Source organism: Sprattus sprattus (assembly GCF_963457725.1).
Source record: "Sprattus sprattus genome assembly, chromosome: 13".
NCBI lineage: Eukaryota > Metazoa > Chordata > Actinopteri > Clupeiformes > Clupeidae > Sprattus > Sprattus sprattus.
In genome coordinates, this window is record NC_137911.1 from 2,483,950 (window position 1) to 2,606,535 (window position 122,586).

A 122,586-nucleotide genomic window follows, 5' to 3' on the forward strand; every position below is an offset into this window, starting at 1 on the left:
GCTTTGTGCATATTGGGGAGACAATATCAGTTCTCGTCAAAACAATCTGACCAATGAAATTGTCAGAGCGGGCTTTATACGATGATGGACAGATGATCAACCAATGCTTGAGTTGAATTAACCGGTAGATTTGAAATAGTACCAAGATGGCTGCGTCTCGGCTTGTTAGTGGGAAATATTTGATGTGAATTAAGCTATCTACACGACTTTTTTAATGTCTACATTGACTAGGTTAGTTGTGTATGTGCAACACGAATGTTGCAGAGTATTGTTTGTCTTAACTAAAGCTCTCTAGACCATTATTGTAAGGTTATTGCTAAAGCTAAGACCAAAAATCCATTGAAACACACGTAGCTAGCTATAGCCTCACTGCTAATTGTATGTATAAGTATGACGGGTGCAAGCATATCTCACAGATATTGACGGCGCATTCATTTTGAAAGAGGAACAGAGAAACGCGATTAACGCATTTGTCGATTGAAAAGATGTTTTTGCCGTCCTTCCTATCCTACGGGATCAGGTAAAAGTTTAATGTATCAGATGGTCATACTACGTTGCTCTAATTGGTTCTAGGTATCCAATTCAGCGAAGAGGCCTTTTCTTTCCTGGTTCGTTAATACACGCCCCATAATCACAGCCCAATGGGTCAGGATCAGACTCATATTCTGACTAGAATTATGAGTATGACATCCTCAGGCTAGCAAATTCTCCTCATGCGTAGAAATTGACTATAAAACCTGCCCCGTAGAGACCTGAACATCGAGAAATTATATAGAGGTGTAAAAGAGGGTGCCCGAGCGGTTGTTTTTAGGTCACCCTTCCAGATGGTTGGAAATGGAGGAGAAACAGTATTTCCAAAAAAATATGGATCTTTATTTTTTAGGCTACCGGTAGGTTTAGACAAATGAACAAACAAACAAACAAAACAAAACACTGATTCAAAACAAACATAAATAGGCACAATGGCCAGGTTTCACTATAGCACTATTCACTTGTTACACTCCACTCACGTTCTATACGGTCAGCTCACATCAGCTACCTCTCTCGAATGAGCTGCGCGCCCCGTATTTAACACAGTCGGCCATTACCATTCACACGCATCAATCAATTAAATGCTGCGCACGGTATTACCACATTATAAACATTCTGGTACACTATATAACACACATACATTCATGCCATATTATCATCTGTGCCCCGAAACATGTTACAAACGAATTACTTTAACACAGTACGCGCACCCCTGCTCCCATGAGCGCTTCCTTAGAGGCGCGCAAAATGCCCCTTGAAAACAGTCCTCTTCCCTGCGCCCGGTTTGCTCCCCTGTTCACGGAAGTAATACTCATCCGGTAACCACGAAGACAAACATTTTGGCCTACCCTGTTAGTGACTTCAATAACCCAAGTAAGTGTTCTGATGTTTCCTTGTGCACTAAGAGCACTTACACTGGTATGGTTTCACCTTACATACTACCATGTCATTGACTCATACTTGCGCTCCGCGCATCTTTCCTCTCTTTACCGACACTTTGTCTCCCGTTGCCCTCTCCCAGATCAGACATCTAAAGCGATGTTTAAACCATCGGAATATTTCTAGGCATCGTAGACATCTACACTATAATCCTCTTTGTTATGTACAGGCATATACATTGGTGTAAAATAATGTTCACTGTACAACAGAAAACCGCTGCTTTACGTGACAGACCACTGCGCGGACAAAGCACTCTGTCACAAGAGGACATGTTAAATTCCAATGTAAATCGTAAAGAGTCCAGTCTAGAGTTAAGAAATTCATGAAATTTGTTAGGTTGTTCCACTGTACCACTGAAGATAAAAAAAGACATCATCAATATATCGGAACCAACATTTCAAACAGTCCAAGGATCCTCTTCTCTCTGTCCATCTCCATATGAATGAAAAAAATCAATATGATGACTTTTATGTGTCTTGATCTAATCAAGTGCCAATTATTCATCTGTGCCAATTATTCTTATTGGAAAAAATTGACAAACCTTTTTGATAAAACCCAATGTGGTAGAAGATCTCACATGGCAGAAATGTGTACTATTGGGTGGGGCAGACGCCAAAGTTGGTGAAAGAACCAGGGATATTCTCAATCACTGTGCCAAATTAAAATTATCTTTCAATCTGTTTAAAGTGGAAACACTTTGGGTGCCTGCACACCTGTGCACTTGACCCCAAATTATTGGGACTAAGCGTCTCACGCTGGTAAGCGAGAGAGGAAGTCTGCCGTGGCATTATCCCGTCTTCCACCGGGCATCCCACAACTGCCACCAATTGTGACGGGCCGAGCCTCTGCTTACCGTCAAAATGTGGGTTTGTCCCAAAAAGCTCAGAGACAGAGTGAGGGTTCAAAGATACAAGTTTAAATATACTTCAACATATCCAGGAGAACTGCTTAGCCTCTAAATAAGCAGAGGACAAAAATCTACAGTCTCTAGGAATATCATCTGCGAAGTGAATTTGTGATTTTTTTCAGTGTACCTTAACATGTATCTGTATGCTACTAACTATTATGTGTATTTGTTGTAATCAGGTGGAGTTCTCCTCTCTGGACTTTCTCCTTCATACCAGAGCACTGCTGTCATGCATACAATTATTAAACTCTGCCATGCCTGGAGAGCTGAGGTCAGGCGGAGAGAAACAAGACAGAAGCCACCATAAGAAGGACTTGGAAAAGACAGGTATACATAGCTGTGTAATTGAGCTAAAATATATAACATTATGTGCGTCACAAAATGTCTTAATTTTCTCAAAACATTTGAAATAACAACGAGATGTATAAAAACGTGCATATTAAAGGGCAGCATCAGACAAACAGCTAATGACGGTGTTTGTGCAATCCCCTGACGTTGTTTGGTGATAAATTAACCGCAACATTAGCGCTGCTGAAAACATTACGTCGCAACTGGTCCGACGTTTCCTTAAAAATAAGCAAACACAAAACTCAAGAAATACGTGATTTCAAAGCCTTGTCCAGCTGTTTACTGACGTTTGTCATGTTTAATGAAGAGAGAGAGGGAGAGAGATACAGGCAGGCAGGCAAGCAGGCAGGCAGGCAGGCAGGCAGGCAGGCAGGCAGGCAGGCGTAATTATTGAAATGAAAGGTAGGTCTTAAGTTGAGCTACATAACAGTCTGGTGAGGTATATTGTGGTATATTATTAGTCAGTGGCGGTCCCTGCATTTCACGACTAGGCCTTCAGCGATGTCCTACTACACGACAGTTGAGCTGAGTGAATCCACCTCTTAATACCATTATTATTCAATTCAATTCAATTCAATTCAATTCAATTCAATTCAATTCAATTCAATTCAATTCAATTCAATTCAATTCAATTCAATTTTATTTGTATAGCGCCATAACAATAACAATTACATAACATTACCATAACAATTGCCTCTAGGCGCTTAACAGAGCCCAGAGCCTAAACCCCCTTAGTGCATGCACAATGGCAACAAGGGCAAGGGAAAACTCCCTGTAAGGCAGGAAGAAAAACTCAGGCAGAACCACGGCACATAAGGGGGGACCCATCTGCTTGAGGTCGGCCGGGTGGAGACAGGAAGGTGGGAAGGGGGGAAGGGGGAGGGTTGTGTGGCAGAAGGGGAAAGGAAGCAACAGGGGTTATACACAGCCAGCATTTGGTCGCTGGACATAGTAAGTATACAGACTTTCGGTGGTAAACATGATACAGGCAAGACCAGATTACTGTACCAATAGGGTTACTGTTACAGGGGTAAGGGATGTAGGGACAGAGAAACATTTCAGTGGTGGCAATAATGTATATTGTATATAAATGCTAGCATAGGGTATTGGGTAGAGTAGGTGTACGGCAATGCAGTGGCGGTGGGTGCGATTGGCCGAGGGTTTCTCCAGGTGGACCAGGTGGAGAGACTACAGCAGCGTCCCATAGCGGAGATAGTCCTGATTAGTAGGGAGAGAAAAGGGAAGAAAAGGAAGAAAGTGAGTGGGTAGAGCTCAGCTGTCCATGTGCGTAGATGCAGAGTGGTGGGGGTGAGGAGCAATAGTTCCACTTCCATCAGCGATTGGAACATGCTATAAGGGAGAGAGAACATTTATGTTAGTAGACATCAATTTCAGAAACAGATAGGGAGATACATTTGGGTAGTAGATTTAACAGTAGGCAATATGGCTATTTTATCAGTGTTATTATAGGCATAAGCAATATTGTATGGAAGGAGAGAGAGAGAGAGAGAGAAAGAGAAAGGGAGAAGATATGTTTAGTAATACTGGCATTTGTTATTTAGATTGGTAGTGTACTTATGGAGATATCAGTTGTAAGTTTTTTTTTTTTTTTTTAGTTCTGGTGAGTGAGGACAGCTGCATGTCACACCCGAGATCTGTTATAGCACTCTTTCACAGTGCAACATACACTGCCTGCAACTTGCAACCTGCACACACACAGATTAAATATTTTTTATTTTATTTTTATAAGAACATTATTTGTGTTCGGATATATCTGGGTGGCTAGCGCAGCAGGTGATGGGTTTTGTCGACGCAATTACTTTTGGCTATAGGATGCACTAAAGAGGAATGTCTTTAGCTTTGATTTGAATATAGGTACGGTGTCTGCATCTCGGATGGAGGCAGGGAGATTATTCCAGAGGAGGGGGGCTCGGTAGCTAATTATGACGCCATGGCTCTCGAACCATACAGAAAGGCAGTATAAGTGAGCATTGCATCACCTTTATATAGTCGAGTACAACAGACTTCATTAATATTTCCGGAGCCTTTAAAATCAATACCCCCGTATTAACAATAAATTACGAAAAGTAAACTCTCAGTTATATGATCGCTTGGATCACAACTTAATAATAAAAGGCGATTTCCAGGGATTAGTCTACAAAGTTTTATTAAGTCCACCGAAAGTAGCCTATGTGAGCTTAAAACAAGTTTGTCCACAAAACATCGCATTGTCCCACCTGCAAAGCAGTTTCATTAAACTGACCCGATCCTCACAATATCCAGTTTTTCTTGAAAGGGCCGTCTTGAAAATGGCGTTTCTTTTATATTAGCGACCAGATCGATCCTCCTTCAGCCATTGTGGGTTGAAAATAAACTGAAATTTACGTTTTCGCTAATTCACCACCACCATCTGCAACTAAAATGAGCACTTCCTGAGGCACTGCCTCAGTCTGCCGCACTAGTGCGTATCCAATCAAAGAACTTGTACGTGTCACGTTCAACGTGATGCCTGCTAGCTGGCCTAGGCTGGCCCCAATGTCGCCAACTCGAAATCTGATAGGTTATCACAACTGTTTGTTTCAGTTCATTCAACTTAAATGAACTACGTAAAACAGCCAGTTGTGATAACCAATCAGATGTACAGGCGCCTTCAATGTTAATTCTGAAGGCCTCTGGGAAGATTTCTTGGAGCCTGGCAACACATGATAGCTGAAATATGATTGGATGAATGCTCTTACATAAATAAACAACGCTGGAAGCTATGAAATGAAGAGAATGGTCTATGGGGAATAATTTAATACATATTTATGAAAAGAAAATATTAAAATAAAATGTATTTTATTACATTTATTTTCTGATGATGTTTAGGCCAGCAGAGAAGGCCTTGCTGGCCCTGACGGACCACCACTGTTATTAGTGTAAAGCTGCTTATGCTGCAGAAAACAGTAAAAAAAAAAAAAAAATTGTGTGTATTGTGCTGTCAGCTTTACAGAGGTTATGTAAGTCACTCTTGCTCATAATGCACAAGATTGATTTATCTCATTTACAAAATTTGCAGCATAATGCCAAGAAAAGAGAGACTCCAAAAGCAGAAGGACAGCGAACTGCAGCAAGCAGCTCAGGGTAGCAGCTCTCTTTCATCTTGGATCAGGCCATCAACTAGTAATACAAATGAGGGAGAATCAGTAATCCTACCTGGTCCAGAGGAGCCCATCACAGATGAGAAAGGACAGTGTAGGACTGAGTTATGTTCACAAGATAATTTGAGTTAGTTTGTTAACAAAATAAATATTTAAGTTGAGAAAATCCTGTGTTTTTTATTTATTTATTATTATTATTTTTATTTAATTAATACTTTTAGCGATGGGTGCCCTTTTTTTTGGTTTGAAAAAAAATTCTGTGCACGTGCCTGGATGTATAAAAGGGAGATATTCTAAGAAAATATTCCAAACTCTTGATAGCATTTCCCATAGTCCTGTATTGTTTCTTTCATTAGAGGTGAAAGGATCCAAAGAGGCTGGTGCTGTGGCCTTGAAGGTGTTTGCTGTCCTGGGATCCTTTGGAATCAGGGTGTGCGACGACCAAACTGATATAGCTGACATCAGGATACGAGGTACAGTATTGTGTTTTTATGTATGTACTGCTAGTGCGTGTTAGAGACCACTCGAGTGAGAGTGCCAAACTAATCCTTAGCACTGTAATACAAGTCTCAATCTCTGTCAGTGTTGTTAAAACATTTTATATACAGTGATTCTGTGAGTTTTCAGACCCTTTCAAGCTTTTCACATATTGATGTTTCTTAAAACGGATTAATTTTTTTTTTCTCATCAATCTTCACACAATACTCCAAAATGACAAAGCAAAAACTGTCTAGTGGAGTAAAGTTGCAGTATCTCGTTAAGTTTTCAAAAATAAAAAGTGAAATAATCAATTTTCATCAGTATTCAGACCCTTACTCAGCGGCGATGCAGAGAACAATAAGTGGGAGTTGTACACGCAATAGTTACATTATACGTCATATAAATTGTTTGTAAATTGGCTGATTTGATCTACAGGTGCATCTCAGTAAATTAGAATATCATCAAAAAGTTGATTTATTTCAGTAATTCGATTCAAAAAATTAAACTCATATATTATATAGATTCATTACACACAGAATGATATATTTCAAGTGTTTATTTCTTTTAATTTTGATGATTATAACTGACAGCTAATGAAAACCCCAAATTCAGTACCTCTTCTGTGTTAAAAGGATTTACACACAGAATGAAAAGGATTTTTAACACAGAAATGTTTGACTACTGAAAAGTATGAACATGTACAGCACTCAATACTTGGTTGGGGCTCCTTTTGCATAAATTACTGCAGCAATGATGCGTGGTATGGAGGCGATCAGTCTGTGGCACTGCTGGGGTGTTATGGAAACCAAGGTTGCTCTGATAGCGGCCTTCAGCTCTTCTGCGTTGTTGGGTCTGGTGTCTCGCATCTTCCTCTTCACAATACCCCATAGATTCTCAGGTTTAGGTCAGGCGAGTTTTCTGGCCAATCAAGCACAGGGATACCATGGTCCCTAAACCAGGTACTGGTACCTTTGGAAGTGTGTGCAGGTGCCAAGTCCTGCTGGAAAATGAAATCTGCATCTCCATAAAGCTGGTCAGTAGAGAGAAGCATGAAGTGCTCTAGTCTTCCTGGTAGACGACCTTGACCTTGGACCTGAGCAAACACCTGCAGATGACATGGCACCCCAAACTATCACTGACTGTGGAAACTTTACACTGGACCTCAAGCAACTTGGATTCTGTGCCTCTCCTTGCTTCCTCCAGACTCTGGGACCTTTATTTCCAAATTAAATGCAAAATTTACTTTAATCTGAGAATAGAACTTTGCACCACAACAGTCCAGTCCTTTTTGTCCTTAGCCCAGGTAAGACGCCTCTGACATTGTCTCTGGTTTAAGAGTGGCTTGACACAAGGAATGCGACAGTTGAAGCCCATGACACTGCACGAAAAGCAAGATTATCGGGCCCGTATACGCTGTGATACAGCTGCGAATGATCACCATTCCTGGCTGATCGCGGACATTCCCCCGAAATATCCGTCTGCCGCATACGAACGGAATTTCCCGGAAAGGAACCTGCGAGGGGAGGGGGGCCGATGTGTTTAGCATTCTCACCTCCCGCTGACAGAGGTGCGAAATGCTCTTATTAGCATATTGACTGTCAGCAGTCTAGCCACGCACACCCTGCTGCAGCCATTGGTTGAAAACGACAAGGAATTGAATTAAAACGTCTTGTAATGAGACGGAATGAGATTCTGTCTATAAGTCAGCTTTCAACTGACAAAACGTATCCCCTCCCATTTACAGCTATTGCCCCATAAAAACGAAATTAAAATGTACACGATAATAATTTAATTAATATTCTGTCTTTAGGGTTTTGCTCTGGGGTTATCACATTTCTTGATTCGCCTTCCGTTTTCAGAGTTTTGTCTTTAGGGTTTTGATTTCGGGGATATCACGATTCTTGCTTTGCTTTTCATTTTCAGAGTTCGAGGGTTGCAATGTACTCGAGGCTGTTCCACTCATATTCCGGAGCTTCCTCTCTGTATTGTTCTTGAGATTCACTTTTGGCATACAGAGTCGGGCTTACTCTGATATTGAGATAGTCATTTCGCAACTTGGGAGCTTCGTGAGATCTGAACCTGCGCTCTTCAGGTTAGTGGTACTGTGTGTACCTAATGGTGCTGTTTCTAACCGCTTAGCCACCTTTGCTGGTAAGGATCTTGCTCATCGGTGCGACCAAGTACCTGGTTTATCATTCCTCCCTCCTCTTAGGTATTTATCTTCTGTTACTGGAGCGTGCGAATTGGGAATTGTTTAGTGGACTTATGTGACGTTTTAATTATGTTCACGTAAAGGCGCCCGAGGCAACATTAGAAACTTTAGACTCGAATAATAAACGTTCAATTTCTAGTCTTTTTTACACGTAGTAAGTTTCAATAACACCATACCATTACATATCGACATTCACAGTGGTGTAGTGGTCCCTGGAGAAGTGGGTATACTCTTTATTTATTCATACAGCACAGGATAAACACCCTGTTTTGAGAAGTGGGTATACCCAATGCTGACTGAAAAATAAGTGGGTATACTCCGTATACCTGCGTATACACTGGACTACACCACTGGACATTCGAGGAGCAAAGATGAAAAGTCGTTGTGTGGTGAGAACTGATGAAAAAATCGCCTGCCTTCTGTTTTCCACGGTAGATTGCATGTTATGCTAGAAATGGCTTAGCATGGGTGGGATGGGGAAAGATAACACCTTTCCATCCAGACGCAAATTTAGCTAATCGGAATCTGTAAGTGGTTTCCAGATATATACTGTATATATATATATATATATAGTTGATCTCTCTTATTTGACGAAGCAGTGAGTTAGCTGTCTTTCAATGTCTCTTGTAGAATTATCTCACATTTTTTATGGTGGTATGTGTTTAAAAGTTTTAACTTAGGCTATGTGTAATGTTCCTAACTTATATATTATAATTTCACCTTAATGTTCTTGATTCGTTTCTGGCATGTAATTATACAGAGTCAGGCTTACTCTGATAACATTCATTAAGAGTCGTTAACAGTCGTTAAGCAACTTGGGCCATGGCTGCCACTAGTGGGGATCGAACCTGTGACTTTCAGGTTTTTTAAATCAGTGAAGCAGTGACGGGGTGCCTCCCCTGGCGGGGGGGGGGGGGGGGGGGGGAGTACTTTTCAATCCAGGTCAATTCAATTAACATAACAAAACCTAGGCCTGGCCAAGGGGAAGGGGTGGGGGGGCTTTCACACCAATGTGGGCTTCTACGGCAATACACAGGGTCGAAGACTGTCGTAAATCCCACATTTCATGCAGTGTGACCTGGGGCCTCATTTATAAAACGTTGCGTAGAAACCATCCTACATTTTGTCTAAGACATTTCCTGAAATGAGCGTAAGTGAGATCCACAGTAAACAGACGTACACACAAAAAAAACGTGTACGCCAATCCTTCGGTTATAAATCACAAATTGTCGTGAAATTGTGCGCAACTGAATCTCCGCCCTCAAAACGCCCCTATTTAATCTAATCAGCATATTATCAATGCACAAACAGAGCGCATCCTCAATGCACAAACTCTCTGTGACAGTGGCAAGCAAGAAAGAAACATGTAAACAGAAGAATTAAAGTGAGGCTGACATCGACGTTCTGCTGATGGAACAGCAGATGCGGGCCAAAACATCGTTAGAAAAGCCTGTCTGGTGGAGTAATGGCAAAAGCAAAGTATTTGACATGTAGAAGGCACGTCTCCGAAGCACCAGCGGCCGCAACTGTCGCACTGCTGCTCCAGCATCGGAGTCTCGCTGGCCATCGCCACCTTCCCTTAGGCATGCCTTTGCTGTGCTCCACTACCAACCGCGCACGGGCATGTGCTGTATTAAAGTGGTCTTCCTAGGCTGTTTGAGTGTGCGCAATCTGGATGAAAATACATTGGGAACCCTGTTTTACGCAGGAAATCCTACACATTTAGCTTTTCCTGGGCACTGTATGGAAATCTAATACATTACGGGCATATAAAGTGATAATACTGCGAAGAACATCGGGCAAAATTCTGCTAAATGAATTCCAATTTCTCATCGGAACGTTCCTGTAGCCAGGAATCCAAGAACAGACAAAACCTGAACGTGTATGGCCTGGTTGCATCTGGTGCGCCTCTGTAGAGGCTATTTGGGCACAACGCTCTCGACAAGCTGTAGGCCTACCTGCTTATCAGCCATACATCATCCTGTGTCAAAAAGTGTGCGCGATCACGAAAAAACCCGTTCTCTCCTTATTGCGCAGTTGGCAATATCCTCTAACAACGCCAATGCAGCTATATCTCCTAATGAAAACTAAGCCACTATTAGACTTTCTATAGGCTATAGATTGAGCGAAATGTTTTACACTTGTGAAATAAAAACGGAATACCTATTAGACGTGAATCTCATTCATGTGTGAATTGTTCTAATAGTTGAATTGATTTTATTGAGCGAAACATTAGCCCTAATGGTGACGGTGGTGCACGATGATGATAATGAAACTGCGTGTCGGCGCTTTGAGTTCTAAATTCCTGCAGTACTCCAGTATTGCCACAAGGAAATGTACTTACACGAACTAAAACCAGACGTAGAGATACGTCCTTTTCTACGTCTAAGACGGTTTTTATAAATCTGTACTTAGACGTGGATTTGATCGCACGCACAGTCTAAGATCAATTCTGTGCGTAAGTACGTTTTATAAATGAGGCCCAAGGACACGTCTGTGCGTGGTGGCTCTTGAAGCACTGACTCCAGCTGCAGTCCACTTCTTGTGAATCTCCCCCAAATTCTTGAATGGGCTTCGTTTCCAATCATCTCAAGGCTGCGGTTATCCCTGTTGCTTGTGCACCTATTTATAACAAATTTTTTCCTTCCATTCAACTTTCCATTAATGTGCTTGGATACAGCACTCTGTGAACAGCCAGCTTCTTTAGCAATGACCTTTTGTGTCTCACCCTCCTTGTGCAGGGTGTCACTGATCATCTTCTGGACAACTGTCAAGTCAGCAGTCTTCCCCATGATGGTGTAGCCTACTGAACTAAACTGAGAGACCATTTAAAGGCTCAGGAAACCTTTGCAGGTGTTTTTAGTAAATTAGCTGATTAGAGATAGATAGATAGATAAATACTTTATTAATCCCGTGAGGCTGCTTGACTGTCCTGCCAGGACATCTCTTAGACCTACGAAAGTCTAAGTGGCTTAGACCTACGGAAGTCAATGTCCAACTCCTTGGTCTTGCTGGTGTTTAGGAGTAGGCCATTCCTGTCACTCCAGTCGCCGAAGGCTATCGCCAGTTCCCTGTACTCCCCCTCCTGCTCCTCCCTCACACACGCCACTATAGCCGTGTCGTCAGAGTATTTTTGGACGTGCCAGGTCTCAGAATTGTAGATGAAGTCAGATGTGTAGAGGGTGAACAGGAACGGAGCCAGCACAGTCCCCTGCGGAGCCCCAGTGCTACTCACAACTATGTCAGATGCACAGCTCCCCAGTCTGACAAACTGCGGCCGTCCTGTTAAATAGTCCATGATCCAGGAAGTAAAGAAGGGATCCTCCCCCATCCGTTCAAGCTTTTCTCCAAGTAGGAGAGGCTGGATGGTGTTAAAAGCGCTCAAAAAGTCAAAGAACAAAATCCTCACTTGACTTCCCGGCTCGTCCAGGTAGGCGTAGGCCCGGTGAAGCAAGTAGAGGACGGCATCATCCACTCCTACTCTCTCCCTGTATCCGAACTGCAGGGGGTCAAGTGCATGTTCAGTCAGAGGTCTCAGGTGACGAAGAACCAGCCGCTCAAGTGTCTTCATGACGTGAGATGTGAGGGCCACCGGTCTGTAGTCGTTGAGCACGGCAGGGCGTCCAGTCTTGGGTACCGGCACGAGTGTGACACCATGAGTCTTCAATATTGAACCTTTTCACAATATTCTAATTTTCTGAGATACTGAATTCTGGGTTTTCATTAGCTGTCAGTTATAATCATCAAAGTTAAAAGAAATACACACTTGAAATATATCAGTCTGTGTGTAATGAAACTTTCACTTTTTGAATCGAATTACGGAAATAAATCAACTTTTTGATGATATTCGAATTTATTGAGATGCACAATATACAGTGCCCTCCACATACTGGCACCCCTACTGAATATGAGCAAAACAGGCTATGAAAAAACCTAAATACCTAAATATTTTCCCCCAAAACATCTGTGCCACAATTATTGGCACCCCTAGAAAAACCTTGTAATAAAAATCTAACTGAAGTATAATTCCAGTTAGTTTTACATTTTTAAGTTCACCTGTTTGATAAGGAACCCCATAGAGGTCAACCATGACTTCCTTTTCCACTGGCGTACAAATATGAGGTAACACAGGCCAAATTCCATTAGTCATTCATCACTATGGGAAAGACCCAAGAACACAGTGACGATCTGCGACGGAAAGTTGTTGAGCTGCACAAATCAAGAAATGGACACAAGAAAATCTCTAAACAGTTGAAAATACCCCATTTCCACTATCATGGAAATAATTAAGAATTTTAAAGAGACAGGAGATGTAAGGAATCAGACTGGAAAAGGACCTGTCTGTAAATTGACCCCACGCACCGTGAGGAGGATGGTTCGACTGGAAAAATTATCTCCAAGGATCACAGCTGGAGAATTGTGAATGTTAGTTGAGTCTTGGGGTCAGAAAGTCTCCAAAACTACCATCAGACGCCACCTACATCACCACAGGTTGGTTTAAGGGTTGCCAGAAAAAAGTCTCTGCTGTCAATTAACAACAAACTAAAGCGCCTACAGTTTGTTATATGGTCAGATGAGACCAAAATAAAGCTTTTTGGCAACAAACATCCAAGGTGGGTTTGGCGTCGCCAGAAGGATAGCCATACAGAAGAGCACCCCATACCCAATATGAAGTATGGTGAAGGATCTTTGATGTTGTAGGGCTGTTTTTCTTCCAAAGGCCCTGGACGTCTTGTTAGGATACATGGTATCATGGACTCCATCAAATACCAGCAGATATTAAATAAAAACCTAACAGCCCCCTCCAGTAAGCTATAAATGGGCCATGGTTGGACCTTCCAGCAGGACAATGATCCGAAGCACACCTCAAAATCCACACAAAAATGGTTCACCGACCGCAAAATAAAGGATTTGGCCATCACAGTCCCACGACCTAAACCCCATAGAAAATCTGTGGGATGAGCTGAAGCCGAGTCTACAAACGTTGACCTCAGAATCTGAAGGATCTGGAGAGATACTGCATGTAAGAATGGTCTCAGATCCTGTGCCATGTGTTCACCAACCTCATCACGCATTATAGGAGAAGACTCAGAGCTGTTATCTTGGCAAAGGGAGGTTGCACAAAACATTTAATTAAGGGGTGCCAATAATTGTGGCACACATGTTTTGGGGAAAACTATTTATTTAATGTCAAAAGTTTTTTTTTTCTTTCAATAATTTTACTTTAATGAAAAGGTAAGATTTTTGTGAATATTTTTTTTGAGTGAAAGACAAAGAGAATAAACAGCAAAGACATATTTTTTCATAGCCTGTTTTGCTAATATTTACTAGGGGTGCCAATATTTGTGGAGGGCACTGTATGTTCCCTATCATTTTAACCCTCCTATTATCTTTGTGGTCAGATTGACCCGATTTAATGTTTATGGTATCTAAATAAAAAGAAAAAAAATGTAAATATAAAATCAAAATGATGATATGTTTTCAATGTCCTATAAACATGCTGTTCGCATCAGTGTTCTTTGGGGTCAATTTGACCCCAGTCTGTTTTATAAGTATAAAACATATAAGAAATATCAACATTTTACACACAGTGTTACTAATCTTGATAACATAAATTGTTTTTCATTCCAAATGTTATAGATCAGTGAGATTTTATGGGGATCTGTGTATTTATCCATAGTGGTATAACAGGTATTCTGGATGTATGAGGGGGGTGGGTGGGGGTGTTGTTTTATTTAAAGGGATATTTAGGTAGTCAAGAAACAAACATAAAGTACCTGACACGTAAAACTTGTGGAACATATAATTATTATCATTTTTTAGAAGTTTATATTGCTGGGGTCAAATTGATCCCAAGGATAATAGATGTTAGTACATTTGAAGGTAACAGGAGGGTTAAGTTGCTTTTCAGGGTTTTTTACATGCAAAACTCATAGCTGTAGGGGTTTGTAAATTGTCGTTGGATTTATTTTTTGCAGGAATTGAGGCATCTGCTATGGTCCAGTCGAATAATACAGAGATCTTTGTTAGGCTGAAGGATATTGTGGTGATGGACGTCAAACCAAAAACAGTCCATAAAAATGTGATTTTTTTTAGATCTCTGGAATCCACACAGGAACTTCAGCAACTTGTAGACAATGCCTAGGAACAGTTGCCTGAGTAAATCCAAGACAGGCATCGCCAAAGGACTCCAGTGTCTAAACTTAGAATCACTCTTGTAGTTTGGAGTTCTATGGTACTGAACATGTCCTGACTATCATTGCAGTTCTGTTTCTATGGTACTGAACATGTCCTGACTATCATTGCAGTTCTGTTTCTATGGTACTGAACATGTCCTGACTATCCTTGCAGTTTTGTTTCTATGGTGCTAAACATGCCCTGACTATCTTTGTCAGTATAGGACAGTACTGTAACTGTGCAGCTCTTTGTCCTCTTGATATCAGTGTTTGCATAACATACAGGACAGAAACTGCCATCAAGGTCCAGGAAGTGTTATTTCTCCAACCCATGTGCTCTCTTGTTGAGAGATTGATTACTGGTTTAAGACTTAATGAACATTTAAATATGAATCCCACCATCTTCCTGAACTGATTACTCTGAGTTAGTAGCCATTCTGTCAGTTTCAGATATGTCTCTAATCAAGTTGTGCCCCTTTGCTTTTGTGTGTCCATGTTGTTTAATGGAAGGTGGTCTCCATTGTTGGCGAGGAGGTGTTCAACTTTAAGATGTGTCTTTACCCCAACGCTACCGAAGGAGAGGCCTACTTAGACACTGCAAAGGTTGATGGGAAGGTTACCCTAAGGACGGGCTGCATCCAGATTGTGTATCTACACACATTTTTTATGTCTCTGCTGGTGAGAACACATGCACACACTCAGACACAACATTCACACACAGATGTACAGATGTCAAACACATAGGCAGACATTTGTACGATGTAGAGTTGTAGTGAGTATTCAAACAGAGTTAACTGTTCCAGAGTTTACTCTGATATGTTTAACGTATTTCAGAACTCTGGGCACAATTTAAATATCATAGTATCAGTGCCAGAGTTACATCTCTAAAAAGTGCTTCCTCCTGCTGTGCTGGTACTGTTCCTACTGTCACTGCCCGATCTGAGTCAACGTTCATATTTGGGTCGCTGCTTCCGCTGCCTAACTTCCGTTTTTGGCGTAGTCTCTAAACAAACATTTGGATATGAATCTTAGTGACTCACATCGAGCAGCAACACCCACAACTGCTACTTTGCCTTTTTGTCTCATATTTTTCATATTTATGTTCCTTTCAGGGTTCTCTTATGTGCTTCTTTCAGTGTTGTTCTCCCAATGAGGTACTGATTTACCATCTGATGCTGTGCTGACTCATCATATAAACACCGTTCCCTGCGTCATTTAATGAGATTTTATGAGGCCATCACCCATATACATGCTCCCAGAATCAACCACTTACAGACCTGCCAAGTCTCCCGTTTTTCTGGTATCTCCCGTATTTCTTACCCATCATCCGCCCCCCTCCCGTTTTGTCATTTCTCCCCGTAATCTGCCATCATTTTACAAGGTCCAATTGTATTTTATAAATATGCTTTTCAATTTGCAAAAGCATTTGTCCATCACAGCCAATTGAAATGTGCACCAGATAAGAAGTGAGGTCATATCTCAGCACATCTTTGTTATATCTTAAAGCCCCAATATGCAACAATTATACTTCAGGATTAGGGTTAGGATAAGCAGTTTAACCTTAACACTCTAAGGTCCAAGGCCTTTTAGACTTTTCTAAGTTATCTGACATGCCTTGATGTTTTTGTACATTTTGCTTAACTAAAAACATTGATGCACAAATGGAATATATGATTCTATTCTAGAAGACCTCAGCAATAATATCATGTAAGTAAAAGGAATGTAGTAAAAAAAAGTTTCATTTAAATCAAATGTAAACATACCCTTGGAAAAACCTTGTTTCAGAGGTGCTCAGACTTTGTACAAAAACACATTGTAAAGATTTATTCACAAGACTTTTTATTTCTGAGCCTTGTAAACATAGGTGTTGGCTAAACACATGTTAGTTTAGCATTCAGAAAGTATGTCTTGTTTCACTACCACATATTTATAATTTCAGAGTGTCCTGTGCCATTCCTAAATCTGTGCCCCTACAAATGCATATTGAGGAGTTGGTGTGAACAAACCTGTGACACCTCTCGCAAAGACAAAGGTCATATCCTAATGGCCCTAGAATGTCTTTGTGGCCCAAAACCCCCGGAGTGAATCTTGCCACACCATGACCCAATGGAGATCACTGAATCACCATCTCCTTATCATATGAATAGCTGTCATTTGCTAATGGGTGGGTCCTTAGCAGCAGAAACCCCACTCAGATACTAGAAAGTGCAACACATCAGTTCTATTCCCCTGACAAAGTGCTTATTTATTTGAACATTTTGAACTGTATATATTATAAAAGAAAAGGGTTCAATGTTTCCGTGGTTGTTCTTTTTATGTCTCTAAGACGAAAACTCGCGGAGCTTAACATTTTATTTTACAAAAAAAAAAATATATCCCAGACGAGGGATATAGACCTTAGACAGTTAAAATAACAGCTTAAAAAAAATTGGGGCGCTACAATGACTTTTAATATGGAGAATCACGTCTGTCCCATGACGATAGCAGGGTACATAAGCATATAACTGCGTTCTGTAGTTTTGCCTGCCGCAGCCCGCCGACCTGACTTTTTTACTTTCTGCCGATCTAGTAAGTAGCTTATTTGCCGTCTTGCTTTGTCTTATGTTGCACTTGCTTGATGTTTGACAGTGTAAGGATCCATTGAGTAACTAATTTGTCATAATGTCAAAGTCAGCACATTTCAAGAGATTTTGTTAGTTTTAGCTGCTAGCATACCTTTAGCGAATAGCTATTGTTCCGTTGTGCTGCTTTAACTTAACCTTGTACATGGCATGTGGATGTTGTGGGGAAGCATAAAACCTTTGATGTCTGTGGAGCGCTGCAACAAGCAAAAATGCGTTTTTGGCTAGTAACTGTGGTCAGCTTTGCCCTATTTTTTTTTTTACTGTTGATACTGTGGGAGTTCCCAAGATCATGACATAGCAGCATAATTGATGCGGACACCATACTGGGTTTTATGAAAATGTTTTCCAATCTTTACCAAAATTGCACAGATGATCTTCAGACCAAACAAATCTGTCACAGCCTTTCGTAATCGGCACTGAAGCCACCAAACAGAAAGTGGGGTCATATCTCAACTCTTTGATCTTTTGACACCAAACCTGGTATATGGACTCGGGACCCCTTCTAGAGGTGCTCCAAAATATTGTGTCTTTTGACCACTAGGAGGCACTGTAATAAGCTAAAGCAGGTTTTTCCTAATAACCTTTGATGTGTTATGGGTATATGGCCAGGATATATGGCCTTAAAGTGACATCAAGTTTCCACAGCAATTATGCCCAGCTAGGCTGCTTGCAGCTGTAGCCACACAGTGCATTGCTTAAAGTATGTGGACACCCATAAATCACTCTTATGTGGCTATTCAACAGCTTAAGTCACACAGTACATTGCTTAAAGTATGTGTCAACTGGGAACTTTCAGATGCAATATGTTAATATGTTTAATATAATGTATGATGAAGTGTTACACTGGCATGCCCTCTCCAGGGTTACCAGCGAGTTCTATTATAACTCAAAAACATTATACTGTCTGACTTATTCATAAATCCAAGCCCCTAATTCATATGTAGCGAGTTTCAATAATAATTAAATTGCTTATCCAGTGTGTAACGCACTGAGCAATGTAGGACCTTTTCATTTTCAAAATCTAGAATAAATCCAAAAGCTCAGAAGATTCAGACAAAAACAGAAGGTATCTCAGGGGGAAATACACCATCGATAATTCCAGGGAAATCTAGAATAAATCCAAAAGCTCAGAAGATTCAGACAAAAACAGAAGGTATCTCAGGGGGAAATACACCGTAGATAATTCCAGGGAATTCTTACACAAAACATGTCAAGAAACGGCTCCAACAGCTCACAAGCAAAAGAGAAAACCAAGAATGTCCCAAATAGAAACAGGCAAGACCAGAAAGTAACTCCAGTATGCTAAGTGAATAGTCCACACTTACCAATAGTAACTGGTGGACCCTTGGACCCTTGTCACGCACGCCCCATCACTAATATTATTCTTAAAAGTAAAATTGGGGACTTTTTGACCTGGGCCCTATTTCTCATCTGTCTGGGTCGAAATTGGTCCTGTACTCCAGTACCGCAAAATGGCCATCCAATGTAATCCTATGGATACTGCATCTTCGTCAAACTAAACCGTTTTTTTCAGCCACTGCCTGGCTCATAATATAATTATAAGTGTCTGAATAGATGGAAAGGATCCCTACAGGGATAGACATGTGTCTGAATACATGGAACTCATTCCTACAGGGATAGACATGTGTCTGTTGACCTCAATAGAAGCAGAACCTGGAACTACACAAACAGTAGAAGTCATTTTCTACACTTTCTTTACAATGAACCTACGAAGATGGGAAAATTGGGCCCCGGTATAAAAAATCCTGAAGTTTACCTTTAATGTAGAATTATTTTTATATGGATTGGTTTTCATGGATATAAATTGCATCTCGGAATGCTTTTGGTTGAATATAATCTTGAACAATTGTCATGTTTGTCACCAGACTCTCATCTAAAGCGGCACATTGCTTCTGATCACATATGCATCTTCAGTGACTGCTCCTTATGTATGCATTTCCTCTTCTCCATCTCTTCTCCATCTCTTCTCCCTTTGGCTTGAGATGCTCTGACATACATTCTGCTCTTCAGGTGTTTGTGGATAACTTCTAGGCAGCCAAATCAGCCCTGACGGCAGCGACCTCTCAGGCAGCAGAAAGGGCAGCTAACAGCATGAAGGAATATGCTGAAAAGAGTTTCCGTCTGTCCATGGATGCAAAACTGAAAGCCCCCCTCGTCATCATTCCCCAGTCCTCTTCTTCCCATAATGCATTACTGGTTGACCTGGGACTCATTACCGTGAGCAACTGTTTCAGTCTGGTTCCATCTAACGAAGGACCCCTCCCTCCCCTTCTGGAGACCATGGAGATCAAACTCACCCAACTCAAACTGGTCAGGTACATGATGAGGTACGGTTCAAAATGCTTTGTCAACTTAATCCAATGTTTGTCCAGTGTGAATAAGAGAACATATTAGGGTAATGAGGGTAGGAGCCATTTAGGTAATGTAATGAATAGACTGTGATTAAGAGCCCTTTTCTGGAAGAGTCAGGCAGAGTGTGATACTTTTAAGTGGTAGATAAGAGGCCAAACCCATGTCAAAAAGAGTGTGATACTTTAAGTATGTGTGGCCAAATACATGGCAAAAAGAGTGTGATACTTGAAGTAGTATATATGTGCCCAAACACCTGGCAAAAAGTGTGATACTTTGAGTATGTTTGGCCAAAAATATGGCAAAAAGAGTGTGATACTTTAAGTATGTGTGGCTAAACACATGGCAAAAAGACTGAGATACTTTAAGTATATGTACCCAAACACATGGCAAAAAGAGTGGGTAACACTTTATAATAACTACACACAATTCATCATTTATAAAGCATCATTTATAAAGCATTTGTTACCTATTAGGTAATGGTTTGTTCACCATTAGTTATTTATTGTTCATACATAATTTATCATTAGTAAAGCATTTGTTCACACAATTATAAATGGTTTGTTCATAGTTAATAAGCCTATCTAAAAATTTTTTTTGTAAATACATGAATTATACTTTATTAAAAACAAAACAACCATTTATAAATTAAATCATGTTCCCATTATAAACCAGTTGCAAACTATAACTAAATGCTTTATTCATCATTTGTAAAGCATTGCTCCTTTGTTAATTCTCATCAATAAAGCATTTGTATACACACTCATAAATGGTTTGTTCACAGTAATTAAGGCTTATTAATAGAAGTGTGACACTTAATAAGTATTGCGAAAACCATTTGTAAATTACATAATTGTCCCTTTATAAACTATTTGCTAAATATTAGTAATGTCTTTGTTCCTGCATTCATTCTAATCAGTAAAGCATTTGTAAAGACAGTTAGAAAATGGTATGTCCATAGTAAGCAAGCCCATGTCAAATGTTTATGAGTGTTTTTTCATTCATCATTCATGAATGATCTACTCACCTAAATCTAGACCATGCCTTAAATAAAATGTTATGATTTAGAAATAGGCCTAAACTAGTAGCTGGGGTGTAAATACATATGTGACAAATACCTACCAATAATGTAATCCATGATTAATTCAGGAGTTACTGCTGGTTAGTAAAGTATGTTGTGTGAGCCCATCTAAAGTGAGCACTTTCTATGCTTTACAAAGCATTTATAAATGAGTTGCAAACATAACCTGGACACACACATGTATTCTTCTATTTGGACAGACAAATGCCTAAGGATAGTTAGTGTTAATGCATCTTTAACAAGCACTTAACACTTACATTCATGCTTAGAGTAACTACTGATTAGTTGACATCATGGTGTGAGCCCATCTAAAGTGAGGACTTGCTATGCTTTACTAGGCATTTGTTAATGAGTGATGAAAGTGATGAAAGCGTACAAATATTTATTTAAAACTAAATATTCACAATTCAAGTTGAAAATCATCACTCAAAATAATTGTCATTGAGTTCAAGTAATGCTTATATTTAGACATAAAAGCTTTACGCAGACATCAATAAAACTTTTGGAAAGAAATTATGAGATTCGGACTGGAAAGGCTTTTCGTACGTCCTTGAACAGCCGTCCAAGTGGCCCGTCATCAGGATGACCGGAGCCAAAAAGTAAATAATTTTATCCGGATCACGGCACCATTGTAACAAGTCCTCCGTTGCGTTCTGTGTGAGTCTGTTTGCTGGGCAAGAAATGGCCACGCACTGAGGTTCTGATGCCTTGTTGCAGCAAAGTGGAGCTCAGCACACTGAACACATTAACATACAACAAGACAGTCTGTAACATGCAGTCGTCAAACACACTGGATAATTAGCCTGTTAGCAGAGGGAAAACGTATGCTAGACCTCATGGCATATGACAAACAAGATACATGCATTAAATATCATATCGTATGTATCACATAGTTCCCAATCTTTGAGTATATACAATGTTATGTCATCATTCTACCATATCTTTGTGGGTTTATCACTTATAAATATATGTTTAGTATAGCATAGCTCTTTTCAGCAACTTCAAACTGGAGTCTTAAAGGAGATGCCAATTTAACCATGTTTCCTAATAAGACACTAAGGATACTGTTCGAGAATTAAGTCCATTGTTTCCTCACAATTTAGTGTTTTCAATAATGGAACTGCATCGCATTGCATCACATTGCATTGAATCGTACTGAATCGTTTTTTATCAACATGCATCTTTTCTTGTATCGTATCGTGCCCATGTATCGTGATACGAATCGAATCGTTTTTGTCATGAGAGATTTACACCCCTAGTAGATATGTAGCCAAATACATTAATTAGATTATAGAAATACATAGAACCATACATATGGAGAATAGATTAGAGAGATACATAGAACCATACATATGGAGAAAATAATGTCATAAAAACGCCCGAATAATAAAACGCATAAAAAAGAAAAACATATTAGAAGTTAGAGGGAACTTGAAAAGGCAGAAAATAGACATTGAAAAGTCTGACTGTCAGCGTTTAAAAATGTTCTTTGGTTTTTGTTTTAAAAAGACTGACATGAAGAGCCAAAGTGAGGAAAGTCATTGAAAAGGCATCTCAGGATAAACAAGTACATTGAACAAAAGTGTTCTTTGGTTATTTCAATGTTTCAATGCATAGAAGTGTTTCAATGCCGATGCTTTAATGTTTCTGTTTAGTTTATTTTTATCAATGCCAGTGCAGTGTTAATTTCGTCGACGAAAACTATGACGAAAATTTTTCGTTAACGACCTTTTTCCCATGACTAAAACGAGACTAAGACGTGACGAAAACGGATCTTTGAAAATAAAAACTAAGACTAAAACTATTTTAACTTTCGTTAACGAGACGAAAATGTTGTGTTTGACGAAGTCACAATACTTTTTTTTTTTTTTTTACTAAACTTGCACGCACCTAACATCATTGGTTTTGGTTGAATGTTTCCGGTTCATGTATTGACCTTATTCGATCAGCGTCACCGTAGCTAGATACCCCATAGATAAAGATAAAAAATCGATAGTGTAGTATTGCAATCTTTTTCAGCACAATCGATACAGCGGCACCAAGTGTTGCAAAAATGTATTTATTTAATATTATGATTTAAATTGTATACATCTAATCGATAGTGTAGTATTGCAATCTTTTTCAGCACAATCGATACAGCGGCACCAAGTGTTGCAAAAATGTATTTATTTAATATTATGATTTAAATTGTATACATCTAGAGATTTGAGTCGCAGATAGAAGGAGACAGAGAGCGAGAGCGAGAGACAGATAGAGATATAGAGAGAGATAGACAGAGAGATAGACAGATAGAGATATATAGAGAGATAGAAAGAGATATAGAGAGAGATATATAGATATAGATAGATAGAGATATAGAGAGATATATAGATATAGATAGATAGAGATATAGAGAGATATATAGATAGATAGATAGAGATATAGAGAGAGATATAGATAAAGATAGATATATAGATAGTGAGAAAGAGATAGATAGTGAGAGAGATATATATAGATAGAAAGATAGTTAGTTAGAGAGCGAGATAGATAGTGAGAAAGAGATAGATAGTGTGAGAGAGAGATAGATAGTTAGAAAGCCCTAACGACAACCTCGCAATGGCTCAAGGTCTAGCTTCTGGACGCAAAAAGCGAATGGATATTTGGACACACTTCAAGTATAGTGTGACGGAGCAGAAAACCCTATGCACCGTGATCATTGGAGAAACATCATGCGGTTTTAAAATCAGTGGTAAAAACACGACGAACCTCAAAAGGCACCTTAAAGCCCACCATCCTGAAGTTCATGCCACGGTAAGTTCGCTAGTAACTCTCAATGATGGCTTGTTAATGTTAATGATATCTAGTTATAAGCATCGGCTAACGTTTCAATTTAAAATGGGGCAGTCGAGTGTATAGGATGTCAACTTGTATATCCAGCTAATAATTATTGATTTAAGCCTCCCTGTTAGCCTTGGCAAATGATTGACAACATGTGTAGATAGCTAAACATGAGGTAGCATAACTAACCATGAGGCAGCATAGCTATTCTGCCTCATGGTTAGTTATGCTTCCATAGCTATTCTGCCTCATGGTTAGTTATGCTACCTCATTGTTAGCTCATTGTTAGCTATTGACAACATTTGTAGATAGCTAACAATGAGGTAGCATAACTAACCATGAGGCAGCATAGCTATGGTAGCATAACTAACCACGAGGCAGCATAGCTATGGCAGCATATGCTACCGCATTGTTAGCTATCTACTCATTGTTAGCTATTGACAACATTTGTATAGCTAACAATGCTGCCTCATGGTTAGTTATGCTACGTCATTGCTAGCTATCGATAACTAGCTAGTCAGCTTAAATGCAATAATATGCCATTGGTTTACATATCATTGTCTATTTGGGCAATTGTTATTATCATGAGCACCACTTCCCACTGTCAAATATAGCTGTCTAGCTAAATTGGTTGTTTATCAGATTGCACAGCAATTCGTATGGAATCTTCAAAATCTAGACTTGATATTCTCTTATATTTTAATGGCAATACTGTTAATTAAGCATTGCCGTAAACGGATTATTTACATTTTATTGATCGGAATTCAGTGGTAGGCATATACTAGTGTTTTATGATCAGATGCAACAACTCAAGCTTGAGTGAGCCAGGTGCAGCTTTAATGCAGGCGCCTTTTTGAGACATGTTTTACACAGTTTACATACAAATCATGCTAGCTCTTCAGTTCTGCAAAGGATGACGACACCCCATTCAAAGTTAATGGGTATCCGTCACCCTTAACGGCTCACGCATTCCAACGCGAACGTGTGAAAGGTGTGTCGCGTTGGAATGCGTTGAGCCGTTATGGGTGACGGATTTGAATCGCCATCCTTTGTCATCCTAGCGTCCCACAACTACATTGTATGATTGTAACTAGGAGATCTGTATATCCTAACCCTAGAGACTAATTGTATCCACAATTTTTTCACCTAGATCCCAGACACAACCAGACCAGAAAAACGGCAGCCTGATCCAGAGAGGATGGGGCCATCTATTCAATCGTTCTTCACTTCACCATTGAAGTACAAAGCCGACTCAGCCGAACAAACCAGCAAAGAGGAGGCTATTGCCGAGTGGATTGGCCGCACTGGCCTACCTGCCCGTTCAGTTGAGGACGAAGATTTTTTGAAAATGATGCTGGTAATTGACAAGAAGTTGACCATACCAAAGAAAGCAAAAATTACTAATTCAGTTGACAGACTTTACAATAATGAAAGGCAGAAATTTCAAGATCGACTCGCCACAGCACGCAAATTGACAATTGGACTGGACATATGGACAAAAAAGGGGCTCACAGCATCATTCCTTGCCATAAGTGCATGCTATTATTGCACTCAGCAAAACATGGCAAGACACATACTGCTGAGGCTGGAGCAGATCTCCCACCCACACACTGCAGAGTGTATAAAAACTTGTGTCGACAGATGCACAGAGGACTGGGGAATACCTAAAGAGAAAATTCTTACAGTAATAACCGATAACGGGAGCAACATGGTTGCAGCATTCAAGAATGAAGATGCTGATGAGCCCAGTTCTGAGGATGGCGAAGTCCAAAGCAGTGACGAGGAATTTGAGGAAGCTGATGAAGAGCAAAGGTAAATTATATTTGTTTGTGCGTAGCTGTTTAAGTTGTAGGCTAGATAATGTCTGTCATTGAGCTATGTTTGGTTATTAATTCTATGGTGTTATGATGATGTGTGTTAACCCTTCCAAAACGATGTGCGCCCGTGGGGCGTTTGGTGGTATTTCTATTAATAGAATGTAAAATCTCCGCGAGTTTTTGTCCTCCAAACATAAAACTAACACCCTGAGAAAGCTTGAATCTTCTAGTTTTCAAATATATCCAGTTCGAAACAAACAAATGAATGAGCACTTTGTAAGGAGAATACAGGTAAAGCCTTGCATATTTCTCTCTCAGAGTGTATAAGCAACCGGTGATTGCCCACCCATTAGCAGATTAGGGCTATTCATATGATAAGATCATGGTAAATCTCCGATCGCTATTGGGTAATGACGTTGCAGTAAAACGTGAGAAAACGCCCCATTTTTCCGTATAAACAAGGCAGCATGTAAGGATGTTTACATTTGGACTGAAGAGATACACGATGGCGAACTCCTTCTCTGCTGCCGAAGCCTTGCGCCAAATTCAAGAAGACCTAGTTATCGAGGAGGAAACCACATCCTCGGATGAGAGCGATGACGATATGGAAGATGAACACATGCACTTTGAGCTTCGTCTTTACCCCGTTGAGGATATCCCTGTTGAGTAAGTTTTATTTGTTTATTTGTTCACCTAGCTCTTGTAATGAATGCTGTTGATTAACTTATAGGGAGTAAAATGCTCCTCTGAGTTGAACGAAATATTTTAGTATGCTACTGTTTGCATAGTGAATAAATTACTTTATGCTTCTAAGACTATTGTATGGTAGAATATAATTCTCAGAGTTGCGTTAATGATGTTAGGCTATATCAACGATTGTTGTTGACGTTTCGAGTTGGTTGTCTGTGCTGATATAAGTAAAACATACTTGGTGACTATATTAATCCGTGTATCATTCGTTCATTTGTTTTTCCGATTTAGACGAGAATTGAAAAAATGAAAACAACGTTTGATTTCTCGTTTTTCCCTTTTCAAAACCAAAACCAGAAATTCGATTACGGTTCGTTTTCTCGTTTTTTCCATTCTGCACCCCCAAACGGAAAATGGAAAATGAAACATTCGAATAACAAATTCTGGTGAGAAAAAAAAGTTGAAAATATTCCATATAAAAGTCCAAACATGGGAACAGATGTCCGAGAATAGCACACCATCAGCGGACTGGCCCTGAGCAGCTACACCCCTGGTTCCATCCTCCAGAGGGACCAGGATGAGAGCAACAGGTGTCCGAGAATAGTACACCATCAGCGGACTGGCCCTGAGCAGCTACACCCCTGGTTCCATCCTCCACAGGCACCAGGATGTGAACATAATGTGTCCGAGGACAGTGCACCTTTAGCGGACTCGCTACGAGGTGTGTGACCCTGGTTATCATCATCCAGAGGCACCAGGATGTTAACATAATGTGTCCGAGGACAGTGCACCATCAAGGGACTCTCTACGAGCTTCTAGGCCCTTGTTTTCAACCTCCACAGGCACCGGGATGTCAAAAATATGTGTCCGAGAAAGATGCACCATCAACGGACTCTCTACGAGCTTCTAGGCCCACCCAGGTCGGACGACCGATTCACCGGGGCGCGGGGATCCCACAAAAAAAGCAGCGTGGATTTGTTATTCGAATGTTTCATTTTCCATTTTCCGTTTGGGGGTGCAGAATGGAAAAAACGAGAAAACGAACCGTAATCCGATTTCTGGTTTTGGTTTTGAAAAAGGAAAAACGAGAAATCAAACGTTGTTTTCATTTTTTCAATTCTCGTCTAAATCGGAAAAACAAATGAACGAATGATACACGGATTTATATTGCAGCCATTGATGTAAAAATGCAAACGTGTCTTACTGTTATAGCGAGTAAAATGCACGTCGGTATGCTATGAGTTGAATGGAATGTTTAGTATGCTACTATTTGCAGAGCGATTCAATCACTTTATGTCGCTAAGACTATTGTAGTAGAAAACATATTTAATTAACAGAGTTGGGTAAATGATAACAGGCTACACATATAAACGATTGTTGTCTGTTCTGAGATTAGTAAAACATAGAACTACATGGTGACTATATTGCAGCGGATGATGTAAATTGCAATCGCTAAAAACGTGTCTTACTACTGTGGGTAGTCGTTAGTGTTATTATGACGCGTATGGTAGGTGTGAATCAAAACTAGGAGGTGTTTGTGATCGACACTGTAGTTGTTAGAGCGCTAAAGTGATATGTGTTACAATGCCCGAACATAAAATGAAAGAGCAACAGTTAATTTTATTTTACTTTATTACAGAAACTTGGAGAACATTGCACCTACACCGCCAAGGAAGAGAGCACGCTGTCAGCCTAACCCAGATCTGTCGTCATGGAAGTCAGAGGGTGACAATGATGCAACTCCATCAGCACTGAGGTTTTTTCCTGCAAGGGAGCCTGGTGTGCAGCTGAATGCAGCAGACAACCACACTCCTCTAGACCTCTTCAAGTTGTTCTTTTCAGAGGATGCTGTGGAAACCCTCTGCCAGAACACCAACAAGCAAGCTGCTAGGAGCATTGCCAGAGGTGTAAAGTACAAATGGGTGGATGTTGGAGTTGCTGAATTCTACAGATACATTGGACTGGTTTCTACATGTGCATGATCAAGCTGGATCACATTTCTGACTACTGGAGGAGAAACACCATCTTGTCCATCACTTTTGTGGCAGATGTGATGGTAAGAGACAGGTACCAAACCATATCATGGAATGTGCACATGAGTGACCCAAGCGAGGACATGGTGAATGATGCCTACATTTATGTTCCTACTTTTATGCACCTTATTTTATGTACCTACTATGCCTTTACTTTTATGCACCTTATTAAATTCACCTTCTTATGCACCAAACTTGTTTGCAATTTCTTGTATGTACTTTCAAAGCTGATGGTTGTGGGGGAGAGATGGCCACAATGACAGTCCAGGGCCATTGACAGGTGAGCCATACTGGGGAGGGGCACTCACAGGGCAGTTTACACCTCTTTCATCAATATGCATAGTGGTCTAGGTGGAAAAAAGTGCCACCTTGTAAAATTCTTATAATTAGTGTAGAAATCACACACACTTTCTGAATGCTAAACTCACCTATGTGGAGCAAACACATATGTTTACAAGGTTCAGAGTAAAAAAGAAAACTTACAAAATATTTAGAATGTGTTTTTTATAAAAAGTCTGAGCACCTCTAAAGCTAGAGTTAATTTGAGTGTCTTTAGATTTAATTTGAATACAAAACTTTTTTTACTACATTTCTTTTACTCTCATTTTATTATTGCTGAGTTGTTCTAGAATATAATCATGAATTCCACTTTTGCCTAATGGTTTTTAGTTAGGTGAAATATACAAAAATATCAGGTATGGCAGACTACCTAACAGAGTCAAAAAAAGCCCTCTGGGTTGGAAGTGTTAATACATAGTATATTGTGATTTTATTGGGTTGCTTGTGGCAACTTTATTTCCCTTGGATGATTAATAAACTGCCTTTCTTCTCTCTTTGTCTCTCTGTCTTATCTATCTAGGTACGGAGCCATAAAGAGGACACCCTGCGTTGTTCATACGCTGCAACTTGTTGTGAACATGACCCAGAAGGAACAAGGTGTGAAAAGACTCTTGGATAAAGTAAGAGGACTTGTGAGGCTCTTCCGCAAGTCATCTGTAGCAACCGAGCGACTGCTCCAGCTGTGTGGACTGATTCTGGTGAAAGACTGCGTCACTAGATGGTCCAGCTCTTACCAGATGGTAACCCGTCTTCTTGAGGTGAAAGATTCCATTATCCTGGTTGCTGATGGGATGGACTGGGACTGTCTCCTGCCCAGTGAGTGGCAGAAGCTGGCTGCTCTTAGAGACCTGCTCCTCCCCTTTGCAGAGCACACCAAGATGCTGCAGAGCGACACCATGTCCCTATCCCTGGTGGTGCCTGCCCTCTTGGACCTGAGTGCTCACCTGTCCCAATTCCCCCAGGACACTGGCTACAAGGACCTAGCTGGCCTGGCTCAAAAGATGAAGGCAAACATTGAGCTGCGCTTCAGCTGCTTCCTCGATCCAATGGATCCCAAGTTCTCGCCCCTCGCCACTGCTGCATGCTTCTTGGATCCAACTGTTTCACCTGAAACCCTCATAGAGAATGAGGACAGGCAAATCCAAGAGCTTCAGAGAAGAGCCGAAGATTACATTTCTCAAGCAATAATACAGCAGCAGCAGGAGGAGGATGATGATGATGATGATGCTAATGAGGGGGAAGAAGAAGAGATAAAGGAGGCAGCCGAGTCAGCCCCACCTTCAAAGCGTCCGAGATTCCGGTTCTTCTCGAAAGCAAGGACAAGCCGTCCATTAAGACCAAAGCCCTCTGTCAGGCAAGAGATTCAGAAGTTCAAGGAGCAGCTTTCTCAGCCCATACATGAAGAGAGCGCAATTGACTTTTGGGCCGCACAGGGTTCTTCTGTGTACCAGACCCTAAAACCATTGGCCTTTGACCTTTTGGCAATGCCAGCATCCCAAGCATTTGCAGAGAGGGTTTTTAGCATAACCGGTGACCTAACTCGTGGTCGGCGAAATAGAGCAAGGCTCATTTTGGAGAGAAGTGCCTTTCTCAAACTGAATAGAGATAGGTAGACTATTCTGCTGACTTGAGGTGGGGGTTCATGTTGCTGTTATGACTGCCCTTTTTAATTGTTAAAGTGTGTGTTTTTTTGTGTGTGGTTGTTATACTGTTTCTGTTAAACCACTTATTTCTTGTACACACATCCATGCACACATATACAAACAATAAGCCTACACGAACACACACACACACAACTTGTTTTTTGTACGCACGCACTCACACACAAACACTGTTCATGTGTGCACAATTTGTAAAAAGTTAAGAGATATGTGTGATGTGTCTTGTAAATATGTGTGACGTTTTATTTGTCAAAAAATAAATAGACTGACTGGAGACAAAGTTTTGTTTCTTTTTGTTGGAAACTGAGATGCAGACAGAGATTTGCCCATTTATGTGTCAGATAACTCATTCCTTCCTCCTACATATGACGCACCTATACTGGGAAGGAAATCTAAGGATAACTTAAGTACTGTAAGTTAGAGTATTATGAAGTTGTAGACACAACACAGGGGGTCCCTGGGCCTGAGAAGGTAAGAAAAGGAGTTTAATATGTCTATTAAATGTGACTAAAACTAGACTAAAATGTAATTTGTTTTTGTCGACTAAAACTAGACTAAAATGAAATTTGTTTTCGTCGACGAAAACTAGACTAAAACTAAGAAGGATTAAAATGACTAAATGTGACTAAAACTAAAATGCATTTTCGTCTAAAGACTAAGACTAAGACTAAATCAAAAATACCTGCCAAAATTAACACTGTGCCAGTGCAAAGCTCTCTATTTTAGCTCCATTCTAACATATTTGAATGAATTGCCAAATTACCAAAGTACTAAGCATGAAAAGCTTAATAGAGTAAACTACATTAACAGGTTAATAATTATTAGCAAACCATGTTCTAAAGTGGCAGTACAAACAGTGACATTCATTTGTGAAGATATATTCAACACACTTTGTACACACTTACCTCACAATGGCCTTGTGCTTCCTGTGTTCTCCTCTCTCTGACGCATAGTACAAATCTGAAGGGCACGATGTCCTCTCAGGCTGAGACAGAGCTTCTCATGCCCATCAATCTGGAGCTCCAGGTCAAACGCAACCTTTCCTCAACCTGGTTTTCTAAAATACCTGGACTGGAGGTGCAAGGAGTCCTCAAGGCAATGAATGTGAGTTGTTTTTGCCAATATCTTTCACATTTGAATTGTGAAACGGCCACTGTTCTATTTGTAAAGAAAGATATTGGCAAATGTACATATGTAATCCATTGCTATGCTTAAAATATTAGTTAGTATTAGTGATCATTAGCCAGCTTTCCTGTACAAATTCAGCTTTTTGGCCATCAGACTAGATGATATGTTGGGCGTAAACCAAATACTGCCCCTCATCAGAGAGACACCAACCCCATTGTGAAGCATGGTGATGTCATCATTCTCGGGGGATGTTTGTCTGTAGCGGGACCTGAAAAGCTTGTTAAGGGTGTAATTAACTCAGTTACATAAAGGTTCATCCTGGAGGAAAACCTGATGAAGTGTGCAAAGGAACTGCATCTCACGAGAAGATTTGTATTCCAGCAGGACAATGACCCTAGCATATAGCCAAAAGAAACACACAAATGGTGTAAAACAGCAACATTTCGGAGTTGTCCAGATCTTAGTCCAATATAATATTCGTAAGCCATACTGGAACTAAAAGGCTGGACTTGAAAAGGGCTGTTCACTGGCGATCCCCATGCAACCTGCCAGAGCTTGAGCAGTTTTACTCAATCAAATCAAATCAAATCAAGCTTTATTTATACGGCGCATGCAAAGAAGAATAATGTCCAAATGTGCAAAGCGGACAGATATCTCTCCACAAGGACTCAATATAGCAATAGTACCCAGGAGTCTTTTTTGGTGTTGTGTTTTGTGTATCTTTTGCAGATCTGTCTGGGGGAAGAAGACTTCAGTCTCCTCACAAAGATCATGATGGAGAGGAAACAAGCAGATGCTGTGATGTGAATACACCATACACAGGTACTGGGGCTCAAGTGACTTAATCAGCTACCACAGGTACTGGGGCTCTAAACCAGCTACCACAGGTACTGGAGCGCTATAGATACTGAACACTCCACATCCTCCATTCTTGATGATTCCAATGGTACCTGTAATCTGTCTTTATTCCCTTCAGAGTGTCATCAGAATGAAGAGAAGACATGTTCTTTACCTGAAGAGCTGACCGTCTCGCCATCATCAGAAGCAGGAGTTCCCCAGTTAATCTCTAATGGAGACCTTGGGGAAAACACAGTTAACATTCTGCTCAACTTTGAAATCAAGGAGGTGTGTAGACAATCACACATACTAGACTTTTTAAAATAGGAACTTAAAATCTTACTTAAAATGAAAAGTGAAAGTTTACACTGTTCTACGAGAGACGTCTCCCTCTAGAGGAGCGGCGATCATGCCCGGACGTGACAACGCGTCTCAAATGTTTGGAAACCTCTGCATTACACCACTGACAAGGGCCTGTCATAATAGCCTGCACATGGGCCTGTGGTAGCTACGTTACGCCACTGTATAGCCCAAACCTGAATGTTTTGCTATACCAAATTGGAGGAAAACGTAAAATTCAGAAAAAGTTTTTCCTATATTTTAAAAATACAAAATACATGTATTGTATTTTGATACATTTTCTGGCAACAGTATTTTGTATTTCATTTTGATACATTTATTTGAGGGGTATTTTGTATTTTGTATCAAAATACATTTTGATGTATTTTTGCCCATCTCTGTATCCGCGTGGAGCAGAGTTCAGTAAGGTGACAGCCACAGGGATGAAGCTGTTCTTGAACCTGCTCGTACGGGAACGGAGGACCCTGTAGCGCCTCCCAGAGGGGAGGAGAGCAAACAGTCTGTGGCTGGGGTGTGAGCTGTCCTTGGCGATGCTGTGCGCCCTCCGCAGACATCTCTTGCTCTGGACAGCCTCAATGGTGGGAAGAGTGGAACCGGTGATGCGTTGGGCAGTTTTCACCACCCTCTGCAGTCTTTTACGGTCGGCGAAAGAGCAGCTGCTATACCATGTTGAGATGCAGTTTGTGAGAATGCTCTCAATGGTACAGCGGTAGAAAAATTCTCCAGAATCTGAGGAGACAGCTGGACCTCTTTCAGTCTCCTCAGGAAAAAGAGACGCTGGTGAGCCTTCTTAACTATCGATGAGGTGTTAAGGGTCCAAGAGAGGTCCTCAGAGATGTGGACACCCAGGAACTTGAAGCTGGCAACACGCTCAACCTCCATCCCGTTGATATGGATGGGGGTGTGTGCGCCATCTTTCTTCCTGAAGTCCACAATAAGCTCTTTGGTCTTCATGGTGTTGAGGGCCAGGTTGTTTTCAGCGCACCACAGCGCCAGGTGCTGGACCTCTTCTCTGTAGGCCGACTCATCGTTGTCGCTGATGAGGCCAATCACCGTTGTATCGTCTGCAAACTTGACAATGGTGTTAGAACCATGTACAGGTGTGCAGTCGTGGGTGAAGAGGGAGTAGAGAAGAGGACTTAGCACCCATCCCTGTGGCATGCCTGTGTTCAGGGTGAGGGTTGAGGAGGTGTGGTTCTCTAACCTACCAGACTGGGGTCTGTTAGTTAGAAAGTCCAGTAACCAGTTACAGAGGGAAGGGTTGATACCCAGGTGACTGAGTTTCATGATCAGTTTGGAGGGGATGACAGTGTTGAAGGCTGAACTGAAGTCAATGAACAGCATCCTCACATAGCTGTTGTTATTGTCCAGGTGAGAGAGGGCGGAGTGTAATGCCGCTGAGATGGCATCCTCCGTACTCCTATTCTTACGGTCATTTTTTACCAGTTTAATAATTTTTCTCTAAACGCCTTTTGAATGAAAAACGGCTGGCCATACCTCTGAACAAGCTTGTTCCAGGCGTCACATTAAGTTTCGCTGTCACTTCGATAGAATGTCCCTTTTAGGCATTTGTGAGCTGAGCCACCTACGTATCTTTTGAGGTAGTGCAGCTTATTGGCAGTGGGAATGTTCTTTCTGTCTATAAGTGATACGAATGAAGCCTACTACTCAACAAAGTCAATTGGGCTGCCATTAAACGTCGGGGGCTCTGGCATTGGAAGTCTGTTAATAGAAATGCTGTCCTGAACAGCCTGTGCTAGGCAGGATACATCAATGGGAGGAGATGGAGTGACAGCCGTGTGAGGGTGCGCTGTGGCAGGGGGGAAGGAGCTGAGTGGCATAGGTCATGAAATGACTTAAAAGACTGAGCATCAGATTCCTCTTTAACTTCTTTATTGTATGCTTGGGCAGCCTTTAAGTCCTTTTCAACTTGCAATCGTTCTAATTCAGCCTTCTGTTTTTCGAATTTCCTCCTGTGCTCTTCCTCTTCCCTCCTGTGTGCTTCCTCTAAAGCTCGGATTTTTTCCTTCTGTCTCTTTTCCTCCGCTAACATCTTATATTCAGCCTCCTTAGCTGCTAACTCAGCCGCTGCTTCTGCTCGCTTGGCTGCAACACTTGAGTGCGTGGAACGATGACTGCCAGTCTGTACTGAAGCAGAGGAGCCATAAATGGACCGGGCATAGTGAGGCTGAAGAAGCTCACGCAAACGCCGTCCTTCATGTTCTGCATCATTATCTCCATTTACGCCAGTCAGTCTCTCGTTCAAGATTTTAACAATGTCACATGTTACTGCTGCAAAAGCATCAACCTTGCGCCTGAGCTCAGTATCGGGCGTGCCGTGCCCTCCCAGTTCATCATACAATTTCATGATATCCGTTTTCCGTATTTCTAAATTGTTTGCAAGAGATGCCAGGCGCTTTTCTGCTAGCTCAGATTTAAGTTCTTGACGTGTTTGATGAGCGTGGGCTTTCCACTGTTCATAAAGGCTAACAAGTCTCTTTTCCCGTTTGCTCTGTTCTTCTTCATGGTATGCTAGCATCTTTTCAGAGTGAACTCACGCCCTTTCAGGACGTCTAGCTACATCTGTATCATCATCTTCGCTTAACAGTTCAGCAAGAAGTTCTGTGTGTTTTGCAGTGCCTCTTTTAATTCTTGTCTAAAAGCACCTTGTTCTGTTTCCTTTTCTAACATTTCCGTTTGTTCCTTAATTACCTTTTGAAGGATTTCAATATGCTGCTCTTTATTCTTGCCGCACAAAGTAGCACTGATGGCCTGATTTACTAACATGCGACCGCTGCGTAATCTGCGTTCGCACATTAACGCACGGTGTTTTTGCACATTTTCCGTGGTATTTATTTAGGAAGAGAAAATGAAGGTTCAGCGAAGTGGAGATAGATATATTGGTTCACGTTCGCTCAATCACTGAACCTGATTCAATGTGTGCGCTGCTATATTGTTGTTCTGCCCGCCTTCACCTACAGCGAGATGTTTAAAAGAACACGATTGTAAAGAATATGCTATTGGTGGCATTAATGCATAAACTGTCTATTATAACAATATAGATGTGTACATGGCGAGATAACTAATTTCTACAAGGGACATGGGTTCACTACAATATATATGGACGTGGGTGCAATCAATGGTTCATAATACGTTCGGAAAGTTTGCGATTTCAAAAAAAGTCCTGTTTGATGTCTCTAATTTCAGCTGTGGCAGTGGGGAAATGTATTGACCAGTGCGCCGTAGCAATGCGTCCAATACCTGTGTGAATATTTGGCTGAGTGAAGGCTGAGATATACCAACTGCTGATGCTATAACTGTTTGAAATGATCCGATGCCAATATTTGCAATGTTGTCTGGAGTTTAACATGAATGTGATATCCGGTTGGAGGGTTCGATGTCGTCTCTGATCTGGTTCAGTAATTGAAGTATTGCGTGGCTGGTTAACCTGTACCATCTTATGATTTGTGGATTGCTTAACTGAAAAAGTGTTATACGAGTTGAAAAAAATATTTCTGTGTCTATATCTTCGCCTTGCTCTTATAACTTTCGCCATATCAACGTTTTCAGACTCAATGGAAATGCGCTTCCTGGTTAAGACGTGCTTTTATGAGGCGGAGAATTATCCCGCATATTAGAGACGTGCGCTGGTCAGGCAGTTTAGTAAATACCACGCAATACATCATTAGGCACACTTATCTTCTCTCCTCCCAAATATTTGCGCATGTTTCCACCCACCTTTTCGTGTCCTCCCCGTCCACACCCACAAAGCGTTAATAGCTGCGCCCCCTTAGTAAATACCGTTTTATGTTTACAACCGCTATTTTACGCCTGAAATGGGCGCAATCCTGTTAGTAAATCAGGCCCTGAATCCCTCCATTTTCGTTAGCCTTTGTCCGTCTTCTTGCTACCTTTACCACCACACCGTCTTCAATTCACCGCTGCTCTTATCCTTATCGTTCGTAAAAGTGTTCCTTGCCTTCCGTGTAAGTTGTCACTTTCGTACGATGTAGCCCTCAATCCAGCAGGTTAGCTGAAGAGGTGAAGCTCTTACTGTTACGGATCCCCGTATATAAAGTGGCGTGAAACTTACTGCTGGTGAAATTACTCTTTTATTTTCTTCTTTCTTCCTTATACATTCAATAAACTAGCAAACTATCACCACCGTAAGAGCTATGGCCTCATACGGGTCCATTAAATCATTAAACTTTTAACAATGTATGCATGTGCATCCGTCCGTAACTAAATCTCTAGCCGTACTGAGAAGGTCACATTCAACATATAGACAAATCTGCGATTCCCTTTTTTACCTTGTCACTTAAAAGTCCTAATTGTCTATAAGAGAGAAACTGTCATAAAACATTGATATATTCTTCAAACATTACATTATCATTTAGGCAGATATCAAACATCAATAAGGCAAATCTAAAACAGGCAATCAACCCAAAATAATAGTCCTTCTATGGGGTTATTTACACCATTTACAGAGTGTTTGTGTGTCTGTGTATGACTATTCATAGATCCCATGTGATGTCACTGTGTCTAAGCGCCGCCATCTTTGTGACCGAAAGTCTAGCGTAGCGCCATTCACAACATAGACACAGTCGGTCCAAACCCACAGAAAGTTAAAAATGCCCGGCATATGTTGTGCTGATGGATGCGACACCAGTCGCAAAAATAACCCAAATAAACAATATAAGTGTATAGCAAAAGATTTAGATCGGCGGAATAAATGGTTAGCTGCAAATTAGAAGAGACAAGTAGCAACAGCTAACTCCCGATTGTACAATCAACACTTTGTATTTTCCTGCACCACTATCCATGGAGATGTTGATTTTGTGTTCAGACCCTGGGAGTGACTGACATGTTAAGTGAAATGCAGCACGTTACTACAATCGTGAACAATTGCTGTGCCTTATCAGAGCTAAACTTTCCTGACTAAGCTATTGTGCTAATAGTTAGCATGCTGCTAGCGAACTTTACGAAAGACTTTAGCTACACCTAGCTAGCCCACATTGGCACTCTGAACCACCACTAAAATAAATCGGTTGATAACCGCTGTTTGAGTAACGTACATGTCCTGTGATGACATACATGTGTTTTGTCTCCAGATGCCATTTATTGCCACAATCGCTGTGCCTTATCAGAGCTAAACTCTCCTGACTAAGCTAGAGCGCTAATAGTTAGCGAACTGCTAACGAACTTTACTAAAGGCTGTAGCTACACCCACATTTGGCACTCTTAACCACCACTAAAATAAATCGGTTGATAATCGCTGTTTGAGTAACTTAGATGTCCTGTATTGACATACATGTGTTTTGCCTCCAGATGCCATTTATTGGTGTCGTTCATCCATCCTGCAACTGCATATTGATATGCATCTGTACTCTTGAAAGCCTTCAGGCTATCTCCGGTGTATGGGGATGGCTTGTGTACAAGATAAATGTATAAGTCGGGAAAAGACAGTTGTGGCAGACGTTTTGCAGACTTTAAGGGGCAAAATAAAGTTGACGGTAGTCAATATGGATCGCAGCCAATAATCGATGTTTTTTTTCTTCTAAATATTGCCGTCTTTCTGCCTAATTCAGATGTGCTATGTCCTTAGTCATGACTGTTCGCTAGCTAACTATGAAAGCTAACTTCCTAAACACTGGAATTAGACAATACTACTTTTAAAAAGTTTAAATTTGAAGAGCCTATCAATAGAAAACAATACCGTTAATATATATAACCGTTATTATTATTATTATTATATGATTACTATATATTATTATGTATGGCTTACAAGCTACTATTGGGTACAACAACCGTATAATACAATGGGAATACTGGTTGAGTCGGTCACAAAGATGGCGGCAGGCTTCACGGAAGTGACGTCTTTGGGACCCATGCATATGTATAATCATCATTAAACTAGACTGACTTTGTCCATTTTATTGCAAGGAGTGCAGAGTTATCACTGTATTTAAATGTGTATGTTAGCTAGGAAGGCTGGGCAATATGGAAAAATACAGCTCTGGAAAAAAATGTAAAGACCACTTCAAAATTATCAGTTTCTCTGGTCTTACAATTTATTGCTATGTGTTTGAGTAAATTGAGGAAGAAAACTTGAAAGGAATTTCTTCTGAACTCCACTCCCGGTGGATTTAGAAAAAACATTTGGCATTCATGAAAGTTTTCTTATCTGGGATTTGTTCTGAACTTCAGAAGACTTTCAGAAGGCAAAATAGCAGTCGTAAATCGGCCAGAATTTTCTCAAATGCGATTCCTTAAAAAAATCACAAGATGGCCCCATGGGTTCATGTAAGTAAATAAATAAATAAGCACTAAACTTATTTGTGTTGATATAGCTACTATAGTGGAATAGAATGGACACATCTACATCCTGCAACAGTACCTCTGCACCGGTGAAGTTAGATCTGTGTTTACTTGAACCGTGCTCGCTTTCCGCTTTGACATGACTCGTTTATGAGTTGCTTTCGTGTGGATTCGGTCTATTCCGACTGCATGCGTCACTTTGGTTGCATGCCCTTATAAGGAGTTGGCGGGGCGTGTTTGCAAATCCAGGTGCATGCACTTTCAATTTAAGAAAACTCTTCCAGCGGAGCATAGCTTAGAAAACTTGTGCTGCTTTGGTACACATTTTCAAGCGTTCATGAAATTTGGTGGAGGTCTTTTTCTTACGTTGTTTTTCCGAAGTCCGTAAGAAACATTTCAGAAGAAACTTCAGAAAATGTTCAAGAATGAGGCCCAATATTTGTATTTGAAATTTGGGAGAAATGTCAGTAGTTTGCACAATAAAACATACCGATACATAGTAAAACCAGAGATACTGATACTTTTAAAGTGGTCTCTTAATCTTTTCCAGAGCTGTCTTTGATGCACCAGTCTGCTGCACCTCAGATTACAGGATTCCAGAATTACAGTTAGATCTCTGGCGTCCTTCCCCTGGTTTACCCATGGGCATATACTATATACATACACATCACCATGAATCAGGACAATCTTGTTTTGCACTTAGATCCTTAGATGTTCTTCACACTGAAGTCTAATGGGGAAACATCTGGATCCTCTCCTCTCTCGTCCTGAAGAATCATTTGCTGAAGTATCTGGTCCAAAAGTTGCCATCGTTGTAAAATCCCTGGACAGTGTTTTAAATGGACACTTTAAATGGAAAAGCTTATTTTGATCATTTTAAACATCCCTTCCACATCCTGTTTAACAAAGGAAATGATTAAAAACAGATAAGCAGGGAAAATGTTCCTCAGCTCAGATGTAGCTGGACATAGTGAGGGACAAGAAGGGATGGTGAAAGAGGATGGAGTTTTGTATTCATCCCAAAAAAAGCCAAAGAACTAGTCTGGGAAGTCCCGCCCCTCTTCTTCCGGCCAATTTGATTTTGCCTCTGAAGTGGGTCTGGCAAACTTTGGATAGCAGTTCATTTCAAGATTTCCAGGATCCTTGGAGCCAATCACAAACTGGCTTTTGGCTACCTGGTGCGCCATTGGCGGATTTAAACTAACCACGGCTACGTAACAAAATCTACTGCACGGAGAGTTTTTAAACATTGGACATGGTGGCCGCTGAAGCACCGCAAAACTTCGATAAGGCAAGTTTTCTTTGAAAACAGAACAGAAACTTGCCCTGGAACAATTCATACAGAAAAAATATGTGTTTGCTTTAATACCGATCGTTGTATCGTTGTATAGTATCGTTGGTCTGATTGGTTAAAGGCGTGTCCAATTACGTGACTGAAGTGGACCGCTGTTGAGTAGTTTGCCAGACCAACTGAGCAAATGAAATGCAGTGAAGGGGTGGGGAATTCCCAGACAACCAAAAAACAGTAAAAGTAAGGAAATTTACAAGCCTGCATTGTAACCCTTTTGAAATACGTTTGGTCTGACCTAATGTAAATGTACTACGTATTATCATACAGGTCCTCAGAATTAAACCCTCACTTCAATTTCCTAATGTATTCTTTTATCTTTATGTTTTATTCCAATGACTTAAAAGCACCTTTAACAATTCTATTTCAAACTATATAACGACAATAATCTCAAATTCTCTCGAATTTACTATACTCACAATGCAGTCTTTTATCTGCTTTCTTCACTAGTCACGAAATTACCTTTAAAAGAATATTCAATGACAATTTCTCATTTCAATGACAATTTCTCATTTATGATTCATTGACAATTCATAACTGAACAACTGCGTGTGGTGTTTATATGTCTGTTGCTTAAGGAAATGTGTCAATATTATCTCCCAGCACCCTTGTGTTTTGTACTTTATGTGTTGAATGTATTTAACCTATTTTCAGTTTAAATGCTTAATAATAGCCTACAACTCACAATATTTCACAGAATCGTCATTCTTTGAAAATACACGTATCACTTCCACAATTTAACACACTATTCAACGACGAGATCTCACATTTGTCAACACCTTTCTTTAACATTTAACACCTTTCTTTAACATTTAACACCTTTCTTTGATTATCACGTTATTCAACAGAGATCCTCTCCTATCCGTTTTTACTATAGGCTACCATCCACTCGTAACTCAGGCCCACACACATTCTCACAATGCAAGGAGCTCCTCTCAAACCTGCAATCATTCTTTCTCGCAGAGAGCTCTTCTCCAATCTGCACATACACAACCTTTATTCTAAAGAAATATAATTATACCAACGTTTTTACTACCGTATATGCCTGTAGCGTTTGTACTCCTACTGCACATGCGTAACTCTATTGAGCATGCTGGGAAGTGGAGTCCTAAACACTATCAGCGCATAACACCATACCTTTTAATCGAAAGCACGGTGAACTCTCATCCGTAAACTTTCACTTTAGACACGATATACACAATACGTACATACCAAGACATTAGTTCAAACATACACTTCTACAAACTTCACCAAGACATTAGTATACAAACATACACTTCTACAAACTTAAAACATATTACTACCAGGCCATTCCAATGTTCCTCAACCTTAAGTCTCCTTAATTTAGAATTCTTTAATTGAGGACTAGGCTACGTCAGGATAGTCGTAATCGCTTCTGACTTCACTCAGCTGCATATATTTTAGCAAAAGTATGCCATTTCTTACCTAATTAAAGCGCGCTTGCAGCTGAACGAAAGCCAGGCGGCGAAACCACGTCTCCTGATGCTTTCTTTGTCCTTATTCAGTACCCTTCGTGTCATCAAATATATTGTAGAGAATTAAACTAGACTTAGCCTATTGCGTAGTCTTTCTAGTCGAAAAGCAGGAGTCAGGAGTCAAAGTTGAGGAGAACTGGAGCTGGTGTTTTTATTGCCACGCACACGAGACAGAAGACGAACAGGAGACAGGACTCCGGAATCCACAATCTAACTAGACAAAGACTGCATGCCTATTTTATAGTCAACAGGTATCCTGAAATATACGTGACTTGGCCTACTCCTCATATGACATTTCCCCAAGTTACCTCCAAATAAGAGAGATTCTGCAAATAGGTGGTGACGGCCTGTCTAAAGAGATGTCACAGCTGGTCCCTGGTAAGACTGTGAGCCTAGAATAAATACACTCTGCTTCACCTTCTAAGGCACACACTATCCGAGGTTATCTATATGAAAAAGGAAATGCTGGGGTTTAACTTATACGGATAATTTCAGGCCTACACCAACCATCCTGTCTGGACTCTACAACATATAGCATAATGGAGTTTATGTAATCAGATGTTTAAATGATATTTCTCTCCACTTTTACTACTACTTATTATTAGGGAATGCCTCCCAATAGCTATCACTATCAGACCACAATATAACCATAGTCTATGGGTCTCTGGATCCCGCTGTCTACCGGAGAACCCCCATATACAGTACCTTGCGTAAGTATTCACCCCCTTGGATGTTTTACCCTTTTATGGCTTTTATAAATCAGTCATGGTCAATATAAGTTGGCTTTTTGGACAAAAAAATTCACAAAATAGCTCTCTTTAATGTCAAAGTGAAAATATATTTCTACACAGTTATGTAAATCGAATAAAAATATGTAATGAAAATAAGTGCTTGCATAAGTATTCACCCCCTTTATCACCCCCTTTATATAGACTGACCTAATTCAACAGAGGTCCAGCCAATTGGTGCTAGAAGTCTCACAATTTGTGTAATGGGGGTCAGTGTGCAGTGAATGTGTCTCAAGTGATTGTAGTATAACGACACCTGTGTCTGGAAGGTCCATTCACTGGTCAGTATTCAGTAATCAGTATTACTGGCTATTGTTAAACCATTAAGACCCAAGATCACTCTAAGCAACTCAGAGAAAAGGTTGTTGAAAAGTATAGGTCAGGGGAAGGATACAAAAAAATGTCCAAGGCACTAAACATCCCCTGGAATTCTGTTAAATCCATCATCAAGAAATGGATGGATTGTGGCACATGTGTAAATCTGCCTAGATCAGGCCGTCCTCACAAACTGAGGGGCCGTTCAAGAAGGAGACTAGTAAGATAGGCCACCAATAGACCTATGACTACTCTGAAGAAGTTTCAAGCTTCAGCAGTTGAGATTGGAGAAACTCTGCATACCACCACTGTTGCCTTGGTTCTTCACCAATCTAAGCTTTATGGAAGAGAGCCACTGTTGAAAAAAAGGATCGACTACAGTTCGCCAAAAGGCATGTGGAAGTCTCCATGGTCAAGTGGAAGAAGGTTCTGTGGTTTGATGAGACCAAAGTGGAGCATTTTTTCAACAGTGGCTCTCTTCAATGAAGCTTTGATTGGTGAAGAACCAAGGCAACAGTGGTGGTATGCAGAGTCTCTCCCATACCAGCTGCTGAAGCTTGAAACTTCTTCAGAGTAGTCATAGGTGTCTTGGTGGCCTCTCTTACTAGTTTCCTTCTTGCATGGTCAATCAGTTTGTAAGGACGGCCTGATCTAGGCAGATTTACACATGTGCCATATTCCTTCCATTTCTTGATGATGGATTGAACAGAATTTCAGGGGATGTTAAGTGCCTTGGACATTTTTTTGTATCCTTCCCCTGACCTATACTTTTCAATAACCTTTTCTCTGAGTTTCTTAGGGTGATCTGTGGTCTTCATGTTGTAACAGTAGCCAGGAATACTGATTACTACTGACCAGTGAATAGACCTTCCAGACACAGGTGTCGTTATACTGCAATCACTTGAGACACATTTACTGCACACTGATCCCCATATCACTAATTGTGAGACTTCTAGCACCAATTGGCTGGACCTCTGTTGAATTAGGTCAGTCTATATAAAGGGGGTGATAAAGGGGGTGAATACTTATGCAATCACTTATTTTCATTACATATTTGTATTTAATTTACATAACTGTGTAGAAATATGTTTTCACTTTGACATTAAAGAGAGCTATTTTGTGATTTTTTTTGTCCAAAAAGCCAACTTATATTGACCATGACTGATTTATAAAAGCCATAAAAGGGTAAAACATCCAAGGGGGTGAATACTTACGCAAGGTACTGTATGCGTTGCATGCGTTGCATAGACTTGTTAGTCAGAGGTGTTCGATGCTAGGTGTCTGTGGAGTGCCAGAGGAAGTTGCCAGCTTCAGGTGGCTTAACAACGCGATCGTGACCGGGGTGATAAAAGCATGAAATTTGGCACACAGTTAGCTTTTACCCTACCAAATTATATTAGAAGGGGTGCCCAAGTGAAACTGCTCGTTTTTTCGTTTTAAGGAGATTTTTAGTTTTGACCGATATCAAGATGCGTTACCTGTGGTACGATTTTCAAAACAGTTTTTTTGCCTAGAAATGCTCACCAAATAAGTAATAAAACTGTTATTCATGCATGTTTGTGTTTTCTAGTTTGTTTTTTATGTGTATTGGTTTGAAAAAAGTAGCTAAATTAAAATAACCAGTCAAAAAGACCATGCGCGAGCTCATCCTAGTTTGTGGAATGACGTCATTTGGTACAATTTTCAAAACAGTTATGTTACCACCATTTAAAAAAAAAAGTTGCATTTGGTCTTGTATATGTATACTAGGCTACACCATGATATTAGAAGGGGTGCCCAAGTGGAACTGCTTGTTTTTCCGTTTTAAGGAGGTATTTCAAGAAATCAAGATAGGCGGTAGGCTACGATTGTCAGTGGCGCCTGCAGCCGTAGGTGTGAACCTTCTGCTACGCGAGAAGAAGAAAAAAAGAGAGACCCCCCGTTCCAAAGGTCTTAAAATGCCTCCTTCCTTCCTTCCTATCAAGAGAGCAAGGAGTGTCCCATTGGTCTTAAACCTTCAGTTCCGCTTTAGTCAGAGACCTTGAAATACGTCACATAACGGTCGTTTTTCAAGAGAGGGTCTGAGCTTCCTTGATGCCCTAATGGCGGCATTTATTACCCATAACTCTGTGCGCCATTCCCAACCGGAGCTTTTCGTTTTATTTCGAAAACAATGGCGGACATAATGGTTACGGTGGCTATGATAGCAGAGTCAGAAGACCACAAGGCTACAGACCGTAAATGTAAATATCAGCAGTAATTAAACAACTGTACTGATATTAAATGTACTAATAACATGCCATTCTCAAATTAAAGCCAGTGACATGAGTATTTTGGTGGTTATTCACGATGTATACCGACAGTTAGCATACCTAGCTAGCCTAGCTTGGTAGCATTACCATTGGTTCTGAATGGCAGTTATGCTAAGCAGCTGGCTATCCCCCCACCTGGGACTGTAGTTAGACCGACGAAGAGGCACTAAATCGGGACACTTTTCGCTTGGCGAGCGGGGGCAGATGGCAGGCTCAAGGTGCTCGTTACTAAGGGCCGGGAATACAAACCACCCGGGAATAGCCCGTTGGTGCACTTTTAATCGGACACTTTTCACTTGACTAGCGGGGGCAATTATGCTGTGATTGATTAACAAAGAATTGTCTGAATTCGTTAGGGAGGTACACGTTAGCTATGTCGATGTCAGTAGCTTATTATGATTGCTCGCTTGCTAACAACGTGCTTGCTAACACACAGCATGATGACACCACATACTGCAGTCTGACAGAGCGCGCAAGTGCGGGCAGATACGTACACACAGCGTGATGACGCCACATCCTCTCTGATTAGAGTGTCCCGAATGTTGAAAATTAACGGTCTTTTGATCTCTCGTCTCTGACTGGACATCGAGGAGTCGAGGAGTCGAGAGGGCTCTCTTAGAATCTGAACAGGGGGAGAGTCTTTTCGTCAGCCTTTTCTAACTATAGGCCACTAGACGAAGTTATCTACTTCCGGCCGTCCGCTGCTGTGGTAAATACAGACGAGCTTATTATGGCGACAGCCAGTGTTTACAGGAGCTACCATGAATGACTATTTCCGATGTACATACTAATGCCAAACGGACGTCCAGAGCCCCGAGTACTCTGTTAGAAAAGGTTTAAGTTTTACGCCTCCTCATTTATTCATAATTATGAAGGTATGTAGCTGCTATGTAGCTTTCGCTAATGGCACCCGTTAGCGTTAGCTAACTATCAGCAGTTGTGGACTTGTATGCGATCTGTAGTTTAGCCTTTTATTTTTGATCACAGACGGTTAACACAATCAAATGGCGACTGCATTTTAGCCGTGGCTTTATAGTACTAACAGTATAATGAATGCGATGTCCTGTTTATGCTTGTCTAATGTGTCAACGTGTTATGCTTGTCTAATGTGTCGACAGTGCTAGGTCTACTGTCTGCTGTTCTGAGGTGTTTCAGATTTCTAAAACATTGCTTTGTATTATGACAAATGTGATGAATAAATGAATGAGTGAATAAATGGATGGATGATGTATCTTCTTTTCCACCAGTGTCGAACAAAGACAGGTTGACGGTACTGTGAGCTTGTCACAGGTCCATGCAGAAGAATGAAAAAACCCACAGCTTTAGAGTAGGCTAATGTTCAGGGATGGGTTTGGGTATTGTTATACTGTGTAAAATATTTGTATTGTAGTAGACTTGTAGGAAGTCTTAATTCAGTGGTATCTGTTCTGCCAACTGTCCAATTGTCTCTTTGTGTATTCTACACAGATAGTGCTTTGTGATTTAGAACCTGTGGTCATGAACTCCAGTCAGTGTTCATGCAAAACTGGCAAAGTGTAATCACACTGCTGCACTGCTCTTTCAGACAGCACTTACTACTTTTTCCACACATTGCAGTTGCAATTGAAGCTAGCAGACTGTGCATATAACATACACCTCATCCCACTTTAGGGAGGTGTGCTTTGTGAGAGGAGGCGGTTCAGCACAGTCTCTGGCTGAACGCATCCTTAAAGGAACGAGTTAGACAGTTGACATGAAATGAGGTGCACACACACATAACTGTCCATTTCTAAATTAAATGAAATTAACTATTACCTTGCAATGACATTCATTTCCTAATAACAATAATCTATCATTATGATCACCATATTGCGGTCATTCAACTCAAATTTAGAAACATCGTTTACTCAAACGGGCAGATATGGAGTTTACAGCAGCCCAAGAGTACAGCAAAATCAGGAACGTAAACTACATGCCCTGTGGCCTAGTTGTTCATCCTGACGACCCTTGGCTTGGCACCTCACCAGATGACCTTGTATTCGACCCCCTGGCACAGCCACCTTTTGGCCTAGTATAGGTCAAGTGCCCCAATGTCACCAGCTATGTTGACTGCAAGTACCTTAATATGAAGGAAGGCATACGGCTCTTAAGGAAGGTCACATCTATAACTGGCAGGTGCAGGGGTTACTTATGCTAACAGGAATTACTTTGTAATTTGTGCCCAAGAAGACATGCTAGCTCAACGAATCATAGTTGACCCAGAGGTTTATTTGACAAAACTAAAATCATTTTTTGCAAACATGTTTCAATTATACTTTATGTACTCATGTATTTACAATAGGTACAATGGTTTTGTTTACAATATGCACAATAGATAATTCATTTGGCCCAAGCCTTGACCAGTGGCTTGTTCTGGTAATTTGACAGAAGGTAGGCTACTGCATAAAGTTGGTTGAAACTACCAGCAATAGTCAGAGGGATGATGGAATCAAACAATTTATTCTTTTTAATGTGCCGTATCACTCTCCACGTGTACTCTCAGCCGGGCAATTTCTTGAGTAGCTTAACCCTTTGGTGCCTGTGTTGAACATCCCGTTTTTTGCTGCTTGACGTCCACCTTTCACAAAAAGGTCTAATTCTCAAGCCTACTACACACCATCAATTAAATAAACATATCATTTTAATTAGAAGAATCAGCTCTATTAAATTAGGTAAAATATATCTGGTAATTTTGATGAAGTAATGAGTAGTGTTTGAAAATCCTCTCCAAATATTTGTCATAAAATCGGGGAAAAAAATCACTTATCTGACTTTAAAATACATTTTCAGAATATTTGTCTTCAAGATAGATAAAAATGTAGAGTGAAAAAATGAAAAAAAATTAGTCTTTTTCGTTGAGTTTAGACTATTGTACCCTTTTAAAAAAATCATGGTTTTGGTGATCGACCTTTCCTGCCTTTTGAAGCAGGACTTGAAGGCACAATTTATTTGACGAGTTTAGCTTGGGACAATTTAACTCAACGATTGTTTATCTTAGCGCACGTCGCCAGACCGGCTTTGCCTGTTCTCATTTAGCGAGCTACAGCCGCAGAAAAAATTAAGAGACCACTTAAAAATTATCAGTTTCTCTGGTCTTACTATTTATTGGTATGAGTAAAAGTAAATTTACCATTTTAGTTTTATTCTATAAATTACTGACAACATTTCTACCAAATTTCAAATAAAAATATTGTCATTTAGAGCATTTATTTGCAGAAAAATGACAATTGGTAAAAATAGCAAAATAAATGGAATGTTTTCAGATCCCGAATAATGCAAAGAAAACAAGTTCATATAGATTCTTAAACTACACAATACTAATGCTTTAACTTAGGAAGAGATCAGAAATCAATAACTGGAAATACCGCATCTTTTTTGTTATTTTGACCAATTGTCATTTTTCTGCAAATAATGCTCTAAATGATAGTATTTTTATTTGAAAATCAGTAGAAATGTTGTCAGCAGTTTATAGAATGAAACAAACTCAAACACATACCAATAAATTGTAAAAAAAGAATAACTGATAATTTTTTAAAAGTGGTCTCTTAATTTTTTCTGCGGCTGTATATTATCTCATGTCGTGAGCTCAATGAATTATCTTAGTTTCAGTTGCACGCCCAGGGCCCTGTTCGGCGTACAACTGAAGCTAAGATATTTAATTTAGCTCGTGACATGAGATAATCTAGCTTGCTAAATGAGAACAGGCCAAGCCGGTCTGGCGACGGGCGTTAATTTATTTTAACCTCAAGTTAATTTGTCCCAGGCTAAAATCATCAGCTAAATTGCGCGTGCACATCCTGCTTCAAAAGGCAGGAAAGGTCGATCACCAAAACCATGATTTTTTTTAACAGTACATTAGTCTAAACTCAAAGAAAAAGACTCATTTTTATAGGCTGTCTAAGACGTGATATCTTTTCCTTGGTCAAATATGTGACTTTGGTGTCACGGTTAGAGCTCATGGTTTGCATGCAACAGATTGCTGGTTTGATCCCCCTCGCCTCCTCCTTACTATTTGTAGTTTTACATCTCCTTGTAAATCGCTTTGAATAAAACCATCTGCTAAATGACTAAATGTAAATGTATTAATAAGAAATTCAATAAATTGAAGCAATGAAAATATATTGAGTGTATTTCTCTCTTCTTATCATGCATCCACCTTAATCATTTTCTACAAAAATGATTTGCTATGGTGTAGTAGACAGAGTACTTCATTCACTACTGCACAAAAACGTTTGCAAAATTAGACGTTTGCAATGATGTAAGTTGCATTTGTTGATGACGTATGGTTAATAACATCGTCATTGTAGAAGGGACATGATCAAATAATTTTTTTTTAGGTAGGTAAAACAACTTTCGCCGATATCTCCGTAAGGGAGATGGGTTATGTGCTCAAATTTCCTGGGATCAAAGACGTTATGCATCCACTCGCAAAAAAGCGCAAGACATTCAATGTTCGTTTGTGGTGTTTGCAATGAATGACTCAAGAAGGTCTTGCAAATTAATTATTCCTTGTCGGCTGAATCGGTAGCGCTCAGGAACTGCAGGATTCCTCCTTTTGCCGGGGGGTGTGGCAAACTAAATCCAGGTACTCTTATTTTAGCCTGCCCTGGAGCAGGTTAGTGCTAAGAGATATGTTACTATGGTAATTACCAGAAATTGCTTCGCCGAACCCGATAAAGGGGCGTTGTCTTTTTTTAGCCTGGAATCTAGCTCGCTTAACCGCTTAGCGAGCGTCGCCGAACAGTACCCTGGTGTACAAACCAACACACATATGCATTTGCTCTGAAAAGTCCATTGGTTTTTACAGGCTCTTTAAGGAGTCATGAGGTTCCATTATTATGGTGAAGGGGTGAAAGAAGGGGTGCTTCTAATTACAACTATAGATTAGCTCTTGACCACAGATAGTATCATAGGTATTTGTTAAACTTCTATCGCCTTATTATAAATCCTGCTTTGATTCAGCCTCATTTACTTGGGTGTACATAATACAGATGGCATTGAACTAAACAATTTTTATTGTAAAATATCCAAATATTTAGACTATGATGATGTAAACATTCCATGATTTTGGAACCTTTCAATTATAATTTGTGTATAATTGGTCATCTGCCTTAATCTGGAACACAAAACTACAGGGTTGGAATACTTGAGCAAGTATTATTTAATCACCTGGCTTTGGAAATAACATACTAGAGCATAATACAATTCCAATACGATTATGAAATTGGTGATGACATTCTGGGGGGTTCAATACTTTTGCAAGCCACTGTAAATGCTGAAGCATTTGCTAAGCCAGTGAGGTAATTTACAGTTGCATAGTGCCCTTCGCAATATTAAACTTCTAATAAACACTCAAATAAGTCACTCAAATGAACAAAAATTACACTTTTACAAAAGCTTTATGTATTCAAAGAACATTTCAAAGAGTCAATGCTTTTGACCATAACTGTTCAACTTGTTCAACAAAAAACTAAAGTTTCAAATCAGATTGAAATGGAGATGAAAATTCTACCATACACATGATCATTGACAAGAAGAAATTAAAAGGAAGATCAATACAATGCATTCACACTACATTCAGCAACCATCCATATCATGTTATCATACATAGTTATACAAACAGCATAAATCCTGACGGAAACGGTTCTATTGCAAACTTCCATACTGCAGACGCTCTTTAGGTCCTCAATCATCTTTACAGGGATCGGATCTTCTTCTTTTCAAAGAAAAGTACGTGCTTATTGACTGTAGGAGAAAATGAGAGTTTTGGTCAGCATGTAGGATAAAATATCACAAAACATCACACTGCACATTCCAATTTTGGTTTCAATGCACTGATATACTTAATTTAGAGTCGCTATTGGTGAAACGACAAAGCATCTTGAACCCCTTCATGGCCTCAGAGTCATGTTATAAGCGAAGTCTTCTAATTCCTATAACTAAAGCTATAGGTTTCTGCCATTTGTCTTAGTATGTTAACATCACCAACCAACCCATTCAGTGCCAGAACAGAATTGAACGTCACACTTTGAAGCATCAAATCATTACCCTAGGTATTGTGTGTTAGTTTGTTTCTCTGGTCCAATGTCAACAATGTGGCTTTAAACACACTCCAAAATTGAGGTACCAAAACATGGGGATGTGGGAGGTATTCCATTGCGTACAAGGGCACCTCAAGGGACATGAAATATCAGCATAGCAAATGTCTTCAATGTGGAATATTAGCCTATGCTGTATTATGATTAATGCTCACCAATGGGGTCATGTTTGCGCAAGACCATTCTTTCCCGCAGTCGACCTCTTTTAGCATTGATAGAGAAACCTGTCCCAGCGGCACTCATCATCTGCACCAGAATGGTCCTGAAAGAGTAAAAACCAGTTCATCTCATCTCATTTAACTCTAAAGCTTCCAAACCATTGGTAAACCTACTGGTAACATTAACAAACATTAGCATACTGTAAGTTTTAATAGATTAGTTCATTGTGCTTGGTTTAAGGGGGTCCAGGCTCTGTAAAGCACCTTGAGACAATTTTATTGTTTTGGCGCTATATAAATAAAATTGAATTGAATTGAACTTACTTTGATTTGCTTTTAGCCACTGTAAAGTTAGAGGAGAAAAAAAATGTTACATTGTACAAATGACAAAACACAATTACACTGTAAAATGTGACGCTGACAAATGCATGTTGATTCCTGCAGTTGAAATGTGTCCACCATCAAGATTTTGAGTCTATACATGTCAAAACTATGGCTGTAAAAGTTAATGAGAATCTGTTTTAAGGCCACAATTGTTTTTACACTGTTGATGCATGTTCTGATAACCTGTTGCTAGTTCAAAAATCCCCTCGCATTAAGTCAGATGATAACTAGCAAGCAACTATGGATAGAGAAAAGGGTATTTTGAATGACAAAGCCCTGTCAGATGGGTCTATTGACACCAATATTATTTGAAGTTAATGTCCAATTTAGCCCCCACTGGAGTACAACTTGGTAAAAACTATTGCCTAGCTAAGCTATATTTGCCCGAAGGTTCTTGATGTGTACTTTGTGTATCCCATGGTGCATGCAGTCACGTCACAGCAACCACTTTTTTCCACCACTGACAGGCTCAGATACACATACGCGTTTTTGTAAAAACGGGACGTGAGCAAATGCATTGATTCCTATGGTACGGCGCGTTTAAAGCGTGCGCCCCTTCTCCACCACGCGTTGCGTCTTTGAACCGTTTTTTAGGTGCGCTTAAAAGTTGAACTATTCTCAACTTTCCAGCGCAAGGCAGGGAAGCGCACCGCTTCTGTTTTGGCCGCCGCACTTTGCCAAGGCGTTACTGAAGCGTTTCTGCCTGAAAAAAGACGCGTATGTGTATCTGAGCCCTAATTTAATCCTCCTTCCCGTCCTGCCGCAACTTGAACCACTCATGTAGTAGACCAGGGGTCTTTAATGTTTTTCAGGCCAGGGACCCCCAAACTGATGGCGAGATGAGCAGGGACCCCCTACTATATCAATTGCCTAAAATTTTGTTTATAATATACTGGGCCTAGTGCCAAATAAACATAGCTACCCTGTTATTGTGTATTCAATACTAAGCTATTCAAATAATACAAAGGTTAATATATTCATTAACATTTGTATGTTTTAACATTGAATTTAACCTAACATTTTTGAACAACGAATTTAACTTAACATTTTTTAACATTGAATTTAATTCAACATTTAACAACATGAAAGGTACAGGGTGGCCGGGCCACTGCTATTTATTAACATACATCTTGCAAACAACTCTGAGCTAACAATATATAACAACTTATTTTTCAGTTACAATTAACGTTTTTTGACCTTGTACAGTGTCTATTTCTCTTTATTACAGTGCATGAAATGCCCTGTATTGTTATTCCTAGGCTTCTTCTTCTTCTTCTTATTCTTGTTACCTTTTTCTGCGATTAATTCAGCCCGAACCGCTTAACGTAGAAACTTCATTCAAACTTTGTCGCGTAGGTCTTGTAAAGGACACTTATGCTATGTATTTTTCACTTTTCTAAACTTTATACTTTTTAAAATATTAAATAAAAACGAATCGAAATTTTCCCATTGACTTACATTGGGCCATTATGACATCATAATAGGGTCTTTAAACTGGCTTGCACCTGTGCTTCACTGACAGCTGCGCCAAATCAAAGGAACCTCTTCTCTGTCTCTCTTCTTCACTCCATTTTTATCTCCTTTTTTCAATATTTTCACCCTCTTTTTCTCTTTCACTCTTCTTTCCTTCTTCCACTCATCTTTCCTTCTTCCACTCTTCTTTACTTCTTTCACTTTTCTTTCCTTTCTTCACTCTCCTTTCTTCTTTCCTTCTTTCACTCTTCTTTCCTTCTTCAACTATTATTTCCTTCTTTCACTCTTCTTTCCTTTCTTCACTCTTCTTTCTTTTCTTCTTCCACTCTTCTTTCCTTTCTTCACTCTTCTTTCTTTTCTTCTTTCCTTCTTTCACTCTACTTTCCTTCATCCTCTCTTCTCTCCTTTCTTCCACTCTTCTTTCCTTCTTTCACTCTTCTTTCTTTTCTTCTTCCTTTCCTAACTTTTGCATTTCATGCACTGGTATTTCCTTCAGGAAATGCATTTTCTAGTTTATTTTTTTAAAAATCTAAGTAAAAAAATGTCAAACTAACAATTTATAGGTACAAACAAGACCAGCTATGGAGTTTGGTCCGCCATCTTTTATTTCGTTACTTCGTGCTATTAAGACTTGAGCAGAAAGGCGATCTGATTGGCTAGTGCCTGTGCTGTCGTATTTGCATGAAAGGTGCTGTGAGTGAACCGGTGCCCAGCTTGAGAGAGCTCCTGTGGGTAGCTGAATGTGTCGATTGGACTGAAAGATAACGTCTTCTGGATCAATTTATACGTTCGCTACAATATTTTGGATTTATGTTAATGTAAATTTAAAGGGAATAAATACAATTCTGATTCGGAAGACATTTAAATTTGGGGGAAAAAAAATTGGTTGAATTTTTTTTTTTTTAGAAATATAAAAAATTATTGTCTTATCAACCAAAGATTTCGCGACCCCCCTGCAGTACCTCCGCGGACCCCCTGTTGAAGACCCCTGTAGACAATAATTGCTATTAATATATCAAAAAATTACCTTTTTTCTCCTATGCAAAACACATAAGTAAAAGCTGGTGTTGTTGTACAACTTCATTTCGACACAATGCTTCTTCACACATCTTTTCTTGCAGTTAAAAAGGATTTAAATCTTTCATAAAGCCACGCTCTCTGTTAGGCAAGTTCGACGCCAAATGAATTTGACTAGTGCAGTGCCCGTAGGAATTATGCATCATTCACGTCGCGCGGGTCCGCCCCTCTTTCTCTGAATTACTACACACTACCCATAGTGCCTACGGCAAACGATAAAATACAAATATCTCGCGAACTATGAATTCAGAAATCTTCAAAATCAAGGAAGCACAGGTTCATGACATGCGTAAACTACATGCGAAATCTCATAACTAACGTCAGGGAGATACGCCCTAGACAGACTGACTGACAGACACACAGAGATTTCTGGATTTATAGATAGATGCTATATTGGTCTTTCCTAGGGCACTAAATTGGTCAGGGCTAGTTCGGTTTGTTACACATTTGTTATAGGTGCAATACAACGTGACATTTACATGGTTGTTAGTCAGTATGACAATTAATGAAAACTGAGACAATTAACGTGTACGTCGATAAGTGTATAACGCTAACTCAAATCCCAACAAGGTGGATACATTTTTCAGATCTGGAATCAACAGCTAGCACATCATTTAACCGTTAGTCAAGGTGTTGGTCTTGTTTTTTCTATCAGTGGTAACATCATTGTTGAATAAGTGTTGAACACCAAAAACATGTCATGCATGTCATGCCACAGACTGTAAAAAGATATAAAACTTGTTCAAGGTGTTCTCAGCTAACACATTCGCTAATATGAGCTAACTATCTGGTTGACAAAGTCCTTTCAACTAAGGGGGCTTTACCTAGCATTGCATGTCTTGAAAGCTTCAGGTATCCACATGTTTACAAATTCACATGCAACATATCAATTTATGAATTAAAGCCGGTGAACTCACAGTTAACAGTTGTCAGAAACATTGTCATTCATTGCTTGGAGACAGCCAACATTAGCGCTTAGGTCAGAGTGAGTACACCGTTCCACGAGCAACCAATGTCAAATTATATGCCTCAGCTTCCGGCTACACCAAAAAATAAAAAATAATACACCAAAATAAAAGCCATCATTCCGTTTTAGAACTGAAGAAAGATCCGATAGGTTGATTGCATAACTATGAAGAAAACAGACAGACTAACTCAGGGAAAACAGGGAACAATCACAAAATAAACAAGCAAAAGTGCATTGTGTGAAATTAAAAGAAACATCTTTAATGAAACAAAAGATTGTGTCTCAATAAAATTGGTTGCGGGATATGTCCAGAACATCCTTAATATAAATACAAATACAAATTAATTGACTGTCACTATAAGGATTGCTAATATACGTCATGAAACGCATAGAATTGTGGGTACGTTTGGCCAGGTCGCAGCTTGCTGCTTGAAAACAATTGAAGTCCAAGCAGCAAGTAGCGAACTGGTCTAGTACGTATTGAACATACAGTAGCTGTAAGCGGTCATTTAGCGGCTTCAAGCACTTCAAAATCACACCAAATGCAGCGAGAGAAATTAAACATTGTCGGGCCATACAGACTAAAATTAAATAAAGACGCAAAGACAAGGTATATCGAAAAACTCAAAGGAGTCAATCCCTATGAGCACAGCGACTGGTCCGGGGACATCAACCTGTTGCCCAATTTCCAGCATCCATATATCTATGAGAGTACATGTCTATGCTCGCGCCGACTTGTTTGTGCCGCGGATTCCCAAAATGCGTTGCGTTCATGACGTCACATTAGCAATCTCTATACTTTAAACAGGCAAAAATGCACTATTATCAATGGGAAGTCATTGTGACACACACATGTAATTAAATCTAAGTAACCATCATGTTTGTCAGAATATTTTTCATCTGGGGTTGTCGAAGCCTGTTTTTCTACTGACATTCATAGTTTGAAAACAGACTTTATCTTACATTCATTATAACATGTCAGTAAGTTTGAAGCTGATTTAATTTACTAGCGTATGCACAAATATTTTAAATGTAATGCACTGGATGTCCATTATTGCCAGCTAGCATACCTTGGTCCATTTTTGTAGTATGGACCACTAAAATGTCTGGCTATGCCTACATTTAGTAAGTGATGTATTAGATTTAAGATTTTTCCTTTTTTTTCACTCTGAACTTATGCGCCTGTTTAAGATAAAAAAAAATGATGACTTGTTCCTTAGTGGCTAAACAATAGGTTAAAGACCTAATGGTCGAATGGTTTAAACACACAAGCTTATAACATGGATTTTGTTACCATAGAGGGTGTCCCTCCATCCAGGTGCACCTCTAATGAAGAAGTGCCCCTCCAGTTGAAACAATGTGATGCCCCTGTTATCCCTACATGTATGAGAATGTGATGTCCCTGTTATCCCTACATGTATGAGAATGTGATGCCCCCGTTATCCCTACTTGTATGAGAATGTGATGCCCCTGTTATTCCTACATGTATGAGAATGTGATGCCCCTGTTATCCCTACATGTATGACAATGTGGGGAAGTTTCCTCATGACCTGGCTGTGGCTCCATGCCTTATTTTTTCTTTATTTTTGAACCTGTGCAAATGCAAGCCGTTGTTGAAAGGAACTGCAACCGGCCCAGCACCGGCACCAGCACGGCCATGGTGGCAGAGAAGGATAAGAGGTGCAGCTGCTGATTCAGTCGTCACTTCAGGGGAGATTGCACCCTTCTGGGGAAAAGAACTGTACGTACGCTGTTCAAACACAGATGTCCTGTTTAGGGATAGACTTTATTAAAGCTATGTTTTGTATGAGCATTTTTACTGGAACAGAAACCCTAGGGTTAAGGCAAGGGACATGCCACAATATCAATGCATGGGCTGAAAAGGTTACTTGTAAACAGGTGATTTAGGAATGAAAGATAGGTGGAAAGACTGGCAGATCAAAGAAGAAATCAGGCAACAAAGAACAAAAAAAGGAAAGCAATGGCTGACTTTCATTTATTTATCAAAAGAGACACTGCATTAACCCTCAAAGATGTATTACATGTTAGAGGCAGTTGTGGAGATTTACAATGGGACATACGGATACCTTCCCTGCTTTTCTCTGACCAAGTCAAAACACATTAGCACAGACACAGGACAAGGAGTTAGACAAAATAACTTTAAAAAAAAACAGTGGCAGTCAGAGGCCTCTTTCCACACATTCCTATATTCTGTCAAACAACTAGGAAGACCTTTACCACCATGAAAATTAAATGAATACAGTGGTTTGACAAAATACAGAGAACAGTTATACAGAGGCTTTGAGTGAACTGCATCCAGAAAGGTGAACCTTCTCTCTTGGTGTAAGAGAGGCTTACAGAGAAACACAGAGCAGGAGGAGGAAGATGGACTAAAGCCTGGTAGGTTTGACTGAAGATAATTTGGTAACTCAGTATTTGACAATCTTCAGAGCCAATATCCTCAGTAGCCGTACTTATCATTGAGATGGGTCTTGCCATCCCCAGACTGATCTGTACACAGAAAACATAGAAGATAAGGAGAGAAAGTTATCTACCAGATTATTTGAATGTTGAGATTCACCAGGTCCTTACTGTAAGGCACAAACAAAGAGGCAAAGTAAACTATGTCTAGTCAATTTTATGTATCTATAACGTTGTATAGAGCTTACATACAGTATTGTGTAAAAACTTTAGGCATTTGTGAAGAAAATTTTGTAATGTAAAGACGCTTTCAAAAATAATGGCAGATAGTTTTCAATTTTCAAATAACAACATGCAGTAAACAAAAACACAAACAAAATCAAATCAATATTAAGTGCAACCTTCCTTTATCTTCAAAACCATCAATTTGCCTATAGTTACACTTGTAGTTTTTTTGTAGGTACTTGGCAAGAATCGCAGAAAATAAGTATTTGAACCCCTACCAAACAGAATTCTGGCTCCCACAGACCAGTTATGGGCCCATGAGGCACATAGATTAGTCCTCATTAGGCCTAACAAGGTACACCTGATCTCAACTGGTGACACGTGTATAAAAGAAACCTGTCCAAAGAATCATACTTCACACCTTCAACCTCACCACCATGGGCAAGACCAAACAGTTGTCCAAGGATGTCCGAGATAAGATTGGGCTGGAATGGGATACAAAACCATCGGCAAGCAGCTTGGTGAGAAGCAGACAATTGTTGGTGTGATTATTCGCAAATGGAAGCAACACCAAACAACTGTCAATCGCTCTCGGTCTGGGGCTCCATGCAAGATATCCCCTTGTGCGGTATCGGTGAGCATCCGAAAGATGTAGAATAATCCCAGAACTACACAGGGGGAGCTTGTGAATGATCTCAAGGCAGCTGGGACCACAGTCACCAAGAAAACCATTAGCAACACACTACGCCGCGATGGTTTGAAATTATGCAGCACTCGCAAGGTCCCCCTGCTCAAGAAAGCACATGAACAGGGCCGTCTGAAGTTTGCCAATGGACACTTGAATGATTCTAAGGAGGATTGGGAGAACATGATGTGGTCAGATGAGACCAAAATCAAGCTCTTTGGCATCAACTCGACTCGTTGCATTTGGAGTGGAAAGAATGCTGAATATGACCACAAGAACACCATCCCCAACGTCAAGCATGGAGGTGGAAACATAATGCTTTGGGGCTGTTTCTCTGCCAAGGGTACAGGACGACTCAACCGCATCGAGGGGACTATAGATGGGGCCATGTACCATGGAATCTTGGGCGAGAACCTCTTTCCCTCAGCCAGGACAATGAAAAGTGGCTCTCTTCCATAAAGCTTTGATTGGTAAAGAACCCAGGCAACAGTGGTTGTATGCAGTTTCTCCCATCTCAACTGCTGAAGCTTGAAACTCCTTCAGAGTAGTCAGAGGTCTATTGGTGGCCTCTCTTACTAGTCTCCTTCTTGCACGGTCACTCAGTTTATGAGGACGGCCTGATCTAAGCAGATTTACACATGTGCCACAATCCATTCATTTCTTGATGATGGATTTAACAGAATTCCAGGGGCTGTTTAGTGCCTTGGACATTTTTTTGTATCCTTCCCCTGACTTATACTTTTCAACAACCTTTTCTCTGAGTTGCTTAGAGTGATCTTGGGTCTTAATGGTTTAACAATAGCCAGGAATACTGATTACTGAATACTGATCAGTGAATGGACCTTCCAGACACAGGTGTCGTTATACTACAATCACTTGAGACACATTCACTGCACACTGATCCCATTTCACTAATTGTGAGACTTCTAGCACCAATTGGCTGGTCCTCTGTTGAATTAGGTCAGTCTATATAAAGGGGGTGAATACTTATGCAATCACTTATTTTCATTACATATTTTTATTTAATTTACATAACTGTGTAGAAATCTGTTTTCACTTTGACATTAAAGAGGGCTTTTTTTGTGATTGTTTTGGTCCAAAAAGCTAATTTATATTGACCATGACTGATTTTTAAAAGCAATAAAAGGGTAAAACATCCAAGGGGGTGAATACTTATGCAAGGTACTGTATATAGGTGTGGCCATAAGGCCATGAACACACTCTGCCTGCAAACTTTCCTGGAAGCACATCTCCTTGTTTCATTCAACTGAATATATCAACATTGAAGTAAGTAAATTCCATGAAATATTTTTTGGGATGATTGTTAGAATATGTACTTCATGTAAATACTAAGTTATTGTGGAATTAATGCATCACATTAGATTTTCAGCTTGTTATGTCATTGTTGTAATTTTACAACGTTGGGTTAAAATGGTAGCTAAAATAGCATGTGCACCTTGCACACTACATGGAGACATTCCACTTCTCGAATGTTCAGATACAGGATAAATACTTACAGAAATATAATGTATTTGATGATTCACACTTTACAAATGGGTTATTTGTTATAATTTTAAGTTTAGACCAGATTGGAATTAATCTAAATGGGTTACCCAATGGTAACCCAATGTTATTTTTATGTTAGCAGTGAGATGTAGTCAACAGTTTTTTTTTATCTGGACTTTGTTTGTTTACCCAAATATCTCCTTGTTACACAAGGGACAGGTGTGAATGTTTTGGAATGGGGGGGGGGGGGGGGTTGTATTCTCCTTTTGTTAATGTAAGTAGAGAGCACATTAGGCTAGCCAGACAGTATTGTGTGCCATCAGTGGAATGTATTGCCTGAATAGGATTAATTTGCATTGGAATTAGTTATACTTGAACATTCTCTAACAATTATTTCCATTTCAGAATGACACCAGCAAGGAGAGCTTTCTTTATTGTCCACGATGTCATTGATGCTGTCCAAAATGGAGAGAGCAGGGACATGGTCGCATCTATACACACATCTATACGTAGGTCTCACCACTGCGGTCAAGTCAGCCGACACTCACGATTTCTTGGTCAAGCCAGCCGACACTCCAGACGACATTCGCGTTTAGTTTCTTTCTAATGCATCCGTATTCTAAAAATTACGGTAATTGCATGTACACAAAGTACTAGTCCAGTCTGACAGAAGTTTCTCTGCTTGCTTACTTCCTTGATTCTGATCATTTCCATGTTTGAGTTACTGTTAAAATGAATTAATACATTATTCCCAACTATGTATGGTACAGTTGAGTTCACCACCACCCTGACTTCACACACACTGAATATCAAACATGTTTTTACTGTACAAAATTGGAGAAATTATTCTCTGAACATCGTATTTACACCCTAAAAAGGCATTTTTCCCAACTTTGAGATACTGTAAAAATTAAATACTCTATTATTCCCGACTATGACTGGCACACTTGTGTTCAACACCACCCTGACTATACACACCACTGAATATCAGACATTTTAACTGTACAAAATTGGAGAAATTCATCTCTAAACATCGTATATTCCACATTGAGAAGATATATTTTCCATATTGGAATTACTGTAAAAATGAAAAACTCAATTATTCCCGACTATGACTGGTACACTTGTGTTCACCACCACCCTGACTACACACACACTGAATATCAGACATTTTTACTGTACAAAATTGGAGAAATTAATCTCTAAACATCGTATTTACACCCTAAAAAGGCATTTTTCCCAACTTTGAGAAACTGTAAAAATGAAATACTCAATTATTCCCGACTATGACTTGTACACTTGTGTTTACCACCACCAGACATTTTTACTGTACAAAATTGGAGAAATTTATCTCTAAAGATCCCATATTCCACATTGAGAAGATATATTTTCCATATTTGAGTTACTGTTAAAAGGCATTTTTCCCAACTTTGAGATACTGTAAATATGGAATACTCAATTATTCCCGACTATGACTGGTACGCTTGTGTTCACCACCACCCTGACAACACACACACTGAATATCAGACATTTTTACTGTACAATATTGGAGAAATTCATCTCTAAAGATTGTATATTCCACATTGAGAAGATACATTTTCCATATTTGAGTTACTGTAAAAATGAAAACCTCAATTATTCCCAACTATGACTGGTACACTTGACTACACAAACACTGAATATCAAAAACTTTTACTGTACAAAATTGGAGAAATTCAACTTTAAATATCGCATATTCCACATTGAGAAGATATATTTTCAATATTGGAGATACTGTCAAAATGAAAAACTCAATTATTCCCGACTATGACTTGTACATTTGTGTTCATCACCACCCAGACTAGACACACACTGAATATCAGACGTTTTTACTGTACAAAATTGGAGAAATTCATCTCTAAAGATCGCATATTCAACATTGAGAAGATATTTTCCATATTTGAGTTACTGTTAAAATGAAAAACTCAATTATTCCCGACTATGACTGGTACATGTGTGTTAACCACCACCCTGACTACACACACACTGAATATAAAAAAAAAAAAAATGGAAAATATATCTTCTCAATGTGGAATATGGGATTTTTAGAGATGAATTTCTCCAATTTTGTACAGTAAAAATGTGTGATATTCAGTGTTTGTATAGTCAGGGTGGTGGTGAACACAAGTGTACCAGTCATAGTCGGGAATAATTGAGTATTTTATTTTTACAGTATCTCAAAGTTGGGAAAAATGCCCTTTTAGGGTGTAAATACGATGTTTAGAGATGAATTTCTCCAATTTTGTACAGTAAAAATGTCTGATATTCAGTCTTTGTATAGTCAGGGTGGTGGTGAACACAAGTGTATCAGTCATAGTCGGGAATAATTGAGTATTTCATTTTTACAATATATCAAAGTTGGGAAAAATGCCTTTTTAGGGTATAAATACGATGTTTAGAGATGAATTTCTCCAATTTTGTACAGTAAAAATGTCTGATATTCAGTGTGTGTGAAGTCAGGGTGGTGGTGAACTCAACTGTACCATAGATAGTTGGGAATAATTTATTTATTTATTTTTTACAGTATCTCAAACATGAAAATGATCAAAAATCAAGGAACAAGGCAGCATATCTTCTGTCAGACTGGACTAGTACTTCGTGTACATGCAATTACCGTAATTTTTAGAATACGGGTGCATTAGAAAGAAAGGAAAAGCGAGTGTCGGCTGGAGTGTCGGCTGGCTAGACCAAGAAATCGCGAGTGTCGGCTGACTTGACCGCAGTGTCTCACCTATACGTAGGTCTATACCATGGGTCGGGAACCTATGGCTCGCGAGCCACCACTGGCTCTTTTGCTGACGGCCGGGGCTCTCGGACGAAATGGGTTGGAGAAAAATACGGAGAAAAATAATCAAGTGTAATCAAGGGATCAGCCTAGGCCTAGTAGAAGGCTTAAATAACAGTCAATACTAGTTATATTAAAATGACATGGCTTCGTGGCAAATACGTAGGTCTATCTGAGTTATTCAATTGAACTTTCCACCTCACTTGACTCCGTAAACATAGCCTGCAAAATATTGTTACATTAACGGCTGTTTGCCATGCCAATATCTAACAAAATCACAGATTTCCCTACATTTCCGTCAACGAGAAAACTTCCATTGTTAAAGTTGATAGGCTAGAGAAAAATATCGAAAAGGAAAAAAACGTATTGTGCATCCCTGGTCTTTCTATCAGCGATTTCGAAATAGAGGTTGCCGACCTGACCTCGTCTGGCATCTGGGTGGGCAAGTTCAAATCACTGAACGATCAGCTGGAAGGAATCGCACGTCAGCGAGCACAGCTTGCTAGCGAACACAAGTGGACTGACATGGGAAAGCTTCCATCTCAAGACGAACTGCTTCTAAAAACTTGGAATGAACTGCCCATTACATATCGCACATTGCAATATGTTAGTATTGCTGTGTCACCCATGTTCGGTTCCACTTATGCATGCGAGAAATCTTTCTCTCAAAATATAAAGACGAAGCTGCGCTCGCGTTTGAACGACGAAAGCCTCAATGCTTGCATGAAGCTTCACCTTACTGAATATGAGCCAGACTACAAGGCCATCAGCAAGTCTATGCAGCACCAGAAGTCGCATTAATCTCTGGTAGGCCTAATGTTCAATTTCGAGTGTTACGCTGTAACGTTGTTAACTTCTGTCATTTTCCATTGCCATGTACATTTCAAGTTACTAGTACAATAACTTTTAAAACTAGTAGAAAATGTATTTAAAAAAACTCTGTTGAATAAAAGTAACTGTTAGTTAAATATCCAAACTTTTTCTTGTAACTGTAACTGTTTTGTGGCTCTTCTGAGATAAAAAAATTAAAATATATGGTAAAAGTGGCTCTCCAGGCAAAAAAGGTTCCCGACCCTGGTCTATACCAACACACACACCTGTTTTGCAGAAGTAAGTCTCATATATACCCACACACACCTGTTCTGCAGACGTAAGTCTCATCTTTACACACACAAACACATGTTCTGCAGATGTAAGTCTCATCTATACACACACACACACACACACACCTGTTCTGCAGACGTAGGTCTCATCTATACACACACACACACACACACACACACACACACACACACACGTTCTGCAGATGTAGGTCTCATCTATACACACCAGAGCATGTGAGCGGAGCGGAGCGTGGAGCGGGTGGTGGAGCGGAGCGGAAGAAATAGGTTGGAGCGGGTTGGAGCGCAGAGCGGTTTTAAATTCAAAGGCCAGAGCGGGGATTTCACTCTGCTCCAGTCCGCTCCGATTTTAACTGCCTCTAGCGGCTTATATGTAGGTGGTTCACGTAGAATAGAATGGGTTTCAATGGGAGCATCCAAGCAACCTGATTGGATAAAACGCGTCACGTGAGACCCTTCCAACGCATCCAAGGTTTCCAAGGAAATGGAGGAGGGTGACAGAGTGCTGTTCAAGGTTGGTGCAGCCAAAAAAATAACCCTACCAACTCTTGTCAACATGTATTCATGATTATAACCATATACACGTATTGAACTAATTTGGGATGATTTCGTTTTTTATGAGTTATATCAGTGTCTGCATCAGAGGGAGCGGAGTTCTCCTGAAGTCAGTGGTTATCTTACATCTACCTATACCCAGTAAAAGTTACCTGTCCCAGCTAATTCTTTGTAACACCAGCGATTCATTTATTACATTTTACTCACTTTCCCTAATCATTTGTAATAAATACACCACTCTACATCGCAGTTTTCATCAGTGCCTGTTACCAACGATAGTTGTGCTAGTCTATCTTTATAACGTAGCTACGTTTCAGGCAGTGCTGTATGGAGTGGGCTAGATAGCTGTTTTTCATACCTGGTCGTAATTGATGACTCAAAGATGACTTGTTAACTGTCCTTGTACTGTTATCACATCTTCTAGTACCTTTTTACGATATTGGAATGAGTTTACGGGTATTTATCTAAGTGTACACTTTGTCAGTTGTAGCTTTGGGTAATCCTGCAGTTGTAGGCGATTAGCACACAAAACGTTCCTGCAAAGCGATGGGTCTGACGATAACTCAGATTTGTTTACAATTTTATTGGTACAGCAAGATAAACGTGACACTTTTCGGTCAAAAACTTGACAGTCATACTGGTTTAGGCCCATTATTATCAGCAGGTTAGGTGATATGACCGTCCGTTTGTCTGCATCATTTCGAGTAACTGAATGAGACTTGACACATGTATTGGTGACATCACTATATCAAACACCATATGTCCCAGGGCCCTGGCATAATTACATGAAGGGAAAATGTCAGAAAATAATTTCTCCTAAAAATTTGAGCGGAGCGTGGAGCGATTTCGCCGGAGCGGCAGGAAATTTAAGATGAGCGCGGAGCGGTTTTGAGCGGAGCGCCCTGGCACAACGTTGAGCTGCAGAGCGAATGAGCGGACATCCTCCTGAGCGGGGAGCGGGAATTGCGCTGCGCGGCGCTCCGCTCCGCTCACATGCTCTGATACACACACACACTCACAACCGATGCGAGGGACATGGTTGCACATTTCCCGGTGAAGACAACAAGAGGACACTGCAGACACTTGAATATTTCAATACGCTCTTCAGAAAGTGCAGGAACTGCTTTGGGACTACCATTGCAAGTAAACAACGGACACTAATTCTATCAAGTTTCCATTCTGTTTTGTATTACATTTTATCCAGTTTTTTATATTTTTTAAATAAATTATGATTCATAAAAATATGACTTGATTATTATTAATGAAATGTACTGTTGTAGTGCTATGTTAGCAATACACCCTCCAAATGAACCATTATTATTGGTATTGTATTCGTGTCTTACAACATCATCTGACTGAAAATAATTATGTTTTAGATATTATTTGTATGCTTGGGTCTTACAGGGTTAAGGGCAGTCATTGCAGGCTCCCTGGCAACCTTATAAGCATGAAGACTGGCCATGTGCAGTCTGTTCCTCACCGTCTGATCAGATATTTATCTGTGGTACCGTTGTGCAAATCTTGCCTGTAAATCTGGAAGAAAGCCTACGGTTCCTCAGTGAAGCAAGGATGAGGAACCGGTCTTCTTGGGGTGTTGTCTTCCTGGGACGGCCACTTCGTGGTCTGTCTTTGACTTCACCAGTCTCACAGAACTTGGTCCTAAGTTTGGAAATGGTACCAGAGCTGACACCAAAAAATGCTGACACTACTGCGTACTGGAACACCAGCTTCCAGTTGCCCTATTGCAAGGGCCTTATCCTGAATGTTTATGCTTGCATGTTTATGCTTGGAGCACACACACACACTCAACAAAGTGGCAGGACCCATGCACACAAGTGCTGTCAATTAGGTGCCACTCAGGTGCCAGTCACACACCTGTGACTGGCATATACCTGCCAGCACTTGAAGCTCAAAACAAGAGTGAATACCAACAGAAGAATATTGCAGGGGATTTTGGCACATTTTTTTAGGCCACTACCCACACATTAAGCTCTGTTGCTCATTCCACGAATCCTTACAAGTTGTACCTCGTTGTAAAGGTGACTAATCAGGCTTTCCAACGATATCAAATACAATACCAATTGGCATTATTGAAGGGGAGGAATAATCAGCCGAAAAAACGTTTTTCGAACTTTTTTTGAGGGGTTTAGATCACACATTTCTTGGCATGTGGCCAAACTTGCGAAATCTGCAGGGGTCAAATACTTATGGGGGCACATGAATAAACCAAAGGGGCCATGAGGCACCAAAATCATAGGGGCATTAGATGGCATACATAGACCCACCAGCAAATGGGCCAAAGTATAGCTGAAGAACGGTGTTGGATTTGGCATTCGGTCGTGGTGGTTGCGTGGTTGGTTAGCTCTGTCCTTCTCAAATAAGAACAATGCCAAGACTATTGTGAATCAAGACAGTAATCCTTACCCCTAGGACCTTTCCTTTGGATGTATTTTTTCTTTCTTTTTCACAAACAAAATATGAAGCCTTTATAATGTATCCCATGCACCGTCATAGTACAGTCACTGAGTAATAGATGCGGTTTCTGTTACCTGCTGGTGGTACCCAGACACAGTAGTCTGGGTCATCCTCAGGGTACTTAGCTGACAGGGTACTGGAGGGCTGTGATTAATAGAGAGTGCAGTAGAGAGAATACATACGTAGGTAAATATATAGAAAATGGCTATTATACTAAATGCTGCAGGCAGCAAAAAATATAGAGCCAATAAAACTGTAATGGAACAGTAATCAGTACACTACCAGCAACCACTCAAAAACTCATTTAATGCTAAATCAGTACAACGGTAACTTAAACAGGCAATGGTTAAATACATTCTGCCAGGAATTTGGTCAAGCAACAACTGTTAGGAGCACCTGGTACAATTGCCTAGAAGATGCTTACCCTGGAAGGGCCGATAACCTTCCCTTTACTCTTCTTTGGAATTTGTTTTGTTGGTGCCTCCAAATCTTCTTTTTTAGAGTCTGCAAAAGTGAAAAAGTCAAGGTAACAGGGTGCTCATCTCACTCTTTTAACAGAAACAAGGTTTCTAGTTAAAGTCACAGAGCTAGACTGTGTGCAAACACACACACACACACACACACACACACACACAACACTATTTGATAAGCCTTGCTAACTCGACAATCATTTTGTTGAGATGTGAGCAAATGCCAAGTACAGCATACATCCAAATTCAATTAGAACATATATTAAAAATTCTAAATTCTATCTTCAGCAGTTTTTGAGATATTGAAACGGAAAAAATGTCATGAAATTTGGAAAGCATCCCATAAAAAAATTGTAATTTTTGCCAAAACAGTTGACAAGCTATTGTCCAAAACGTGCTTTGAGCCGAGCCCACTTGCAGGAAGGGACACACCCACCTATACATTCATTTCCATGAAAATAATGGTTCTGCATGCAAATAGAACTTTAAAGATGCAGGTGTTCTGTAGCAATGTGTTACTTTCAAGTTACACTGAATTTCCTGGAAATAGATGCACAAAACACTTTGCCAATGACAGCAGTTTAGGGATAGCCCATTCAATTCAATGGAACTTTTTGCAACATTCTGAGAAGCCGTTTAAGAAGAAAATCAGTTAAAGGGCAAAATAAACTGACAAGTCACCCAGAAATGGGGTGAAGAAGGGAGAGAGGAGAGAGAGAGCATGGGGGACGGACTGAGAGATGGCTACATGTTGCTATTTGTCTTATGGCCCGACATTGACAGTTCATTGAAAGTTTAACACTTACCTGGATCAGGCCTGATTGTGTCTTCTGGGTAATGATGTTGTTCCTTCTCAACTGGGTCAGACATAGGCATGTCATTGGTCTTATTATTTCCCCTTAATATAGACACTGAAAAAGTAGTCAAGATGTTAGCTGAAGGATGATCACAGTAACCAAAATGACAGCAAGCTTGTTTTAACTGGGATTAGATTACAATTGTCCTGCTGATCCTGCTCCATGTCCTCTTCTTCTTCCTCCTCGGCCCCCGGAAGAGTCTCCTTCATGTTGAAGAGCTCCAGGGGTAGATTTGCTCGCTTTGGGGGCACTTTCTGATGAGACATAGAGCAAATAAGTGAGGGAGAGTCAGACAAATAGATACCAATGGACAGACTGATACGTAAGGTATTCACACAACTGAGGGAGCTTTACCCCGATGGTTCCAGTTTTCAGTCTGAACTTGCTCCCCCCCTTCATGGCCCCAAACATGGGGAAAGTTGTTTTTTTGGGCTTCTCTTGGTTAGATGAGCTTCCACTGGACCAGTAAAGTAAAAAAAGACATGAATGTACAACCTACTGTATATCATTTCACAACTATTTCACGCCTTTACCCCTTTCTTTGAAAAGATATTTGGATGTCAATGACAAGGATGGGGAACAATCCCTTATTTGTCTACAGGTGCTACAGTCAGATGTGATGGGTCATATACACAAAAAAATGTTGCAGTTCATAAGTAAGTCATCATCATCATAGGAATGCAAAAGCTCATTAAAGCCTACATCAATGAGGTCATACACAAATATGAATATCACCAAAAATGATTTAAAATTATTATTTAATACACCAATATTTTTTTGAATTAGACAACATCATTAACAATTTGTGATTTAACGGATTCCATTCCTATTTTTAATTCAAAATATCAAAACTATTATTAAATTGTATAAAGTTAAAACTTATAAAAGTGATGATGTTAAAAAAGTGAGTTTTTTTAAATGTACCAAGGCTGTCACTGGAACGGACAACTCAAGGTAGATCATTCCACCACTGAGATACCACAAACGGGTCTTGACTGCGCGAAAAGAAGAGAGAAGGCAAAGACAACTGACGCTCATTAAGCTGGTGCCGATTCAGTGGCTGTGCTTTAGGCCAGAGTGAGGGACTTTTCCTAGCAGCTACAGGGAGCCAGTTAAGGGTGACCAGGTGTCCTCTACATGTGTCCTCTTAGGCTGATCAAAGACCAAACATGAATCATTTGACAGTGGTTCTAAAATCTTATTTTTGTGTTAGTCAAATTCCTATAAAAATAGTTTTTAACTTCTGATGGAATATGTGCAAAGCATACACTGAACCACAGTGATGAACGGTTTTGGTCACTTGAGGTAATACTCTAAGTCAGTCTGGTCACCTTACTCTAAGTCAGTCTTGGGAATGATATAAGCATAAAAGCTTTGTTACTCCATTGATATGTACTAAAAAGCCATCTAACATTGATGACAAAATTACAAGTTCAGTGTGCAATGACCTTTGAAAAAAAAAAAAAGGTGTGTCAACATCTTTGCTCAGTACAATGGTCCCCCCACACCCCATCCTAAGACGAAGCCTCTTCAAAAGGAATGTCATGTAGACAAGAACATGACAAAAGAAACTAAAATAGCAGAAACAAAAACATATTTTTTTCACAACAGTTCATCTCAAGACCAAACACAGTACACAAGACTATATACCGGTTTGGTAAAAATTATTTTAACTCTCATAAGAAGAATTATTATTATTATTATAATTTTTTTTTTTGCAGACGCTAACAGAGCTACTGGTCATTTTCATTCGGCATTGCATATAGGAAATGCGGAATAGCTGCGAAAAGCGAATTATTCTGAGATGGCTCATGTTACCATGGAAACTTGCTTGGTTTAGCAGCTGCTGCATATCAGATATGGCTAACAGAAAAGTTGTCATTTTTCTCAATGATGGTCAATTATTAGTAGTTTAAGAAGCACTATTTCAGTATATCAAAAAGAATGGGCTGTGGGAGCATAAGAACAGTAAGCGTCTAGCACAGACATGGGCAAAGTACGGCCCATTGGGCTTTTTATTCTGGCCCACCAAATATAATATTATTATTAAATTAAATGTAACCTTTCGCCTGTAATGGCATGACAACAAGGTGGAGTACCGAGCTCTGGTACAGAGTTTTGTAGGTTTTGTAGCTCAACATCAAGAAGACCAAAGAGCTGGTGGTGGACTACCGGTGGAGCAGGAAGAGGGCCCCGACCCCTATCATCATCCGAGGGGAGGAGGTGGAGGCGGTGGACAATTACAAGTTCCTAGGTGTACATATTAATAACAAACTGGACTGGACTGACAACACAGAGGCCCTTTACAGGAAGGGGCAGAGCGCCTTGTTCTTCCTGAGGCAGGTCCTTTAAAGTTTGCAATGCTGCAGATGTTCTACCAGTCTGTAGTAGCCAGTGTCCTCTTTTTTGGCGTGGTGTGTTGGGGGGGTAACATCAACACCAGGGAGGCAAACAAATTAAACAAGCTGGTAAAGAAGGCTGGCTCCGTGGTGGGAGTTAAACTTGATAAACTGGAGGCAGTTGCGGAGGAGAGGACGAGGAGGAAGCTGGACGCTATCCTGAGGAACCCCTCCCATCCCCTCTATGAGGAGCTACTGCAGATGGGGAGCACGTTCAGCCACAGACTGATCCCTCCTCGGAACACCACAAAGCGCCTTGGCCAGTCCTTCGTGCCAGTAGCCATTAGACTTAGACTACAACCAAACCAATCAAACATAAGTTTTATATAATATTTATATAATTTGTCTATAATTAGCTACTTTGTCTATTTATTTTATCTATTTATTTATTTTATTTCTTATTCAAATTTGTATTATTATAATTGTTTTGATGATAATGTATATAGATAATTGATTACTATTCCCACTACCCTGCTGCTTTGGCAATTGAATTTCCCGCACGCGATTAATAAAAGTTTATCCTAGTTTATCCTATCCTAATGCCCCCATATTTCCCCGCTAAATGGCGCATGATCTCGCAATGCATGTGTGGGCCGTAGCGCCATTTTCAGGGTTTTTTACATTGCTGAGATAGATACGGTGCTCCCTTTGTCCTGTGAGCCCTTCTGTTAAATGAGCAGATCACGGAAACGAAAAGTGGACAATGAGTGCCGAGTGTTTAACACGGAGTGGACAACAAAATAACTTTTCACTGGATGCCAATCGAAGGCTGTATGCCTGATATGTCTCGGTTTTCAAGGAGTACAACATCAGCCGTCACTAAAGCTAGCTTTGTTTATCGTTTCCATGGTAACATGAGCCATCCCAGAAGAATTCGCTTTTCTGTCGGCAATTGACCGATCGCCAGGGCTCCGCCCCCTAGTTATTGTTGCTACGTCCGACACAATTCACGGAACTGTCCACCTAAAAGCCATGTCTGTACGGGTACGAGCGCTATAACTGTCAGTATGAGTGATGATTTTTGGAGTAACACCTCCGTGGTATCCTCCAGATCAAGCCAAAAGGGACTGCAATATGCAGTGGAAGGATGTATCCAAAATATTAAGATCAACAACGAAGTGGACACAACAATAATTGAAGCAAAGGCATACAGGTCTCAATAAAAAAAAAAAAAATCGAAACCCTACGACCTCTTCATTGAAATGCAACCAGCACAACCTTGTAGACTAGTCATGTTATTTCACCACTGGGTAAGATCTGTATATAATATTTCAAGCTAGCTAATAACCTCCAAAGATTATTCTTATTATTTATTCCGTCTCTGGCGAAAGACTCTGGAGGTATGTAGCTAGCTAGGATGGTGACTATCCATCAATGCAATGTTGATGTTACCGTCAGTAAAACATTTTGTAAATGTGCACACTGGCGATTGCGAACGCCAGCAGCATACATACAAAGTGTTCGTTAAAAGTTCTGTTCAATGTTGTATCAAGCATAAATACAAACTACAAAGTGTTCGTTAAAAGTTTTGTTCAATGCTGGCGTTTGCTATCAATAGCCCTGACAGCTATGCGTGCATTCATACAGACAGTAACATTTGACATTTAGACGGTCACATACATTAACATTTATATTTTTTAACATGAAGACTTTAGTTGGAGACTAGTTATGTTATTTTAGTGGTAATAATGCAAGTATTCATGAACCATAACTGTTTGGGGAATTTTTCTCAACTAGATAGTTAGCCATCATACCTAGCGATAGCTAGCTGGCAGCAAGCAGTTAATTTACTTTGGAGCAGACATATGTGCATTTTGCGATATATTGAGTTGGGTGTGGGGTGACCACACTGTTTAATCCACAGCTGGCACCTTTGAGCCTGTGTTTTGGGCTTTGGGGAAGCAGAAAAAAACGACGTATCCCTCTAATCTCTCAGGGTACCTCATGTCATACCTACAAGTCCCGTAGACACACTGTTTAACCATGCTGCTCAGACCTCAAAAGTTGTCGGACCTTCTTCTCTTAGCAGCGGTTGCTAAGGTATGATTGGACAAGGGCCGTTCTAGGGAGGAGTTTCGCGATCGGTCAATTTCTGATGCAGCATTATATGAAGGTAGGAAAACGGAGGGTAAAGAAAAATTGTGCACATGTAAAACGATATGTAAGGGATAATTCTCCAAAAATAATTCCCGACGGGGCGAACAACACCCCGACGTGACCGACGGACAATACATTATCCCGCTTATTATACGGTTACTTGCCAAAAACGATAGAAGACATTCCTCCAACATACCTCTTTTTAATGATTTAGTTGCCGTTTCATGTTTAGAAATAAATAGTTCTTCAAGCAAATAGAACTTTGAAGTTTCAGGTGTTGCATAGCAACCCATTACTTGCTGACTTCAAATAACTGTCTACTGTTGCGTTAAAATGACTGGACTTCTGGCGGAATGATATGAAAGAGGTGAATTAGAAGTTCAAAACCCGTTGCCAATGACAGCGGTCATTATCTTTTCGCAGCGGTATGTTAGCAGGAATTAATGTTAGGTATGACGTAGGGATGGCCCATTGAAATCAACGGTACTTTTTGGAACATTCTGAGACCGCCACTTTTCTGCACAGATGTAGGAGTACATTTAACTGTCAGGTGAATAATTGCAAGTTACATTTACAGCATTTTGTTTTCTGAGCGTAAATTGCCCTCGAGTAACGTCAGGCTAAATGAGGGCTAGCAACTATGTTGCTTAAAGAACGCTAGCTAGCGAGAGTTGTGTTGCTGCAGTTTGAAACGATTAGCAGCGTGAGCTGTTTCATATCATATTTTATTAACTTTTCATGGACATGCCGCTTTTGATTCTCTTTTGCACGCTCCGGCTGGTGTTATGCTAATTCTAATTTTATCAAGGCATTGTCAGACACGTAGGACGTTGTTTACAGTAGCAACTATGCTCCAATGCGGCCAGGTTATGTTCTCTTTCAGTTTTTCACTCGTGCTCATTGACTGCATCTCATGCATTTAGTTTGAGCTGCCTGTGAATGCTGAGGTCAAGGTCGAGCTCGAGCATTGCACAGACTCATAGTGAGGCGATCGTTGTTTCATCTGCTTGTGATTACATTGAAAGACTAGCCTAAGCTGCAGCATTTTATTTTCTTCTAGAATGCATCACTTTGTTGGATTTGTCAAGAGCAACGAAGTCGAAGTTGTGCCATCAAAATGGCTCAATGGGGACAAAAGTTTCTGGCCTCCATGCAAAACAATAGCTGCCCCGCAAGGCTGCGCAAAGACAAGATGAACCCACCTCTTTGTGGGCTCTGTACAAAATACGAGTGCTTTATTCTCATGGTATAGTAATTCTTTTACCCTGTTAGTTATTAATGTTTTCTTAATGAAATAGCAAGCATTAATCCTCCCATCTTAACCTAATCTGTAGCGTCTTGTATTTATGCTAACAGAATCATATGAACATGCCCTGGCCAAGTTGCCTGTGGCAACGTACAGTCTGATCTGCAAACAGAAGCAGAAGATGACAGTGTTCCTGAGTTCCTGAAGAGAAAGAATCGGTAATGAGCCATACAGCACAGTGAGATTCAAATCCATCTGTGTTTTTGCTTAATCAGATTTGCCCTATTTTGGGATTAATCACGGGTGGCAAAGGGTTGAACTTGTAATCAGTTTTAGAGTGATAATGTGGTGATATCTATTTTCTCTTATATTTTATTAGAACACTCCACGAGAACAGAATGTGCAAAACACATGTTTCTGGGGAGGCGATGGCTACACGTAAGTATTCTATAATGGTGGACTGTTAACAGTAATGTATGTATGAATGTTGCTTCTACCAATGTCTTTATCTTTTCTTTTTGCAGCTATTCTCAGGGAGATATTGATCCAGTTGAACTCCCTGAAGGAACAGCAGACGCTCATTCTGGTTCAGCTAAAAAGACTCTCAAGCACTCACCCACACACTGATGCACTGCCTACTATGGCAAATTTTAAACTTCCACTTTCCACCCAGGAAGACCTGTCTAGCCTGGGGGAGCTTTTAAGGAACCCAGAGGAAAGAAAGAAATTGGTGAGCAAAATATGATTTTCTAAATAGTGTGACCAGACCTAATTGTTGAATAATCACAAACTAATCATTCAGTCAGTAATGAGTAGTGAGATACATGCTTTTCTTTTAGACCACACACCTTGGAATTGTAGGAGGCCTTACTGTGAAGGAGACTGTGTGGCGTATTATGGCGCGAACGATGACAACAACATTTGCAAAGGCAGTGAACTGGAGCGGTGGGAATGAAAAAACAGCCTTCAAAAGCACGACATTGAAGTGTGTGGTAATAGGTAAGCTATAGCTACTAAGTTACTTTAATTATTGCAGACATGGGAGTGCATAATTCATCAGCATGAATCGCATGTAGCACTCTCTTTTGCTTCTTGTTTGTTTGTGCTCAGATGCCGTAAGAAGAGATGTTATGACTAAAGACGCTACGGACAAGGACATTGAGCGATTTATCACCCGCTGGCTCCAACTGGCCTCTGATCGGGATGGAGGTCGGAGGGATTTCTGAAATGGCACACTGCCATACTACATACTGTATAGATGCAACATAACCAGCACACATTCTCTTGATTCAAAACGACACTTCCCAGCAGTATGCCATTTCAGAAATAGCAATTGATGATACTGACTTTTTTTTTATGAGCAGGTGTGTGGATAAGCCAGCCCGTTTCAGTTTCCGTAGAAAGAAGAGCCTCTTCTGGGCCCTCTTTACCAGATTGGAGACGTTAGTTGCCCATGTTAGTTCCTTGGAATTTAACAGAGTCCACCCTCTCCACTTCTTCCCCGTTGATGGTAAGTGGGGTCTGCGTGGTCATCTTGGGCCTCCTAAAGTCCACAATGAGCTCATTTGTTTTTGCTGTGTTTAGGACCAGATTGTTGTCCACACAAAACTCTGCCATGTGTTCGATCTCCTGCCTATAATGGCACTCGTTGTTGTTACTAATGAGCCCCACCACAGTGGTGTCATCGGCGAACTTGATTATGGTGTTGGATGAGTGTATAGACACGCAGTCATGGGTGAAAAGTGTGTAGAGGGCTCAATGATGGTAAATTATTATTAGGTAAAGAAGCAATATTGTGAATTCCTATAGTGCATTGCCACGCCGTATTGAAATTACTGGAAAAACAAAAGTGTTTTTATTTTTGTATTAAATGACGTGTCGACTATAAAAATCCACGTCGACCATTTTTCACAATCTTGCAGAGGCTTGATTGATATTTTGAGTTACTAATAAAACTTTATTTGCACTTTCTCTTTACTTTTAAAAGCATATACACTTTTTATGTATTTATTATGATGATTACATTTGTATTAACTTGTTACTCATTTTAACATTTTGAATCATTATTTAAATTTATGGAAATAATCGTTAGATTAGTCGATTAATTGAGAAAATAGTCGATAGATTAATCGATTACCAAAATTATCGTTAGTTGCAGCCCTACTAATAAGTAGTTTTTGCTGCAGTAGCTTGCTGTTTGATTGTTGAACAGTTCTTAGTTTATAGACAGTAAGCTAAGCCTGGCTAAGCCCCATGTCACCTGTCTAATGTAAACCAATTCAGAAGTGAACATTCAAGATTCATGTCCTAATTCGGGAATATGCATAATTTGCAAAATTGTTTTCTCTGCTTGAGGTGAACTGTTTCAGATGAACTTTAATGATATATTTTCTTTATTCATAGACTGTTTCTGTTGAAAAAAAATGTCCCCCATTTATTTTATCAAGGCTAAAACAGGCCTTCCATGTTCCTGTTTTTACTGTCTCAAAGAGAATGTGTTTCATTCGTCTCTGGGTTTAATGTTTTGACATGAAGCTATGAAATACAATATAATCCAACTGTTACACATATCTTGACCGAAATGTTTAGATTAGTATGAAGTGGTGTTCACTAGTTTTTCTTATTTTGTCACTTGTGCTCCATTAGTCTTATGTTTTAGTGGTGGTGGATTTTACCTGGCATCTAAACAATCAGAATTCACTTTGGAGGGAATTGTTTTTAGATGTACATGTGAATGTAGTCTAACTTGATATGAAGGGTCAATTTAGAGCCTGTTTGTATGTATGTATATACTGTATATACTGTATATATATATATATATATATATATATATGCGTGTGTGTGAATATATGTGGAGGTATGGCAGCCAAAGCCACTCACCATGTCTGCAGAGAGGGAAGTTGAGTGGGCCGTGTAAGATCTACCAGTCTGTGCAGGCGTTGGGCCTCCTTGCGAAGCTCAGCCATATGAATATGCAGCTTCTTCCTTTCCACTCCATCCAGTTTGCTCTCACTACACACCACATTCATAAAGGCATCCAGGGAGTCATCGGATGAAGTCTTGGCACCACCTGCATCCACATTTACACAGAATAGAGAGAGCCAAGCTGTATTAACTAGAGTGCACAAATGTGATGAAATTAGCATTAGTAAGAACCTTGCTGCCATGATATATTATTATATAAAGTGTTATGATAAACCACTAAATCAAAAGAATATAATATTGCCCAGCTCACTTTTCCCTGAAGAGTGGAGTTTGATCTCTGTCTCTGTTATCCCTCTCTCCACCTCAGCCAACTTCAAGGTCTAAAACAGAAGCAGAGAAGTCAGCCCAAGACTTTGACAAAATCTTTTCAACACAGACATTAAATAACCTGTTAGACAATCGTTATTCACTTCAATTGCGTGACAATTACATTAAATTCTCACAACCCTAAATAAATGATATAATATTAAGGACACACTTATAAACATTCAGTTGTTTGTGGATGAACATGCATGAACTTTTAAATCGGACATGCGCTTTAGCATTATTGTGTGTAGCTCATTAACACAAACATAAGTTCATTTTCACACTAGAGACCCAATTTATTAACAGTTCAAATAACATGGCAAATATTCCATGTGGCATAATCCCAAATCAATGAGAGAAACTCAATCTGTGACAGCCACTGAAAAAAAACTAAATATCCTTAATATATCAGAGAAGAATAATATCATTAGAGCCTAATGTACAACACGGTTGTCTTGACATATTTTCCCAACATTTTTTAAAAAGTGTCAACAAATGTAATTTTAATCTTTTACGGCAAAATGGCACTAGGACTGATATGTTGTCGAGCCAAACCCAAAACAAAATGGACAGCAATACACCAATCAACATGCACCCAACTGGAGCCAGCAAAATGAACAAATTATTCACCGTACTAGTAGCTGTTAGAACACTCAACTGTGTTATTTAGAAGATATTGCTAAAGAGGCAAATTCATATTTTTTAAAAGGGGATTTGAAGGTGTTTGAAGTAATCATGGCAGTTGGCCAGCTTTTAGTGAAACTGAGAAGCTGGAAGGGAATAGTCTCTCAGTTCTATAACTACAGGTTGTACAACTGCAAACATGTGCCATTTCTATGAGTCAAAATGCAAAAAACTAATGGGACAGATTCAGCTTCAGAAGAAAAATGTTAAGAAGAGCTCACCAGTGTTTCATAGGAATCTGGCCGATCATCAACCTTTCCTAGCCTCTTCATGCGTTCTTTCCTCTTCTTTTCCACAGTGCCAGTCCGATCCAGGAAGGCGTCGTCATCGCTATCATAAAAGTCCTCATCCTCCCAGTTTTTCTTTTTTCTCTTGCGGGAAACTGAGTAAGGGAACACAAAAGCCTTAACCTCCAGCAGTCAGAGCAAGATTCAGGCACTTCTGTGGTTCTGACATGCTGGGAGTATTTTGTAAATGTAAGCAATTTTAAGCTGTTGATCCAAAGACAAATTTATCTTGTTTGAATTCAGCACACAATTAGGTACAATAATATTTAAATAGTATGCTTGTCATATGTATTTTTCTCTAAAATCACTTTGAAATTATAATCACCACAGTGAAGAAGTGTTTGGTCACTTGAGGTAATTCTCTATGGTCTTGAGTATGCTATAAGCATAGTAGCTGGTAATATGAAGAAATAATCGCCATCTAACATTTATGACCCAGTCATTGTAGTATCAGAAGGTATCAAGGGTGGGTGTTTAAGCTGAAATACCTGGATATTTGACAAATTTCAGGTTCTTTTCAAACAGTCATTTTATTTGTCAGTGTATTAATCAAATGGAAAACACCATCTCAACGCTATTATCAAGTTGGTGTGACAATGTGGTGCAAGGATTGGATTTGAGATCTCAGACAAAACTGATTTTGTAATTTTTAGCAACAGTAGCCTGTGAATTACTAAGAGAGGTCGATGGTGCCAGTTTTCTACAGAGTCAGTAATTTCTTTTAGAACTTAAAATCAGCCCTGTTTAGAGGGTCTACAATAGAAAACTAAATACTTCAAGTCCAGTTGCACATCCGTACTTAGGATACACACGTTGTACTGCCAGCTTAAAGCACCAGTAAGGAGTTCTGGTCTGTAACTAACAAGCTTACAATCTAAGAGACATACATAAACCTTCCAAATTCAACCAACAGCCAAGCTGGCACTGACAAATCTGGTCAGCAGGATCACTGGTGAGTTGTGGTGATTTAGCCGGCGCAGTGAAATTGACATTACCGCATCATGGTGTTCCGGCCCACACACAACTACATAGTGCGCAACCTGGATGTCTGGTGGAAACACCACATGTGTTTAGGGTCCTTAAAGCAGCACGACGGATCAATAGCTATTCGCTAACGGTATGCTAGCAGCTAAAACTAACGAAATCTCTTGAAAATGTGCTGACTTTGACAATATGACAAATTAGTTACTCAACGACTGTCCTTACACAGTCAAACATCAAGCAAGTGCAACACATGACAAAGCAAGACGGCAAAATAAGCTACTTACTAGTTTGGCAGAAAGTAAACAAGTCAGGCTGCCGGGCTGCGGCAGGCAAAACTACAGAACGCAGTTATATGCCTATGGACCCTGGTATGGCAATGGCACGGAGGCGATTCTCCATATTAAAAGTCATTGAAGCGCCCCATTTTTTTTTAAGCTGTTATTTTAAGGTTAAACTGCTTATCCTAACCCTAATCCTGAAGTATAATTGTTGCATAATGGGGCTTTAATATGAATTTGAAGATGAACCCAAAACTAGTTGCCTACATAAACATACCTCAAAAGTCACAAGTGTTTGCATAGTGCTGCTTTAAAAATTCATAATTTGCACATTAACTCAAATATAGGCAAAAGGTGTTTCATTCTTCAAAGTTTCAGAGAACCAAACAAAAAAACCTAGGAGTCTGACACTGATTGGTAAGTTAAACCAAAGCAAGCACGCTGGCTGTGAAAACTCACTTGCTTCTTGCCTGAGCAGACCTCGGGCTTCCAGGATACGGCAAGCCTCCAGGGAACACTGGATAGATGCCTCCTTCTTTTTTCCTGTGTGAGTAACCTCAGCAACCAGTTGCCTGCCATTAACGTCATCCACAGGCAGGCTGTGTGTGAGAGTAGGAAATAGAAAAATTAAGCAAACAAACAGTACTTAGCAGTAGAGGAGTGGTGGCTCAATTTATGTTTGATGAATAACATTGAAAAATCTACCCCATTGGAATACAAAAAAAAAAAACATTTGCCTCAAACTAGCAAGCTAACTAGCAGCCAGTCAAAGTTCTTTCACTGTTTCCATCTATAATTGAGAAAAATGCAGGTATAAGTTCTGAAAAAAAAAAAGACTTGAAGGATTTGTACTGTGAATTGTTACCTCATTCTTGGGGTGTAAATTAAACCAGCCTTTTTGTATTACTCATGTGTGTGTTTTGTAGGGCTGAACAATGAATTGCTTTTGCGATAAAATTGAGATATTATAAAGCGCAATTTTCTAAACGCAACTTGCGCGATTACAACGTGGTCTTAAAAAATAAGTAGAATTTGTGTTTTTCTTAATATGATAAGTTTTAAAAGTGCATGCCTTCTGTTTATACTCACAATGACTTTGTTTAAATTACTTAAATGCACAGTGGTAAAGCCACCGATTTGTTGTTCTTGTTTCTGTAAAGAGCAGTTAAAAAAATAAGTTAAATGTGGGAAAGAATATTTTACACTAAACATATCTAATATTGTGTTAGTCAAATATAAATAATTCATTACGTTTTGTTGAAAAAAAAGAGGATTACATAAAAATCGCATATTAGATCGCAATTGCAATATTGGGGGACAAAAACGCAATTAGATAATTTTCCCAAATCGTTGAGGCCTAGTTTTTCGTTATTGTTTTGTTATTGTGACTCATGTGTGTTTATCTTCTTTACATGACCATATACACTCAACAAAAGTTGGAACTTGGAGGGTTGCGTATTCATATTATTCTTTATTTTCATATTACATAAACATTGGGTTTTCAAATAAGGTCCACATAATTATGTCTCTCTTTATCCTAACAACATTTTGTCAACCCTAACCTTTTATTGTCAAGGTCAACAATTATTGTGCAAGGTTGATATTTGAGGTAAACAGAAATTCAAATTGACGGAATCTAATGTGACCAGGGCCCTGTTCTGCGTACAACTGAAGCTAAGATAATTAACTTAGCTCGCAACATGAGATAATATAGCTTGCTAAATGAGAACAGGCCAAGCCGGTCTGGCGACGTGCTCTAAGATAAAAAATCGGCAAGTTAAGTTGTCCCAGGCTAAACTCGTCAGCTAAATTGCGCGTCCTGCTTCAAAAGGCAGGAAAGGTCGATCACCAAAACCATGATTTTTTTTAACGGTACAATATTCTAAACTCAAAGAAAAAGACTCTTTTTTTCTCCGCTAAGGCAGGATATGACCATGAACGCTTTATGAAGAATTCAAGACCATAATCATGTCAAAATCCAAAACTTCCGCGGCTGCGACAGCAATATAAGAAACTGTCTATAGGCTGTCTAAGACGTGATATCTTTTCCGATGTCAAATATATGACTTTGGTGCAGCGGTTCGAACTCATGGATTGCATGCAACAGATCGCTGGTTCGACCCCCAGTCGCCTCCGTAGTAATTGTAGTTTTACATCTCCTTGTCAATCGCTTTGAATAAAACCGTCTGCGAAATAACTTAATGTAAATGTATTACCGTAATTCCCGGACTATTAAGCGCACCTGAATGTAAGCCGCACCCACTGAATTTTATTAAAACACTTATTTTGAACATAAATAAGCCGCACTTGTCTATAAGCCGCAGGTGCCTACCGGTACATTGAAAACAAATTAACTTTACACAGGCTTTAACGAAACTCGGCATGACAAGAACAGTTAGTAGGCATGCAACGTACTAATATTTTACAAATATGTAGCTTATTGTAAGTGCTAAAGTGAACAATCGAGGATAAGTTAACACGCTGAAAGTGATGTTGCTCAAGAGCAGGATGATGACGATTTGGTTAAAAAGGGGGCACCTCTGTTTGGAACTGGTTTGAGTTCAAAATATCCGATCTCGACCATAAAAGAATAAAAGACAGTTGTGTCGCCGCGTTGTTTTAGCCAAAGGTGTAAGCACAAGCAACGTAAAACCATCATTCAATTTGCAGCTCGAACATTGTCTATTGTTTATCATATTTCATATTATCATTTTCACACACATAGGTAGGGTACATACAGTTGGCAGCTGCTAGCTTGTGATACGAGATACTAGATCGTTTTATGGAACTGTAACTCTTCCATTGAAATCGTTTATGCTAAGGTTATCTAAAGTTCCCTTAGCTAGCACAGCAATTCGATAACCAGTAACAACCAGGAAACACAACTTAAGCTGCAAAGTTTAATTTTTCAAAATCATCTCACCATAGAAAAAGCAGTCTTGGGTTCTATGTGATTACAACCACTTGTGGAATGTTAAATGGCTTCACATAGATATAAACATACCTAAGAGAAATAATGGGAAATCGATAGAGCAAGGGCTCACTCTGATATCAATGTTAGCAATATTGTTCATGCTTTAGTCTCCGCTCTTCGTCTAAAGCCAAATCTATTCTTGAGGTTCCAACATTTTTCAAAAGCAAGTTGGTTTTAAATGTGATTTGTCGATCAAGTTATTTTCTGTCCCGTCGTTTGAAGCATACCTTTTAGCTCCGGCATTGATCTCCCATTATTTAACATTTCACGTTTCAGGCTCTCACACGCCCCCTTCATTTAGGCAGAGTTACTGTTTGTCTCCCCTCAGGCATTACGCTTGTGAAAGTGGGAAAAATACATAAATAAGCCGCGTCATTGTATAAGCCGCAAGGTTCAACGCGTGAGAAAAAAGTAGCGGCTTATAGTCCGGGAATTACGGTAATAAGAAATTCAATAAATTGAAGCAATGAAAATATATTGTGTGTATTTCTCTCTTCTTATCATGCATCCACCTTTTCTACAAAAATGATATGCTTTGAAGTAGACTGAGGTAGACTTTATTCACTACTGCACAAAAACTAGACACGTTTGCAAAACTATATGTTTGCAATGATGTAAGTTGCATTTGTTGATGACGTATGGTTAATAACATCGTGATTGTAGAAGGGACATAAAATCAAGATCTTAAACAACTTTCACCATCTCCATAAGGGAGATGGGTTACTGTCAGTATAACACATATAATTATGAGTGCTTTGTTCTCCGCATCGCCGACACAAAAACGTAGGCTACCACTCACAAAAAAGGGAAAATGGATCTTGCCGGATCGCAAAGAACTCTCTCCCTACGCTAATCAAACTATCTAATATGACTCCTTTTAGTCCTTGGTCAATGGGATCCCTCCTTTTGCCAGGGGTGTGGCAAGTTTAGCCAGCTAAACTTAGTATAGACTGCCCTGGAGCAGGTTAGTGCTAAGTGATATGTTACTATGGTAATTTATCAGAAGTTGCTTCGCCGAACCCGATAAAGGGGCATTCTCTTTTTTTAGCCTGGAATCTAGCTCGCTAAACCGCTTAGCGAGCGTCACTGAACAGTCCCCAGAAGACGTATTCAAGATTCTGAAGTTTATTTCAGCGTGGAGACACCCTCCAAGCATGATGCTCTGAGAATGGCCTACTTGACAGTAAGAAAGTGTTGGCATTGATGGTTGGTTCCATTTACCTCGGAAGACAGGAATGGGAATGACATCCCACCCGAGTTGACAACATTCCAGAAAACAAATGAAATACCTTTTGTTGTTGTTTGCAATTGTTATGAGGTTTTAGCAATACCTGTTTAGGACGCATTATACGGTATTCTGGACATACAGACACCACCAACATGTCCACAGATAGAAGTTGGACAGTACTGTTTGTATGCGTGAATGTGTCCAGTCCTTAAACACTCTACAATACTACACCTCTGTATTATATATTTCATGGGTTAATGAGTCCTTTGATGCGTCAAGAAGGTCAATATTTGATTCACCTTCTGTAGAACCCTTCATTGAACACAAGGCATTCACAAAGTCGAATGGAACAATGTGTTGACATGATGCTAATTTTCTAAGTAGAGCTTCCATTTTGCAATTTGCACTGTACACAGCTTTACCAAAAAAATTTATGAATCATCCTCTCTTGGTGCCTGTATTCTAATATTCCAATGTATTAAAGCATGTAGTTGCAGACCCAGATATAAAATGGTGACTGGTACATTTTCTAGAGACAAATTAACAAACTGAGACTTAAAAAGATGAGACTTATTCAACCACTTCCAACCATTAGCCTTCATGATAAAGCTTCTACTGATAATTGTCAACTGGCTGTAGTGCCTACTCTAAATGTGTTGATAATATTTATGTCCTCCACTAGTGAAGGGGTTTGGGGAACAACCAGAAGCTTATTCTAGGTTTCTCAAAAAAGAAGCATGAACAAAAATCAGGACAGGAAGGGGCTAAAGTAGGCTAACAGTGGAACAAATCTTGAGACACATTCACTGCACACTGTTTCACATTTCACTAATTGTGAGACTTCTAGCACCAATTGGCTGGACCTCTGTTGAATTAGGTCGGTCACTTTAAAAGGGGGTGAATACTTATGCTATCACTTATTTTACATTACATATTTTTATTTAATTGACAATACTGTGTAGATATCTGTTTTCACTGTCATTGAAGAGGGCTTTTTTGTGATTATTTTTGTCAAAAAAGCCAACTTATATTGTCCATGATTGATTTATAAAAACAATAAAAGGGAAAAACATCCAAGGGGGTGAATACTTGCAAGGCACTGTATGTCAGTTATTCGAGTTATGCAATTCGCTCTGTTTTGCAAATTGTTCAGTCTTGCCGTACCTTCTCAAAGCCGGCTCCTAGTGGCCAAGCACACCATGGTTCCTGCACACCGTTTAATTCATGATGCCAATCAGGTCTTGGGAGATTCAAGACTTTCCAGAGCGAGAAAGGCCCGTGCTTTTGAAGTCTTGAAACATTTTATTCACTCTGACCAACTTTAGACTACAAGTGTGGAGCCTAGTCTTACCTGATTCTGCAAAGCCACGAACCATGGGTCTTCTCCTCAAATTCAAATTCCAGCTCCTCCCCTGGGATAATGCAAAAAGAGAGGAGTAGGTTCAAGAACCCAGTCGGTCAGTGTTTCACAAAATGTCATTCATAAATGTACTGGTCACTTCCTACTGCTAGGAGATGGCATCTCAACTCCAGGCTATAAATATTGTTGTTGAAATTAACCTTTATGGAAATTTCTTTTTGCATTAACTTCATGTAATTGCCAATAAAAGCCTTTGACACTTATTAAATGTTTGTAATTATTAATAATAATAATACATTTTATTTGTATTGCACTTTACATCATACAAATCTCAAAGTGCTAATTATACTTCAGTCATCCATAGTAACATCTGACAAAAATGTCTAAAGACACTGAAGCAGCAAACTTTGTGAAAATGTAAATTTGTGTCATTCTCAAAACTTTTGGCCACGACTGTAGGTTAATTTGTTCAAATATAATCTTTAACTCTGCTTAGACACAAAAAGCTTGTTTCTCTACATTTAGCTAGCAGAATGTACTGCATCAAATGCCAAAAACCTAAAGTTTTATTTAACTGTACAGTATTGTCTACCTTCAAGCCATCTACAACGTATTTTAAAAGACAAGCTGCACTTGGGCTATTTAAAATCTGTCTGAAGGTCACATTTGGGTCCAGAGGTCTGTCCTTTGGACAAGCCAATAATATATCATTGAAAAAAAAAAAAAAAAGAGAACTACCTTCACGATCATAAAAGCCCTGAAGTGCTTTCTTGGGATCTTTGAGGTAGGCAGCCTCCTGGTCCTCTTGAAACTCTGTGGCAAATGGGTTCTCTTCATTTTCATCTTCTGGGGCTGCCTCATCTCCTGTGGACAGTCAATACAAAAAGCATTGAGTATATGAAAGGGGTCAAATAAACATTACAGTTACGGAAAAAAGGAAAACAGGCGTTTTCCTCAGGAAAAAACTGTTACAGATGTTGTAGTTCCAGTTGGAGAGCAAATTGAGGTTTTGAAACGTTGTCGTCAAAATCTCTAGGAGCAGAAGCGGTGCCCCAAAACGGGTGGAAGAAGAATAAATTAAACTTTAGAAGAGCAATAGTGTGCTTGAGCAACCACACTTATAATGATAATGATAGGAACAATAAAGCCTGGAACCTGATGCAAGTTCAGATGCTCATTTTAAGTTTTTTTCTTTTTTAAACATATGCTCAGCTGTCCATGTATGCAACAGGTATAAACTATGAAGATGTTCTGTTAATTAGGACCTAGAAATCTTACCCATTCCCCAAGAACACCCAGCATCCTCTGTGTTGCTCCTGCCTGAGCTGCGGACAACTTTTTCACCATCCTTCTCTTCTTCCTCCTCATCAGATCCATCACCCATCATTTTCTTCTGAAGTTCTTGCTGCTTCTTGGCTCTCTCTCTCAGTTGCGTGATGGTAAATTCGGACTCTGTTTCTTCGTCAGCTTCTGGACCCTGTTGGGGCACAAACACTTGCTGATTTATTTGTAAACACAACAAAATGCTATCGAGGTTCAAGTATTTATTTTTTGAGACAAGCTTTTCAACTTGGAGGTCAAAGATGTTACAACACTTTCTGTACACTCAACATGCACAATAAGGTAACAGATACACAAACGTGTTGAGGAGATGACCATGAAGCATTTATAGTAGAGCCAAAATATGAAATGGAATTCTAAAGTGCTGCGGCTGAAGATAAACTAGCGGAACAAGTGTAAATCTCCCAGTAGAAGATTAGCATGCATTATGTAAAACACGTTGAAGTTTATAACTGGTGTTTTTCTGGGGTACAATATTTGGAAACACATCAACATAGAGTTTTCCGGTAAAACTGCTGCAATCTGTTTGAAATCTAGTCTTATGTTTGATGACCCCTTACGATATTTATTGTATTCACATAAGGTGCAATTCTCCCATGCACAGAGGTACAAAAAACACCACACAGCTACGCACTTTTCAGACAGTTTTACATGACACAGTGACGTTGAATAAGCTGCAGTTAATACACAGTTTTGTTTTATAAATTTACATGAAATACTGTAATGCAGTTAATATGCGGTGTGGTTAATAGTCGAGAAAATAGGCAATATTGCAACAAATCCTTATTGTCATATACAGTAGTCCAATCTGCTTGAACATATGTAAGGGATAATGTATTGTCCGGAGGTCATTCTACAAAAATAATTCCCGACGGGGCGAACAACACCCCGACGCGCATGTAGAATGACAGACGGACAATACATTATCCCGCTTATTATACGGGTACTTGCCAAAAACGATAGAAGACATTCCTCCAACATACCGCTTTTTAATGATTTAGTTGCCGTTTCATGAGTCCCATTTAGAAATAAATAGTTCTTCAAGCAAATAGAACTTTGAAGTTTCAGGTGTTGCATAGCAACCCATTACTTGCTGACTTCAAATTACTGTCTACTGTTGCGTTAAAATGACTGGACTTCTGGCGGAATGATATGAAAGATGTGAATTAGAAGTACAAAACCTGTTGCCAATGACAGCGGTGATTATCTTTCGCAGAGGTCTGCTAGCAGGAAATAATGTGACCTATGACGTAGGGATGGCCCATTCAAATCAACGGTACTTTTTGGAACATTCTGAAGAGCCGTATAATAAACTGTGATAGTGCATGGTAATATGGAAAACGTGATATACATGTATGTTGGTGTGCTGCCTGACAGTGACTGCACATCATGGCAACAATAACAGAAAAGACAGACATGCCATGCAGAAATAGGGTTTGTAATGAATCATCCTTAAACTCTTTCAGCTCAGCAATTGAAGGAACAAGTAATATCAATGAACATGTATTTACTAGAAGGGCACTCAGAAAGCGCAGACCTCCACCAAGCTGTACCAAGTTTCATGAAAATCAGGCTGGTAGTTTTTGCATGATCCATTTTACAGACAGACAAACAAAAACATAACTTGTTGGTGGTATGCTGATACTTTTGGGGAAAAAAGTGGCAGCTCTAATGTATTGTGAAACTGGGCAGAAAACATTTGTACAGAATGCATTTCAATGTAAACACAGGACTCTAGAATCAAGAACCAAATATATAGCTTGAATGAAAAAAGAATTTCAATGGAATATTTGAAAGAGTATTAGTCTTTTGCCTAACAAATGTACTTTTATATCAAACAGTGCAAAGAGGAGCTGTGCCAGTAATGCTACCATGGATCACTTTCTGCAAAAGAAGCAGTCTTGAACTCCCCAGCAAGTGACACTCTCACTGAATCAATCCTAATATAACCATGCTGGTCAAGGATATAAGACCAATATCCATGGTTGATGGTAAAGGGTTTCAATAAATGATTAGGCAGTTCAACCCTGACTATTCCCTTCCATCAAGAACTAATTTCACTCACTTGATGGAAAAGTAATCTAAAAAGTGAAGCAACCTTTCTAAAGATACAAGTGTTTAACTCTCTCACACCTTCACGCATAAGTGTGTGACACTAGGCCACATATTTCATATTTTAGGATACACTGTAAAAATATTACCTGGTTTCAATATGTAAAGAATGAACAGGTATAATGTGGTGATCCTAAAGTAATGTCCCTACCTTCATGTGTACCTGTGGCCTTATATTCATATATATATTTATTTTATATTTATGACTGTTATTGTTTTCTGACCGGGATCTGTGTTCCGCAAATCAGCTGACGTGCCTGTCAGCTGACGGGATGAGGTTCGAGGTTTTAAATACAAGGGAGTGAATTGCCAGGGGGTAATGAATGAATGGAGGGAGTCTGAGAGGGACCTCTAAAAAACGCCAGTCCTAAGCCAGAGAAAGCTTAATAGTGGGAAAGCTTCAAGATCCACTGATTCAAAGTCGACAACTCTTGCCGACTCGTGGGATACGTCGGTAAGAGCGATTTATATTTTTTTTGCTGGAGGTTTTTGTTACGACCTGGGTCATCTTTTTTTCTTTACCTATATTTTTCCCGGATTACCTATTTTTCCTCGGAACGTAAGAGACAGTTTGCGTGCGGAGTTTTGTTCGGGGACATCGGGGATTTCGTTTGGATATTCTTTTCATTTGCTTTGAACTAGAGGGAGAACGCGCGAGTGTGCGCAAGGGGCACGCAAAGGGAGGCCGCTTATTAACGCGGTCCTCTGATCACATCGGGGAAAAAGACTTTTGGGGTATCTGGACTGCAGTGGCGGCGCCAGAGATTTTTTTCTGGTGGTGCTATGGGGGTGCTCGGCGTTTTACTGAGGGTGCTATGAAATCAGGGTGATAGCATATGAGTCTCATTTTTCCCTACTACAACACCTCCCCACCATATCGTCACATATGTTTACACGTTTGCTCTCTAACGCGTCTTTGGGGTACATAAAAAGCGCCATTCAAATTGATTGTATTATTATTATCATTAGACTACTTCTGACGGACGCGCACAAAGCCGCGTTCATCTCCGACGGTCAAAATGGATGCAGCATGTTATAGATAACGTAATCCCAAAATACTTCACTTACTTCAGTGTGTGGATTAAAGTTTGCGCCAGATGACTACCAGGTCACCACTACCATGAGCGACAAATTAAACTAAACATACAAAGTTCAATACACTTCTAACTAAAGACGGCAGATTAGAATATCAGATAGAATTAACTTAAACAGGCAAAGAGTCAGAAATGCTTTCAAAAAGAGTATATTATTTTAGGTCACAATCAAAACATGAATGAAACCAAACAGTAGGCACTCAAAACCACAATAATAAGAGATCAAAAAGTGTATCAAAAAGTGCACACAAAACTATGCTTAAAAATCCTTAAGAAAAACCAAAATCCAGGCAAGCCAGCAGATCAGGTGTCAGTTTCCACCTAAACAAGAAAAACACATTGTAAACCCAATTGCAAAAACCCAGCAGAATGCTACAGACAACACGGGAAAATCTTTCACTTACCTACGTCTTCATAACAGGACAATGCGCCTGTTGTTGAGGTTGAGAGCGAAGGCATCTATGATCCTGTCGATGTCCAAGGCCCGTGCTCGCAGAGGGTTAATCGCCAGAAGTGCAAGGTCACTGGTTCGGCCATCCCCACTGCTATTCCTCAGGTAGCTCTTCAAGCGACGCAGACAAGAAAAACTGCGCTCGCAGCTCGCAGATGTTACAGGCAGGGTCAGAGATATGGTGATCAACTTGTAGAGGTCCACGAAGGCGTCTTTGTATGGCCGCATAAGGGATAGGAACTCCTGGTTGCTGTTAATGGTGCATCCTTGCTCTTCCTTCCTTTTCAGGGGCCGGCGAACTTGATGGAGTTCTGCACACAAATTCTCCTCGCTGACCCCATAATGGCGAGCCATGGGCAGAATAACTTGCTTTTCCAGGAATGATGGGTGATTAGGGCTTAGGGCTGGCAAGCCTGCCAGTACACCATTTGCTTCGATGGAAAAGCGTCGCCGGAGCTCCATTAACAACCTGTCTAAGACAGGATAGAATGACTGAGTTTTCAGTTCATCCATGCTGCCCATGCCTGGTCTTTCTATCGGGGCCTCCACAATAAAGCCCTCCAGCTGTTTGGGTCTGCCTTCTCTCACGATGTACAGTAGCTATCCCGGTATTAACGCACATGTCTCCTGCCTGCTTACGGATTGCTGCCCAGTTGTCATCTGTACGTTTATCCGATATGGCAGTGATCACAGATTGGGCCAGGTCATCTGCTGTCAAGAGATCGAAATTGGGAGACTGTAGCGCATCGGACATGAATTTGGTTGTTCTAAAAACATCCTCAAAAAGAATTAAATGCAGAACAAACTGCTCATCCATAAGGGAACTGACAGATTTAGCGTCTGTCCTCCGTTTTGCATTCTTGTCGCGAACAGTGTCACGCAGGGTAGCGATGATAGCCGGGAGAGTTCTCTTGACTGCACAGATAGCATCATACTGGCATGCCCAGCGAGTGTCACTCAGTCTCTTCAGCTCTATGACCTGTGCCGTTGAAAGTTCCCTTTGTTTCTTCAGAAAGAGATTGTGCACCACTGACCCCGAAAAAAACTTGTACAGTGTTTGCAACGTCTCAAAAAACTCAGCGGCAGCATCTACATTATGCACACAGTCCACCAACACCAGGTTAAGCCTATGAGCATGGCAGTGTATATAAAATGCTTGCGGCACCTCTCTTCTGAAAAGTTCTTGGACTCCGTTGTTACATCCAGACATGACTGAGGCACCATCATAGCACTGGCCAACACAACAATTCAGGTCAATACCGCACCGACTGAGCGTCTGCTTGATGCTTGCAAAGAGCGAGTTTGCGTCTAGTCCATCTGCTGGGGTGAAATGCAAGAATTCCTCCACCACTCTCTCTGATTCCGTGTTCAAATAACGCACGATCACTGAAAATTTGCTCTTTTTAGCTGATGTCTTTGCTTTCATCCACCAAAATGGCAAAATGTTCAGCATCCTTAACCTCATCCCTTAATTGTTTCCTAATCATTTCTGCCATGACATTGATGATCTCATTCTGCACGTCATGGTGCACATGCTTTGCATTTGACGGGTTGTTATCTAACTTTTTCTGAATGGTTTTGTCAAATTTTCCAATTACAGATAGCAACTCGCGGAAATTACCCCTGTTTGCTGAATCCTCATCTTCAATGTGGCCTCGCTGTGCGATCCCCTGACAGGCAGTATAGCGCAAGCTTTCCACAACGCCCATCATGTACCTTCTATTCTCCTGGATCAATACCGAATGCCCTTTATCCAGCATATTTGTTATTTTTGAACCACTTTTTTGCTGGACTCCAAACATCCGAGTTGGATATTTATGTAATATTGGTCTTTTCGGACCATCCTGGGCGTTCATGCTTATGTCACCCAGTGTGCTAGCATCATGGCTAGCAGCGCCCTCAGTAGAGGTGAAGGGTTGACTTGGACCAGGACGTTCCTCTTCTTCTATATCAGAATCAGAATCCAATACCTCTTGTATTTTTTCTTCCTCTTGAACGTCTTCTTCAACTCGAGGAATTTTGCGGATCAAATACCGATCCATTTTCGTGGTTTTGTGGTTGTGAACGCTGGTCTTAAAATTGACCGATGGCCAGGATTACTGTTAGCCTACTACTCATTGAAAAATCACGTTCACGCACGCAACGTGTCTGTGTCGTGCTACGTGAACAATCTGTTTATTTCAATCTGTTATTTTCTTTTGTGATTAAAATATCATTATCACACAATACATTTTATTAAGAACTCAGAATGAAATTAAATAACAATAATAAATAAACCATTATTTTCTTGGGGGTGCTATGGGGGTGCTATGGCCAATCTAGGGGGTGCTCTAGCACCCCCTAGCCCCCCCCTGGCGCCGCCACTGCTGGACTGTGGGGTTATTTGAGGGTTGTCTGGTGAATATATATGATATATATATGATATAGATATAAACTGAAAATATATGAGTTAATGTAATTTCCTGAGCTACGTATATCCTCGTTATTGGTTGTATTGTGGAGTGGTCTCAAACAAAACAAAATCAAGGTGCTTGGTTCTAAAATTTTTAAACTCGCGCTTCTTTCGTAATAATTGGGCTAAAAAGATTAGTCAAAGTGTTACAAGTGCACAAACACAAAATAGCAATTTGTATGTGATAAAGCAACAGAATTAAAAGAGATAATAAGATACCTGATTCATTATGTAGGCTAATCCTGATTAAAGCTTAAAATGACCACATTACTGTAAATAAAAATTATATTTTGCTGAATGTTTACTACTGTATAGACTTCAAAATGTTAACAACAATCATCTCTGATGTCTTTCGAGGTAAATGAGACCGTTAAAGAAGTAAAAAGCTCCCTCACACTACCCTCTTGATTAGACATGCAACCGAGGTGTGTCCTTCTATTTCATTAGTGAAGATTGGCAAATGAAGACAACCTTGCGACCATGCCTCTTGAGGAGAGGCATTCTGGTGCAAACACAATGGCATTGCTGGCGGAGGTGGTGGCAAAATTTGACATCTTGCCTACCAAAATAAAAGCAGAAGTTCATGACCAAGGGTCCAGTAAGGTCGCAGCGATGCGAATGCTGCAAGAAAAACATAGCTGGACCTCCACCTGTCCACACGCTCATAGTTAATAATGCCAGAGCATTAGGAGCTGACCAATACAAAACTGAAGGAGAAACGGCAGCAAATGAGCACACCACAACATAAGCTGGATGATAATTGCGTCAGCGCATTTGATGAAAATAATACCTTGACAATTTAATTTAGACTCCAGGAAGGAACCATATCAACTTGTGGTGAAATGGGCATAAGATAATTCCTTTAAGCAGTAATGTGTCTGTCAGGTTTTTTTTTTTTTTTTTAAGTCAGGTAGCTTGTTGTAGCTCCGCCTAATTTGCCTTGAACCCAGAGGCCCTGGGAGTTTGAGACAGGTGCGGGACTGTGCTTGTTCACACAATGCAGGTTACATTTGTTTAAAATAGACACTCTATTTGGCTACCCGTAGTTGGCTTTGCAACGGCCACTTGTCCCTTCGCTGTAAATCGCCAAGTCTTATTTACAATGAACTGCAGCCGGTCGCTTATTTGTTCCTCTCCTGTGTCGTCCGTATAACGCTAGGCCTACCGTTTCAGCCTATATATTTAACCTATTCTTATTCTTAAGTTTGTCTCTGTAACATAGTTTAACTGCAAACGTTATAAGCATCAAACAAACTAATAAAGGAAACAAACATACCTGTAATATGAAGAGTCGAGTGCTTACTCCAAACTTCAGGACATGTCCTACTTTCAGCCTGATGAAGGTTTTCGGAGGTATTTTGTTCTTGTTGACGAAGGTGCCATGTGTACTAGACAAATCATAAATGTAGAAACCGGTCTCTTCGCCAACCTCTCCAACTTCTCCGCTTTGCCCCCTGTACTGCAAAACTGCGTGGTAACGGGAGATTGATGGGTGTTCCAGGGCTATATCGCACTGGGGTAAGCGTCCAACAACAAAATAGCCTTGTTGAGTAAGTGGAACAGAGTCCACAATAGACCCGTTTTTGAGTATCTCTAGTGCATATGATATCTCTGCAACACCTCCCCAAGGAGGCTCGGTGTAGGGAAGTGGAGGGTTTGGTTTGAATTGACCTGGGGGAGGCATTTTACGTTTCTGTTTGACACATTGTATCGCTAGCGCAGATAAACTACTACTGCTGCCTCCATCTGAAATGTTTTTACAGCAATCAGAAGTTATTTCGACAATTTCAGGAGACACATTCTCCCTCAAGGCATCACATGTAGATTGTGATTCCTTTTCATCATGTGGTCCATGGTTCTTTTTCACATTCTCGAATACTGAAACAACTTCACTGCCTGAAACGGAGGCCTCCTTATCTGAGCAAATGTTCCCTCTTTTGCCCGCCACGGATGGAGCTGCGAATGTAGCAGGTTTCTTAAAAGGACCATCTCTGTTTTCGGTATTGTTAGCATTCTCGCCTTTCAACTCACCGATGGTACAACCGTTATTACTCATGTTTGTCTCTTTATCGTTAAAATCCATTACTAGCTTTTCGTCTCTTTCCACCTGTGCAGCTCATGAAGTCCATACCATCAGAGATTTTCTGACGGGATCTGTTAACATGAGGTGTAACACTTAATTTGTCCGTGCAGTCTTGTTTAATAAAATGTCTCGCCCCTGTATTACTTGGACACATACCATCAACCAAATGAAAACGTATTTTTTTGGATAGGTTTGATGACAATACGTAACATATTTGTTTCTTAAACACATGAAAATATCTAGGAACTATTTAAGTCAATCCAATGCACCCCCACGGTACACAAACAGGCGAACTTTGAAATCCTCTTCATGCACCATTTATGCGTCTTGCAAACTTCGTGATATCGTCCTAAGCTGCAACTAAAATTGTAGTATTACATTTTGTATTTCTACTGGACTCAGTTAATCAGCCAATGTAAGTTTTACAAAGTTCTCGCCTATTAATGTAACTATCTGCTTTTCTTCTTTGTTATTATTCCCAACGCATCCTTCTGAGAGAGTGCTAGAGTATGTCATGTTTAAGTTGTTGTGTTTAAATTAACCAACAATTCAGTTTTTAGTCATTGAAATAATAATAATAGTCATGCATCGTGTAGTAGGGTGTCATCTTAATGGACAACAGAAAAACCTAGGATGAAATTGGCCTTAAACTAATTGGAATCTTTGAAAATCTCTGAAGTGATGGTCGATGGACTTTAACGTGAGATTTGAACAAATATTTAGTTTGTTTGCTATAGTGTCGCCTTTTACTGAAACAAGTATCATTCCTTTCGAACTTATCTGGCCAAATCTGTGTTGATTGATTACACACTTTCTTCGCTATTTCAGCACATTATTTGAGGTTAAACATACAACAATTGTTTGTTATTGTTAGATATTCCCCAACAAGGATTGCTGGTAATCAGCCGTCAAAATGATGCGTTACTGGGGGGAGATCCCAGCCGTTTCGGCACCTCCGGGTCGAAGCTCCTTCGACTTGCTGCAGCGAGAGTTTCGTCAAGTCGAGATGCAGGACCCGCCTCTACACCAGCCATCTGCACCGCGCCCTCGTCCCACTACTATGCTTGATGTGCCTTCGGAACCGTGTAGCCTCACCATTCACACAGTTCAGCTCTGCCAGCACGTCCGCCGTCTTCGCAGTCTCGTTGCGGCTGCCCAACAGCCACTTGCATCCTCTACTACTGATGTTCAGAACACTTTCAAGACTGAGGAGGGTGAGCCATTACCTCCAAGGCCTCCAACACCAACCATGCCAGACGACCTGCTACCCCCAGACAATAAAGTCCCAAGCCTACCTTTCCAGCTTAGGCATAGCAACCCAGAAAGCGACTTCTACAAGTAAGTTGAGCCTACTCAAGAAACACAAAAAATGTGGAGTAGGACACATATCTTGCATAAAAAACCTGATCTATTTGTAAATGTATATCTAGATGTTTTATTGCTCATGTATTTGGATGTCCAGGTCATATGAGTGGAGCTTCATTGTATTCCTAAAGAGGGCCAATGTTGCCAAGAGGTTGATTGAAAAGGCACTGGCTTGCATGGCCGATGAGCCATTTGGTGTAAAGATCAGTGACATACAGTACCAGTCAAAAGTTTGGACACACCTTCTCATTTAATGTTTTAAATCCTCTGACGCAGCACTCCATTAATCTCCTTCTTGGTCAAATAGCCATTACATAGCCTGGAGGTGTGTTCGGGGTCATTGTCCTGTTGGAAAACAAATAATGGTCCCACTAAGCGCAAATCAGATGTCGCTGCAGAATGCTGTGGTAACCATACAAGTTTGCCTTGAAATTTGAATAAATCACCAACAATGTCACCAGCAAATCATCCCCACACCATCACACCTCCTCCTCCTCCATGCTTCAGGGTGGGAACCACACATGCAGAAAGCATTCTCTGCGTCTCACAAAGACATGGCGGTTGGAACCAAAAATCTCAAATTTAGACTCATCTGACCAAAATACAGATTTCCACTGGTCTAATGACCATTCCTTGTGTTGTTCTCCCCCAGTAGTGACTTCTTTCCAGCAATTTGACCATGAAGGCCTGATTCACGCAGTCTTCTCTGAACAGTTGTAGTTGAGATCTGTCTGCTACTCTAATCTGAGGTACTGTTAATTGGTGGTTTCTTAGGCTGCAGAAGAAGAAACTCTTGGTTTTACTTTCCTGGGGCAGCCCTCATGAGAGCCAGTTTCATCATAGTGTTTGATGGTTTTTGCAAATGCACTTGAGGATACATTCAAAGTTCTTGAAATGTACAAGATTGACAGACCTTCATGTCTAAAAGTAATGATGGACTGTTGTTTCTCTTTACTTGTTGAGTGGCTTTTGGCATTATATGGATTAGGACAGTAGTTGTTGTAGTAGTAGTTTACGGGCTATGTGCACAACACAACTGATGGTCCCAAACACATTAAGAAGGCAAGAAATTCCACAAATGAACTCTTGATAAGGCACACCTGTTAATTCAAAAACATTCCAGGTGACAACCTCATGAATCTGAATGAGGAAATGCCAATAGTGTGCAAAGCTGTCAACAAAGCAAAAGAAGGTTACTTTGAAGAATCTAAAGTACAAAACATATTCTTGTTTGTTTAACACCTTTTTGTAAATTACATAATTCGATTTGTGTTCTTTCATAGTTTTTTTAAGTATTTATCAAAATTATCAAAATAAAGAAAAGCCATTGAATGTGAAGGTGGAATGGTCAATGCTTTGAATGATACTGTACATGTTCCGGTCTTGGTTCAAGTCCTCTCGGGATGTATTCCACGGCCTGCCTTTGATGTTGTCTGGGTAGTTTGGTCCCAGATTGGCGGAGAGGCTTCCCAGGTCCTTGCATGGACTTCCCTTGTCTCTCTGGGCTCAGTGGTCCTAGATAGGCCCTTAGGCTCTCACAGGGACTTGCTGGTTTGGTCAAGGGCTCTCTGCCGGGATGATTTTGCAGTAGCAAACAAAGTTATTGGTAACAAGTAAGTCTCAAGTCCTAATGATGAAGTCCCGAATCAAGTCAACCAAGTCAAGACCGAGAAGTCCTAAGTCAAGGATTACTATGTCCAAAGTAAATGCCAAGTGTTTAACCTTTTATTTCCAGTCTCAGACAAGTCAATGTGGACTCTTGGACACTTCGAAGGCTCTTGCAGTTAGTGTACTAAATTAACACAAATAGTGTTATGCCTTTGCATCTCAAATAACAAATACATGATTATAAACTCTGAAGGATTATTTTCCAGACTTCGCTTATCAAAATCCTTTAGCCATAGCCATGCATGGTGAAGTGAAGGGTGCTTAGTAGTCTGCACATGGGTGAGCAACAGGTTCCTGGGAGACACACCCATGAAGGCATGTGGCATGGTCAATTTAACCAGAGACAGCTTTCCTTTTTTGTCTCTCATATGGAAGTGAGACATGCTGAGGAGGGAAAAGTACCAGGACCATCGGCCTCTGATTGTGTCAGCTTATCTCTAATGTGAAAATGTGATTCTTTTCAATCAAGATTTGAACCCTACTCTTGATCTTTTGTTTTGATCCACACAACTGTAAACATTTAAGATGGAGCAGTGCAATCCAAAATTTGAACTGTACATCGTGACCTGCCGTTTCATTTGGTCTGATTGTTTGAACAGGAGAGGAAAGGTGAACTTAATAAGTTAGTATCAAAGAAACATGGTGTGCCTTTTAACCAAAATCTCTTTTTGCCTCAGGGGGAAAGGGGAGCCAGTGACGGAACTGAGTTGGCCCTCTTGTCGGCAGCTTCTGTACCAGTCTGTTGCTACAGTTCTTGCTCATGCTGGCTTTGAATTAGCCCAGGAGAGTGTACTGGAGACCCTTACAGACCTGGTGCATGAGCACTACCTGCGTCTGAGCTGTCTGCTTCGTGTTGCTGTTGACCGGGAGGCCCAGCTAGGTGCTACCCCATTCCCTGATGTGGTGGAGCAAGTGTTCCATGAAGTGGGCATTGGCAGTGTGCTGGCACTGCAGCGCTTTTGGCAGGGCCGCATCAAGGACTACCACAACTACATGCTTCAGGTGAGACCCACTAGTGTAATTAACATCAAGGACTACCACAACTACATGCTTCAGGTGAGACCCACTAGTGTAATTAACATCAAGGACTACCACAACTACCTGCTTCAGGTGAGACCCACTAGTGTAATTAACATCAAGGACTACCACAACTACATGCTTCAGGTGAGACCCACTAGTGTAATTAACATCAAGGACTACCACAACTACATGCTTCAGGTGAGACACACTAGTGTAATTAACATCAAGGACTACCACAACTACATGCTTCAGGTGAGACACACTAGTGTAATTAACATCAAGGACTACCACAACTTCATGCTTCAGATGAGACCCACTAGTGTAATTACACCAAGGACTTCCACAACTACATGCTTCAGGTGAGACACACTAGCGTAATTAACATTGAGGACTACCACAACTACATGCTTCAGGTGAGACACACTAGTGTAATTAACATTGAGGACTACCACAACTACATGCTTCAGGTGAGACACACTAGTGTAATTAACATTGAGGACTACCACAACTACATGCTTCAGGTGAGACACACTAGTGTAATTAACATTGAGGACTACCACAACTACATGCTTCAGGTGAGACACACTAGTGTAATTAACAGCACTTAAATAGGGCAAGTCACTCTGCAATCTACATGTTTAAGATGTTATGAAGGTCAGGATTCTTGGCTATGGCTTCTGACAGTATGGCTATATTACATGCTCTGTGCTTTGTGATTCATTTTGGAATTTGGTAATCTGTCTGAAGCCAGACTGACTATCCACTGTATGTGACTGTGCTCTTTGTGTTGTTGCTCTGTCTTTTTTAACTAGGTCAGCAGAGAGCTTTCAGAAGAGTACGAGAGGGTTGTAAATCCAGAGAAGGCTCTAGAAGACTCCAAGCCCATGCGGGTGAAAGACGAGCCTATGACTGACATTCCTTTCCCTGTCAGTGAGGAGCCAGAGGCTGACTTGGCCTCAGGTGACCAGGCCCTGCCCATTGGTGTGCTGGGTCCAACTAGTGACAGGATGGCAGGGGGGCTTGACTCAGAGAGTTCTCCTCATGTTTCAGGTAATGCTCTGGGCAATATGGGGCATTTGACGTGGCTTGAAACCAGGGCTAGAGGGTAAAAGACTGATTGCACAGCCAAAGCCAAAAATAAACAAATAAACCTCAATTTAAACAGTGGCAGAGTGATTCCAAAGGACCTCATCAACGATCTGATAGTCTGTAAATAGAATTTTTACATTTTCACCTACTGCCCTTGTATGGCAGCTCTGCATACATTGCAATAATCACTGCCGCCGCCACCACCATCACCACAGTCCTTGAGAGCTTTTAATTTGTGAAACTGTTTCAAAGTTACATCAGTCAATCAAATATGAAGACTTCAACACCAATATCTTGTGATATGAAGTTTAAACTGAACTAAACTCGATATGCCTAATCAGTACCACATTATTCAGGTGCACAGCCAATTTCTTGAAACTTCATCCATAGGAGGCACGACAAGTGAAACATTGCAATATCCTAAAAACTACTTAAGACACAGATATGAAATCTATTGCAATTATCCGTGGTCATATTTGCTCACATTTCCTGTAGTGCGAATTGGATCACTCAACAAAATGGCTACTAACAGCCAATTAGACATTTTGACATTTAATAGAGGCTATGTTCCAAATTTGAAACTAATTGGCCGTTTCCTGCACTGGCATGGTGTGGCCATCTGCATTCTTGCGTAACATTTCCAAACTTCCATTTTTCTTCTTTCACCTGGTCAAATGAACCTGTTTTAGACGTACAGTGCCTTGCATAAGTATTCACCCCCTTGGATGTTTTACCCTTTTATTGCTTTTATAAATCAGTCATGGTCAATTTAAGTTGGCTTTTTGGACAACAAAAATCACAAAATAGCCCTCTTTAATGTCAAAATGAAAACAGATTTCTACACAGTTATGTAAATTAAATAAAAATATGTAATGAAAATAAGTGATTGCATTAGTATTCCCTCCCTTTAAATAGACTGACCTAATTCAACAGAGGTCCAGCCAATTGGTGCTAGAAGTCTCACAGCACCAATTCAACACTCACAGTGTGCAGCGAATGTGTCTCAAGTGATTGTAGTATAACGACACCTGACCTGTGTCTGGAAGGTCTCTTCACTGGTCAGTATTCAACAATCAGTATTCCTGGCTACTGTTACACCATGAAGACCAAAGATCACCCTAAGAAACTCAGAGAAAAGGTTATTGAAAAGTATAGGTCAGGGGAAGGATACAAAAAAATGTCCAAGGCACTTAACATCCCCTGAAATTCTGTTCAATCCATCATCAAGAAATGGAAGGAATATGGAACATCTGTAAATCTGCCTCGATCAGGCCGTCCTCACAAACGGAGTGACCATGCAAGAAGGAGACTAGTAAGAGAGGCCACCAAGACACCTATGACTACTCTGAAGAAGTTTCACGCTTCAGCAGCTGGTATTGGAGAAACTCTGCATACAATAACTGTTGCCTGGGTTCTTCACCAATCAAAGCTTCATGGAAGAGAGCCACTGTTGAAAAAATGCTCCACTTTGGTCTCATCAAACCACAGAACCTTCTTCCACTTGACCATGGAGACTTCCACATGCCTTTTGGCGAACTGTAGTCGATACTTTTTTTCAACAGTGGCTCTCTTCCATAAAGCTTTGATTGGTGAAGAACCCAGGCAACAGTTGTTGTATGCAGAGTTTCTCCAATCTCAACTACTGAAGCTTGGAACTCCTTCAGAGTAGTCATAGGTATATTGGTGGCCTCTCTTACTAGTCTCCTTCTTGCACGGTCACTCAGTTTGTGAGGACGGCCTGATCTAGGCAGATTTACACATGTGCCATAATCCATCCATTTCTTGATGATGGATTTAACATAATTCCAGGGGATGTTTAGTGCCTTGGACATTTTTTTGTATCCTTCCCCTGACTTACACTTTTCAATAACCTTTTCTCTGAGTTGCTTGGAGTGATCTTTAGTCTTTATGGTGTAACAATAGCCAGGAATATTGATTACTTAATACTGACCAGTGAATGGACCTTCCAGACACAAGTGTCGTTATACTACAATCACTTGAGACACATTCACTGCACACTGATCCCCATTTCACTAATTGTGAGACTTCTAGCACCAATTGGCTGGACCTCTGTTGAATTACGTCAGTCTTTTTAAAGGGGGTGAATACTTATGCAATCACTTATTTTTATTTAATTAACATAACTGTGTAGAAATCTGGAGGGCTTTTTTTGTGATTTTTTTTTTTTTTTGTCCAAAAAGCCAACTTATATTGACCATGACTGATTTATAAAAGCAATAAAAGGGTCAAGCATCCAAGGGGGTGAATACTTATGCAAGGCACTGTAAGCCTCACCTTTGTAACACATCACTGAACCGTGGGGCCAAACAGTTCAATTTTGTAGTCTCAGTAGGCAGTTTATTAATAACTTCTAAGTGTATTTTATAAACCAAGTTCTGTTTGACTATGATCGCTATGGTGTGTATTAAATGTGTGTGTTTGGTTAGGTGCGGAAAATAGTTTAGCTTTGATAAGACATGAATACATGAATACTTTTTAATATATTTGTTGATTTGTAAATGTTTCAAAACCTTCATCTTCTCAAAGGTACAGCAGTCAGCAGCTCTCCCTTGTGGCACCTTCCTCAAGTCAAGATGGAGCCACAAGATGGAGAGGAGGGCCAGGTGGCGGGGCCTTTGGGGAGTGATGTCTTTGAGGAAGGGCCTATGTCCACCATGAGTGAAGCTGGAATAGCCCCGTCCCCTGGAGGAGCCTCAGATGGCAGTTATGGTTCCCACTCACCAGACTCACTGATGGGCAGTTCACCGGTTTTTAACCAGAGATCTAAAAAGCGCATGAGGAAGATGTGATGAAAGCCTAATGGAGCATCTAGGACATTTATGTTTTTTTTTACAATTAGTTTTATGACATACGCTTCCGTACTTAAATTTAAAATGCAACTCCTCGTTTTTGATGTAAATAAGTGGGTCTCATATGTCTACTGCAGTATGGAAAGTAAGCTAACTAATAATTGCCTGCGGTCTGTTTGAAAACACAAAGGCACCTCAATCAAGGCTCGATCAGCAACACTTGCTGAAGTCTTTGGTTACAGCAGTGAAATGACAATGTCTTTTCCAGTACAAACAAATAAGAGTTAATGTAAAAGTGTAAATAATAATGCCTACTCATGATGTGTGTTTGTGTGTATTAGAACTGTAAATAAAAAAGTTAAAATATAAAACAAATTTATAATACAATTTGCTGTCATTAATCGCAATATGAAGGTTATAATAATGAAGGGTTGTAATATTAGATATTTAAATGCAAAATCACAGAATTCATGTTGCATCAATTCAACACAAAAAGGAAGTATATCTAAATTAAAATACTATTGTTTTAATAGCCTCTTTCATCATGTATACTGCTGTTCTTTCTGACCTATCTGAGAGATGGTTTTTATTCTATCCCGTCTCTCTCCAACAAGATCCTTTCCCACGCCTCGCTAGATCAGTACCAGTCTGCCCACTGTAGCGCCACTGCTTTTCAGCAGCTGTTAACGGCACCATTATCTGCAACATTTGTGACAACAAGGATAGTACTATTAACATTTCCATACTCTTTCCTGCTGGAAGAATGAAATGTTTTTCACAGTTAAATAACACTTATGTTCCTGCATATTTTATTGTTACAGGTCAGACTGTTACAGGTAAACTATTAACCAAGGTTCAAACATTCATGTAGACTTTCTGCAGTCCTGCAATTAATACTAGGGTGTGGCCCGTAAGTGGGTATAATTCTTTTTAGGCAGATGTTACCTTTAGGTTTGTTTGGCTTGCTTAAAAAAATTGTTACTAACGGCCATTTAAAAAAAGAAATCAGCAGCCAATACATGCCTGTGATGTAAAGGTTCAAACTTTAATAAAATGTGATCCTGATAACCGCTGCTTGCGGCTATATTTAAAGTTATTTTTATGATAGGGGTATACACTATCCTGTTATAAATGTCGATACTCTACAGTTTTGTAACAGTACAATGACCCTCTTGGCAATTTCAAGATAAATCATTGAGCACAGGAATGTACTTCAGGTATGTACACAATGTATTGAATTATGTTGATGCCAAAAAAAAAAAGTTTACTGAGTTGACTAAATAACAACTAGGGTTGCAAAGTTCCGGGAATATTCAAAGTTGGAAACTTTCCATGGGAATTTACGGGAATATGCAGGAATAAACTACATTTTGGGGTAATTTATACCAACTGTATCTACCTTTTCATATACGACTAAACATGACAAAACAACATTTTGTTTTGTCATAAGCAGACATGCATGCAAACATCCCCCCCCCCCCCCCCAAAAAAGTCCCATTCTAAATGTAAAATAAAGGGGTTAAGATAAGCTTCTCAAGCCTCTAGTTTTAGCGTTTTCCCCTAAATCCTTTTAGGTCTCAATGCTTTCTTCCTGGACCTCATCAAAGGTGTCGGTGTCACTGTCCAACCTTGTTGAGGATGGATATCAGGCTCAAAGAGCCTTAGGTTTGCCCGGATGTTTTTTGACCCTTGCATTGGCGAGCCTCTTGCAAACCTTTGTGTTCGTTTTCCCAAACAGTGACCAGTTGCGCTCAGAGGCGGCTGATGTTGGTGGGATTTGGAGGATGATGGAGGCTACAGATGCGAGGGCCTCAGATCCACAAAGTCCCTTCCACCAGGTGGATGCAGGTATGTGCTGGCACGACTGCCATATCCCATCTGCTTTCCAAAGGCCTTGCTTGTTATGGTACTTTGCCAGACTGCCGAGAACTTTGCCTTCATCAAGACCCAGGTGCTGAGACCTGGTAGTAATAACAGTGTAAGCGCTGTCTCTTCACCAGAAAGTATGCATTTCCCATACTTCTGTATGCTGCTGCGTGTACTGGCTTCATGCATGTCTCTTGGCTCTTTTCCATCGATTCGATAACTGCGGTTTCCTCTGCTTGAAGCAGCAGGGAAGTGGGCAAGGCAGTTTTGATCTCCTCTCTGATCTCAGCAAACAGACATTGGACGTATGACAAGGTGGCATCATCACCTTCTATCTGGACAATAGCAGCTGCTACTGGTTTGAGGATTCTCAGGCTGCTAGTCACTCTTTTCCAAAACACATCATCCATTAGGATTCTCTTGATGGCACTGTCCATGGCTGCAGACTGGCATGTGGCCACCTCTTGCAGAGACTCCTTCCCCTCCAGTAGACTGTTGTACAGGATGACAACCCCACCCCATCGAGTGATGCTGGGGAGCTTCAGTGTGATGCTTCTTGCTTTAAGAAGTAGATTGCTGCAGCTACCTGTTTGCCCCTCACATATTTCACTACTTGTTTCGCCTTGTTGTACAGTGTGTCCATTGTGTTCAGTGCCATGATCTCCTTAAGGAGAAGATTAAGAGCGTGGGCAGCGCAGACAATCAGTGTTATGTGAGGATAGGTCTCCTCCACTTTCGTTGGCCAAGTCTGCCGGACAAGTCTGTCAAATTAAGGTTTCTCTCTCTTTTCTCTCGCTCTTTCTCTTTCTCTCAGTTCAGTTAAGTTCAAATAGACTTGCTTAAGTGATATGACCATAAGAAACATTATTGCCAAAGCAAATTTGAGGAACAAAACACATACCCATAGGCTATATAACAGAATTGTTTTCACACGTATAATCTTGGTGTCTAGGTACACTTCACCAGCCTACCAATCCCAATCTCCCTTAAAGCCTTCAATGGCATATTGGGTGAATGTATGTGGTGTGATGAAATTCACCCTAAGAAACGGGTGTTTGAGGTTTGGAAATAATAAATGAAAAGAGGCTGGATTAGATTACATTGTATTCTGTAACAGAACAAACCATGGTCTGCAGACAGCAATTCCCCCTTGTTTTTTTGTATTGTATGCCAATAGTTAAAATGGAAACAAAGAAAATAGTCTGACACGGAGCAGCAGTTTACATCCTTGAATGTAATGTTTTCAAAAAGAGGACACCCTATGACCTAGCATTGTGTTATGTAGATCAAGTGGGCAGAAGTGGTAAGACCTGACAATATTGAAAAAAATTCAGACTCTTCATCAGCTTTTTGTTGAGTATGAGGTCTATAGGCAACACATTTTAAATTAAACAAATCTCTTGTCAACAGAACATAGAATTTACATGGGTTGTAGAAATGAAACACAAGATGCACTTGCAAAACAAGCTTTCAAATTGGATGAAATAGTTCCCCCTCTGTAGAGCTGGTAAGGAATTAAATACATTATTGAAGTCAACAAGAGAAACCCTTGTTGACACGACTTTGTACCGGGCATAGAAGCCTACATTTGTGGTTTATAGGAAAACATCAGCCTGGGGATATTTATAAATGTTTACCTTTTTTGTTCTTCTTTTTACAGTTATTAGGGTTAACAGTTGTGTCTCAGACCCTTAATTGTAATAATATATATTTTTTTCCAAATCCACTAAAGTGTTCACACCTCAGTCCAGCAGATGGCGGTAATATACTTAGGGTTGTAAATTGTCAATTGTCTGAATTGTCAATAAACTCAACAGAAGAAGAAGTTTTGGTGGCGGGAGTGTCTGGTAGTTTGGATTTTTTTTAAGGACATTTTCTTTTCAAAGTATTCGGTAACTCGTTTCTATCCAAGAAGCACCAGGATGTGCGAAAAAAACAAAGAGGTTTGTGCGTAATGTTGCTTTTATTTTGTCTTCGATAGATGTTAATGTCCGCCATTCGAAGTCATATTTAAAATATTTTTACGTTGACAGGTAAGCGAGTGGCTCAAAGTGGTGCTCGAAGAAACACAAGTGGCATGGTTTGAAGTGAATATGCGCACTGTTGACGTCCTGTACAAGCTATCAAAGGACAGTGAGCAACGAGGCAGAGAGATTGGTCGGTTGGTGGAGGACTTAAAACAGAAAACTGGCGAGTGTAAGGCAGACGGTAAGAGAATTTGAACCTTGCTATAAAAACGTAACACAAATATGTAGGGATATGTCTACGAAGCTTTTGTAAACAGTGACGCTTTCATAACAAAAGTGGTTTGGCGCTTAGAGGCTAACCCAATCATGTTATCAGTGCGCAGTTTGCGCTGTTCTTCAAGTCTCAAATCGTAAAATTGACATCATCCAGAACACAGCACAACACATCATTGAACATTATTCGACTAGTCTTAATCCACAGTATGTACTTTTCAGTGAACACATCCCTACAATAGGAAAGGACAGGGCAAACATGACCGTTTAACAACAACTAAATAGAGAAACGTTTGTATAGAGAGGTACAATTATGAAATCCAATAAGCGAGAGCAAGAGCGATTTAAAGCCTAAATCAAGTTTTGAATTTGCTGCATTAGCATTTCAATTTGCTATTTAACCAAACAAGACACAAATACACCTTCATAAAATGTATTTTTATTTAAAGCAGCAATATGGAGTTCTGTTCCAAGACTAGTAGGCCGACTACCTAAAAGGCATGCAAACACCAACAACTGCCAAGCTGTCACTGATAGAAGTTTGCCATCACACTAACTGGCGACTTTTGGCAGTGTAGCTGGCAATGTCATGCGTGTGAAAGCTTTTTTTCCATTTTTGTAGGGTGTTCCATCCTGGTACACAGAACTTCATAGGGCATATCCTGGATGGCTAGTGTGGAAGACGCAGGCTTTTATCTGTCCTTCTCATGACCTATGCTGTACACATTAATTTGAGGATTGTACCAACCAACCTAGTTACCAATAGAACCATACCTCAGAAATTGTTGCATAGTGTTGTTTCAAGTAATATCAGCTGTGCTGTTGAGCCACAAAGCATGAAAATGATTATGCTATTTAGAGGATGCTTTTGTCCAGTGACCTACAAACGAATTCGAATTTTATACTCTGTATAACAGTATTATTAATAATAATAAATAATAATTCTTTTTTTTTTAACACACTTTTCATTCAGACGAATCTCAGAGTGCCTACATACTAGAAACTAATTATAATAATACAATAAAATAAAAAAATAAAAATTAGTTAACATAAGCATAGTGGAAAACTTAGTGGTGCTAGATTTAACAAAAGGCCAGAAATGACTTCCTGAATAAAAATGTTTTAAGTCCAGCTTTAAAGGAGTCCAGCGTCTGTGTTGCCCTTAGGTGGTCAGGGAGGCTGTTCCATAAGTGTGGCCCATGGTGCCGAGCTTCGTTTTGGGGATGCGGAGGAGCATTGTATATCACATTATTGTGAAATTAACAAAGATAATAACTATTATAAAACAATTGGGTTCTATCACCTTATTTAGCTGTTTCTGATTGGACGAGAGACGTTCCATGCTATACATTATCCGTCAACATACCAACGGGGACTTTTCACAGCTAATAATAAATCACTCTGTTCTATAGCGCGTTGATGATAACCGTTAATTCAAAAAATGTATAATTCCAAACCAAGACGTTGACAATGGAATTTTTTTTTGTTGTGGAGAAAACAAGCCGAAATAAACCATTTATAATCAATACATTTGTGTTGAAATGTTAATTTGTTCACTGTAGAATTGTTTTATAAAAGCAATATAGCACTCGTGGGAGTGGGGTAGGTAAGGGATAATCCCATGAGTGTTGTTGCCTACCCCACTCGGCCTCCGGCCTCGGTTGCTACGGCCGAACACCACCCGTTGGATTAACCCTTACCTAGCCCATTCCCACTCGTGCTATATTGCTTAATTATAATATACCAATTGTATATGGGCCATTCTACCGAATTGGTGCAAAGTCAGGTTGGAAATATTTTTGAAATGTTGTATGTTTTATTGCCCAAACTTTGTGCGTATATATATTGTACCATTGTATCTTAAGTACACATATCTTGTAAATGAACCGTACATTTTTATATTGTATTTTCAGAATGTGTTGGAATGTTTTTCCTCTCCCAAAAATTGTCACTACCGAAACATAGTAATACACTATAACTCTTCTCTGAAGAGCATTTTTAAAATAAAAGCAATAAAAATGAAATTTTTACCAAATTTCAGAGTTCAATTTATACTATTCCTCAAAATCTAAGTGCAATAATTCTTTGTTAAATGCAAAATACTGATGGTATTGATTCCAGAGTTGATTATTGATGAAATTGAACAAACATTAAACAAATCAGTATCATACAATTTCAGTTGATAACTCAATATACTGAATTTTTTACAAAACATCCAGTGTTTCGGTAGTGACTGCACTGTTTTCGGTAGTGAGCACAGTTTTTTGTTTGCAAGGTTGTATCATATTTCCTCAACCTTATTGCTTAATCTTGACTCATAACGTGCCTTAGGTTGGGAATATTACAAACAAATGTTTTGTGGTCAATAGAAGAATTAAATTCTGAAGACATAATCATCCAGAACCATTTAAAGTACAAGCAGTTCTTTCATGGTGGCTCCAACACCATCGGCAGGCCCTTTCCCCGTGACCAGTTTCCAGGAAACTAGTTTACAGTGGTAAATCCCATCTGGAAAGGAATGGTGCTCAAGAGATAGAAGTTCTTCTTTCCTCAATATTGCATGTTCTGCCCATCGCTTATGAAGAAGAGCTTTTGGATCCTAGGATGGTTCTTCAGGAACTTCAAATCCAACAGGAACTGAAGAACTGGTAGAAGCTGAGCCCAAATGGTAGGAGGATCATGCTTCATCGAAGGTGACAAGGCACAGAATGTCAGTGTACAATCTGTAGTGTACACAACAGCATTGTGCAGTGTAGCCTGCCTGTCGGATGCTTCAAAATGGACTTGATGCATCTCCTTTGCATATTTGCACTGCCAGTTTTCTGCACAGTCAATGTGAAGAATAGCTGCTTCTTATTTCAAAGATCTATGCAGGAATTATAGCTGTATGTACTGGTGAAGGATGTTGAAGGGGTGCTTGCACACTCACCTAAAATCTTCCAAAAGGTGCTCTGGGCTGCCCTCACATCTCTGTTTAACCGTGTTTGTCACACTCTCTTTCTCCGTCCTTTACTTTTTCATGAGCCACTGGTACCTTTACGTACTGATGTGGTGGTACTTGTGGTGTGTGCGAGAGACTTGTTGTCACATGAGACACATTCCCTGTACTTGCAAGCTTTAGCCAACAACTCCTCTGCGACTTTGCTCAAGCTCAGTGAGTTAATAATGACAAGGTGCTTGAGCCTGTTCAGCTCTGCTCCACTTTTTCTAATTCCTTTTGGCATTGGTAGCAATGGTATCAAACACATGGTTAGTATTAACGTCTTTGAAGAGGTGAACACACATAAAAACATAATCCTTTGCATAAAACCCCAAAAAGTTCAACCATGAGGGACAGGGGTGCAGTGTCACTGCCTGGTAAAAAATGCAGGGTCGTGGCTAAAAAATTGGCTCAGCCACTGGACTAAAACTCTTGTGTTTCGGTAGTGACATGAAAACTGGGGACATGATTTTTTTTTGTATTAAATCCCCAATAAACCTAAATCTACAGCTTTTGTTTAAACCTAATCAAAAAGATCTTTGAGGTTACACCATTGAAAAAAATCTAAAAATAGAGTTATTTACAGAAATTTTAATTTAGATGTCAGGGTGGGGGACAGCTGCTTCCCAATAGAAAGTACCCTATAAATGATGATTTTGTATATATTTAGCTTATCCCTATCTCATTTAATGCCTTGGGTTTAAATAGACCATAACATATTCTAAGTAAATACCTATGGTTGAATACTTAATTGTTTTGTAAATAGTTTTTCTTGTAAAGGGACCGCACTTTGCACCAATTCGGTAGAATGCCCCATATACATTTGTAATTGTAATACATTAAAATGACTGATCTTAAATGGTGAATGTTTTGAAAGAACCGAATAGCACTAGGTAGGTCATTCCCCTACCGTGGTACCACTAATGAAAATAATCTTAATTGTCATGTCTTGCTGTGGAGAGAAGGCAAAGACAACAGACATTCTTAAGAGCAACAAAGTGATGGAGTTCGTCCTAGATCTCAGTAAGGTGCATTGCACACAATGAAGGGAGACCATCAACTAATTTGCCCTGCCCTGTGCTTTGTTTGATGGTATTTATTGCTCATCCAACAGGGAGAGAGAAAAGAGAGTCAATCCTTTCTTAAATGCATTTTTTAGTGTCAATTTCCTTTCATTGGAGAGTTATTTATAACTGATTAAACAGATCATCTACTGTATATTCTAACAAATTAACAAATCTACTTAATAATGTTTGTGGAAGGCCTCTGTTACTGCGTTTGAGGGAAGATATTACATTTGTGGCTGGAACAAACCTGAGTTACCTTGTGCATTTTAATTTAAAAGGATTGTTAGACATTAACAGTTAGTAATGTGCATGTTATTTAGACCGTTAGAAGCATTTCAAAATCTTTCAGTTTTTGTGATTGATTGTCAACGACAAATGTCAAGCTTTTTTTGAGCTGGCTGATTTTATTTCTTCTTCTTGTCAGGAGCCTACCATCAAAAGGTGCTTCACTCTGCATTGGGTGAAGATGCTTCCTGTGAGATACTGAAACATATGAGCCGCTGTCTGAATTCATTGGAATGTATGGCTATAGGATTTCAAATGAAGGACACAAAACTGGTCAGGTAAAACAAACACCAAGGAAATTAAGCTTTGAGATGGATGTGTTTTATTTAGCTATATTTTATTCTGAAGTTTCTGGGTCAGCCAAAGGAAGTTGGCCAGCACTGTTGTCTTCTGTTTCCGGGCAGGTTTTTGGCTACTACTAATAATGAAACTAAGGTGCTTCTGGAGGAGGAGGAGGCAAATAGAGAGCTACAGAAGAAAATGCGCAACTTGGAAAAGAAGAGGACTGAGGTTCTGAATTCTCAAAAGTGTTTACTTAAGTAAGTATTTCCTTTTAACAAAGACTCATGGTATCACCCTTTCCTTACTGTTAGGTTGTCAGGTTGTTGCATTTTCCACAGATTTGTCCTACTGCTGTAACTTGCGGATCTCCTTTGGGGCACTTTTAGCGCCTACTTCATGGTCCAGGAACTGCCTTGCAATAATTGCAATAATTGATGTTTATTGGTCAAACACAAGCTGAGAGGAAAACCACAAGCACCAGTAGTAGTTTCAAGTCAATCCACATTCATTTATATAGCACATTAAAAAACAACAGGAAGTACTAAAGTGCTTTCTAGGTCAGGTAAATCAATTTACAATAAATATTATATATTAACTAATAATAGGTCAAAATATATAAACCAAAAGCACTTAAAGTGAAATAATAAGAGAAAAGACGGATTAGCAAAAGTGTTTCATCTGCTTATAGTGGGTATAGTCTGTAGCCTTAGTTGCTGATAACTTACACAGAGATGTGGACTCTATTGCTGTTGTTACACATTGTTGTTTTTAAACCATTTGTGTGAGGCCTTGGCTGTATGCTTGGGGTCATGGTCTTGATGGAAGTTAATTCACAGTTTTCTTGCAGACTGCGTCAGGTTTTCCTCCAGGATTTTCCTATATTTTGCTGCATTCATTTTACCATAACAAGCCTTCCATGGCATGCGGCAGAGAAGCATCCATAGAGCATGATACTATCACCACCATGTTTCATGTGTGTTTCTGATAATGTGCAGTGTTTGCTTTACGCCAGGGGTGTCCAAACATTTTCAATGGGGGTCAGATAAAATCTTGTGAAAATACCTGAGGGCTAGCTCATTGTCTTTAATTTACAAATGCATTCTAAAAGCTTTTATTACCTCCGCCAAAGTTATATTTTTCAGTGGGGTTTGTTTGTGGGGATTTTGCAAAAACTACCAGCCTGATTTTCATGAAACTTGATAGAAGGCTGTAGTATGGACCTATGAAGAACCCATTTGGTGATTTGTGTGTCTGCCCGTAAATATGTGTTCCCATGTTCAAGTTCAAGTTCAAGTCATTTTTTTGTCAGATGCACAGAAAAACAGAATCAGACTGGGCACTGAAATTCTTAGGACAAGACACCGCACAACAAACTACCATAGCATAACATAAAATAACATATAAGTACTCTGAACATAAATTACACGTATGATAAAATATTATCTAGCGGAACAGTGTTGAATACAGGCACGTGTCAAATATCGGCCAAATTCGGCGTTGTCATGTTTACATTCACTCCCGTGATCAACTTCAGGCAACTATGGATTGAAACGTAAGCTACCACAAAAATATGGCATTTAAGCTTTACTTGTGAAAAAAATTAACTCTGTAGACCTAATTTAAGCTTGTGGAATAGTGTTGTACTTTTGTGTGTACCTTATAGTGTGGAACACTTAGTGGCATGACAAATATTTAGTTTGGTCTTAAAGTTGTACTGTCAGATTTATTCTCACCAAGATGAAGTTTGACTGTCATTTTAAACTGTAATTTCTGTGCCAACACAGCTAGCATGACGTAATGTAAGTACCGATGCTCACAGAGAACAAATCCGATACTCTGGTCGTTTAGACCTATGTTAATATGAAAGGCACTAGTTGAGAAATTGGACGGAAGAATACTACGCGACTTGGTGAGGAAGTTCGCCTTCCATAGTTGCGTTTACAGTTTAACTAAAACAAAGTTGAATTAAATAAAAAAAATATATATTTCCTCTAACAATAGTAGCGTAACACTTTGTTAAGAAATCGCTATACTATGTCTATTTATAGATTAACGTTGGGTATAAACTTACCCAAAACCAACGGTTTTCGAGAGATATTTTTGTCCTTTTCAACGTGTACGACTCGTTTAACACCGCAAGAAACCGTATTTATAAATATCTCTGTTAATGTTTACGGTGACACGTTTTCGAGTACGTTTTTTAAATGGGTGAAATATCAGGCACGCCCACTTTGTTCCACCTCGTTGAATTTGTGATAATAATATGCTTTTCTTCTTGCTTTGACATACAGTATACCTGTATTGGGGCTTATTGCTTAATTAGAACTGGGTGGAGTAACCCTTGTTGGCAAGCACAGACGTCAGACATTTCTTGTAGTTGGTCACCAGGTTTACACACATCTCAGGAGGGATTTTGGTCCACTCCTCTTTGCAGATCCTCTCCAAATCCTTAAGGTTGCGTTTCAATGGGAGGGAATGAGGTTCAAGCCCAATATTCCACGTTACATGGCCCCATCCATAGTCCCCTCAATGCGGTGGAGTCGTCCTGTACCCTTGGCAGAGAAACAGCCCAAAGCATAATGTTTCCACCACCATGCTTGACAGTGGGGATGGTGTCATATTCAGCATTCTTTCCCCTCCAAATGCGGCTAGTCTAGTTGATGCCAAAGAGCTCGATTTTGGTCTCATCTGAACACATCCTGTCTCCCAATCCTCCTTAGAATCATTCAAGTGTCCATTGGCAAACTTCAGATGGCCCTGTACATGTGCTTCCTTGCGAATGCCGCAGTACTTCAAAGAATTACGGCATAGTGTGTTGCCAATGGTTTTCTTGGTGACTGTGGTCCCATTTGCCTTGAGATCATTCACAAGCTCCCCCTGTGTCGTTCTGGGGTTATTCTGCACCTTTCGGATGATCACCGATACCGCATGAGGGGATATCTTGCATGGAGCCCCAGACCTAGAGCGATTGACAGTTGTTTGGTGTTGCTTCAATTTATGATTATCTCCCTCTGGAACGAAAAACTGTTTTCTGATTGGCTAATGGGGTGTACATTAAGTTCATATAACCGGACACCTTGGACGTAGTCCCAGTAGAAAAGTTAAATCGCCGTTCCATATCAATGCTCTTGAACGGTTACCATTGAAAACCAACGTAAGGTTTTTTTTTTTTTTTACAGCTAGCGGATAAGCAGAGAAATAGTTTGCCAAAGACGTTTAACTTCAAAGATATTGAAAATTCTTTAGAACACAGCTGCTCAACTGTCAGCTGAAACTCCACTGAGCTGGTTTGATAAGTTACCAGACTACTTGTGGAGTGCTACAAAAGACGTGAATCCGAGGCAGAAAGGCCACTTTCCTTGACAGCGGTCAATTATGCATAGTCAAATATGGAAAAATAGTTCACCATAGAACGTCGGGAATAATAATAATAAAAACATTTTTGGATGGTGTAAACGGGAGATAAGCGGGATAACGGCCTCCGAGATGTACAGTTCTACAAAGATAATGGACTTCACTGAGCGTCGTGGAGTTCTTTGCCCTGTATCGTCCATTATCTTTGTAGAACTGTACAGCTCGTCGGCCGTTATCCCTTACATAATCGCACCAATAGTTGTCTGCTTCTCACCAAGCTGCTTGCCAATGGTTTTGTAGCCCATTCCAGCCTTGTGCAGGTCTACAATCTTATCTTTGATGTCCTTGGACAACTCTTTGGTCTTGCCCATGGTGGTGAGGTTGAAGGTGTGAAGTATGATTCTTTGGACAGGTTTCTTTTATACAGGTCACCAGGTGAGATCAGGTATACCTTGTTAGACCTAATGAGGACTAATCTGTATGCTTCTTGGGCACATAACTGGCCATTGGGAGCCGGATTCTTGCTGTTTGCTTGGGGGTTCAAATACTTATTTTTTGCATCAAATGCAAATAAAGGCATAAATCTTATAAAATGCAGTTTTCTGGATTTTTTTTGTTGATATTCTGTTTCTCACTGTTAAAATACACCTACCATTACAGTTCTAGATCACACTTTTCTTTGCAAGTGGCCAAACTTGCTAAATCGTTAGTGGTTCAAATACTTATTTTCCCCACTGTATACCAAATGTTAATCTATAAATAGTAGGGCTGTAACGATACACCTACCTCACGATTCGATTCGTATCACGATTCTTGACCCACGGTTCGATACACCCCACGATATTATTATTATTATTATTATTATTTTATTTTTTATTTCACATTAGAATAAGTATGAGCTATAAAAAAAAAATGAAGAAACAATTTATAACCAAATATTGAGGTTTTTATTACTCAAAGCAATGCTGTTGAAAAACATTCAACAAACTTGAATGTAAGTAATAAAAAATGAAAAAGTAATAAATACTTCTGAAAAAAAAAAAAATAACGTAAACTATGATGGCAGTGTATGGCAAAATGTGACAGACCCTAACTGCCACGTATTTTATGAACAGGGCCCAGGCTAATCAAATGAATGAATATCGAGGAGGCAAGAGTTTAGAAAAATAAAACGTTTTATTTCTGTAGTTTAATAAATATCTGGTCACTGGTATTTAATGACATGACAAAAACAGTTCTCACACACGCACACCCTCATACACTGCCATCATAGTTACCCACGATTACCCGCGATATACAGTCTACTGGCAACAGTAACACGCCCACCAAAAAGAGCTATAAGATCTGGAATAACCCAACTCACGCACACGAACCAGAGCAATCAAACGTGTTACAATGTTTCAGAACACTACACACATTAGTGAATAGCCGCCACACTACTACACCACGTATTATGGTATGCACTTCCACACAATGTGCACACTTGGGAACCACTACAAACTGAACGTTAGGGTTACACAGTAACCCCGTACATCACAAGATGGCCGTTAAGTAACGAAAGCACACACACGCATTCATACAAACAAAATACAGAAAGATCCAAAGAAAGTAACATAAAGTACTGGTGGCTCTCTCACAGCCTATTAACTCAAAACAATTTAAGTACGGGAAAACAGTGGTCAAAACACGACGCCGTGTACGTCTTTCTTCTGAGGGAGCGTTAGACCACCCGCAACCAAAACTCCGTAGAGGGAGAGGGAGAGACAGCTACGGAGCAATTAACGCACACACTTCTATTCTCCGTGCAGAGCAGTCCTCCAGCGACAAACAATCCGGCAACCACGCGCCAACAATTCAAATGGCCGATTCAAATGTCATCTGAGGTAGCCATTGCGCACAGCACACGTGTAGGCTTACTAGCGAACTTTTTGTATCACGTGACCGCTGAGGGTATGTCGCGGTTCTGCCTCCTTGCATCGCGATGCAGGTTCGTGGCCCAGAGTGTCGCAATTTCTCGGTTCGATCCAATATCGTTACAGCCCTAATAAATAGACTTATTATAGCGATTTCTTAACAAAAGTGCCGATATTTAACACAGCTACGCTACTAAATATACAAAATAAATATACAATCTGCTAAACATATAATACACATAGTAACCTATACTAACCTAATATACCTATACTTACTTAAAGACAAATCAAATGTGCCTGGTATCAGGAAGTGCAATATTACTTATAGTGCAAACAGTAGAAAACTGTAACATGTTTGTGTGCAGAAATATATCAAAATTGCAGAAGGCTCAGGAGGTGGAGTTTATGGAGACAGAAGAGAGGCTGCTGAATAAGAACTTCATGGAGAATAAATACCAAGAAATGTCTTCAAGAGTTCGGAGTGCTGAGGTATTTATTGTGTGTTGATTGTTTTGTTAATGTGTATAACTTGAATCAGAAATTTGACAATAAGTATCTAAAATTAACATTGAGCTAGGAAATGCATATGCATCAATGGAACATGATCTCTACTTTGAAAAACCTTAGCTAGTAGCAACCAGCAAACCTCATAGGACTACAACAACACTGCAAAATTTGCCATATACGCTTGGCTTAATCTTCTGCAAACATTTCAAGGCTTTGGATTTACCCCCAATTAACCTGTGTTTACACACTTGAATAGGAAGGTTGTAACAGGTGATGTCTGTGATCATGCAGTGCATGTAGATTTGTGCTTCAGCTTTGATGTGAGGATACATTTGATCATTATTGTGTTACTAATGAAAGAGTCTTTTTTGCTTTTAGGAGAAGTTAGCCTGCAGGGACGTTGCTTGGTCTCTTACCCATCATAGTATCCAAGAGATTTCAGAGGTACATACACACAAACCAAAATATGATTCACATCAAAACCTTAAATATGCTCATTGTCTGCATATACACATTACATGGTTACAGACAGCAGTTGTATGCTGGTTCATATTCCGATCTGTTCTGTTCTGGTCTTTTTTCAGCAACTGTCTGTGCTCAAGCAGGAGATGGATCCTCTGAAAAGAAAGTTGCAAGCCTATTATGGTCTCCCTCCTGTGAGTACCTCTGACCTCTAATTCTGAAGGCTCATGTTCTATTGGTTACTTAATAATTCTCATTTGATCATTTCTACAGAGCCTCCCTCTTGCTCGTCTGGCAGTTGCAGAATCCAAGATGGAACTGGTCAGTGTTTGCGTGCGTGTGTGTGTGTGTTAATTTTTCTTGGTGCACGTTTTCATTTCCCTGAAAATTATGGGGTCTGATAAAAGGGCAAAAGGCATTATCTAATTTATTTAAGATGTCTTGCAAAATGTACCTATATAATGACAGCTTGAAAGTGAATGTTTGTGCAAATAACAGACGCTCGATTTGCCTGATTTTTGGGGTGTTTCTGGTCACACACTACCTTTCAAAAGAAAATGACAGATTTTCTAGGATTGCTCATATTTTTATCTGTCCAACAAGGTGCAACATTGATAGAAAATATAGTTGAGGTATTAGAATTTTAGAAATAATGATTTATATTTAAAGTAACAATTTCAAATAGTGCGCCATAACAACTTGATAGCTCCTTCCCTCAAGCAATCTTGCCTTATCTTGCCTAGCAACCAGCATAGCGACCACTTCATTTACCAGAGCAACCACCATGACCACCCTAGCAACAACGTCAGATACCCTAGCAACCACTACCATAATGACAACCTAGCAAACATCATAGCCACCACCATGACTACCCCACCAACCACATTGTTCACTTATTAGTTACTTTAGTTACTCATTAGTTACTTGTTAGTTACACATTAGTTAGTTACTTACTTATGTACACCCCCTGGTTCTATACCTAAGTGACAACACAAAGTAAACGATATTGAAACTAGTGTGTGTGTGTCCCTCAGCATAAGAAGGAAAAGACATGGGGTCAGAGAAGAGTAGACACTTCCTCCCTGACGCACACACGCACAGTCTGATTGCCTGACTGGCATCATTTTTTCAGGTTTCACTGATACAATAACAGATGAATAAATACAACATACCACCGTAAAATGTTACAATAAGAGCATCTAAGATTCATGTCCTGGTTGCTGTTTACGTAGTGTGGATAGCAAACAAGTCAGTTCACTAAATATATCCCTTGTAGATCTACTTAGCGAGATAACTACCTGACGAAAAGCTCAAGGACATTTCTGACATAATCAGTGATTTCACATAATGTTTTCCATAGCTTTTTTTTACTCATTTAAAGGCACCCAGTGCAACATTAGAGGCCTGAGACTCGAAAAATAAACATTCAATTTCTAGTCTTTTTTACACGTAGTAAGTTTCAATAACTCCATACCATTACATATCGACATTCAAGGAGCAAAGATGAGACGTTGTTGTGTGGTGAGAACTGATAGAAAATCGCGCTGCCAGCGCAAATCTTTATTTATTGGTGGCACCAATAAATAAAGAGCTACGCTCTTGCGGCTAGTTTTAGCGCTCTTTTTAACGCCCAAAGTATCAAATAAGAATGCCTTTAAATGTGTAGTTATCAACTATATCAAGTCAGAGATGGTAGAAATGTGCCACGCTTATGAGAAAGCATATTACATTTAAATAAGCAGATTTCACGCTTATGAGAAAGCATATTACTGTAAAATAACCAGATTTCTTGACTTAACAACCAAGTTCAGATTGCTCCCGGCTGTCCACGTCAAATGCAAGCACTCGAATGACATCATTTCATCACGACTCTTATGATTGGTTAAGAGGTTTATGGCACAATTTGTATTGGGATATATCAGATTATAGCTTATGTTGTCAGAACTACAAGGCCGTTTTCTGAAGTAAAATACATCATTGGACAGCTGAGGTATGAGGGCGTTTGGTCATCCTTAAAAGGAATGCACAGACACATAAGGGTTAATATATTTAAGATAAACGTCTCTATATTTAAGCTAACTTCTCTCAAATGTATTTCCCTCTCTCTATCTCTCTTACACTCACTCACTTTCTTTATTTATGTATCTCTTTTTTTATTTATTCATGTATTTTTCTCTCTATTTCTCTGTTTGTCTTTTTCAAATATATATACATGTAAAGTGTTGTGTTCAGTATACTAATGCATAGTCCAATCAATCAGTCAGTCAATTTGCAATATATATCTATTATATTTTCTCATTAATCCCATTATAGTCAAGTAAACTGCTTTCAGTATGGGCTAAGTAGCATCCCTTTCTCTTTCACTTATTCTCAAACTATCTGTTTGTCTTTCTACATTTCTTCATCTCTCTCTCTGTTTGTATTTATCACCTTCCCCATCTTCACTGCATTTATCTCGCTCCCCCTTTCTCTGCACAGGCATTCAATATTTTTTTAGTTAGCAATCTTTTACTTTATAAATATATTTTTAATAAGTGTATTTATGTTTTAATTAGCTATCACATGTTTGTCTTTCAGAAAAATGCAAATATAGTTTTTATTATAGTGGAAAGGGAAGCTCTGTATTGATATTCCTAGGCTTGTAAAGACAATGCACTATATTGTTCTCCCTTGCCATTTTCTTCTTATTCTTCTAAATGATTGTCTGGTATTTTCTGGTATGGTGTGTAAAGACTGATAGATTGAAATATGGGGAGAGAGAGAGAACCGCACAGTGGTAAAGAGGGAGAAAGACAGAGACAGTATGGCGAGACTCGGAAGGTTTTACAATTAGTGATTTGTCTGGCAAAGGTTGAAGGTCTTAATCCAAGATTTTTTAAAGTCATAGATACCTCAATTCATAAATGTTTTATGCTCTATTTTCATAATATCCTAACCCTAGAGTCACAAACACCACAATTCAGGATTTCCACTTATGTTCATACACTGCTTGCCTGTTACTGCTGCTTGCAGCTATATTTACCTTCATCTTGCCACCTATATGCTATGTTTCCCATGCAAGGTTTTGTGAATAAGGATGTGGTGTTATCCGCAGAACACGTGTGGCATCTTTCCACTTACCAGGGGTTGCCAACAGGTTGATTTTGGACAACCTATGACGCTTGAGAGGCCACGAGACAGTAGACAGCCTCAAACTTTTACTGGGGACTGAGATAGACCTGTGTCTGTTTACCTCAATAAGTAATGAAACTGTAGAAAAACTGTAGTAAGTTTCTGTTTCTGTTATGTTTCTTTACAGTTATTGAGGTAAACAGACACAGGTCTATCTCTCAATTGATCCTTTCCACGTAGTCAGACACCCATAATTACATTATGAGCCTGTGAGTGGTGGAAAAAAGCGGTTTACTTTGTACAGCCGCTTTTAAGTTGCTGGCTAAATTGCCCTCAATAAAAGTTTTGACCCAAAAAGATCTAGAAAAGATCCTAAAATGTCCCATTGAGGGCGGTATTTATTTAACAACAATGATTTGTGCTGATGAAGACTGGTCTTAATTGGTACTGGTCATAATTTGCAATTTTAATAACTTGGATGCATTTGGCCTCAACATCATTGATCATCTGTAACAGCAACAGTCTTCCTCTTTTGTGTACAAGTGACATCTACATAATCTGTTTGGCCATTGGGTAACTGTGAGGCCATTGTGTTTACATTGTGTGGCTTGTTTTTCCAAAAATGCTGATTTCAGCAAGTCATGTGTATGCCTATGTGGTGTGTTGTATATAATATGTTTCTCTGTTTTCCATCAGGGAGCGCTTGATGGCATTTTGGATGAGAAGATTGACTGGAGGCACACATGAAATTTCACTGCCTAAATTCCCTTTACAATGATCATTTCTTTTCATTTGTTTTATGACATTCTTTATTTGTTCTCAAATTAATTAATAAAGTATTTTCATTTCAGAGAATTTCTGTATGACCATGTTGACAATCTACTTAAGTTTAGCTGCTGATTAACCTCCTGTTACCTCCTTTTCCTTCATTTTGTAAATACTTCACCAGATGACTGAGATGGAGCATCTTCACAGTGGCAAGTCTATGGGGTGCTCTTGATGGGGCTTTTTTCTCTATTTAGAAAATATTTTTCTTTCAAAGTGTGGAATTCACACAAGAGGAGCAGCAAATGAACAAAAATATATCAAATGTAGTATTTAAAAAAAAAAATTGTTACAAAGGATGTATAAAAATATATGTACATAAATGTCTCATCCAAGTGGACCAAAATCAGCGGTAGAAATAACTGCTCTGACCAAAATCAATTGTGGTAGCATCACGACAAACCACTTAAGAATGTTCACTCCAGTCATTAAACAAATGTGTCTGGGGGAGCAAGAAAGTAAATACAGGAAGAATTTGAAGTCTTTGTAGACAGACTGTCCACGTCGTTATTACTACATAAGCTGTTAGAGTTTGCTAGAGTGCCGCATTCCAGAATGCAAAGCACACCTGGCTACAAGAGCCATTTCATTCAGACCTGCGGAGTACACTTTGCAGTTGGGTCGGATCACGTTCCTACCACAAACAAACCGCTCAGCACAGGGACACTATGAGCCGGCCTAGCTCAGTTGGAAGGGTGTCAGACTTGAGGTCTGGAAGTCGCTGGTTCACTTGTAAAGTGGGACAACTTCAAGCTTTCTCACACGTGCATGCATACCAGAGCCACGGCCATCCATCTCACACGTCACACATTTGCCACATAACTGGAATGACAGTATGTTCGTCACAGCAAGATTTTAATCAATAACTCATGGCTAGGTCGTAAATTATCAAAGGCCATCAATCATTTTTGACCGAGTGTGTCCTCTATTTACTACTCCCAAGTTGTCTCCGGCAGTGGTAGATCATAAAACAATTTCATATTTTTATAATCATTTATCCTTTGTTGAATTGAATTAGTTT

At 39.9% G+C, this 122,586-nt stretch overlaps 4 protein-coding genes across 4 annotated transcripts; 2 read left to right on the top strand and 2 right to left on the bottom strand.

The window, feature by feature from the left end:
• Positions 1-50,444: 50,444 nt before the first annotated feature.
• mrpl33 (mitochondrial ribosomal protein L33) lies at positions 50,445-55,266 on the bottom strand. The gene is made up of 4 exons (XM_080849669.1): positions 55,172-55,266; positions 51,645-51,663; positions 51,318-51,424; positions 50,445-50,809 (listed from the first exon to the last, which is right to left on the bottom strand). The coding sequence occupies exons 1-4, from the start codon at positions 55,197-55,199 to the stop codon at positions 50,760-50,762; spliced, it is 204 nt and encodes a 67-aa protein (XP_080705795.1). The 5' UTR covers positions 55,200-55,266; the 3' UTR covers positions 50,445-50,759.
• A 1,918-nt stretch (positions 55,267-57,184) lies between these two features.
• slc4a1ap (solute carrier family 4 member 1 adaptor protein) lies at positions 57,185-94,761 on the bottom strand. The gene is made up of 14 exons (XM_080850011.1): positions 93,915-94,761; positions 86,467-86,665; positions 85,927-86,052; positions 85,180-85,240; positions 80,086-80,225; positions 78,299-78,459; positions 77,338-77,407; positions 76,983-77,172; positions 68,715-68,817; positions 68,500-68,614; positions 68,310-68,414; positions 67,458-67,537; positions 67,108-67,177; positions 57,185-57,732 (listed from the first exon to the last, which is right to left on the bottom strand). Exons 1-14 carry the CDS (start codon positions 94,719-94,721, stop codon positions 57,683-57,685), a joined length of 2,277 nt encoding a protein of 758 aa, XP_080706137.1. The 5' UTR covers positions 94,722-94,761; the 3' UTR covers positions 57,185-57,682.
• An 873-nt stretch (positions 94,762-95,634) lies between these two features.
• supt7l (SPT7 like, STAGA complex subunit gamma) lies at positions 95,635-102,972 on the top strand (the record flags this gene model as incomplete). The annotated part of the gene is made up of 4 exons (XM_080850660.1): positions 95,635-96,059; positions 98,432-98,756; positions 99,587-99,824; positions 102,411-102,972. 4 exons carry the CDS (start codon positions 95,635-95,637, stop codon positions 102,671-102,673), a joined length of 1,251 nt encoding a protein of 416 aa, XP_080706786.1. The 3' UTR covers positions 102,674-102,972.
• Positions 102,973-106,418: 3,446 nt separating this feature from the next.
• On the top strand, positions 106,419-121,487 carry haus1 (HAUS augmin-like complex, subunit 1; the record flags this gene model as incomplete). Its single annotated transcript, XM_080849753.1, has 9 exons — positions 106,419-106,482; positions 106,573-106,747; positions 111,251-111,389; positions 111,516-111,650; positions 117,026-117,149; positions 117,546-117,611; positions 117,752-117,823; positions 117,903-117,950; positions 121,437-121,487. The coding sequence occupies exons 1-9, from the start codon at positions 106,462-106,464 to the stop codon at positions 121,485-121,487; spliced, it is 831 nt and encodes a 276-aa protein (XP_080705879.1). The 5' UTR covers positions 106,419-106,461.
• Positions 121,488-122,586: the final 1,099 nt, after the last annotated feature.

Bases quoted from the DNA above. Each gene is read 5' to 3' on its own strand.
- mrpl33 (XM_080849669.1), bottom strand. From the start codon at position 55,199: ATGACAATGTTTCTGACAACTGTTAACT. The intron at 50,810-51,317 runs GTGAGCATTAAT...TTTCTCCTACAG, and splicing joins GCGCAAACATGACCCCATTG to TCAATAAGCACGTACTTTTC.
- slc4a1ap (XM_080850011.1), bottom strand. From the start codon at position 94,721: ATGGATTTTAACGATAAAGAGACAAACATGAGTAATAACGGTTGTACC. The intron at 86,053-86,466 runs GTAAGATTTCTA...GACTGTCCACAG, and splicing joins TGGGTGTTCTTGGGGAATGG to GAGATGAGGCAGCCCCAGAA. The intron at 67,538-68,309 runs GTAAGTGTTAAA...TCACTTTTGCAG, and splicing joins CACAATCAGGCCTGATCCAG to ACTCTAAAAAAGAAGATTTG.